Raw genomic sequence first — 144,179 nt, forward strand, 5'->3', positions numbered from 1 at the left:
GTACCAACAGTGCCTTGATGAACTTATGGATTTTATGCCATGACGCATACAGGCATGCATCAATGCAGGAGGACGTGCTACTGGGTATTAGAGGTACATGTGTGTACAGCCGTCTGGACCACCACCTCTGAATGTCTCGCTGTATGGTGGTGCAACATGCAATTTGTAGTTTTTATAAGCAATAAAAAGGGCGGCAATGATGTTTATGTTGATGTCTATTCCAATTTTCTGTACAGGTTCCGTAACTCTCGGAAGCGAGGTGATGTAAAAACCTTTTCTGATGTGTGAGCGTATCAAAACAAAAGTAGGTGCAAATGGTTCAAATGGCTCTGAGCACTATGCGACTTAACTTCTGAGGTCATCAGTCGCCTAGAACTTAGAACTAATTAAACCTAACTAACTTAAGGACATCACACACATCCATGCCCGAGCCAGGATTCGAACCTGCGACCGTAGCGGTCGCTCGGTTCCAGACTGTAGCGCCTAGAACAGCACGGCCACTCCGGCCGGCCAAAAGTAGGTATGTGGAACAAAGAAACTATGGGAACTACAACGAGCCCATATCCATAATGTAAAAACGAAACAACCGAAACTGAGGAAAAATAACAATGATCCAAATTATTTTTGAAGTTATTGAAAAGTATAACAAGTGAAAATACATTTACATAGTTTAAAAGATAGCCGTCTAAAAATGATAAACTCAATATCAATAACAGCACTTGAAATTCTGTGCCAATGGCACCATTAAAACCATAGCATTTGAATACGATAAGGAAATCCACACTGAACTATACTATATAATATTACTGGATCGAGTAAAGAACAGAAAGACCCACTACCTTACAGAAAAATCAAGAGAGAAATCACACACAACCAATTCACTGTATTAAGTAAGCATATACTATTAAATTCATACTGAAAGGGAACCACAATGACAGTGGTCACTTCATCCCAAAAATACAGCCAGAAAATGTAACTAGAATGAGGTGGGTCGCTAGGGAGGAATAATACAGCTTTTGTGATACGATATAACGACGCACATAAAAATAAACCAAATACACAGCTCATACAAGAAGCCTATATGAAATTACATAGAAGTAAATGCCATATGAATGCTAAAAACACGGAACCCATGTGATTAGAAAACGATGACGCACTGAGCTTAAATAAAAACTAGTCAAACGATGTCTGCATGAAGAAGAGAAAAACACGAAAACATATGACCAGCAACAGACTACCGACATCGTAACACTCCAACATTAGTCCTGGTTCGCACCATAATTGAAGAAGATAGGCACATAAAGTCTGAGCAGCACTTTGCATTCAACAATACTGAGTAAATAATCGAACAAACTACAATGGCCATAGTAATGTCGTGGAACAAAAAAGGAGATTGAGAGGGCCGTTGGACTGTGGAAGGGGGGAAAGAAAGTGTCATAAAAGCACGGAGGAGAAACTATAAAGTAAACTCTGCTCCTAAATAACACATAAAATTCTGTACCGGTAGCAATATTAAATTAAAAAATGGAAATATGATAAATTTTAAAGTCTCTGTTAAATTAAGCTATTTTACGTCCTTTTTATTGGTGTTGGGTTACTTCATCATTTTCAGACGCCTATGCTTTAAACTATGTAAATATACGTTCATATGTTTTACACTTTTAATACTTTGAAATATATTTTTTATCACTTATCTTCTTCATTGGTTTTGGCTGTTACATTTTTATAGTATGGAGATGGGCTTGTTGAAGCACTCATGACTGCTTTGCTCCACGTCCCTACTTTTGTTTTGACTTATGCATTAGCCTATACAATTCATTCTTAGCGCTGTACATGTTTCAATGGTACATTTCTCTTGTATTACGAAGACTGGTTGAATTGACATACAGCTGTAGTTACATTTCAGTAATCATTGTTCTTTGCCTTGTTACCCACCACCATTCCTTTCCTTACCTATGGTATCCTGCTACCTGTTTTACACCACTGTGATTTCACTTGACAGCTCTGGATACCTTCATGTATCACCTCACACGTTAGTAGCAGCTTCGAGTATCAGCTGATATTCATACTTTGGAATTATAGAGCGTTGTTACCTGGTGAATGTTAAGTCACGTTCAACAGTGTTTTTAGCTCGCCAGCTTGTTACCAACTCGGAATCAACTAGAAGTGTGTCCAGGTTTCGATTTTTGTCTACCATTCTGCAGATAATGTTTGTAATAGATTGTCAAATTTTAGCACACTACTTGTTCTATGGTGTGCGTATATTATTCCTCAACGTTAGTTTTTTTTTCCTTTCGGGATAGGTTTGACCGTTTCTTACGATGGAGGATTGTGACCAATCTGATGCTAAATGTTTCTATTCCTGGTTTACTCGCATCGTAGACTTTTTTGTTGCGCCATAATACTTTACATGTGGTTTCATAGGATTCCAGGTCCAAACTGCGTTTCTTTTTCCTTATTGTTCTATATGCATTACATCATACACTCCTGGAAATTGAAATAAGAACACCATGAATTCATTGTCCCAGGAAGGGGAAACTTTATTGACACATTCCTGGGGTCAGATACATTACATGATCACACTGACAGAATCACAAGCACATAGACACAGGCAACAGAGCATGCACAATGTCGGCACTAGTACAGTGTATATCCACCTTTCGCAGCAATGCAGGCTGCTATTCTCCCATGGAGACGATCGTAGAGATGCTGGATGTAGTCCTGTGGAACGGCTTGCCATGCCATTTCCACCTGGCGCCTCAGTTGGACCAGCGTTCGTGCTGGACGTGCAGACCGCGTGAGACGACGCTTCATCCAGTCCCAAACATGCTCAATGGGGGACAGATCCGGAGATCTTGCTGGCCAGGGTAGTTGACTTACACCTTCTAGAGCACGTTGGGTGGCACGGGATACATGCGGACGTGCATTGTCCTGTTGGAACAGCAAGTTCCCTTGCCGGTCTAGGAATGGTAGAACGATGGGTTCGATGACGGTTTGGATGTATCGTGCACTATTCAGTGTCCCCTCGACGATCACCAGTGGTGTACGGCCAGTGTAGGAGATCGCTCCCCACACCATGATGCCGGGTGTTGGCCCTGTGTGCCTCGGTCGTATGCAGTCCTGATTGTGGCGCTCACCTGCACGGCGCCAAACACTCATACGACCATCATTGGCACCAAGGCAGAAGCGACTCTCATCGCTGAAGACGACACGTCTCCATTCGTCCCTCCATTCATTCACGCCTGTCGCGACACCACTGGAGGCGGGCTGCACGATGTTGGGGCGTAAGCGGAAGACGGCCTAACGGTGTGCGGGACCGTAGCCCAGCTTCATGGAGACGGTTGCGAATGGTCCTCGCCGATACCCCAGGAGCAACAGTGTCCCTAATTTGCTGGGAAGTGGCGGTGCGGTCCCCTACGGCACTGCGTAGGATCCTACGGTCTTGGCGTGCATCCGTGCGTCGCTGCGGTCCGGTCCCAGGTCGACGGGCACGTGCACCTTCCGCCGACCACTGGCGACAACATCGATGTACTGTGGAGACCTCACGCCCCACGTGTTGAGCAATTCGGCGGTACGTCCACCCGGCCTCCCGCATGCCCACTATACGCCCTCGCTCAAAGTCCGTCAACTGCACATACGGTTCACGTCCACGCTGTCGCGGCATGCTACCAGTGTTAAAGACTGCGATGGAGCTCCGTATGCCACGGCAAACTGGCTGACACTGACGGCGGCGGTGCACAAATGCTGCGCAGCTAGCGCCATTCGACGGCCAACACCGCGGTTCCTGGTGTGTCCGCTGTGCCGTGCGTGTGATAATTGCTTGTACAGCCCTCTCGCAGTGTCCGGAACCTGTACAGAAAACTGCAGTAGTCATCAACATAAACATCATTTCCGCCCTTTTTATTGCTCATGAAAACCACACACTGCATGTTGTACCACCATACAGCGAGACATTCAGAGGTGGTGGTCCAGATTGATGTAGACACACGTACCTCTAATACCAAGCAGCACGTCCTCTTGCATTGATGCATGCCTGTATTCGTCGTGGCATACTACACAAGTTCATCAAGGCACTGTTGGTCCAGATTGTCTCACCCCTTAACGGCGATTCGGCGTAGCTCCCTTAAAGTGGTTGGTGGGTCACGTCATCCGTAAACAGTCCTTTTCAATCTATACCAGGCATGTTCGATAGGATTCACGTCTGGAGAACATGCTGGCCACTCTAGTCGAGCGATGTTGATATCCTGAAGGAAGTCATTCATAAGATGTGCACCACGGGGGTGCGAATTGTCGTCCATGAAGACGAATGCCTCTCCAATATGCTGCCGATATGGTTCGTCTATCGGTCGGAGGATGGCATTCACGTATCGTAGAGCCGTTATGGCGCCTTCCATGACCACCAGCGGCGTACGTCGGCCCAACATAATGCTACCCCAAAACAACAGGGAACCTCCACCTTCCTGCACTCGATGGAGAGAGTATCTAAGGCATTCAGGCTGACCGGGTTGCCTCCAAACACGTCTCCGACGATTGTCTGGTTGAAAGCATATGCGACACTCATCGGTGAAGAGAACATGATGCCAATCCTGAGCGGTTCATTCGGCATGTTGTTGGACCCATCTGTACCGCGCTTCATGTTGTCGTGGTTGCAAAGTTGGACCTTTCCATGTACGTGGGTAGTGAAATTGCGCATTATGCAACCTATTGCGCACAGTTTGAGTCGTAACACGACGTCCTGTGGCTGCACAAGCATTATTCAACATGGTGGCGTTGCTGTCAGGGTTCCTCCGCGCCATAGTCCATAGGTAGCGGTCATCCATTGCAGTAGTAGTCCTTGGGCGGGAAGAGCGCGGCATTTCATCGACCCTTCCCTTCTCTCTGCATCTCCCTCATGTCCGAACAACATCGCTTTGGTTCATTGCGAGACGCCTGGACACTTACCTTGTTGAGAACCTTTCCTGGCACAAGGTGACAATGCGGACGCGATCGAACCGCGATATCGACCGTCTAGGCATGAATGAACTACAGACAACACGAGCCGTGTACGTCCTGCCTGGCGCAATGACTGGAACTGGTCGGCTGTCGGACCCCCTCGGTCTGATACGCACTGCTCATGCACGGTTGTTTACGTCTTTGGGCGGGTTTAGTGACATATCTGAACAGTCAAAGACACTGTGTCTGTGATACAATATCCACAGTCAACGTCTATCTTCAGGAGTTGTTTGAACTGGGGTGATGCAAAAATATTTTGATGTGTGTACTTTCACCCACTTAATGATTATAGTTACGGTTATGTGAAAAAAATCATGATTTGACATATACAATTCTAGTGTGATTGTTGTTATTCTATTAGTTCTTTTATGGTTTGTAATTCCATATTACCTCAGTTATTAAACTTAGGGATTGTAACTGTATAAATTGTTCTTTGGTGAACAGGACCTTAAGATGCGTATGTGTTGCGCCGAAAATAGTCGTTGGAAATAAATTTATTTGATGACACGGCCGTGGTATTGCGTTTTCTTTAGTTATGGCATCAGCCGCTATCCCGCGTCCACGAGAACGACAGACTACCGCAAGTCTCTTTTTGTACGTCCCGTACGATCACTAGACTAAAGAGATTCTGACGTTTACTAGTAGAAACACCTGAAAAGTCTCGTGCTTACGAAGTCAGTTCCACAGACACAAAACTCGAAAGGACTTGCCTACGCAGGTTTTACCGGTATTTGAGGGTAGCATTGAATATTCAGACAAATGTGGCATTTCATGACAGAATGTGTGGACTCTAGTGAGCAGCTCATCGAGGGCATTTACGTCATAAAGCTGTCAGGTTTAATAAAAACGAAGTGGCATTTTCTGTAATACTGCTTATTTAAACATTGATGCGGTAGTGAATATGAGATGATACGAACTTTTTTCGTTTTCTTACGAAGAATTTCAAAATTTCATTTATGTCACTCTGAAGCTTCCTGACGGATTAAAATTGTGTGCGGACTGATACTCGAACTCGGGACCTTTGTCTTTCGCGGGCAAGTGCTTTCCTAACAGAGCTACCCAAGCACGGCTCACGACCTATCCTCATAGTCTTAGAAGGTAGAAGATACGGTACTGGTGGAAGTAAAGCTGTAAGGAGGGGTCAGGAGTCATGCTTAGATAGGTCAGTTGGAAAGCACTTGCCCGCGGAAAGCAAAGGTCCCAAATTCGAGTCTCGGTCCAACACATAGGTTTAATCTGCAAGGAAGTTTCGCATCAGCGCACACTCCGCTGAAAAATGAAAATTCATTCTGGTACAGTTTTCTTAATTACATAATCGCGGTGATTTAGGTTGTCGTTCTTCCTGTATGTCTTCTATAAAAGAAATTACGGGAACATATGGTCGTGTATAAGAAGTCTGTGTATATAAATGACATAGGTTCACGGAGAACTAACGAAGTCATAAGTAAACAAAATAATGCTGGTCTTATATTACGTCTAGAATTTTATCCACTGTCGCAAAATCCAAAAAAAATGGCGTTAACATATCAAAACTCGGAGACAGTGCAGTACTGTGTACAAGTAAAACGTGATTCAGATCGGAGGGAAGTGGAGTATGTACAACATACAACGCCCTTTCTTGTGTGACTGCAGAGGTCATCATAACGCCATGACAGTTCACTGAAAAACTATCGAACGAAATGGAAACGTGAGGTCTATGTCCAGTAAGCCTCCTTGACAACAAAGGGAGCGTTATCAATAATGGCGCGAGTTCGAACAGGGAAAACAATTTGTCACTGGGAAATGAGGTCGTCCAATTGTGACTTTTCGGTCGGAGCTAATCACGCTGTTAGGACAGAGATGCATTTGTGAATATGCGCACGATCGCAAGTAGCGACGAGAGCATGCTGGAGCTGGAGCGAACAGTGTGACCACAGCGAGGTGACCGCCGTTGCGACCTGCACCTGGAGCGCTGTGCATCTGTTTGACTAAATGCGTTGAGGCGATCGGCTACTGGCTGGACTGGTGACACATATATACCGGCTGACGTAGTCCAGGAATCATACACCTCAGACTGCAATGGGAGTGTTAACATTATTGTTGGCAAAATGTAGTGACTCTGGAGGAGACAATCGAGCAGCCGGAATTGTTTAGCGGTGGATATACGCCACGTGTGACAACACAGCTGAATATTAAAATTGGAATACCATGAATACCTTATGCAATCAAAGTCATATTACTATGAAGTTCAATACATACTTGTATACAAATACGATAGTCGTTTCAGTGTAATCACAGAGGAAGATAGGAATAACGCCATCCAGTTCTTCTTGTAAGTAAAGATTGTGCAGCGAATAACTCATTCAGAAATCGCATTTGAATGTTTATTGTTTGTGAGAAGGTCGCGTTATGCCTCGTGAAAAAGGGGAAGAGGACACTATCGTGTGTCGCAGATCGACAACACAAGGATTGTGGCCTAATGATACTGCGGTTTATCATTCCACGGTGCCCACATTGGTCGAGATTCTGCAACCGTTATGTGAAAATGTGTACTACGATTCATACTTGTACTTTTATAGCTCCAAAGCCTTCCTACTATACTATACACGCACCATACGTTAAATAAGAGTAACTTCGTTATTTTCTATTATTCCAAGTGTTACAGTTTTACATTGAGATGACGAAAGTCATGAGATAGGGAATTCACTGACTTTGAACGTGGAATGGTAGCTAGAGCTAGACGCATTCCATTTCGGAAACCGTTAAGGAATTCAATATCCCGAGATCCAAAGACTGGGCCGAGAATACCACTTTTCAGACATTACGTCTCCCCAAGGACTACGCAATGGCCGGAATATTTGTGCCAACGGACAAGCAATACTGCTTCAGAAAACCGTAGAAATTAATGTGGGACGTACGATGAACGTATCCGTTATGACACTGCAGATAAATTTGGCATTCATGGCCTGTGGCAGCTGACGACCGAAAGGGGTGCCTTTACTGACAGCAGGAAGCGTCTGTCCTGGGCTCGAGACCGTATCGGTTTGTCCCTAAACGACTGGAAAACCTGGCCTCGTCAGATGAATCCCGGTTTCAGTTGGCAAGAGCTGGTGGTAGGGTTCGGCTATCGCGCAGAACCCTAGAAGCCATGGACCCAAGTTGTCAACTCGGCAGTATGCAAGCTGGAGATGAAGCCGTAATGGTGTACGTGATTATTGCCGCACGAAGGGGATTAACAGATTTTTGAATGTGGAATGGTGGTTGGTGCTAGATACATTGAACATTCTATTTCGGAAATCGTTTGGGAATTCAATATTCCGAGATCCACAGTGTCTAGAGTGTGCCGAGAATACCAAATCTCAGGCATTATCTCTCACCACGGACACAGCAGTCGCCACGGTGTTCACTTAACGACCGAGAGCAGAGGAGTTTGCGTAGATTATTATTATTATTATTTAGCGTATGGCTAATACAGACATATCATGACATTACATATATATATGTACATATTGGCACACAAGAAACTTAAGTTTGTTTTTACAACTGAATATCCAGTCCTTCAATCCAGCGCACTGCATCTGGAGTTGCTAGCAGGAAGTCCTCTTTGGCGCCGTGATAGGCTCGAATCCTGCATTCACTGACGATGTGGTGAACAGTCTGGTATGGAGCCCCGCAGTCACAAGCTGGATCAGGCAGCTTGTTCCACTTAAAGAGAGCATCCCTGCATCGCCCATGGCTGGTACGGATTCTGTTGAGAGTAGACCACGTCTTGCGTGGTAAGTCGAATCCACTTGGAAGTTTAGCACCTGAGAAGATGTTATGCAGGTGCACATCTGTCACTGCTTCCCACCGACCTTTCCATTCTTCAAGAGGTTTGAAATTCTTAGCCACCATGTCAGCAGCATCGCACAGAGTTGGATGACGTGATTTCAGTCTCTTGCGATTTAAAAGTGGCAGGTCGCTATGCACGGGTAGGTTAGAATTCCTGGAGATCTTGTGGAATTCTCTCATAAGGGTAGTACATCTGCGTAGATCAGGAGGCATTATACCAGTTAACAGTGGAAGCCAATAAACTGGAGTAGATCTGATTGTGCCAGATATTATGCGCATTGTCGTATTCAGCTGGGTATCAACAAGCCTTGTATGATGACTATTCATCCAAACAGGTGCACAATACTCAGCACTTGAGTATACCAAGCCCAGAGCTGAAGTTCGCAGGGTGGTTGCTGAAGATCCCCAGGTAGTTCCGCATAGCTTATGGAGGATGTTGTTTCGAGTCCTCAGCTTTTGAGCTAAGTTAAGAAGGTGTTGTTTGAAGCATAGTGTACGATCCAGGGTGACACCAAGATATTTTGGGTTCCAGTTGTGATGAAGAATTCTGCCTCTGAAACTTACCTCCAGTTTTACGTTCGCCAACTGGTTATTTAGATGGAAGCAACACACTTCTGTTTTACTCACACTGGGTTGGAGTCTCCAGATTTTGAAGTAATTGTCTAATGCAGACAGGTCATTGGCTAAAATCTCTTCTGTTGTCTTCATTTCCTGGTGTTTGACGGCTAGAGCCAGATCATCAGCATAGCAGTATTTTCTGGACGAAGTGTAAGGTAGATCAGATAGATATAGGTTGAACAGTAAGGGTGAGAGAACTGATCCTTGAGGCAATCCGTTGTTCAGCTTCCTCTCCTTACTTATGTTGCTTCCAGTGATTACCTGGAACTTCCGATCACTTAGCATGCTGTTAATCAGTCGAGCCATTGTTCTGCAGGGTATGATGCAGAGAAATTTGTAGATAAGGCCTTCCCTCCACACAGTGTCGAAGGCGGCAGTTAGATCAACAAATGCCACAGATGTTTTCTGCTTCATTTGGTATCCTGACTCTATGAAGGATGTGAGAGACAATACTTGGTCGCAGCAGCTACGCCCTGGTCTGAAGCCTGCCTGATCAATTGGAACGTTCTCTAAGTTTGCGTAGAGATGTCTGTGCTAACAAACAAGCGACAGTGAGTCAAATAACTACAGAAATCAGTGTGGGACGTATGACGAACATATCCCGTAGGACAGTGCGGCAAACTTTAGCGTTAATGGACTTGGGCAGCGGATGGCTATTCTAACGATGGGCGCAAATTCAGAAACGTGAAGCGTGTGTGGCGCGGTGCATGACAGCAGGCATTTTTGTAACTTCACAGGTTCAAATGGGATCGCGCAAATTGGATGCGACGCGATGGGGACACAACACGTAACTGCACCAAGTCTCGGGGGCTGTGATTGTGGCACAGTTTTTCACGCCGCGTAGCCCGCTAGCAATACGGGATGGTTGAGGCGGGGAGCGGAAAAACAGTCCTGCCATATGCTCACATCGGCATGACGCATATGGACTGTGGAAGTATTGGCCATCCGAAAAATACAGCCTTACAGAATACTGAATTTTATTGTCATTGAGTAGTGTTTCGTTTTTCGCCGTTTAAGCACTCCATCTCTTTTCGTTAGTACATTATACTTCGTAGTCACTTGGATCTGTAGAGATTTTTTGTTTTGTTGATTCTTTTGTCAAGAACAATGCACAGTTCAATAACTGGTGAGGCATTAGCCACTGGGATTATATCTTCTGCTTCCACCATGTTTTCAGGTTGTAAGAAAGGACAGACGATTCATATTATAAAATAATGTCATCAAGAAACAAGGCAGGAAAGTAAAACAAGGTTATCTACTTGCTGCCTACTATGCTAGCGTATCTCTACGATCTGTTACAAAAATGGGTGATATCCGTAGGTATGACCCCTATGGGCTTCTTGTAAAAAGCGCACAAGATCTAAAGTACGTAAGTTTCGCTATGATTACTTGGAAATAGGTGAACTAATAGCCGTTATACTACGTACATGTGGACATCACATTTCCACTGCAGGCTAGAAACAGTCGAGAAACTCTCACGAATGGCAATATTTTAATTGGCTGGTCGTGACGAGGAAAAGCATTTCAGTGGATGCATGCACAGTATCAGCATTAATAAACTGACAACAGGCAACACAAATGAAGAAGTGCTCGATATTATTCCGAAAGGACGATTATCCTGAAAGAGTGTACTGATTTGATATATTTAATTCGTTGAAATGTATTGCTGACACAGGCAAATCTACATTCATGACAATGTTTTTCTAACTGAATGAACTCTTCCCTCACAAGGCACACCTTGCTAGCTTCCGCATTCCTGTCGCGCGCATTATTCTCGGTTGCTGACAATACGCTGACCATTCTGATGTGCGACGGATCAGTTGTTTACTTTTGTCAATAACTTCTATTTTATTCGCGAATCACACATTGTCAGTTTGGCAAATCGCAGAAGAAATTTCATGTTTTCTTTTTTACTAGGAAATTCTAGTTTCACTAGCTGTCAATGACTCTTAAAAAATTAGAGTTATTGTAGTGAAAAAAAAAAAACAAAATAGACAGTAGAACTTCTGATATATTGCCACAGACAAGAAAGTTCCTTGTGTTTACGAACTGGAAAAACACTCTCCTCCTTGTGTATCATTCGCCAAAATCTGCTTTCGATTTGTCAAGCGGTTTAGTAAATAGGAGGTATGTTGTGAACATTTCAATCTCGCAGGCATGCAATCGGGAGTGTTACATACGACCCATTTTCTCGAGACTTCCCGCAAAGTCTAAAGAAAAATTCAGTATCTTGGTTAAATTACGTATGCAGCAACGTATGATGTAATATGCACCAAACGCAAAAATCATAGCGACCCCTGCTTTTCATTGCAAACTTTTAGAATTTCGCGCAGTTTATTACGTAAATGTGTACATCACAGTAAGTACGATCATTAGTGACATGTTGAGCATTTCACCAAAAAGCTGACATACAACGCTACAAGTAACGCAAAAGCAAATATTTTTACCGAACAATTTCTGTAAAATCGGTTAAGAAATGGTACAGGGTACGCGCTTCGATTCTGTCAGGGTAGCGCATCGCCAACCGGCCGGGTAAATCATGTGTACGTATCTCAATATGCGCAGGACCTGCAGGGCTCGTGAGGAACGTACGCGTTTCGCTGCATTGTCGTGTCACTTCACACTTGCTATACGCGTCTCAACTTGCGCGTAGCGTAACACCGCGACATTGCCTGCAGCGCCCGCCCGCCCCCCCCCCCCCCCCCCACCCTGGGCTCGCGACCATACCAGTTTGACCCTAGACAACTGGATAACAGTGGCCTCGTCATATGAGTCCCGATTTCGGTTGGTAAGAGCTGTTGGTTCAAATGGCTCTGAGCACTATGGGACTCAACTGCTGAGGTCATTAGTCCCCTAGAACTTAGAACTAGTTAAACCTAACTAACCTAAGGACATCACAAACATCCATGCCCGAGGCAGGATTCGAACTTGCGACCGTAGCGGTCTTGCGGTTCCAGACTGCAGCGCCTTTAACCGCACGGCCACAGAGCTGTTGGTAGGGCTCGAGTGTGGCGCAGACCGCACGAAGCCATGCACCCAAGTTGTCAACGCGTCACTGTGCAAGCTGGCGATAGCTTCGTATTGGTGTGGGCTGTGTTTAAATGCAATCGACTCGATCCTCTGGTCAAATTGAATTGATAATTGACTGTAAATGGTTATATTCGGCTACATGGAACCATCTGCAGCCATTCATGGACTTCATGCCCCAAACAATAACGGAATTTCTGTGGATGACAATGTGCCATGTCATTGGGCCACGATTGCGAGCGACTTGTTTGAAGAAATCATCAGACGATCAATTCCAATTACAAAATGATCTAGAGAGAATTTCTGTATGGTGCGAAAAGTGGCAATTAGTACTAAACAAAGAAAAGTGCGAGGTCATTCACATGGGTACTAAAAGAAATCCGATAAATTTTGGGTATACGATAAAACGTACAAATCTAAGGGCTGTCAATTCTACATCTACATCTACATTTACATCTACATCCATACTCCGCAAGCCACCTAACGGTGTGTGGCGGAGGGTACCTTGAGTACCTCTATCGGTTCTCCCTTCTATTCCAGTCTAGTATTGTTCGTGGAAAGAAGGATTGTCAGTATGACTCTGTGTGGACTTTAATCTCTCTGATTTTATCCTCATGGTGTCTTAGCGAGATATACGTAGGAGGGAGTAATATACTGCTTGACTCCTCGGTGAAGGTATGTTCTCGAAACTTCAACAAAAGCCCGTACTGATCTAGTGAGCGTCTCTCCTGCAGATTCATCTACTGGAGTTCATCTATCATCCCCATAACGCTTTCGCGATTACTAAATGATCCTATAACGAAGCGTTGGATCCTCTCTATCTCTTCTATCAACCCTATCTGGTACGGATCCCACACTGCTGAGCAGTATTCAAGCAGTGGGCGAACAAGCGTACTGTAACCTACTTCCTTTGTTTTCGGATTGCATTTCCTTAGGATTCTTCCAATGAATCTCAGTCTGGCATCTGCTTTACCGACAATCAACTTTATATGATCATTACAGTTTAAATCACTCCTAATGGGTACTACCAGATAATTTATGGAATTAACTGCTTCCAGTTGCTGACCTGCTATATTGTAGCTAAATGATAAGTTATCTTTCTTTGTATGTATTCGCAGCACATTACACTTGTCTATATTGAGATTCAATTGCCATTCCCTGCACCATGCGTCAATTCGCTGCAGATCCTCCTGCATTTCAGTACAATTTTCCATTGTTATAACTTCTCGATATACCACAGCATCATCCGCAAAAAGCCTCAGTGAACTTCCGATGTCATCCACAAGGTCATTTATGTATATTGTGAATAGTAACGGTCCTACGACACTCCCCTGCGACACACCTGAAATCACTCTTACTTCGGAAGACTTCTCTCCATTGAGAATGACATGCTGCGTTCTGTTATCTAGGAACTCATCAATCCAATCACACAATTGGTCTGATAGCCCATATGCTCTTACTTTGTTCATTAAACGACTGTGGGGAACTGTATCGAATGCTTTGCTGAAGTCAAGAAACACGGCATCTACCTGGGAACCCGTGTCTATGGCCCTCTGAGTCTCGTGGATGAAAAGTGCGAGCTGGGTTTCACACGACCGTCTTTTTCGAAACCCATGCTGATTCCTACAGAGTAGATTTCTAGTCTCCGTAAAAGTCATTATACTCGAACATAATACGTGTTCCAAAATTCTACAACTGATAGACGTTAGAGATATAGGTCTATAGTTCTGCACATCTGTTCGACGTCCCTTCTTGAAAACGGGAATAACCTGTGCCCTTTTCCAATCCTTTGGAACGCTACGCTCTTCTAGAGACCTACGGTACACAGCTGCAAGAAGGGGGTCAAGTTCCTTCGCGTACTCTGTGTAAAATCGAACTGGTATCCCATCAGGTCCAGCGGCCTTTCCTCTTTTGAGCGATTTTAATTGTTTCTCTATCCCTCTGTCGTCTGTTTCGATATCTACCATTTTGTCATCTGTGCGACAATCTAGAGAAGGAACTACAGTGCAGTCTTCCTCTGTGAAACAGCTTTGGAAAAAGACATTTAGTATTTCGGCCTTTAGTCTGTCATCCTCTGTTTCAGTACCATTTTGGTCACAGAGTGTCTGGACATTTTGTTTTGATCCACCTACCGCTTTGACATAAGACCAAAATTTCTTAGGATTTTCTGCCAAGTCAGTACATAGAACTTTACTTTCGAATTTATTGAAAGCCTCTCGCATAGCCCTCCTCACACTACATTTCGCTTCGCGTAATTTTTGTTTGTCTGCAAGGCCTTGGCTATGTTTATGTTTGCTGTGAAGTTCCCTTTGCTTCCGCAAAAGTTTTCTAACTCGGTTGTTGTACCACTAAATACCTAGGAATTAAAATTACCAGCAACTTAAATTGGAAAGACCAAATAGATAATATTGTGGGGAAGGCGAAACAATGACTGCCTACATTACACTTGTCCGTCCTCTGCTGGAATATTGCTGCGCGGTATGGGATCCTTACCAGGTAGGATTGACGGAGGACATCGAAAAAGTGCAAAGAAGGGCAGCTCGTTTTGTGTTATCGCGCAATAGGGGTGAGAGTGTCACTGATATTATACGCGAGTTGGGGTGGCAGTCACTGAAACAAAGGCGGTTTTCTTTGCGGCGAGATCTATTTACGAAATTTCAATCACCAACTTTCTCTTCCGAGTGCGTAAATATTTTGTTGACACCCACCTGCGTAGGGAGAAATGATCATAATAATAAAATAAGAGAAATCAGAGCTCGAACGGAAAGATTTAGGTGTTCCTTTTTCCCACGCACTATTCGAGAGTGGAATGGTAGAGAAGTAGTATGAAAATGGTTCGATGAATCCTCTGCCAGGCACTTAAGTGTGAATTGCAGAGTAACCATGTAGATGTAGATGAAGAGCATTCTGGACAATTCGAGAGAATGATTTAGCCACCCAGATCGCCCGACATAAATCCCATCGAACATTTATGGGATATAGTCGGGAGGTCAGTTCGTCTACATCTACATCTACATCTACATTGATACTCCGCAAGCCACCCAACGGTGTGTGGCGGAGGGCACTTTACGTGCCACTGTCATTACCTCCCTTTCCTGTTCCAGTCGCGTATGGTTCGCGGGAAGAACGACTGTCTGAAAGCCTCCGTGCGCGCTCTAATCTCTCTAATTTTACATTCGTGATCTCCTCGGGAGGTATAAGTAGGGGGAAGCAATATATTCGATACCTCATCCAGAAACGCACCCTCTCGAAACCTGGCGAGCAAGCTACACCGCGATGCAGAGCGTGCACTGGCAACACTGTCTATAGAGGCAGCACGGTTCAATATTTCTGCTGGTGACTCCCAACGATTAGTTGAGTCCATGACACGTCGAGTTGCTGCACTACCGGGGCGAAAAGAGGTCCGACACGACATTAGAAGACATCTTATGACTTTCGTCATCTAAGTGTAATGGGATGCAGTGTACACGGGGTTGAACATGCGAACTCTGTTCCCAAGAATTGCGCGCAATCTGAACATCAACCGCTGTGTTCAAGAGTCTTTATAACGTTAGATATTGCCACTAGTTCAGGCAACTCAACATATCTTATTTTAACAGTCCAATGGAGGAATGTACAAATATTCTTGGAAAAAAAAAGGACGGAAATTGTGTCTTAATTGGCTTCGATGTTCGCCTAGCGTATTGCCCACGTAACACATCAGCAAAATGGTTGGTTCGCTGTGTAATACACTCCTGGAAATTGAAATAAGAACACCGTGAATTCATTGTCCCAGGAAGGGGAAACTTTATTGACACATTCCTGGGGTCAGATACATCACATGATCACACTGACAGAACCACAGGCACATAGACACAGGCAACAGAGCATGCACAATGTCGGCACTAGTACAGTGTATATCCACCTTTCGCAGCAATGCAGGCTGCTGCTCTCCCATGGAGACGATCGTAGAGATGCTGGATGTAGTCCTGTGGAACGGCTTGCCATGCCATTTCCACCTGGCGCCTCAGCTGGACCAGCGTTCGAGCTGGACGTGCAGACCGCGTGAGACGACGCTTCATCCAGTCGCAAACATGCTCAATGGGGGACAGATCCGGAGATCTTGCTGTCCAGGGTAGTTGACTTACACCTTCTAGAGCACGTTGGGTGGCACGGGATACATGCGGACGTGCATTGTCCTGTTGGAACAGCAAGTTCCCTTGCCGGTCTAGGAATGGTAGAACGATGGGTTCGATGACGGTTTGGATGTACCGTGCACTATTCAGTGTCCCCTCGACGATCACCAGTGGTGTATGGCCAGTGTAGGAGATCGCTCCCCACACCATGATGCCGGGTGTTGGCCCTGTGTGCCTCGGTCGTATGCAGTCCTGATTGTGGCGCTCACCTGCACGGCGCCAAACACGCATACGACCATCATTGGCACCAAGGCAGAAGCGACTCTCATCGCTGAAGACGACACGTGTCCATTCGTCCCTCCATTCACGCCTGTCGCGACACCACTGGAGGCGGGCTGCACGATGTTGGGGCGTGAGCGGAAGACGGCCTAACGGTGTGCGGGACCGTAGCCCAGCTTCATGGAGACGGTTGCGAATGGTCCTCGCCGATACCCCAGGAGCAACAGTGTCCCTAATTTGCTGGGAAGTGGCGGTGCGGTCCCCTACGGCACTGCGTAGGATCCTACGGTCTTGGCGTGCATCCGTGCGTCGCTGCGGTCCGGTCCCAGGTCGACGGGCACGTGCACCTTCCGCCGACCACTGGCGACAAAATCGATGTACTGTGGAGACCTCACGCCCCACGTGTTGAGCAATTCGGCGGTACGTCCACCCGGCCTCCCGCATGCCCACTATACGCCCTCGCTCAAAGTCCGTCAACTGCACATACGGTTCACGTCCACGCCGTCGCGGCATGCTACCAGTGTTAAAGACTGCGATGGAGCTCCGTATGCCACGGCAAACTGGCTGACACTGACGGCGGCGGTGCACAAATGCTGCGCAGCTAGCGCCATTCGACAGCCAACACCGCGGTTCCTGGTGTGTCCGCTGTGCCGTGCGTGTGATCATTGCTTGTACAGCCCTCTCGCAGTGTCCGGAGCAAGTATGGTGGGTCTGACACACCGGTGTCAATGTGTTCTTTTTTCCATTTCCAGGAGTGTATAAGTTTTTGTACCAGTTATTCTATACGTGCCGTGGACTGTGGCCCCCGTGCGGCAGCAAATGGTACCAGGCGTCGGTACCATGGATAGGTTCGCGTCTGATATTGTGAACTGCCGCGACCCTCGACCATCCATGATTGCTGTTTTGTGGTCTCATACACTTATTCCCTGCTGCGATGTTCAGATCCTCTCAGTCAGACGTGAGTTTTACACGCGGGACTGAATTTTCAGTACCAGAGTATGTGTTTACATCTTATCTTCCTTCGTCTTAAACATTTTATAAAAAGGAGATGAAAACGAAACTTACAGTTGTATAGAGAATAAGTACAAGAAGAATATTACCTTACAGCGAATTGTCAAGAAGCAACTTCAGACATTAAAAATAATGGAACTCTTGTGGATTTACGAATTATTTCCTTAAAGACATCGTAAGAAAAATGGGTGTACCATCATAATAAAAACTGTACATTTTATTACACTGAAGATACTGGCACACTTTCAAAAGTGTTACCTTCTGATACTTTTGACATTTCAAATTCCATGATTTACCTATAAAAAAAGTGAAAGTAAATTTTATATTTCATAACACACCAAAATAGTTTCAACACACCACGCATCTAGGTCGAGTATAAAGTTACCTCCTCTAGCGTGAACGGGCAAAATCTAAAAGACGGGAAACTGGAAAGGGCTCTAGTGTGTTTTCGTTTCAACGTGAGCAGGTTACAAGAAAATACCTACTAGCATCTATATGTAGCTATGTACTTGCGGAGTATTGTATATGCGCCGGATTCTTGGACATATGACGCCCCATTGCTGATATCTTCTATTAGAGAGATTCCATTAGTTCGCAGCTGTACCTAGAAGTTAGTGAACGTGTTCTTGTATGCAGTCCGCGTTGCGCCCAAAACACGCTAGCATTCTCTACAGCACCCTGTATGTTAAGTTTGGCCCACTCAGGCTAGACGATTTAACTTTACGCTCGACCTGAAACACCGTCCATTGCAACTCAGATTGTTATGAAATCTAATCCGACTTTCAGTCTTTTATTGGTAAAGCTTGAAATTTTTAATTTCGAGTATCTCAGAATATAACTACTTTCTTAGCTAAAGCAAGCCAGTACATTCGATGTACAGAAGTCTGCATTTTTTTAAATTATAACACGCTCATTTTTCGCATCATATCATTGGGCATATAACTTTTAAATCCAGAAGACTTTCATTTTTCTATCGTGACATTGATTCACAACTGCACAATGTAAGATATACACTGAAGCGCCAAAGAAATTGGAAATTTGTTGTAAGTTCCTATGGGACCAAACTGCTGACGTCATCGGTCCTTAGGCTTACACACTACTTAATCTAACTGAAACTAACTTACGCTAAGGACAATACACACCCCTATGTCGGAGGGAGGACTCAATCCTCCGATGGTGGGAGCTGCGCGAACCGTGGCAAGGCGAGTAGACCGCGCGGCTACCCCGTGGGGCACCAAAGAATCTGGTATAGGCATGTGTATTCAAATACACAGATACGTGGACAGGCAGAATACGGCGCTGCGGTCGGCAAAACCTATGTAAAACAGGAAGTGTCTGGCTCAGTTTTTTTCCGTACGACCATTTCACGACTGTACCGTGAATATCAGGAATCCGGTAAAACATCAAATCTCCGACATCGCTGCGGCCAGGGAAAAATGCTGCAAAAAAGGGACCAACGACGACTGAAGAGTATCATTCAACGTAACATAAGTGCAACCCTTGTGCAAATTGCTGCAGATTTCAATGTTGGGCAATCAACAAGTGTCAGCGAGCGCACCATTCAACGAATCATTACCGATATGGGCTTTCGGAGCCGAAGGCCACCCGTGTCCCCTTGATGACTGCACGACACAAAGTTTTACGCTTCGCCTGGGCCCGTTACCATCGACATTAGACTGTTGATGACTGGAAACTTGTTGCCTGTTCGGACGAATCTCTGTTTAAATTGTATCGAGCGGATGGGCTGTACGGGTGTGGAGACAACCTCATGAATCCATGGACCCTGAATGTGAGCAGGGGACTGTTCAAGCTGGTGGAGGCTCTGTAATGGTGTGGAGCGTGTACAGTTGAGGTGATATGGGGCCTCTGATACGTCTAGATACGTCTCTGACAGGTGACATGTACGTAAGCATTCTGTCTGATCACCTGCATCCATTCATGTCCATTGGGCATTCCGACGGACTTTGACAATTCCAGCAAGAAAATGCGACACCCCACACGTCCAGAATTGCTACAGAGTAGCTCCAGGACCACTCTTCTGAGTTTGAACACTTCCGCTGGCCACGAACCTTCCACGACATGAACATCATTCAGCTTATCTGGGATGGCTTGCAACTTGCTGTTCAGAAGAGATCTCCACCCTCTCGTACTCTTACGGATTTGTGGACAGCCCTGCAGAATTCATGGAGGCGATTCCCTTCAGTGCTACTTCAGACATTAATGCAATCCAAGCCACGTCGTGTTGCGGCACTTCTGCGTGCTCGCGGCGGCCCTACACGATATTAGGCAGGTGTAACAATTTCTTTGGCTCTTCAGTGTATACTCCTTTTGTACGTGTACTGTACACGTGCAAGATTTATTCCCATTTCCTATTACGTAAAATAGTTATACACGGTGTTTTAAAATTACTTCTACAAACCTTGGGGACCACTTTCTTACACCAATATACGAAAAAGTGTTCGTTAAACATGGACTCTTAATATCCAGAGCTTACGAGCTATGAGCACGTACTCATCTTCGATACTGGACTCGCATTCGGAAGGAGGACGGTTCAAACCTGCATCCAGTCATCGTGATTTACCTTTTCCGTGATTTCCCTACACCGCTTAAGGCAAATGCCGGGGAAGTTCCTTCGAAAGGGCACGGCTGCTTTCCGTCCTTCTCTAATCAGAGCTTGTGCTCCGACTCAAATGACCTCATAGACGCTGCGACATTAATCACTAATCTCCTCCTCCTCCACCTTCGAGACTGTGAAACACATCTGCTGCAAGCTCTTCGCATTCCATATTTTGGGAACAGGTAGTATGGACAGAAAAAAGAAAAAAAGTCCAGTAAACATGGGCTCTAAACTGCATAACTGAAGAGCTGTGAGTACTTGTTCAATAGAAGATAAGTGTTTCACAATAGCGAAGATGAACAAGTGCTCATAGCTCATAAAGATGTATTTTAGAACTCTTGTTTCCTGGACATTTTTTCTTCTGTTGGTCTATGCAAATCCTCCCAAAACATGAAAAGCAAAGAACTTGCAGTAGAAGAGATGTATTTCACAGTATAGAAGATGAAGAACTGCTCATAGTTGTAAGTTATGCATTTTAGAGCCTATGTATTGCAGGTGTATTTTTTTTTTTTGTTCTGATGTGAGAAACCTGTCCCGAAAGTCTGTATAAGAATTTTTGAAGCCCCCTGCGTACGAACTGGATTACACATTAACAATGGCACTTTCAGATCCAGTTGAAAATAGCGTGGATATGAAGGTGTAAACTGGAAGTGGACTAAAATGAAGTACACTTCAGCAAATGGAGAGGTCTTTCATTAACTTTATTGGTTTGTTATGTATCTAATATTTGGTATAAACGTCGTTTCAATCACGTGTGTCTTGGTTTATGTAGTAAGTGAAATCTAAATAATTACGATATTTTGGAGACTGAGTTACTATGATTTCCACGGGGTGAGATTAATCATAAAGGAATCAGCGGGGGACCCAGATAGCTACTGAGTATCTGGTGCGCACACAAAAAATCTGTTTCTGGACTAGCGAGGCTGTTCCTGTGTAGACACCGCGGCTTGAGCTATATGGTATCTCAGGACCACCCGCACGGCAGTGGCACACTGACAACAGCGATAAGATAAAAGGGTTCGCTGCACGCCGCTGCTGTTTGGGAGACCTGTCACACTAAATAGGGAACATACAGCGCAAAATTTCTTGTCATAACACGGTCTAAATCAATTTATCCTACTTGCAATTTAGTGACACACACTTCATTGCAGTGAGGCCTAGCTGTCATATGGTAAAGGTGCACCGAGTGTCCACTGCTTATCAACATCCATTAACGTACAGTCAGGACTGACAAAGCTACAAGCTATCCGTGCATAATTCGTTAGGTATCCCTTAGAGAGCTGGAGAGCCATCGTAATTGTGATATTTCAGCCAACCGAGAGTAACTAATCTGATGTATCTAACGTGAAACCATGTTCGTGTTGTTTAGACGAGGGTTACCATCAACATACAGATGGTTTCAGACTGTACAATTCTATCGCAAGTTTTCCACTACAGAACAATTTCTCTCTGACAGTTCGAGGTGCTGAAACACTAACGGACGCGCGGGATTAGCCGAGCGGTCTCGGGAGCTGCAGTCATGGACTGTGCGGCTGGTCCCGGAGTAGGTTCGAGTCCTTCCTCGGGCATGTGTGTGTGTGTGTGTGTGTGTGTGTGTGTGTGTGTGTGTGTGTGTGTGTGTGTGTGTGTCCTTAGGATAATTTAGGTTAAGTAGTGTGTAAGGTTAGGGACTGATGACCTTAGCAGTTAAGTCCCATAAGATTTCACACACAACACAAACACACACACACACACACACACACACACACACACACACACACACACACACACACACACACACACATTTTGAAATACTAACGGCTTTCATAAAGAGAAGGATGTTCCTTTTGATAATGTTACTGGCACACTCGAATAGGTTTCTCTTTTTCCCTTCACATTACTTCAGATAAAAGTTTCAATTATCCTTTGCTCGAGGTTGGCGACCACTGTTTCATTTACCTTGTTAGCAAAAGTACCGCTCCTGATGACACTGTTGCTGAGTAAATGCAATGGTGTAGACGAGGAAACATAATGCTCATTGTTTACATACGAGACCTCATAAGCTATTTTATGAAAAAGTCCAATGACAGTCCCTCAGTTCTACGTCAGCGATTTGTTATCAATAACATACTGAAGGGGAGCTCTTAAGAGTAGTGTGATTAAATAACAATCTGAAGACACATATGTAAACTGTCATTAGTTTCATCTCAGAAACAGCTGCTCTAATAGACAGAAAGATAATAAGTCAAGGAGCCGTTAATACATTTCTACTCAGTTTGCGACAAAAAATCTAGACGTCACATTTGCTTGCGACGTACCGTGTGATCATCTCGCATTTTTATGTTTACAAATAGTATGCAGGGAAACATTTGGTTTTTAAAACGTTGAACAGTCTGGAGCTACTTCTAGTGAACGTAAACAATTGGTCTAACAGTTAGAGAACTAGCTTCGCCATAACCTAAACTTTAATTACCATGGGATTCTGGACTGTGATAAGAAAACAGATTAAAAAAACAATGTCTCTATCTACATCATCTGTAAAGAGTCATAAATCGTACATTTTATATTAATAATGACAGACGACTCACGAATTTCTTCTGGAAAACTTCACATTTCGTTTGTGTGGCTCATAGATGCGCTCAGCAGATACATGGTTCCCCATTTTTTCTAAGTTCGTCAAAAATTGACATAAAACGGAGCGTCTAATGTCATGAAAAGACATCTGCCATAACATTAATTGTTGGACTGCCGATAGTTTCATACCTACGAGTTATTAAAATCTTTACCTATCAATGCCATTAGAAAATTAAGTAACAATATGACTTAAAAATATATATATGTCTCCCCAATATTTTGCTTTTCTTTCCTCAATAATTGAAAAACTGTGTTTGTTTCCAGATATCACGAAGTGTCATAGCCATTGTTATCATATGATATGAGCACTGTATATCCTTAGCGGAGATTTTTAATCTTTGTATGCACAACCTATGTAATAGCGAGTTAGTTGAATTGTATATACTTGAAACGCCAATAACTAGTTTCGAATAAATCATCGGTAAATGGTTGAAATAGCTCTGAGTACTATGGGACTTGACATCTGAGGTCATCAGTCCCCTAGAACTTAGAACTAACTTAAACCTAACTATTCTAAGGACATCATACACATCCATGCCCGAGGCAGGATTCGAACCTGCGACCATAGCAGTCGCGCGGTTCCAGACTGAAGCGCCTAGATCCGCTCGGCCACAACGACAGGCAAATCATCGGCAAACGGAAGTTGACTGACAGTTATTTTACGATTACTACTATTAAAATACATCTCCATTGGATATAATGTTTCCCATATATAAAAAATTCTGGACTTGTGCTTGGAACGACTCATACTCTCTACGTTGTGATTAGTACAAATGCCTCCTATAAGACTAAAATAATACGAGGGCGTGCTGAAAAGTAATGCTTTTAGTACTTTCAACATTGCAACCCAGTCAGTAATCGTGATAATCTAATATATTACCGATTGCGGTAATGAAACCAACCTTTACCTAGGTTTCAGCCCAAGTGATAGAGCCTCCTTCAGAAGATAAACATGATTCTATAAATATGTCTACGAGGGCACGGTCTACAAATAAAACTAAAACAGCCTGAATAGGCGTTGTCACATTTTAAAAATGCGGTACGTAGGTACTAAGTCACCACCAAGACTTAAGCTCCGGCGAGCCCTAGACGAGGCGTTCGCCGGAGATTAAGTCAGGTCTTGGTGGTGACTTAGTACCTATGTACCGCACTTTTGAAATGAACGATCATTCGAAGCAAAAACGTTTAGTAAAGAAAGGGCTCTACAATGCATACCAATGAGCTATGAGCACTACATCTCTGATGCCGTGAAACCTGTGGTGTCACCGCCAGACACCACACTTGCTAGGTGGTAGCCTTTAAATCGGCCGCGGTCCGTTAGTATACGTCGGACCCGCGTGTCGCCACTATCAGTGATTGCAGACCGAGCGCCGCCACACGGCAGGTCTAGAGAGACTTCCTAGCACTCGCCCCAGTTGTACAGCCGACTTTGCTAGCGATGGTTCACTGACAAATTACGCTCTCATTTGCCGAGACGATAGTTAGCATAGCCTTCAGCTACGTCATTTGCTACGACCTAGCAAGGCGCCATTACCAGTTACTATTGATGCTGTAAAACATGTACCGTCAAAAGCGATGTTCACCATTTACAGATTAAAGTTAAGTATTCCCACAGCTACGTCCTTTTTTGCTAAAGTCTAACTTCCCTGTCCTGTTCCAGACCTCACGCCAGCCTGCGTGAGCTAAAACGCGTGCCTTTCGGCTTCCTCTCATAGTGGGTTGGCTCTCTTGCCAATCCACAACAAAACCAACGTCTTCTACTCCAAGCTCTTTACTTTCCATAATTTGAGAAGTTGTAGTATAGACTAAAACAAGAAAAATGTCCATTAGAGATGGGATGTAAAGTACATACCTTAAGAGCTATGTGTGCATTTGTTCATCTTTGCTACTGTGAAACACATCTCTTCTACTGCACTAAAGTGCGCGTCATTTATGATGGCGGCCGAGTTTAAGTTCGTTCTGCGCATCTGACGTCACAAAACACAGTCAGCCAATGAACAGAGAACGACGTTGCCAGAGCTCGACTGCAGTGCAGAGCACAGACGAGTGTCTTCAGTTTTAGAAACGTTCAGTCATAAATAAAGTAATTGAACAAAAGCAATGTCTTGATAGCAGACTTTCTTTTATAGAACGTTTGGAAAAAGCATTCTTTATACCAATTGCTTCATATTCTATTAATTAATTAAATCAAACAAGCAATAAGCCTCCTAATTCAGGCGATAGCAAGGAAAGGTATTTGTATCAATCTCACGAACCGCTTTTTCGCAATGAAGAACAGCGTTAATTGTTTATTTCCTATTGTGCTTCGACGAAGCGTGAGTAATTCATAGTCATACCAACAGTGTTTGTCGGTATTTTGCGTGATATTTTATACTCCTCAAGGAATTTTATTGACTGGCGAGCTGTGTTAGCGTAATGATTAAAGTGTTCGAATGCTAAGCGGAAGGTAATGAGTTCAAACCCTCTGTGGTGCTTATTATTTTCTATATTTAAAAACAATATCGGAGTGTCTAACTTCATGAATTTTATTCGTTTGAATGTAATTTTTTTGGAATTTCTAGTGCTTTGTCTCTTCATTAACCCTTTCGCTGCTGCAGTGACGTGCTCCCCGCATTCCGCGCTGTGCGCGATTTTGTCATCACTGCACTGCTCGCCTGTGCAGACACATGGTGTTCCGACTGCTTTGACACACTTATCATTCGATTTAACAAAAACTATTTGGACCAAAAATTTGATTTTTACACATCTTCTTGACTGATACCTTCCCCCCATAAATGACTTAATTTTGTTTCGATGTTCAACGCAGTTATTGTGCAGCACTAAATGTAGTAAACCATTGCACGAAATTTTGAAGAGTTTGCAGAGGTAAAAGTCCATAGCGTATACTTTCCGTATGGTCGATTTTAGTTGCCACAATGTTGAGAATGAAATGTGGACAAGATACCTAAATTTCATATAAAATTTACTGTATAACAATATCTCATTTAATTTAAGTACCAGATAGATGTCGTATGTAATATTGAGAAATATTCCGTCTTTCGCGACTGTAATAAAAGTTTTATTTACACCGGGCGCGTTTGGCTTTATTTTAAAGCCAAAGGGTTAATGTGTTAAAGGGTTAATGCGGCCGTGGTGGCTTTACTTCATGAACTGCGCGCTCCCCCCTAAACGTAAGTTTGCCAACTATACTATACTATGGCGCTGCTTCGCTTGGCGCGTGCAACTGGCAACGCAGCAATCTCCCGCGCCTGGGCGGGTATGCGCGAGCCGCCAAGATAAAAGAATTGAATTATAGTGCTCCTGTCTCGTAAGGTACGCATTTTAGAACCGGTGTTTCCTAGAAAAAATTTTCTTGTTTTTATTTCGTCCCAAGTAATGGAAAGCAAAGAGCTTTCAGCAGAACAGATTTGTTCCACAGCATCGAAGACGAAGCAGTGCTCACGCTCCCAACGTATACATGTCAAGAGTTCATATCTAATTGACATTTTTACTTCGAATGATCGTTCCTGCCATATCTCTAAATACTTATCATTCCTCCTATCACACACTGTATATATAAAACCCCGACGAACATAAATAAAATTCATACGCTTGACGAGTTTAGCTATAAGAGTTTCGTAAATGTCTCTTAAACCTGTGTAGAAATTTGTTGAAATAAGGAGAGAGAGTTCCCGTAAAAGTAAAACAAGTTACAGATACATATTTGCTATCCGTTTGCGATTAATATACGCCAGTTTTTCAGCGTGTTAAGCTTCTATGGAAACACAATTGTAGAAAGTGTTTGTCTAAGCCTATTAAGACCTTCATATAACAATCAATGACTTGGTGTTAAGTGATCAACAACATACAAATAAAATCATTACATTTCTTATTCCGAGTGTGTGTACGTCTCATCCGCGTGAGTCGATTGTGTAGCAGCATACAGGTAAATATAAAAGTGGGATTTTTTTCCGAGGATTTGTCATATTCTGTTTCAGACTGTCCAACCTCAAGACTACGATTCGCAGAACTTCTCTCCTAGACCAAGAACAGCGGCCTTGAAATAAAATGATACTTCAGCTATATCGAGATGATTTCAAATAAGAATGATAATGATTTTATATGAAAAGCCACCAATCCACCAATGATGATGGAAAACGCGACAATCTGGAAAGAGGGTTGAGGCAAGAAGCGACGGTAGCTGGTTTTGAATGAACGAATTATCAAGCCACCGGAGGTTACACTTTGATTCCAGTGGCCGAACTACCTAGGCTACCACCTAGCAAGTGGTTATAAAAAGGCAAATCTTGTCCAAAATATACTGTTTAGTTACTTTTCATGACAAAAATAAACGTTTTACATTTGAAGCAGCATTAAGTAGCGTAAATAAAAGTCATTCGCATAGGCGGTCTATCCCTCTTGACAGAATGAATATGCCATAAGCCTGAAACTTGGGTGATAAAGCACCACATCGTAATTGGAACAGCAATATTTCCTATTACAATCAAAGGAACACCGCTTATACTCAGAACAAACTAGGACGCTTAATCATGATGATACGGACGCACAGAATACAGTCTCTTCACAAATGCTGCTGAAGATAAGGGCGTGTTAACTGCCCAGTTGCATCTATCGATGTGCATCACTAAGCTGGCAGTCATTTCATGGATTAGCGGGTTGGCTGTACATGCACGTACAGCAGTGGTCATATCAGAAGAGCATATGCGTCTCTGTAACACACTATCGCATTCCGTTGCCTGATGCGAACACAGCTTCTCAGTTGTTGCATGTAAATCACACTATTAGAAGAGGCATTAATAATATGGATACAGCCTACACACACACACACACACACACACACACACACACACACACACACACACACACAAAGCAGGCGCAAACAAGGGCCATATAATCACCAGATCTGAACATCCGTATTCCTTTAACAAGATAGACGCGACGGATTGAATTTATTGGTGCAGTGTCTCGGCGCTATAATATTTACACAGCCTTTATCTTTTCATTTTAAGTTCTTAATTTATTTTACATACACTGAGGTGACAAAAATCATGGAATAGCGATATGCACATATACAGGTGGCGGTAGAATCACGTACACAAGGTACAAGAAGGCATTGCATTGGCGGAGCCGTCATTTATACTCAGGTGATTCATGTGAAAAGATCTCCGACGTGATTCTGGCCGCACGAAAGGACTCAACAGACTTTGAACTTGGAATGGTAGTTGGAGCTGGACGCATGGGACATTCCATTTCGGAAATTGTTAGGGAATTCAATATTCCGAGATTCACAGAATCAAGAGTGTGCCTCGAATGCAAGATTTCAGGAATTACCTCTAACCGTGGACAATGCAGTGGTCAAAGCTTCACTTAACGACCGACAGCATCAGCTTTTGCGTAGCTAAGAAACAAGCGACACTGCGTCAAATAACAGTAGAAATCAGTGCGGGACGTAGCACGAACGTATCATTTAGGACAGTGCGGCGAAATTTGGCGTTAATGGACTTGGGCAGCAGACGACCGACTCGAGTGCCTACACCAACACCCTACCTCCTGCAGCGCCTCTCCTCGGCTCGTGACCAAATCGGTTGGATCTTAAACGACTGGCTAACAGTGGCCTGGTCATATGAGTCCCGATTTCAGTTAGTTAGAGCTGATCGGAGGGTTCGAGTGTGACGCACACCCTACGAAGCCATGGACTCAAGTTGTAAGCAAGGCACTGTGCAAGCTGCAGGTGGCTCCATGTTGGTGTGGGCTGTGCTTAAAAGCAACGGATTTGGTCGTCTGGTCAAACTGAACTGATAATTGACTGGAAATGGATGTGTTCAGCCACCTGGAGACCATTTTCAGCCATTCATGGACATCATGTTCCCAAACAACAATGGAATTTCTATGGATGACAATGCCTCATGTCATTGTGCCACAATTGTTCTCGACCGGTTTAAAGAACATTTTGCACAATTCGAGCGAATGATTTGACCACCCATATCGGTCGACATAAATCCCATCAAACATTTATGGGATATAATCGAGAGGTCAGTTCGTGCACAACATCCTGCGCCGGCAACACTTTCGCGATTGTGGACGGCTGTAGAGGCAGCATTGCTGAACATTTCTGCAGAGGATTTCCAAAGCCTTGCTGAGTCCAGCTGACGTCGAGCTGCTGCCTTACGCCGTGCAGAGGATGTCCGACACGACATTAGGAGATACCCCATGACTTCTGACACCTCTGTGTAGAGGCGAGGGAAAAAGTATTTCGTTTTATTGAGGCTGTTACTCGGCGCTACAATATTTGCTCAGACTTTGTAATTTCTAAATTCTTTTTAGATATTTTTGTTGTATTTGAACTTCCGATGACATGTACACTGTTTGGTAACGAACGCTAACTTGTGTATGAATGTATACTGAATTTATCTCTTAAATCCTTTCAACATTCACCTATTAATGCATAGACATAACAGAAATAAAAATTAGCGAAACAAACCGCAAGCAGACTGAATCTTTCACGCTGCATTTGAATGTATGCTGCTTCGAGACTTCCTCACACTTCGAAACTGAGTGTCGAACAGGGTATGCTGCCTTTTAGGATCAATGCTTTTATCGAGTCACCCCACCCAGACAGGACTTACGACCGGTTTTCATTGCTTCAATTGGGTGAGTAGCTTAGTACCGAGTTCTCAACCTCATTAAAGGTCGCCTGTACGAGCTTGCTGGAGTTGTATCCTTGTAAGAAAGGATATTTGCGAGGGATGGGTTTATCACGGCCTAGGGATTGTTTCCAGACTGAATCCTTCACTTTTCAGTGGAGGGTGCGCTATTTGTAAACGCTCCCTATCAGAAATTGCTATCGAAACAGTAACGTAAAATAAACTTAACGGACAAAGCACTAGTCACCCAGTTAAAAGAGCGAACTGAAAGCTTTGGAGTGTTGTAAATGGTTTAGAACTAGTACCAGACGATAATGTCACCGACTATTGCGATCGCGAACCGTGACAGTGAAGTGACGTGTGTGGACAAGCCTGTTCTACGGTATCAGTACAGTAAGGTGGGTTGACGTGGAGTCGTATCAAATTGTCATAAATGATTCACTGTTGTTTGGACGCACCCAAGCCCAGTCTTCGAATGAAGTTGCCCGATTTGTTGGTGTATCAACGCGGGGTGTCCAACGAGTCTACAAGGAGTGATGTAATAGTGTGCCACTCGCAGCAACCTGACACGAAGTAAGAACGGTGCTCTTAAAAAGTTGGTTGTCGGAGAAGTGATTATCGATCCGGATGTCAAACCGCAGCATAATTTTACGTATATAAATTACGGTGTGGCGCGCTGCTGTAGTCACTAATACAGGGGGGAGTCACAGTAAAATTTTTGGAAGACGGTCATAACTAGACAGGCGTTCAGATACTCCCTTCGCAAGTAGACTGAAGGGGGTGGGAACATTTCGCAAAATACGAGATTAGTGAATCACGAGGGCTCGCTTTCACTGCACGGAGTATTCAGAGAATTTCCCCTGACGTACACTTCTCTAGTTGATAATTTTCTAAATTTGGCCACGTGTGTGGCGTTCGTATTAGCTGTCTCTGCGTGACCGACAACGTCCGTGGGCGAGCAAACAGCCAACCATGCGTTCTCTAACTACAGCGGCGACGGGCTAAGAGGGCTATAACAAATTTCGTGCTTTGCTCTGAACTCGACAGTTTGTCGTGGATCTTCATGGAGGGAAGAACGCAGGCAAGTGGGATCTGGATGCATAATTTTACCAGCAGGTTCTCAGATCCGCTATTACGACAGACTCAAGTATACGGTGACTTATCCCCAGCTGGTGTTATTAGCCGGTAGCAGATTTTTGTTACCAAACTTATAGTCAGCTGGAGGCGATGCGATTGAACTAATGGACTTCTACGTAGTCACAAAAGTCGGTATAAGCTTAATTGTTTCCTGGGGAATAGGAGAGTTTGGTTTTGGTTTGAGTTTTGGACCTTCAGTTCTTGGAACTGTGTTATCACATAGTTGTATCTTGCGCCGTGGAACTTCAATTATTCAAATTTAACTCGGGAAAACGATTACTGAGTGACCTTTATTAAAACGTTAATATTACATTTATCTAATATATTACAAACCCTCATAAAAAAACGTTCACAGAAAATATAATACAATTAGTTTCCGGAGAATGAACAGATTATGGGCAACAAGCCGTTACAGCCATTCAAGATCACGATGCTTCAACTCCACTAAAATTCGAAAGCAACACCACACGGGTTCCCTAACACTTGTTTCCAGACGTGTAAGCTATCCCCCATTTCACAGCGATATTAACAGCCCCGTAATGCTAACACGACACATAAGGCTCCAAAACGAGACCAGCTCAGACCTATACCAACACTGATTTTAGTGTGAACCTTTGATGTGCTCTCAGTCGTTCTATTTCCACACATCTCTACATTGTAATAATAAATGAAAAGCACCAGTTTGCTTTTGTTCTACAATATTATTTTTATTGCTAACCGGTTTTCGGCTTACAAGGCCATCTTCAGACATTTACTCTACATTGTAATTTCCTGCACAGGGACTCCGACACTCTTATTTGAAAATCTTCACTCAATATCAATAATAGCATTATTAAATCTGAAACCAGATCAAGTTATCGTGCCACGCCCCCTGATGAAGCGTTCTCTTACGTGTACTCAGAAGAACTCTCTAGACGAAGTGTTCTCCTCCCGAACCCACAGTATGATTAAAATCCAAAACTACGATCTAATTCATTCATTAATAAATTTAAAAGTACATGAATTTAGGGCATTAAGATACGAAACAAACATGTATGTAACTTGCGAAAATAGGGAAAGTGGCTCATGTAGTTGCATGGTTTGTCACCAGTGTTGTACATTTCCACTCTTCTAACCACCTTAACTTGTTTGGGCTTTACTGTTTACTATCCACACAGGTAACTGATAGTTACCATACATAAGGGTCATTTGAAACAGAGACGCTACACGATACAGCTCCTGATGCCCAGCAAGGTACAGAAAAATCCACGTGAGGTCCGATCACACGGTTGGCACTCCACAGTTAGGTGGATGATTTGATATCGAAAATGAACTATAACCCAGTCCCCACATCACCGTACTGTGGACTTTATACTCGCACCACAGTAAAGGAACTAACCCAATAGGGAAACAATCACCAGTAACGCCTGTTCCGTTTTTGTGAGTTCTGTAATCCTAGGGGGTGACAAGGCGAAGTCTTTTCTTAGAATACTGAGGATGTTGCAAAAATCCAGTTTCCTGCGGCGTATCTCTTAACTGTGACAAGGGGCCGGGGTTGATTTCTTAGCTCTATCGCAATTTATGCGCATCAATCCATTGCCCGACTCTCATGTCTCGTGTATCATTCACAACTATTTAAAAGTCATTACTATCTGAATTTATTTCCAACAATTAATAAAATAGTTAACACTTCTAAATAGTAACGCCGGTAATATCTGGGATTTAGCTGTCTACTTTTACATTAATTTCTCCTCTCTCTTAGTGGCTGTTTCGCATGTAATATTGTCCGTAGTTTAGCTGGGTCCGTGATGAGCCAGGCTGGTCACAGAGGCCCAGGCCAGCTACTTGGCCTTCGACAGCTCCCCCCACCCGCTTATCAGAGGAGAGAGCGAGGGGATGGGGCGAGCTGACCGCTCAGGGCAGTTACCGGACCACACCCTGTCCATTGTTTAGTGTGGGCGTCTGATAGTTGCGTTCCGGCAATTTTTCGCACAATGCGCTCTTCACAATATGCGGTCCAAGCCTACATTCACAGAACTCATGTAATATAGCGTGACGAACAAGTACGCTCAGGCAGATTCTCGGGTTTTACAAGCCACATTTCAAAGGTTTTTATGATGCCAAAGAGCAACCCGCTGCGTATTCTGGTAGAGGGGAAGCCAGTAACAGATAAATATCTCGGTATTCCATGAGAAATGATAGACCTCGTCGGTTAACAAGAATTTTTTTTTAATGGAAGAGATGGCTTTCTGGCACCACTTTCGACGAGGTGAACAACCTCTTGTCTAAAAATTTCTAAGAGGGCTCATTATTGGTTAATCTTAAATAATAGCAGTGATGGAGGTGTCACGGTGCTAGTTTCTGAGTAATGTGGACATGAAGATAAGGAGTATGGATGGATTAGAAAACTTAATTGAGAAGTGGGAAACTAACTCAGAATTGTTGAAGAACTGTGAACGTGGGAATGAAACGACTGCCTAATGTAGTAAAACTATTGCTAAGAGGAGCAATTGTTGTCTTATTAACAAAAATATCATTGGCCAGCATTTCTCAGAGCTTTATTCATTGGCACACAGAAACTGTGCGGACTTGTAGGAAGTAGAAAAAACTGTGTAGGTGGAAAATACTTTCTCTGTGGTTCGGGAGGAGAACACTTCGTCTAGAGAGTTCTTCTGAGTACACGTAAGAGAACGCTTCATCAGGGGGCGTGGCACGATAACTTGATCTGGAGATCCAAATCAAAAAATGGCTCTGAACACTATGGGACTTAACATCTGAGGTCATCAGTCCCCTAGAACTTAGAACTACTTAAACCTAACTAACCTAAGGACAGCACACACATCCATGCCCGAGGCAGGATTCGAACCTGCGACCGGAGCGGTCGCGTGGTACCAGACTGAAGCGCCTAGAACCGCTCAGCCACACGGGCCGGCGATCTGGAGATCCAGAAGATATCTGATCTGTAAATACTGCAGCAAATCACGGCGCTCGCCACTCTCCACGCATCTGCGTGCAGAATATGGTGAGAAACTACAGTTTGGGCCAGCGAGATAAGAGAATTAGCATGCTTTTGCACGCACTTTGTTAAGATCACGTACGTTCAGTGTGTCTTATTCTTTTCCCGAGTGGCTGAAGGCCCATCCATGATGCGATCAGTGAAGTTGTTTGCATGTGTAGTTTGCCATAATTTGGCGTATTCAGGCAATCACGATGTGTCCACTACGAATTTACTTTGCCCTAACCATTCGCAGATTATGGGATGATCCCGTTCACCTAAATTATTCATTCCTTGCCAGGACATTAAATTGCTAGATTTGTACTGCCTACAGTTGCGCTTCCCCAAAACTACATTGCGATAGTTTTGGAAACAGTGCGCAAATGACGCAGTAAATTGTAGGATTAACGACGGTTTTTGTAGCGTTGGTAGGGCAACAGACAAAATTGAATATATAAGAGAAACTGGGAACCAACTACTTCTCTCTGTATTCTTGTTTCTTTGTTCGTTTTGCACATAATTAGAACTGCACATCGTTCAGTGTTAGTCCACTGCGTATTTTGTATAATTAATTGTACTGTTTCTCCGCACTCACCAGAAGAAAACGAGTTCTGGTGTTGTGACAATGAACTTAATCAGTTTGTGTATGGACAGATCTGTCAATTCATCAGCGAGAGCATTTGAATACGTAATCTGCTTTTTGAAAACAGCGTGAACATGTTGATATTTAACGTTGAACAACGTGGTACGCTGGTGAGGCGCCTCGTAACCAGAACGCATTAATTGAAAAGCTTTCCTCCAGTATTTGGTCTCTAACATCGATAACGAGGCTCGTGAAGTAGAACCAACTCTAGCAATGAATTCGTCTACTTCTGTCAGAAATTACTGTAGGAGTGCATCGCGAAACTGATGTTATTGAGTTCGAGACACTAGATTGCCCATAAGGTGAGGTCGCAGATAAAGCAGACATAGACATTACATTAGTTGTTTCAGTAGTGATACTGGAAATTTTTCCTAATCTCTGTAAGAGTTCCTGAGCCAAACGTTTGACATATTGTGGGCAGAGTCTACACTTCTGAAGGTTATGTCGTGGATGTGTAGCCACTGCACTGTGATATTTGTATAGTTGCATAGCACTCAGAAAGGAGGGAGAAAGATTGGGTTTAACCTCCCGGCGACATCGGGGTCATTAGAGACGGAGCATAAGCTCGGATTGTGTGAAAGATGGGGAAGGAAATCGGCCTTGCCCTTTCAAAGGAACCATCGCGGCATTTGGTAGGAGTGATTTAAGGAAATCACGGAAAACCTAAATTTGGATGGCCGAACAAGGGTTTGAACCATCGTCCTCCCGAACCGAGTGCAGCCACAAAAAATGGTTCAAATGGCTCTGAGCACTATGGGACTTAACTTCTGAGCTCATCAGTCCCCTAGAACTTAGAACTACTTAAACCAAACTAACCTAAGGACATCACACACATCCAGTCCCTAGGCAGGATTCGAACCTGCGACCGTAGCGGTCTCGCGGTTCCAGACTGAAGCGCCTAGAACCGCTCGGCCACTCGGCCGGCAGTCCAGCCACACTATTGACGCGTGACTCAGTAATTTCTTTCGTTGGTCTTTGTGTTGTAGAAATCTCACTTCCAAACGATGACGCATGCTGAAGAACTTTGATCGCTTGTTAATGTTGTATCCTTCCTCGGTTTCTAGATGGTTCAGCGCTTTCGGTATCGAGGGAATTTACACTGCGCAACCCAATTAAAGCATCACTTATCCGAAACCCCGTAACTGTTTCCAACTGCTATGTGTAAGTTTGGAATTTGCCCCAAAAGTACCTACAAGCTGCTTCTTATGTAATGGTGCGAAAGCGTGGCGCCATGCTACAGCTCAGAAGTTGATGTGACGTGGAAGTTACGGCAGGTTAATGATGACACACTGGCGTCAAATTTCACCACAAACCTGCCCAACGCCACCGTGGACGTTTCGCACGATCGGAAGATCGTCATACGCCGTCTTATACACATTTCACCCATTATTTTGATGCCTCGGCGTTGGAAGTCATAATGTCGATACGCGGAGTTGAAATCACGCTTTTTTCTTATGAATGGCAGGAGAAAATATTTCAGACACAGCGTAACTCAGAATCGACGCGAAAAGGTCTCGGGGTGTGACATAAAGGGCGCCAAAGAATCCACCCCTTTCCTTGGAGCGTTGATTCCCGCAAATTTCGCACTGAAAATGACAGTTCTCAGTGCGATGTGCCGCAGGGCGACGTCTTTGACGACCTCGGAAGCTGGGGACACACTCGGACATTTTAGTACTTCTCTAAGGACGATGTGGGGCTGCATTCCCCTGCAACATGATCGAACCCCTTTTGAATCCGGCGTGACTGCAAATTTTTCTCTCGTGTTCAGGTTGCAACCACTAGGGATTGTTCAAAATCACTGGAAGAAGTGTGAACGTAATTCGAAGCGGCAAAGGGTGCTTATGCTTTTTCATCCATACTGTTTCACACCCTCCTGTGGCGTGATCCAGAGGGTTAGAAATTGACACATGCCTGAATGAAACGGTAAAGGGTCCCTCTAAGACCCCCAGCGGCGATACCCTTGGTGGCACTCACCCACACTTTTAGAGAATTTTAAAAATGTGCATTTGCAGAGAACACCTGCTACGTAGTCCTAGGTGCTGCAGGAAAACAACTACTTGACACTTGTCTGACGCTAATTGCCTGTTTGCAGGTGTCTAGCAGCTCTTTCGTAATACTTCGCAGGTTTTCTCCATAAAGCCAAATTTTTACAATTCTCAATGAAAGTAAGGCAGTGGCCACTGAGGTGGTTGTAAAATAGACGGGTCTTAGAGGGACCCTTTGCAGTTTAATTCACAAATATGTTAATGTTACACCTCTCCATAATCGCTCCACAGGAGGGCATGATCACGTTAAAAAATGGTCAAATGATTTTGGACTCTCTCTAGCGATTTCAAGCTGCATATGACAGCAAAAATTGTGGTCACACTGCACTCCGAGGAGGTGCTATTACGTTCAGTGAGGATACAGCCCCACAGTGTTCTTAGAGAGGGTGTCAAACTTCTAGGCGTATCAGCAGCGTCAAAAGTTGTCAAAATACCGTCCTGTTACTTATCTTACCGAGAACTGTCGTTTCCGACCCCGAAATGTGCGAGAATCAACGCCCCAAGGCCACGGGTGACTTCACTGCCCCCATTTACTTCTGTAAAATATCTGGGAGTATGCGTGCAGAACGATTTGAAGTGGAATGATCATATAAAATTAATTGTTGGTAAGGCGGGTACCAGGTTGAGATTCATTGCGAGAGTCCTTAGAAGATGTAGTCCATCAACAAAGGAAGTGGCTTACAAAACACTCGTTCGACCTATACTTGAGTATTGCTCAGGTCTGGTTGACAGAGGAGATAGAGAAGATCCAAAGAAGAGCGGCGCGTTTCGTCACAGGGTTATTTGGTAAGAGTGATAGCGTTACGAAGATGTTTAGCAAACTCAAGTGGCAGAATCTGCAAGAGAGGCGCTCTGCATCGCGGTGTAGCTTACTGTCCAGGTTTCGAGAGGGTGCGTTTCTGGATGAGGTCTCGAATATATTGCTTCCCCCTACTTATACCTCCCGAGGAGATCACTAATGTAAAATTAGAGAGATTCGAGCGCGCACGGAGGCTTTCCGGCAGTCGTTCTTCCCGCGAACCATACGCGACTGGAACAGGAAAGGGTGGTAACGACAGTGGCACGTAAAGTGCCCTCCGCCACACACCGTTGGGTGGCTTGCGGAGTATAAATGTAAATGAAGATGTAGACATTCTGAGGCATTTCCGTATCGATTCTGAGGGGCAGTGTGTCTGAAGTCTTTGCCTCGGCAACAAATAAAATTGCGTGATTTAAACGCTGGATGTCGCTTTTATGACCTCCATCGTAGAGGCGTCAACAGTCGGGGTGAAATGTAGGTAACAGGGCGTGTGACGACCTCCACAGCGTCTGACCCGTTGGGCAGAATTGTATTGAAATTTGGTGCCAATGTGACATCATTAACCAAGCTTAAAAGTCACGTGATCTTCTGAGCTCTGGTGTATTTCCCCACGTGTCGACATCTTGCTGTTTTAAGCGTCGCCGAGCCTGAGGATGACGTTGCACCGCGCCATGCTTTCGCACCATTAGAGAGGAAGGTTGTAGGCACGTTTGAGCCAAATTTCAAACTTAAAACAAAAAATGCGAGAAAATTGCGGGTTTTCAGGAAAGTGAACGTTTAATTGTGTTACACAGTGCATTAAGACACTGATCGCATTTGTAAACAAATAGATCGAAATGAGGTGACACCCAATAGGTATGCAACACACCTAATATACACTAAACGCGGGTATGATATTAACCGACATAGTGTACTGGGAAAACTAGCGTGGTCTATCCTTACTTATGATAGTCTGTGGTAGGCTAAGATGCTTTTACAACTCTAGTACTGCCGCATGTCAGTAATGGTTAATTTTCAATTCTTTGCATTTCTTGTGGTCCATCAGATCAGTAATAATTGGTTATTCATACATGTTGTCAGGGAACTTTGTAAGTAACAGGGATTAATTTGGAATACTGTTTCATTTGTACTTAGGTGATCACTTTATTTGTTATCCTTTGTGAGGTGCAACACCCATGCCTCATGTATTTTAGGGCCACTTCCGTTATATTAGTTACCCACTGTGCGTCACCTTTTATTAAATATACACTCCTGGAAATTGAAATAAGGACACCGTGAATTCATTGTCCCAGGAAGGGGAAACTTTATTGACACATTCCTGGGGTCAGATACATCGCATGATCACACTGACAGAACCACAGGCACATAGACACAGGCAACAGAGCATGCACAATGTCGGCACTAGTACAGTGTATATCCACCTTTCGCAGCAATGCAGGCTGCTATTCTCCAATGGAGACGATCGTGGAGATGCTGCATGTAGTCCTGTGGAACGGCTTGCCATGCCATTTCCACCTGGCGCCTCAGTTGGACCAGCGTTCGGGCTGGACGTGCAGACCGCGTGAGACGACGCTTCATCCAGTCCCAAACATGCTCAATGGGGGACAGATCCGGAGATCTTGCTGGCCAGGGTAGTTGACTTACACCTTCTAGAGCACGTTGGGTGGCACGGGATAAATGCGGACGTGCATTGTCCTGTTGGAACAGCAAGTTCCCTTGCCGGTCTAGGAATGGTAGAACGATGGGTTCGATGACGGTTTGGATGTACCGTGCACTATTCAGTGTCCCCTCGACGATCACCAGTGGTGTACGGCCAGTGTAGGAGATCGCTCCCCACACCATGATGCCGGGTGTTGCCCCTGTGTGCCTCGGTCGTATGCAGTCCTGATTGTGGCGCTCACCTGCACGGCGCCAAACACGCATACGACCATCATTGGCACCAAGGCAGAAGCGACTCTCATCGCTGAAGACGACACGTCTCCATTCGTCCCTCCATTCTCGCCTGTCGCGACACCACTGGAGGCGGGCTGCACGATGTTGGGGCGTGAGCGGAAGACGGCCTAACGGTGTGCGGGACCGTAGCCCAGCTTCATGGAGACGGTTGCGAATGGTCCTCGCCGATAAGCCAGGAGCAACAGTGTCCCTAATTTGCTGGGAAGTGGCGGTGCGGCCCCCTACAGCACTGCGTGGGATCCTACGGTCTTGGCGTGCATCCGTGCGTCGCTGCGGTCCGGTCCCAGGTCGACGGGCACGTGTACCTTCAGCCGACCACTGGCGACAACATCGATGTACTGTGGAGACCTCACGCCCCACGTGTTGAGCAATTCGGCGGTACGTCCACCCGGCCTCCCGCTTGCCCACTATACGCCCTCGCTCAAAGTCCGTCAACTGCACATACGGTTCACGTCCACGCTGTCGCGGCATGCTACCAGTGTTAAAGACTGCGATGGAGCTCCGTATGCCACGGCAAACTGGCTGACACTGACGGCGGCGGTGCACAAATGCTGCGCAGCTAGCGCCATTCGACGGCCAACACCGCGGTTCCTGGTGTGTCCGCTGTGCCGTGCGTGTGATCATTGCTTGTACAGCCCTCTCGCAGTGTCCGGAGCAAGTATGGTGGGTCTGACACACCGGTGTCAATGTGTTCTTTTTTCCATTTCCAGGAGTGTATGTTAGCCCATGGGGAGCGATTTGACTGTTGGTCAGTCGAACCGATGCAGATTATACTGACATCTACAGGGAAATGCCGTAAGCACAGCTGTACCATCACATAGTGAAAACCTGATTTCAAATCAGCTGCCATAGAAACTTCACGGCAGATTAAAACCGTGTGCTGGACCGAGATTCTAACTTTGAAACTTTGCCTTTCATGGACAAGTGCTCTACCGACTGAGCCACCCAAGCACGACTAACGGTCTGTCCTGGCAGCTTTAATTCTGCCAGAATCTCATCTCCTACCTTCTAAACTTCACAGAAACTCCCCTGCAAACCTTGCAGAACTAGGACTCCTGGAAGAAAGGATAGGCAGAGACATGGCTTAGCCACAGCCTGGGGATGTTTCCAGAATGAAGTTTTCACTCTACAGCGGAGTGTGTGATGTTACGAAACTTTCTGGAAGAGTCGCAGTAGAGCTTATGAGAAGTTTGGAAGATAGGAGTCGAGATACTGACAGAATTGAAGCTGTGAGGAAGGGCGTGAGTCGTGCTTGGGTAGCTTAGTTGGAAGAGCTCTTGTCCGCGAAAGGAAAAGGTCCCGAGTTTGAGTCTCAGTTCGGCACACAGTTTTAATCTACCAGAAAGTTTTATATCAGCGCACACTCCGCTGCAGAATGAAAGTTTCATTCTGGCAACTTCTGCAGCTTCGAATGTTCAGTTTTCCAATTGGAAGTACAGCGTCGAAACGTCAGGAAGTTTCATTGGGCACAACAACACAGCTAAAGAAAAACAGCGAAAATGCGTTCCGGACCAAACCAGGTAATCCAAAGAAACTTAAAAAACTGACGGACCATATCTCTGGGATATCATTTGTCTCTCTGGAATCGTTTTCGATTTGTTGCTGGCAGTGAAACATAACGGAATAAAACCGTGTATTCTGCGAACCGTTTTCACTGTTTGATGTCAGCGTTTTTTATTTTCGGTAGCATGAATTCAACAGTAAGATGCGAATATTTGATTCTGTTCTCCGCGAGAGCTTATGACGGATGTCCTCTGAATTCTCGGGCTACATCAGGTATGAAACGAAAGTGACTAGAATTATATGATCTCTGAAAACTGAGACTCTTCATGTAACGCAATGTAAGTTTCGGAAATGTACAGTCAGTTACTTGTATGCTATGTGGCATTCACGAACATATTCTGTTATTAAAATTTATGTAACAGTGACTAAAGTTAAAAAAAAAACGGATTCTTGTAAAATGTTTCGTTTTAAAAGGTTTAATAAATGAAGTGTAAAAGAGAAGCTAAATTTAATTGTGGTAGTGCATTCCATTAAGATGATCCTGTCAAACAAGAAAAGAAAAATACGTACGACAGACGAGTTTACGGTGAATATTCGTAATAGTTGGAGCGAATGATTTGGCCACCTAGACAGCCCGACAAAAATCCCATCGAACATTTATGGGACACAATCGAGAGGTCCGTGCGTTCACAAAATACTGCAGTGGCAACGGTTTCTCAACTATGGATGACTACAGAGGCAGTGTGGCTTAATATTTCTGCAGGCGACTTCCAACGACTAGTTGAGTCCATGACACGTCGAGTTGCTTCACAACGTTGGGAAAAAGGAGGTCCGACATGATATTACGAGCTATCCCATGACTGTAGTTACCTTTGCATGTGGCAGAAGTTCGGTCTCTGCCCAGATAGTCTCTACCTCTGAAGTATGGGACTTAACATCTGAGATCATCAGTCCCCTAGAACTTAAAACTACTTAAACCTAACTAACGTAAGGACATCACACACATCCATGCCCGAGGCAGGATTCGAACCTGCGACCGTAGCGGTCGCACGGTTCCAGACTGTAGCGCCTAGAACCGCTCGGCCACTCCGGCCGCCTGACATTTTTATCAAATGCTGGGAATCGAGATTACTGTATTTATTAAAGCTGTTTTTATTTTCTCACATAATCACATTACTATTTTTACATTAACGGTTTGAACTGTTTTGAATGGCCACCTGACGAACAATGTGCCGCAAAGTAGTCTTAGCCTTGTTGAGAATCATGCACTGTCATTGTCACTTTATGTGCCCACACATTAAACACTGATTTACATTGCACCCGACGCTATAGCCGGCCGCGGTGCCCGAGCGCTTCTAGGCGCTTCAGTCCGGAACCCCGCTATTGCTACGGTCGTAGGTTCGAATCCTGCCTCGGGCATGGATGCGTGTGCTGTCTTTAGGTTAGTTAGGTTTACGTAGTTCTAAGTTCTAGGGGAGTGATGACCTCAGGTGTTAAGCCCCATAGTGCTTAGAGCCATGAACACGACGCTATATTTGTCTCAGGCACTGTGTTAAACTAAAAAGGAGGGAAGATTAGGGCTTACCATTCCATCGAGAAGAAAGGCTTTAGTGATCGAATACATACACGGGGGCCCAGCTGGGGAAGTGGGATCGTTAATACCGAGCTCTGAACCGGTCAGTGCACTTTCTTCGCTCGTAGTACTGAAGATCACGTTGGAGAGCAAGTGCCGCTTGGTCTCCATCTGCTCCTGGTGTGTTGTTCCAGTATTTTTCACGCGTTATGCCACAGTTATCTCCTCCTTCCACAATACCACCGCAGCGTGCTGCTGTCCTGCTACTGTGGCCGCTTTGTGCTTGGCACGAACTTACCGTCGCTGGAAGATTATAAAGATATGAAATCGGACCACGATGCAGCAGTTTCCATTGTGTAATAAAAATTGCCGGCCGCGGTGGTCTAGCGGTTCTGGCGCTGCAGTCCGGAACCGCGGGACTGCTACTGTCGCAGGTTCGAATCCTGCCTCGGGCATGGGTGTGTGTGATGTCCTTAGGTTAGTTAGGTTTAAGTAGTTCTAAGTTCTAGGGGACTTATGACCTAAGATGTTGAGTCCCATAGTGCTCAGAGCCATTTGAACCATTTAATAAAAATTCAAATTACTGACACAAATTGTAGATTTGTTACTATATATATCAGAACAGGTTGTTCATCTGATAATTTTCGTTTCCTAAATTGTTAATAGCAATGAATATCAACATAAAATAAGAATTATGGTCACTGATGACTGTGAAGGAATCTAGTTCTACCAAGCTGATACTCGCTGCAAATGTATGTATATTTCACATGGTCCATGCCGGTATCGAAAATACTGGGGAGCACTTACATCTGTAGGGGTGGCCATAATATTCCTTATAGTGACTTTAATAACTTTTGTTTACAGAAGCTAACTTAAAATTCTAGCCACTGTGTTATGACTATAAAACGATTGTTCTAAACATTCTTATCTCAGTTACTCCATATATCCTTCTGTTCTTTGACTGACTTTCAGAGTGTTCACCTGACCTTAAAGAAAGATAGTAGAGCAGCTGCTTCTTTAATATACATTTTATATTAGAACTAAATTCAATCCACAAGTTTTGGTCTTCTACAATGGTTTGCAATTTGCAATCAAACCGTTTAGTTTCTCTCTCTTTCTAGAACTGTGGAATTTCAGAACAACTTGACGACCGGAATCTCGTTCTCCACTTTCACAGACTGGTGTAATACTGCATCCTACTAGAGTTCGAAGTTTGAGATGTGGGCAGTGACCTGCTATTAGATAAAAAGTTATTCGATTAAGGTCAATGGTGTCCATAATGACTCTGTCGTCAATACTTGAGAATTTGCGGTTCCAGTCAGACTGACATTCGTCCCATCTCCAGATCTGGTGGCATCTTATTACGTTTGACCGTTTCTGTGATCTCATTGGCGATCGTATCGTTCACGCCCTGACTAATGCAGTATTTCACTGTAACGTATCACGATATTTAACGAACGTATCCCGAGGTTCAACAGCAAAACCTCAACAGATTTATTGCGAAAATCACCAGCAAACCTCAGCAATACGATTTCCTTCATCAGTCTCGTCAGTGTTAAAGTGCACCAGACGAAAGCAAAGATGTATTCGTAATACGAGCATTTAACATGCTTGCTAACTTATACAGGGTGTTCGGAAACTCTCATTGTAAACTTCTAGGACTTCTAAAGGGGAATAGCAACGCACGTCCGGAAACGTACCGCTTCCGCTCTACGACGGTTTCAGTTCAGATGTACAGCTCATCAACTTCTGCTTGACGAATTGAATTAGGCGTGACGTAGAGCAATTATTAAGTAACAATTCGAAAGGAAACACAACGAAACATCCATTTACCTCTTAAGCACATTTCTTTGTATTAACACTTAAACATTACGTATTTACATTATTCCAAAGCAAAAAAGAACACAGCATAGTGTACGTACAGAACAGTACCGATGCATTACAATAGCGGCTCGATGTGGCGACCACCAAGACATTGTATCTACGAAGACACTGTATTTACGAAGCATGTTCGGGCACACACTCTACATCTCACCTGGTGTCTCATCAGTCTCTAGTGGAGCGGCCAGAACTCGTGCCAGCACATCTTCGTCTGTCTCTACAGAAGTTTCACAAATTAAACTTTGCATACGACCCAACAAGAACTAGTCCATAGGAGCTAAGCGCGGCGTTCGCGGAGGGCACGAGGGTGGCCCACTTCGGCCTATCCATCTCTCTCCGTACTGTCTGTTCAGATGTCTCCGAATGGCTCATGGGGAGTGAGGTGATGCACCACCATGCTGAAACCGTATTTTCTGGCGGACATTAAGTGGCGTAGCTTTACGTCATCCTGCCTGCCCAACTGCATACCAGGACAAGCAACTCTGAAACTTTTGTCTTCTCCTCAGCAAACGTGGACGCGTTACACATCTGAACTGATACCTTTGTGGAACGGAAACGGTATATTTCCGGATGTGGGTTCCTATTCAAAATGTTATGTAATCACTACCCTCTTTAAGTCCTAGAAGTTTATAATGGGATTTTCCGAACACCCTGTATGTAGCTGGCGAACTATTTCCATTTACTTCAATTACAGATTACAAAAGTTTCATAATCTTTTTCCTCTCATCTAGAAGACCGCTTCGAGATCTGCAGCCGGCCGCCGTGGTCTCGCGGTTCTAGGCGCACAGTCCGGAACCGCGCGACTGCTACGGTCGCAGGTTCGAATCCTGCCTCGGGCATGGATGTGTGTGATGCCCTTAGGTTAGTTAGATTTAAGTAGTTCTAAGTTCTAGGGGACTGATGACCATAGCTGTTAAGTCCCATAGTGCTCAGAGCCATTTGAACCATAAGATCTGTAAATAATGGTTCAAGTTACGGGGACTCTGCCAAGCCTCAGGGAGTGGCGAGAGAAAACCTTTGCTTTAGAAGTGTGTATGTAGTTTTACGTAAGGCTATAACCAATTTTTTATCCATGCACCAACACTGCAGCAGCAACGAGCACTTCATTCATTATTCGTTTTCGAGGCCCGTCCTGGAGTCCGCAACCACAGTTGCGAAGCCATCGCATTAACAGCTACCCCTTCAATAACTTCTGCCACGTCTAACTGGTACACGAGGAGTTCAATACTGATACCACACAACTACTGAATAATTACAGCACCTGGAAAACAGAAAATAGTAATTATTTTGTTAGCCTGTTATGCTTCGCGAGCCAATAGTCGGAGCGTCCTCTACAGTAAACGGGAAAACTGCTGTACAATATTTTGGGTTCCTAAGGTCTCATATGCACGCGAATACAGAAGGCCACTATAGTGTATCGTAGGCGCATGCGATGTCAGTCATGAGTTCAAGCGCATATCTCGAAACTGAAGTATTTACAATATGTAGAGTCATATTAACAGCGTCACCAATTGATCTTCCTCTGCAGAACCTGTGTACAGTAAGTAACATAATGTTCATGTTTGCTTGCAACCGACCGTATAGCAGACGCTTCTATGTAAAAGAAAAAATTGTTAAGGATTAACACTACGAGGTGGTGTCTCTAGGATCTCCACGTTTAAAACGAAATTTAAAGTGCAAATCATTTGAAGTCCTTAATTTGAGTTATCCAACGATTGTTTTTACAATTATTTAAGTGTTGTTTAAATACTCCTTGTTGATCTTATTGTACTAAACAAAGTCTGAAGTATTTTACTTTCTTATCACAAAAATCACATGCTTTTGTGCAGTTTTTAAATAAACACAAATGAACTGTCAGACACCTGAATTTTACATTCTGAAAAATTGTAGTATCTCTGTAGCAAATAAGTTTTCACATAAAACTAAGATCTGTGGTTTAAACTTGCACATAAAAATCGCCCTCGATATGTACAAAAACAAAGTCTGCAAAACTGACATCAGTGCTGGGATCTATAGCTTTATTTATTACCACTCAGAACACACATGATTTTAACTAACACTTCAACTATTTCACTGGAGAAACAGAAAGGTCCCTATCACAACTGATTTAAAGTTCTTCCTCTGAATGACCTCCGCTAGCAGAACTGTGATTAGTGGCTACTGTAAAATCACAATCGTTTTCGTCTATTTCTTGATCTGTGTCACTGACATCTTCCTCCATCCACCAACCAACAACTCCATCAAACTTAGAATAGTTAAAACTGACACGTTGCTGTGAAAATATTTTATACTATACACAAGAATGGGGGAACGTAGTTCAAAAGGCGCGGTATAGCACACCCCGTCAGGTGTCACTAATGTGTGCTCACAAAAAGCAAAGAAGGCGATAATGCTACCGACAGCAAAAGATTGTATGGCTGATGGCTTAAGAAGGTTGGGTGGAGTGGGGTGTGGGTGGGTGTGAGATGCAGGCGATACAGGGTGTTCGAAAATTTCCGTTACAAACTTCCCAGACTTGTATAGAGGAGCGAGTACATAATACTTTGAACAGTAGCCCATGCCCGAAAACGTACCGTTTCCGTGCTACAACCATTTGGAAACATTTCGCAACGTGACAAATTTTACAAGTAATTTATTGGGCGTGAACTTGAAAGTGCTCGTGTACCCGTTGGCGTGTTCTCTTTAACGTGCTGCAGTACGGCCTCTTCCACTTCTGATGTTCGGCGTTTCTTTGGAGAGCCACGCCGGCCGCTGTGGCCGAGCGGTTCTAGGCGCTTCAGTCCGGAACCGCGCTGCTGCTACGGTCGCAGCTTCGAATCCTGCCTAAGGCATGGATGTGTGTGATGTTCTTAGGTTAGTTAGGTTTAAGTAGTTCTACGTCTAGGGGACTGATGACCTCAGATGTTAAATCCCATAATGCTTACAGCCATTTGAACCATTTTTCGGAGCACCACTGTCATGCCTGTTGACGGCGAAAGTACCTCTTTCTCGAAGGCGTTGCGTAATTGTGGTGAAAAGGGTACGCAATGGAGACATACTTTGTGGATAACGATCTTGATAAAGGCGACGGGCAGCTCTTCCATACCATGAGCTACGCCGTACAAAAGTCTCATGTCTGTGTATTCAACAAATGTGTACCCAACCACGTTTCTCTAACACTCACAGACACGTGAATGGGGCTCGAACCAGGTCAGAGTGGTAGAACAGACGTCAAAGCGACATCAGCTGATTCGACGTAAGCACCCTCCACCATGACCGCCTTGTTTCATACTTACCCAATAAACATGTTTTCGAACGCTTGTAGCACGAAAACGGGTCGTTTCAGGACATGGGTTCCCATTCCAAATATTACCTCCTCAATCCCCTCTACAAGTCCTATAAGTTTGCAATGGGAATTTCCGAACACCCCGTGGCAGCATTCCACCAGAACTGATCTTGAAAGGAGAGTTCGAAAATTTTCACGCAGTATAACAGACCACACGTCGTGGGTTAAGGGTTGATGAAGAAATACGTTCGTTAATACTCTGTGATGCAGGGTTTTTATCGCTTACATTTTTGATAACTACAGTGGAATCTTACAGTTTTCTAGCGTTGAAATTGCGACTTCAGCATCTTACCGACGGAGGTGCTGCTGTGGTAACATGTTGGACTCGCAGTCCGGAGGACTTGTCTTAGTTGGCAATTTATACGTTCATTCCAGGACATTAACTTGCAGTTGTTTACGAAGATACGTATCGTAGTGTAGTCGTTTCGTTTCCCGGAGCAATGTTTTATGAAAGGCCTTAACTGTGCTGTACTCGTGGATTTTTGTAGTACGCTCTTATTTTTCAATAGCACTTTAATAAGCTGTTCTTCTTTATCTTAGTCTTTGCCTCAACATGGAAAGTGAAGTAAAATGTGAGCCTCTTCTGTTGCCAACAAGTAATACAAAATCATTTCTGCTCCCCATTCGCCATTTAATTTAAAACCATAATGGGATATAACTTCCTATTTACTAGATTTACACATTTTCGTTGGGAAGAAACAAAGCTAACTAACGCAATCAACCAGCCGTTGAACTGATTACACTGTCCTCCGATATGTCTTCGGGCCGGTTTCTCTTTCTGCCTGAAGTACACAATTGCAGTTATTGTGAGTTTGCTTGTAGACAAAAAATTGTGTAAGAATTTAGATGATTGGACACGTTATATATCAGTATTTAGAATAGAAGTTTCGTAGATGTGTGTCTACATTTGCATGCGTTACACGCTTCCGCGGTAAGGATCCACGTTGTTCCGACATGTTTTCCAATGTCATTCACCCATTACCCTCTGGTTCTTCATCTCTGTCTTTTCTTATCTCTTGAAATACAGAACAGAAATTCCTCGGCCAATCTACCATCCATTCGTCTGACTACATGTCTCTTCCCATCACTACGGTCATGGTTATGACCTAGAGTCTGTCCCTGATCCGTTTGTTTCTGTATCCCTCCTAGTAATTCACAACAAGTATCACCCCATCGTTCGCTTAGTCACCCGAAATTTTTTGGTGGTTTTAGGAGCGACAGACCATATATCGTAAGTCAAAACCAGTAATACACACAAACTGTTAACTACCGCTTCAGGCTTACTGGAACTATTTCGAAACTGTATTTAGTTTATTACATGCAGTTCAGTCTATTCTTACTTTTATTTCTTTTGTTTACCTTTATTTCCTTTCCATCTCATCCAGTTATCATCTTCAGCAGCACTAAATGAAAAAACTCAGCAAACGGTTCTGTGACATCGTTGTTAATTTGTATTGTTTTCTTTTCCATACATCATTTTCGTGTTATATAGAGACTTACTTTCAAACTTTCTTTGCTAAATTCGTTCGCTCGTTATTGAAGCTTAACTACAATGGAGGCAAACAATAAAACGTGAACAGCGAGACCAGCGCAGTTCAGATGCTTTCCATTAACATGTGTTTCTTCGCCGTCTTCCCAGTTTGCGGATCTGGAATCTTCCTCTACAACAGCTGCGAACAGTTTTCGTGATACATAGTCAGCTTGCCTGACTCTTCTCTCAGTTTGGACTATCTCATCATCCTGATAAAGTTTAATGGTAGCTTTAGCATTGGCGTAAATACTGTAAATATGTCATATTAATAATTAACATACGCATAAAACACGCTATATGTACCTCACGTGACATATTGTGAGAAAGAAATGTGACTCTTTGCTATGCAGTCACCACCTAAAATAGGTGACACTCGAAACTAATCTGGTAAAATAAAACTACTACCAACAAGTAGCTTCTCTCAAAGAAGTAACCATTAATATGTCATATTCACAATTTCCACAACCCGCGGAGCACCACACGTATAAGACATGACGTAAATACTCTTTAGTGCACAAACACAAGTAGAATTAATTACCCATTATTTTTTAAGGTGGTTAGCACAGTTCACTAGCTTTCTCAAAATCTATGAATTGTAGGTGAAATCATTGATCCACTGTATAGTTTTGTCACGGCCGGCAAATAATCTTTTGCGCTATGTCCACTAGAAGTTAAGTTAGACCTTTCCAGAATTCTTCCAATGAACCGCAATTTGGCTATTACACTTCCTCTTCATATTTTGAGAGTGCTTTCCATCGGATATTCCTCTGACTGGACACACATAAGTGTTTGATGGGAGTCACTGCCATGATGGACTTATTGTTAAATTCAGAACTAACGATACAGATTGTCAGACATTTTGCATACTTATCTTCATGCTTACATTTAGCTGCATCAAGTAGCCCTCCCGATTAACCAACGCCATAATGAAATTAACATCGCTCCACAGCGAACTGTGCATTGTAATGGGACGATACTAGGCGTGTTGTTTATCGTGACTGTGTAACGGATTTAAATATCGTTCGATTCATAAATAACATATGAGCCGCTATTATTGAATTTTTTTACTTAAGTAAGCAGGTAAATCCTTTCCAATATCAGTTTCCATACATCGATGTTTTAAGATATTTGTGTAGTTCAAATGGTTCAAATGGTTCTGAGCACTATGAGACTTAACTGCTGAGGTCATCAGTCCCCTAGAACTTAGAACTACTTAAACCTAACTAACCTAAGGACAACACACACATCCATGACCGAGGCAGGATTCGAACCTGCGACGTAGCGGTCGCGTGGCTCCTGACTGTAGCGCCTAGAACCGCTCGGCCGCTCCGGCCGGCATTTGTGTAGTTACCGAAGTGAAGGAAGTGAAGGAATGATTAGAGAGATTCGCATTCAGAGAAGTAAGTCTCGAATTTTTGTCCGGCCGTCCTGAATTTGGTTTGCGTAGTTTCCATAAATAGCTTAAGCCGAGTACCAAGTTGTATTCTTTATCCTCAATATTCAATCCTAGCTGTGCTCTGCCTCTTACGAATTCAACATCAATCCGAACTTCCTATTCTTGCTTCGATTTTGTATGCTGTTTTTAGCGTGACGTCTGAGATTGTGAATCGTACTTAAAATTGGAATGACGTATTTGGGGTCGTATGTGACGTGAAACCAGAAAACATCTCACAAGGAAACACACTCAGTGTCGCCGGACGCACGTAAGGAAGAAAAAGATAAAACTAATGGTAAGTCAACACATGGCTTGCTGGACGGCTTTTGATGATATAGTATACATGTTACATACCGCAGTTTCAGAAGACAATGACGCAGTTGCATGTATATTCGTTTTACAAGACAGTAGAAAAGCTGACTGACTACCTCAGTGATCTCGAAATAGCACCACTGTCTTGTAAACTGTATGTAGCGACATCGAGTCCCGTTTCCAGTATGGACGTGGGTTTTAAACGTGTTCTTTCTGAGTGTGCACCTCTTAACACAAAAATTAGTTAAAATATATATAGGCTACCCACAAATTGTAAATAAATTTATGTAAGGTTTATAAATACGAACGTAATCAACGTCGCGTGAACAATATGGCTGTATGTAATAGAACCGTAAAGTCTATATATATATATATATATATATTTGAAAAACCGAAAATGGTTTGACTGACAATAATAGCGTAACGGACGTACAAGCAATAAATACTGTATTTATGTACATCATCAGTTGTTTAGAGTTCATTACCTCAGCTTTCCTCGTCAGTTCCGTTCCTTAAGCAACTACGTCATTATTCTCCAAAAATTGTTTGCCATTCCAATGGAAGAAAGGACGGAAAATTATAGTTCAATGTTGCGTCTATTATAATTTCGTTACAGACAATGCACAAAAGAGTGGATAGTAGACGAAATGGTACGGAAAGTGGGCGTGTCTCCAAACGAACCATCCTCCCATCTGCATCAACCTAAATCCGTATAGCCGGACGGGTGTTGAAATAATGCTCCTACCAAATACCCGCTCATCGTCTTAACCTTCCGCCACTCCGTTGCTGCCTCTACATCCGTCCATCACTGGGAAAGTGTTGCCGGTGCAGGATTTTGTGCACGAAATGACCTCTCGATTATGTCCTTCAAACGTTCGATGTATGTCCAAATCATTCTCTCGAACTGCCCAGAATATTCTTCACACCATTCACAAACAAGCTGTGGCGCAGTGACATGGTCCACTGTCATCCATAAGAATGGAGTCCACGAATGGCTGCAAATAGTATTAAAGTAGCCGAACATAGACATTTCCAGTCAATGATCGGTTCAGTTTGACCAGAGAACCCACATCATTCCATGTAAACACAACCCACACCATTATGGAACCACCACCAGCTTGCACAGTGCATTGTTGACAACCTTGGGTTCATGGCTTCGTGGGGTCTGCGCCACACTCGAACCCCACCATCAGCTCTCACCAGTTGATATCAGGTCTCATCAGGCCAGCAACGGTTTTCCAGTCGCCTAGCGTCCGATCGATATGGTCACGATCCCACAAGAGGCGTTGCAAGCGTATCGTGATATTAGCAGACACACGTGTCGGTCGTCTGCTGCCGTAGCCTATTAACGCCAAACCCCACTGTCCTAACGGATGCATTCGTTGTACGTCCCACATTGATGTCTGCGGTTATTTCACGTAGCGTTGCTTGTCTGTTAGCACCGACAACTATAAGCAAACACCGCTGCTCTCGTTCGTTAAGTGAAGGCCGTCGGCCACTGCGTTGTCCGTGCTCGGGGGGAGGTAGGGGGGGGGATTAATGCCTGAAATTTGCTATACTCTTGACACTGTTAGATCTCGGAATACTGAATTCACCAATGATTTTCGAAATGAGCTGTCCCATGCGGTCAGCTCCAACCACTATTCCACGTTCATAGTCTGTTAATTCCCGCCGTGGGGCCATAATCACGTCGGAAATCTTTTCAAATGAATCACCAGAGTAGAAATGACAGCTCCACCAATGCACTCCCATTACATTCCTTGTGTACGCAATAGTACCGCCATCTGTTTATGTGCATAGCGCTATTCATGAACTTTTGCCACTTCGGTGTAATTTCTACACAGTTTCGATTGAAGGCGCTTTTGAAAGAACGCTTTGATTCATTACTTAAGAGAAAATTCTGAAAAATATTACTATAAAGATGTGCGAGAGCAAAACAGTTGAAAATGATACGAAGTAACCTTTCCTTTCGTTTGTACCACAGACGCTAGTGGGATTATTCTGCAGTTAGAAGCAAGATCAAAAGAAGTTTAGTCAATCAGAAACTTGGTACGGCTATTGAGTATACTCAGAAGTATGTCGATGTTCTTTCTTGTGCCCAAGAAGTGAATGTTGTCATTCAAGCACTATACTCATTTTTTAGTTCTGTCATTGTTTTTCCAAAATGTGTGTGTAAGTGCAAATTCTTACAGTATAAACAACTGGCACTGAAAAACTACGACCAAAGTTGCAAATGTTCTCCATTAGCATTACTTAATACTTAAATTAATTTTTGTTGTACTTTCCATAGTTCGTAAAGCATAGCTTACAAATTAACAAAGGTAAATGTGTTTATGACTAGTATCAGAAATAAAAAGTTAAAAAATTCAAAATTTACTGAAAATAGCTGATATTTTCCGTTTTTATCATGTCTCGATTCACTGCAGAACCGTATCTGAAATGCTCTCAAGAAGTATGGAGGGAAATAAGTGACACTATCGCCGAAAGTCAATGATCCAGTACAGGCCCAGGGCCGGTACACACTTTTAATCTATCGCAAATAAACAGCGGCAGAGAGATTCGGAAAGTCCATATAAAGTGAGATACAGCTGCGGGTCGTCTGAGTTTATTCCCTGACGTATATACGGCACGGACTCTGGATTACGTGTCTGGTAGCTTACGGAGCCGAAGGAAATGACGGTAGGCCATGGTGCGCGGCATAGCGGGAACAGTTCCAAGATGGGCTGACGCCACGTGCTGCCAAGTCGGTCCCTGGTGCCAGCGGAGTGCCACAGGCGCCCGACTTGCCTTGCCTCCATTACTGTCAGCCTGCCACTCACAGCGCTCTTTACAGAACCGTATTTTACTTCTAACTCTTTCGACTTCCAGATCTTTTTCTTAAAAATACGTTCTTGCAATGCGATTTAAAAATCATTATGTCAGCCGTTTGTGGAAGAATGTACTATACTGCGTTACCGTAAGAATAGTTCTGAGATAAACATTATAACACATATTCTTCCGTGTTTGCTGGAATCTCATTGGATTTCGCTTAAGATGGAGCGAAAGTCAAGCGGTCTTGAAAGTTCCAGAACAAGGATACATTTTATAAGTTAAGCGCACGTCGACTCAGCGATAATACGGGACAACAGGTTTATCAGCGCATTTTACTTGGACAGCACAGCCGAGCCAGCTGTTCCAACTAAACTGCAATGACGTGAACAGTTGCAGTTATGATATAAAAGAGACCAGTAGAGAAACAATATAACTTCCAATTAATTTTTAAATAGAATGAAATGATGTACAGCAAAACTCTTGCAATACAATTCGTACGGCAGCAGACGGAAAACAACATTCTGTGTTGTCACCGCCAGACATCACACTTGCTAGGTGGTAGCCTTTAAATCGGCCGCGGTCCGTTAGTATACGTCGGACCCGCGTGTCGCCACTATCAGTGATTGCAGACCGAGCGCCGCCACACGGCAGGTCTAGTCTAGAGAGATTCCCTAGCACTCGCCCCAGTTGTACAGCCGACTTTGCTAGCGATGGTTCACTGTCTCCATACGTTCTCATTTGCAGAGACGATACTTTAGCATAGCCTTCAGCTACGTCATTTGCTACGACCTAGCAAGGCGCCATATTCAGTTACTATAAGTAATATCTTCAAGAATGTATTCTGAACAGATAATATTGTGACTCATGTACCGTCAAGAGCGACGTTCATCATTAATGGATTAAAGTTAAATATCAAACTAATTACGTCCGCTTTCTGAATTATCATTCCTTGTCATGTTCCAGACCTCACGCCAGTATAGTTCTTCCCTCCTCACGCTAGCCTGCTTGAGCTAAAACGCGTGCTTTTCGGCCTCAACTCGTAACACGGTGTTGGCTCTTCTGCTAACACAAAACATACTGTCTTTCTTACCTAACATTGTACTGCAGTTGAAAAAGAAAAAGTGCTGAAAATTCCTAACTTAAATACATGGTAATTTTTCTGCGTGATCTATGTGTGACGTAAAACAGTATTACCGATATTTCACAGTAAAGTTGAATATTGAAGCCATTGAAAGTATTACTTGTAGTCAGTCGTTTGGTGATATATGAACTCATTCCACATCCGAATCCGAGAACTACAGTTCAGTACTGGAACTGTCATCTGTTACGCTGATAACGAGGCGATCAACGTAACACACGAATTGAATTTTCTGATTTTGAGAGAGCTGAAGAGCGATCTGTTTAATTGTTAAGAACCAGTCAACAGCCAAGACTGCATAAAATATTTTTCTTTATTTAAGGGGGTAGGACGACAAACGGGCCGACTTGGAGCAGGAGAGGCACCACAGGACATTTCAATTTCCACTGTCTATACTTTTACAAATAAATTTATAAAACTCTGTCAGCATGACCAGGAAGGATTCAGAATTCACACTCTTAGCAGTGGAAGTTGTAAAACATTACGAAATATTTTTTTTACATGTGAAATTTCATCATTTTTTCACTTACCAACGGCAGCATTTGTTGCTATAGGTACACTTTTCATCATAAATAAGAGATTCCTCGGTGAATTTTGTCAACCGGTTGCAACAGACTATGCTGTCATCTTCACGTCTTAAAATCTCTATGTAGTAAAACATGTTCATTTTACGCTGACATCACACACGAGATACCAAGTGGATAAAAACGGCGTATTATAACTATGACCAACCTTTTATAATGTGCTATTTTTTGTGTGATTACAGATTAAATGAACATGTTTTACAAAAAAAAATTAAAGACCTGAAAATGACATCATAGTCTGTTTCGACCGTTTGTCTTAAATAAAGAAAAATATTTTATGCGATCTCGGCTGCTGAATGGTTTTCAATAGTCCACAAAGTCATCCAAGTGGCGCATTTTCTGTTCTTTCATGACGTTCTGTTCTACGACCCGTCAGCGTTCGGCGGTGGCGTGTGACAGGGCTTCATGCATTAGTTCTAGTGCGTCTGGCAGCTTAAATGTCTTATTTCTTGTGACAAATCCCTTAACTTGACACCACATCAATCTTATTGCACTCAGACTGCAGTTGAACGGTAGCAACTGTAAAGCAACATTTGCATGGCGTGCTCGATCCGTGAGAATTACAGTTTACCGTGTGTGTACGACATTCGTCACTCTGGATCGTGAGAGATCACATCTTCTGTGGTATAAAATAATGGACATAGTCCAAATAAAGAGTATTTGATTTTTAATTTTGTAACAAAAATATAATTTGTAATGATGTCATTATTTAAATAACCTTTACCAACAATCATTTATAAAACATCGATAATTTAGAATTTATGTTTGTAATGAGAACTGAAATATTGGTGTATTTGTAATTTAGAAACTAGATGTGGATTTTTCAATAAAAATATTAGATATACGTTAATAATCATATATCCGATGAATTTTACATTAAAACGATGTAGGTATTTGAAATAAACGTATAAAAACTTCAAAAAACACAGGAAGATTCGAACCTGCCATCAACGCATCGGCCAAATCCCATTCTTCTGCGGTACCTATTTCGCCGCTTGTCACAAGATTTAAGGCGCCTTAACTTTAGTAAACACAGTCGCTCGGAAAACTTCAAAACCAATTTCCTGTCTAAACTTGTGAAAAACTTTAAGAATACACTTTTTTCTCGCCGTTTTTTACGGTGTTCCACTCAATTGTTTCACAATGGAGCAGGAAGCAGCTGGTTGGTTGTTGGTAGCTTGATTTGGGGGAGGGACCAAACAATGAGGTTCAAAATGGTTCAAATGGCTCTGAGCAATATGGGACTTAACGTCTGAGGTCATCAGTTCCCTAGAACTTCAACTACTTAAACCTAACTAACCTAAGGACATCACACACATCCATGCCCGAGGCAGGATTCGAACCTGCGACCGTAGCGGTCACGCGGTTCCAGACTGAAGCGCCTAGAACCGCACGGCGAGGTCATCGGTCCCATTGGGTTAGGGAAGGATGAGGAAGGAAATCGGTAGTGCCCTTACACACGAAGCAGCGTCAGCCATTTTTTCCAGTTCCTGTTAACAGCGCAACTATCAAAGCACAAAGCATTCACAAACTGCCGGCCGCGGTGGTCTCGCGGTTAAGGCGCTCAGTCCGGAACCTCGCAACTGCTACGGTCGCAGGTTCGAATCCTGCCTCGGGCATGGATGTGTGTGATGTCCTTAGGTTAGTTAGGTTTAAGTAGTTCAAAGTTCTAGGGGACTGATGACATCAGCTGTTAAGTCCCATAGTGCTCAGAGCCATTTGAACCATTCACAAACTGCGACTGCCCGTGACTTTTAAAATAAAAAATTCATAGCTGAAGTATTATTAAGAATAACTCTGATGGCTGAAATTTGAAACTTCCTGGCAGATTAAAACTGTGTGCCGGACCGAGACTCGAAATCGGGTCCTTTGACTATCGCGGGAAAGTCCTCTACCGGCTGAGCTACCCAAGCACGACTCACGACCCGTTCTCACAGTTTTACTTCCACCAGTACCTCGTTTCCTACCTTCCAAACTTCAGAGAAGCTCTTCTGAAAAACTTGCACAACTAGCACTCCTAAGATAAAGGATATTGCGGAGACATGGCTTAGCTACAGCCTGAGGGATGTTTCCAGAATGAGATTTTCGCCTTGCAGCGGAGTGTGCGCTGACATGAAACTTCAGGAAGTTACTCCCGCTGGCGTTTTTGGAGTTAACTCTGGTTGTGGATACCACGGGGTACCGAAAGTATACAAAAAGGCCAGCGTGAATGGCCACAAATTTATCAAACCGCACAAAATAGTAGAAAAATTTTGTAATCCGATCGGGCAAGTATTTGAAGGAGGTATGAGGACACAATGGTTGGTCAACAGTGATGTTCACCATTACATGAAACACTTTTCCATAGACCAGCCATTACTGATCTCGGGCACTTATGCCTTATTTCCGATTGCTGCTGTCACGTGTTTTATGGCATAACATACAACAAGTTGCATTACCTGCCTTTTGTTTACTGTGTTGTTATGTGAGAGTTAAGTTGTTTTGGGCTTCATCGGCTTAGATCAGCAAAAAAGCAAGAAAATTATTAGAAACTTAAATTTACCCTACATGTACGAGGTTTCTAACAAAGGCAAGAGAAGTTACTAGAATTCACCGACCTAAGAGAAATTCACTTTTCCAGCCTTGAAATCTAAAAATAGGAGAAAAATATTTTTTATACTCTACCAAATCAATTCTCCAAAACGTGTAACTATCGATCTCGTGATAATGAGGCTGAGGGTTGTCATACTAAAATAGCTTACTTTTGTACGGTTGAACCTGTACCTACAGTCGTTGACTGTGCTTTAGGGTACCTTACGCAAGCAGTAATATTGCTTGGCACTGATTAATAGAGTTGCCGGATGCCATCCTGAAGTATATCGTGACAAATTCTGTCCAATTGCGCGTTAGATCTTCAAAATCGCCGAGATCGTTGGAGGGCCCTGCACGTAATGCTCCAAAAGTTCTCAATTGGGGAGAGATTCGGCGAGCTTTCTGCCAAAGGCAGGGAATGGCAAGCACGAAGACCAACAGCAGAAACTCTCGCCGTGTGCGAGCCGGCATCATCTTACAGCTTACTGCTCAAACCCGGGGTAACTCACCATGGAGGGCAACGAAACGGAGCATAGAGTATCGTCATTGTAGCGCTGTGCCGTAAGGGTGCCCCGGATGACAACCAAAAGTATCCTGCTATGAACGAAATGGCACCCCACTCTATTAGTCCAACTTATTTGACAGTATGTTGGGCGACAGTTGGGTTGGTACCCTAACACCCTCCAGGGCGTCTCCAGACGCGTCTTCGCTAGTCATTGGAGGTCAGTTCGAAGGGGGACTCATTACTGAAGACAATTCTACGCCAGTCGACGAGATACCAGGCCGAAGACGTGTCTGGAGACGCCCCAGTAAGCGGTGGATTGTATCCTACAACCAGGGGTGATAGTCTGGGATGCCACTCCTTTTCATAGCAGAACCCCTTTGGTTGTCATCCGCGGCACTCCTATAGCACAAAGGTATGTCGAAGAAATTCTACGCCCCCTTTTGTTGGCCTTCATGGCAAGACATCCACGGCTTACATTTCAGCAAGATAATGCCCGACTGCACACGGGGAGGGTTTTCTACTGAGTATATTCGTGCTTGTCAAACCGTACCTCGGCTAGCAAAGTCGCAGGATCTTCACAATTGAAAACATTTGGAGCACTGTTGAGAGGGATCGCCAACCATCTCGGGATTTTGACGATCTGATAAGTCAGTTGGACGGAATTTGGCACGACATTCCTCAGAAGGGCATCCAACAACTACATCAGTCAACGCGAAAGCCAATAACTGCTTGCATAACGACACAGGGAGACCAACGGATTACTGAACTGCTCAATTTGTGAAGCTTTTTCTCTTGAATAAATCATCCAATTTTTCTGAAATTATAATCGTTTGTTTGTCGGTACATTTACATCGCATCTACCGATTTCCGTCCCACTTGGAAATTTTTTCGTGGTACGTCTTTTTTTTTGTTAGCGTGTATAAACCCGAAAATGTATGTCCTTTAGGGATAAATCAAATTGAGATCTGCTAGCGCTGATGTCAGGCCGAAGTTAGGCAGTCGTTCACGTATCGACAAAATGGTTCAAATGGCTCTGAGCACTATGGGACTTAACTTCTGAGGTCATCAGTCCCCTAGAACTTAGAACTACTTAAACCTAGCTAACCTAAGGACAACACACACATCCATGCCCGAGGCAGGATTCGAACCTGCGACCGTAGCGGTCGCTCGGCTCCAGACTGTAGCGCCTAGAACCGCTCGGCCACCCCGGCCGGCCACGTATCGACAAATTTTCTGTATGGACAACACCATCAACTAGAACATCTGGACAGTATCACGTACCACAAACAGTAGACATGAAAATAAAATAAATAAATAAATAAAATTAAAAAAAACCTGTTTACAGTGATGGCTAACATCTGTTCACCTCATACGGAGACTGAAACGGAAGATGACTGGTCATGCTGCGATTTATTTGCTTAATCTTATCGGACCTGAATGCTTGTGACACAGACTCTTTCACCGTACCAGGGTTTTACACACAGTATTACATTTTATATCGCTACTACGTAAAAATATGAGACGTTTAATGTCGTAAATGATAATAAAAATGTAATAATAGAATTAAAATCATCTGAAAAACGCTTGAATCTAATTAATGAACAACAATACTAAAAACTAATAGAGAAAGGCGTAAATCTACTACTATTACTAACACCACCACCACCAACACCACCACCGCTGCTGCATCTGCGGATGGTAATAACAATACACGGTGCCGCAGCTTCGCCAATAGATCGAGGTGGCGCAATGGTGAGACATTCGATTTGCATTCGGAAGAACTGTGGTTCAAATTCCCGTCCTGTCATCCAGATTTCATGCTTTCCTTAGTCGCTTCAGGCACATACCGTGGTAGCTTCTATGAAAAAAAGAAACACGGTCGATTTACTTCCCCGTTCTTTACAAATAAACTGTTGTGTTCGCGACGTTAACCCTTGATTATCCTCTTTTGGCTACTCCACCGGGTGAGAGTAGTTCAAATGGCTCTGAGCACTATGTGACTTAACATGTGAGGTCATCAGTCCCCTAGAACTTAGAACTACTTAAACCGAACTAACCTAAGGACATCACACACATCCATGCCCTAGGCAGGATTCGAACCTGCGACCGCAGCGGTCGCGCGGTTCCAGACTCTAGCGCCTAGAACGCCGAGAGTAGTATTGGTGATTCCAACTTTTGATTTCACTCTTCTTATAATTTAATTTCTTCGTTTCCTCTACGTCTTCATTGTGTGACCTGGAGCGCTTCAATCAGTCCGCTGGGGCGGTCGATAGCACCTGCGAACCTCATGTCACGATGGTGACCCAGCCTTCTGTGCGTCAAAGGGGAGCCACTGGGCCGAGTAGTAGCGAATGTGACGATATGTTAAGCAGTTTAAACGCGATTACAGGAAACGTATAGACTGCATATCGTGTTGGTAAGGGTAATGTACAGTATGCGCCCGACCTCTGGGTCTGGTTGCGGATTTACCCTAGCTGCCAAGTGCTTCAGCAAACAGCGTCAATGACCATTCACCGCGCTAGCTATGCAAATGCCTTGCGGCCGGGTAATATGAATGAGCTTCATTCGCATTGCAAATCGCAGCATCGATTTGATCGATCATTACATTTCGGTCGGCGACACTCACTACCACATTGTGTCCACAGCGAAGAATACTATGTCTTGGTCCCTCATAATATTCATTCACCGCAAGTAAACTCTACTTTTTGTCTCCACTGCGAATACAACGTGCTGCCATGGTAAGTTGGAATAAATTGAATAATCGTTGTAACAAGGCATCTAATCTTCTAGCACTTTTTAAAAGAACTGGTAAGGAAACAGATGTAATCATATCAGTGATATGCTGTTTAAACATAGCTTTTACTACGAATCACTGTTAAAAGGTCTAGTTTTTTGCACGGATTCAAATTTTCTTTCCTTTCGCACTGGCCAAGTGGTCTAACCAGAAACGCACGAAATTTGAAGAGTATTACAATATACTACATTTACTTATGTGTGTTTCGTTAATTCCATGGTCTATAAAGAAAGACTCAAACGATACGACTATCTACCGTTCCTCAAACATAATTAAAACCTGGAAACAGCAAAGGCATACTAAAATAAAATAAAAAGTCTTCCTCATTACTTCCGACAAACACATATTAAAGAAGAGGAATGACTATGGGTTACTTGATGTCCCGAAGCCGTCCTGGTTGCTTTACGAGCAGCTTTGTTTCATAAATAGTTTGCGTCAATGAGATGAAATAAAAGAAAACTGAAATAGTGTTTAGAATTAAAATAACAGATTCCACTGTTGTATGGGTACTGCAGAACCAAATGTATACCATCCCAAGTCCTCAAACAGTGCCGAAAATGCCACCTCAATACAAAATCTCCTAGACTTCCCATCTCTCTCCTCTGTAGTTTGGAGACAAAGTGAACAAAGAGAATCTAAAAATTCTAATTGAACACTTTTGACAAAATAAGACCCTTATCCCACCCACCGTCACAAACAATTTCAGTCACTCACACATCAACACTGATGGAAGTTGACTGACGTATATGTTGTAAAACGTAAATGTGTTACGTTTTCAGTGCTTCCATTCTATACTCACCAGCCGTGTTGCATAAACACATATTAGCATATACCGGGTACTTATAATTAAACTTCCCGCGCCCGGGTTCCCGGGTTCGATTCCCGGCGGTGTCAGGGATTTTCTCTGCCTCGTGATGACTGGGTGTTGTGTGATGTCCTTAGGCTAGTTAGGTTTAAGTAGTTCTAAGTTCTAGGGGACTGATGACCATAGATGTTAAGTCCCGTAGTGCTCAGAGCCTTTTGAACCATTTTCGAATATTATTAAACTTTCCCTATTTAACACATTATAACACGGAAACTAAATATCGTACGAGTATCAAACGTGGTAGCATTAATTTCAAGAGTATGGGGTGCATGATTTCCATGCGTTACAGCGCAACCGTCCGGTGCCAACTATGGTCACCAGGTGCTTCGATTAGTCATCGTAATTCATAGTCTCACACACCTGACAACTCACAATGCACTTGTTGACGTGTCAACATGAGTTTGGACGAAAGGAGCAGAGCATTATTGGTGGAGCTCTATTATCAAAACAACAGTAATTCTACACTTCGAGAATATCGCCGGCTGAAAGGATTACGGAAGATTCCTTTTTCTCCACCTGCTGTGCGGAGCGTGGGGAGGATGTTCGAATCAACTGGAGAACTGGGCGTCCTCCGGGAAGAGGCTGACGGCCGGTTGCACCACAGGTGGTTGATGAAATCGCTGCTGCTATGGGAGACAACGCTGCGCGCAATTCCCGTTCGTCAGGCAGTGCGCGTGCTGTGTCACGATATTTGAACATCCCGTGGCCCGCTGTACGGAAGGTGCTTGGAACCATTCTCAAATGGTATCCGTACAAGGTCCATACAGTACAGCAGCTTGCACCAAGGGACGCACAACGACATGTTGACTTCGCCCTCCACTTTCTCGCAAAGACTGAAGTTGACGAGGGCTGGCCCTGGACCATCCTTTGGAGAGACGAAGCTTATTTTTCTCAGAGACGGATGAGGTGAACACACAGAACAACCGCGTGGGGGATCTTCACCTCCAGTCACTATGCATGAAGTTCCTTTGTGTGGTCAACGTGTCACCTTATGGTGTGGCTTACGGCTACGTTCCTCATTGGACTTTTTTTTGGGGGGGGGGGCGGGGGGGGGGGCGGCGAAGGGACAGACTGCGCTCATGAACGAAAGACGTGGAGTGTGACTGGCCAGCGTTACTGGTTACTGCGATATGCTTCGCCAGCACGTCATACCTGCCCTAAAGGGACAGACGCATTGAATTCAACAGTTTTCATGCAAGGTGGGTCCCCACCGCACATCGCTCGTGAAGTTTACCCGCCTCTCCGAAACATATTTGGAAACGATCGAATTATCAGCCGATCGTTTCCAAATGCTTGGCCGGCACAATCACCTGATCTCACTGCCTGTGATTTCTGGTTGAGGGGCTACCTGAAGGACAGGGCTTACCGGGGGACGTTCACACATGTGCTGATCTGAAACGCAGCATTCCAAGAGAGGTAGCCAGCATACCTACGGACACGCTTCGTTCTGCTGTACAGAATGCAATCCTGCGCTTTCAGACTCTTCTGGACACTAATGGACGCTACATTGAACCCATTTTGTAGCAGTAATGGTACCGGTATGTAATGGTCTGTTGCGCCGTAGCAGCACATTGAAAGTGTTTTAATTGAATTGATTGCGCATTATTTCTCTTCCCCATGTCCTTGACATCGATGCTACCAAGTTTGGTCCTCGTATGGTAATTAGTTTCCGTGTTATAACGTGTTAAATAGTGAAAGTTTAATTATAACCACCCGGTACTATTGACTGCAAGTGTTAAGTATCAAACATGCATGCTGGCCGGAGTGGCCGTGCGGTTCTAGGCGCTACAGTCTGGAACCGAGGGACCGCTACGGTCGCAGGTTCGAATCCTGCCTCGGGCATGGATGTGTGTGATGTCCTTAGGTTAATTAGGTTTAATTAGTTCTAAGTTCTAGGAGACTGATGACCTCAGAAGTTAACTCGCATAGTGCTCAGAGCCATTTGAACCAGTCAAACATGCATTTTGTTTTCCAGAAGAAGAAACATTAGATGTTCATGAAATTAGCTCAATGTAGTTTTCTAGGTAATTCACCAATGCCATGAACTGGAATGGTGTTAGATTTGGATGTAGATACCATGAACTGGAACAGCAAACTAGGGTAATTGTCCCTCATAGCAGGAATTAGAAATATTGGAGCTTATCTTGTCGCCAGTGAGAGAGAGACTCTGTAATTGACTTCGGTATCATTATTACTTGAGGTGTAAGGCAAATCCGACATCTTCCATGAAAACACTGACATGATAGCAAATCTGGCAGTATGTCACATAGCTCCGAATAAATCCTGACATTAAATTAAGCAAAGTAATACGATCAATGAGTGAGCAAATGGAATACCACAGACTAACACAAGAACGCCTAAATGCATGTCATACCTTCCCACCGTGAAACAGACGCAGTTCCGAGGGGAGAAACGAGAACAGAAGCCGAGAGCAGAATCGTGTAGGCTAGGAGGCCTTACGATAAGAGACGGACACCCACGTCGTTAGCCGACAGCCAAAACCACCCCCCAGCCCATGTTAAAAGATAGAGTCCTCCAGAAGAACACTATAGATCTTACGATAACACTAAAAGGGCCACGCCAGCTGCAAGATTTAGTGTGAGACTTTTTCGCGTCTCTGTTACGTTGCAAACGTTAAAAACATTGCCCCACCACGAAAAGTATAACGTTTCTCATTGGATAGACAGAATTTTGTTGGTGGAGCTTAAGGTTAACATTGATACCCTGATTGGTCAGTTGAAAACACAGCCAGATAGCTTTTTTTAAACCAACTTCGGTAAACTGTAGTAAGGAGAAGTTAGGAGAAAGTTGCTTCCGAGACGGCGAGATGTGAGAAGCTGTGCCGCCCGCCGCCCCCTGACGCTGCCTAAACACCGTCAGGGAAATGAACGCACGCGATGCCGCATAACAGCGCATAACACTTCACTCAGAACTGCAGAAGTCTCATCTGTTACATGCCCTTTTTATGTAATACTAGTGTCGATCGTCAATTAAATCTCATGATGTCCACATTTGCTACTAGAAGTTAAAATCTGAAATGCGATGATTTTTTTGTTATATATATATATATATATATATAGAAGCCACATCAGCCACTGCAATTTACGAGAAGTTAAATAAGTAATTAACGATAATTGAGGGTCACTGTAGACCATTTTGATAGTTTTCTCGTTTATGAAACTTAACATAAATCTAGATTATACATGTGATATGGCATTGGTCATCCTTCGATCCATTGTAGAACGTGGAAACCCATTCAGGGAATATTCGTGCACATGTTTGTTGAACGCAGTTGGTTTTTATCATTCTGTATAAAAATATTTCCTTTTATCAATAGTGTAATTTATAAACAATGTTTTGTGAGTGGAATAAAATTTCCAATGGTAAACTTAACTGCTTTTTCGACGTTATTTGCCAGCTAACTAATAATAGGAAAGCCTTGAACCCCTTCCCCTAAATTTAGTTACTATTAAGATTCTATTACAGGGAGTGCAGTGGAGCTGACGCTGAAATCATTAAGTATTTGATTATATCATCGCTAGTCTCACTGCACTCTTCTGAACTCTACATGTCATATTTGGTCTGTCGTCTCCTTACCAGCAACAGGTCCCAAGTTCAAACTAGTAAATTCGCTAAAAAACACGCTCAGAGCGTCGTTGCGCGAAAGTGGTAGGGAGACACGACTTAGAACAAACAGAAACCACGCAGAATGTTAGATTACTTCTACGCAAAAAATATTTTAAATATACCACTACTTCTTTCTACGATTTCGTATTTACCTCTAAATATACCAGCTGCGGCGAAGTTCCTGCTGGGAAAGTGGACATCTTGATCAATGGAACAGCATGTGTGGTTTTATCTAGATGTGAATGGCATCACGCACGTGCACGTGTCGAGTAAGAGCCGTTGACCCACACGCAAACACAGGAACACGGTGACAAGGTGGAAGGCGCGCACGTGCAAACGCACTTTTCGCAGGCTAACAATGTGGGAATCCCTCGTCCCTGTACTGGGAAAGGCCGTACTGAAAGTGGTTTGCGGTTGCTTTCCTCCGACCTATTACTAGGTATTATGTGGTACTGTTTTCGCTGGATGACAGACGATTGCTTCGGCAGTGTAGTTCTCTGCGTGTGTTGTTCTGGATGACCGTGGCACGTAAAGAAGAGTGGAGACGAATCTTGGTGCTGGCACATAGCCAGCTCCATTCGAATAGCACGACAGGAGCTGCCAAGTGTAGCGTCTTGTGACGACGGACTGTTACTGTTAGCACTGTCACGCACCCAGTCTTAATGAGTCAATTCGGAGAGCTTTATCTGTATTGGAGGGCATCGTTGCGAGGTTTCACGATGATGGACAATGTGCTACTACTCTGCTATCCTTTCCCGGACAAATAAATACTTATGAAAATAATGTCTTCCCATCACCAGATTCGAGTCAACTGCCGTCCGTTCGAGTGCTAATACACTTTCTTGGATTAGAGAGTTCTAATGCGAGAACGGATCATATTTTAGCAGTTAGAACGAAAACATACGCCAAAAACCTGTTGGGTACTGTTCCTAATATACGTTTCCTTCGCCCTTTCGCTCCTCTGTTAGACCTTTCCCTCTCATCCTTTGCTCCACATCCTCCCCACATACACAGATGGATAGATGTACTGGACAAAACGTTCATCACCCCAAGGCGACGCAAATACCGTGTAACACCATGTGTAACCTTGACAACGACCTCAATTCGAAGAATATGAGGGTCCACGTGTTTCATACCAGGAGGTTATAACTTCAAGCGTAGCTACTCACAGAGATCTACTGTGGGCTGTAACAATAGCTCGTCAGTGAAAGATATTCCGATCCGTTACCGCGGAAGCGATTTACGTTGAAAAAAAAATTAATTCCAATTTTGGCCACCATGTGCTAATTTGGAGCAGTGAATGCGAGATAGACGTATAGAAATGTTTCCATGTATAATGGATTAGCAACGGTACTGGGAAGGAAAAGACAAACAAGTGAGAAAGTCATAAAGTTGATAGTACTAATCGCTGTTTACATAATTTGCTCAATGTGAGCATCGGAGACGTCGACGAGGTGTTTTACAGCGCCAGATTTGCACCTGGTGGCCGAAACTTTAATTTTTTTCCATGAAATGTATTCGCAGTTACGAATACGAACAACCGTCAGCTGTACCAACTGTACAAGGGAAAGTCGACAAGGAAATCTTGTGTCTGATCGGGACTCGAAACCGGACTTAGCGCTTCACGCGAGCATTCGTCTTAACCGCTTTGGCTATCCGTATAGAACTCACGTCCAGAACCAAACTACGAGTACTGTGTATCGTCGTTCGGACATGTACTCACGTCCGACGAAACACTGCCTTGTTCTGCTTAATAACATAGGCACTGCAATATCGTATATATCCACTGATACCAGGCAGTGACTTTCAATTAAAATGTTCTCTCCAACACAGGTATTACATAACGTGTGTACGAGTACAGGTTGTGACGCGGGAAATAGGCCTATTTAGGCCAGCGTTGGAGGGTCACATAACCGTTGGCGCTGTAGAGCGACCAGAGTCCTGTTTTATGGGGCGACTAATAATTTATCCGGTGCGATTGTATAAACAAGAGTTTGTGACGTGATTGCAGTTCAACTCAAGACGAGGAAGAAGCTGAGGAAAAAATGACTTCATAACGCGAAAGGTGTATAAGTGTACTGAACGCGTTTCTAGAGCACTGACTGCAAAAAGCTTAACTCCATCTCTCCAGACACGGTGAATCTGATATTGTGGTGAACTGAGCTCTTTCCTTTGTTCCACTTAATCTACTCAAATATTTAGATGCAGCTTCACAATTTCACGTTTAACGTGTTAACTCACAGCACATACAAAGACTATGGGATTAGCATCTACGCTGCAAGTGGAGTGTTGATTCTAACCGGAAAGAGGAGAGAAAAGAAAGGTCAGACGCAGACTTCTGGTCGTAGTGTGCGATAGTACGAGTACAGCAGGTCGACTACGCCTCGTGTTAGAAGTACTCAGCAGCATAGCTGACACTGATTGTTGTAGTTCAATCACCGTTATTCAACGCAGACCCAATCTTTATATCCGTAAAATTTGATTTCTTCGGCACTAACACTTTCAGTGATGCTGGAGGCATCTGGAATAAATTTGTGGGATTGCTACATTTTCTATGTAACTATGACGGAAATGTTATTTGTGTGAGATAAATATGGAGCAGATTTCATAGTATTTCATTTTCGTTAGATTAAAAGGAAGAGAAAATCGAAAAAGTTACTTGTGTTAAATTTAAATGACGAGGAAATCCATGACGGTGGAAATCGGTTGTGCATGCCATCCAGAAACCCAGGATGTCGGAAAAGTCGCATGTCCTATTGAAAAATGGCATGAAATTCATAATATGTCAACAGAAAGAAGTTAAAATAACGCTGCTGTGAAGGTGAGCAGATATTATCGCTACCTCCGTCATGTTTTAACTTGTACCTCAATTCATACTCGACGGACAGCTAAACCTACAATCAGTTCACATCTCTTGACCTTCCACATTTCGTGCTCTGGTTCCGACCTGAGATGGAGAAGATTCAGGTTCCAGTGAGGTCATTTTTCACAACTGTAGAGGTCAACTTGTTGAACCCCAAAATATAAATTAATTACGTTTGGATGTATTAATTACATTGAAATTTGACAAGCCAGCATATGATGGTAAAATTTATCAAGTATAAACAATTTGAATATGAGTGCAGCACATGCAATCAACATGAAATAAAAGTATTAGGCGCACCAGTTGTACGAATGTAAGTATGCTACATTGAAACTACTTTCCCTTCTCAAAAAATATCCTTTTTTTAGCCGCAGTATAATTGCAGTTATCCCTTACAAAATCAATGCGGATAACATTCCTGCGGCGTTAAAAATCATTTCAGAATAACTTTTCTGGCTTTTAATTATTTCTTTCAGGCAAATAAAACATTGGCATATGACTTATGAGAATGCTTTTGTGCTTGCCACTAGACAGGAATGTATCGTGTTATTATCTTATCCGACCTCGTGGTTCATCTCTAAAAACTTCGCCACTGACAGGACTGTATAAGTGCATCTTTCTTTTTAACGAGCGAGGCTCGGAACAGAAGTGTCTCCACTAGAGTTGTTCTCGGAATATTCTCTGAGGCTACTGCTACACACTCATTGAAACATTTTTGTTGCATCTTTACTACCAACTGAATTAGTGTTGTTGACAAGAACTGGGTTGAATCGCTGAGACTCAAATGCACTTATATGGAATTATATCTGTAAAGTATGCTCATAAAACGCTGAACTGCAACGTAATGAATATGTCGTGACTGCTGATAACTGGTACGAAACTGGCATTCGCGGCTGGTCCCGGCGGAGGTTCGAGTTCTCCCTCGGTCATGGGTGTGTGTGTTTGTCCTTAGGCTAATTTAGGTTAAGTAGTGTGTAAGCTTAGGGACTGATGACCTCAGTAGTTAAGTCCCATAAGATTTCACACGCATTTTCGAACTGGCATTCAGATCCGAGTATCTTATTGTTCGCGAGCAATCACCTTAACCTTATTCTTCAGCAAAGCAGTACCAAAACTAAGTATCCATGACTCAAGAGCTCCAAGCATCTCTCTCATTACAATTAATTGAGAGTCACGACGTAACAGAAAATACTAACTGCAAGAACCCCTTATTTCAGCATGGTGACAGTTGTTGAGCGCCACAGTGATACCTGGAAGCATAGCATACCGCTACAAAAGCCTTGTGGTGCAGTTAGCCACGCCGGCCGTGGTGGCCGTGCGGTTCTAGGCGCTCCAGTCCGGAGCCGCGCTGCTGCTACGGTCGCAGGTTCAAATCCTGCCTCGGGAATGGGTGTATGTGATGTCCTTAGATTAGTTAGGTTTAAGCAGTTCTAAGTTCTAGGGGACTGATGACCACAGCAGTTAAGTCCCATAGTGCTCAGAGCCATTTGAACCATTTGAACCAGTTAGCCGCGAGAGATAAATGCTGATGTTATACGTTTACGTCAGGTTCGCCCACGTCTTTTGAGTGCCTCCAGTTACCGTACCAAGGATAAAGCAACATGGTGCAAGCTGGCACTCAACGAGCAACCGTCCGCAAACACAAGTACAATAGATTGAGAGTTTTAAAATTTTAATCTTCAGATAACATTCCCATTGCGTTAAAAATGATTTCAGAATAGCTTTCCTAGGTTTTAATTCTTTCTTTCATCTGAAGGGATTCACTGCTGGACTACGAAAACAAATGAGCAGCTACCGCAGATCATGTAGCGATATCAGTTAACCAGAGGTCAATGTTACAACCAGGACGTCATCTGGAAGTAGCAGGGGCCATATTATGGACATGTGCAGCTCGTTATGCTTCTGGCCATCAAAGTGAAATCTCCAACCGGGGTGAAGGGGAGACTCTGCTCGATCTATGAATGGCATAAAGCTATATACTCTGAGGTGACAAAAGTCATGGGTCAGCGATGTGCAGATATACAGGTGGAGATATTACCGCCTACACAAGGTAAAAATGGCATTGCATTGGCGGAGCTGTCATTCGTATTCAGGTAATTCATGTGAAAAGCTTTCGGGCGTGATTATGACCGCACGACGGAAATTAACAGACTCTGACCGTGTTATAATGGTTGGAGCTGGACGCATGGGACATTCCATTTCGGAAATTGTTAAGAAATTCAATATTCCAAGATCCACAGTGTCAAGAGTATGTCGAGAATATCAAATCACAGTTATTACCTCTCATCACGGACAATGCAGCGGCCGACGCCTTACATTTACCGAACAAGAACAGCGACGTATGTGTGGAGTTGTCAGTGTTAAAAGACAAGCAACACTATGTGAAATAAGCGCCGAAATCAATGTTGGACGTACGATGAACGTATCCTTTAGTACAGTCTGGCGAAATGTCGTGTTACTGGGCCACAGGAGCAAAGGACCGACGCGAGTGCCTTTGCCAACAGCACGACATCGTTTGCAGCGCCTCTTCTGGGCTCGTGACCACACTGTTTGGACCCTAGACCACGGTCTCCAAACTACGGCCCGCGTTAGCTGGTCGGTCATCCCCAGTATCCGGCCCGCCAAATATTTGAGGTGGTACCTATCCTGACAACATTTGAGTTTCGAGGCCTATCGCGACCAATACACCGCGACATTGTCGAAGCTCTATCTTTACAATGCGGAAGGTCATGGTTAAACTTGTGGCTATCCACAATAAACAGACAGACCATTCTCCGTGTGACAGTGAAAAAAAAAAGAACGGTTAACGGACTAGTTTGGCGAAAACATTTTAAGTAAAAAAATTCTTTGCATTTTATTCTACTCACAAGTCTGGTGCAAGTCTTTCAAATGGACGCCACTTCGGCAACTAGCCTTAGTAATCAATCATTATGGAAGATGCTTCATAAGCGAGGTTTCACTTTCTTTTGATTACGTTGTAAAATGCATACAGAACGTGCAGTGACATACTTTTTTGTCGGTGAAATTCGCCAGAATAAAATACGCCAGAATTTCGGTCAGGTACGTCCACCAATCAAAATTATGTAATCAAATAAAAATCGTAGTTCGTTTCAGTGCTAGCTATTCCCACAAACTTAGATTTTTGCGATCTCATCTTTCCTCTGGCCTTTCATTACGGTGATCATGGAGTGCTAGGGTGCTTTAATCCCACTAGGTAGATCTTGGCCCTTATGACTTCGTGGAGGAGTCAATGTGGCCCGCGGACTAAAACGTTTGGAGACCCCTGCCCTAGACGACTGTAAAACCATGGAATGGTCAGATGAGCCCTGACTTTAGTTCTTAAGAGCTGATGGTGGATTTCCAGTGTGGCGCAGATCCACGGAGCCATGGACCCAGGTTGTCAACAAGGCCCTGTGCAAGCTGGCGGTGGCTCCATAATGGTGTGGTGTGATTGCATCTAATGGACTGCGTACTGTGCTCTAACTGAACCGATCATTTTCTGGAAATTGTTGTATTCGGCTACTTTGAGACCATTTGCAGCATTTCAAGAGTGTAATTTTCATGGATGACAATGCGCCATGTCACTGTGCCATCATCGTTCACGAATGGTATGAAAAACATTCTGGACAGATCGAGCGAATGCTTTGGCCACACAGGTCGCCCGACACGAAACCCATCGAACATATAAGGGACATCATCGACAGGTCAGTCTGTGCAGAAAACCCTGCACCGGCAACACTTTCCCAATTATGGACTGGTGTAGAAGCAACATGGTTGGGTCCATGTCACGTCAGGTTATGCCCTACGCCGGGCAAAAGGAGGTTCGTCACGATATTAAGAGGTATCCCACGACTTTTCACCTCGGTGTATGCGCATAGTTATAACAACATATTCTCCCTTGGCGTCAACAACGATCGTTTCGAATACAGTGTCAGGCTGTCTAACACAAACAGAGAGGAAGAAATCGCAGATTCATAGTGTTGCAAGGTATACTGTAATACATCTCTAATGTTTCTGAGGCAAAAAAGAGAACGGTGCAGCCAGTCCATTCTGATCCCGATCATGCAAAGCAAGCAGCTGTGCCCTTGCAGCAGAGCAATAGCCTTTTTCCACACTTCCAGCATAACTCCTCCAACTCTTCAAGATTTACGTTGACTTTCCTGGCTAATGTGATCATCAGACTTTCCCGTCTTTGAATGTGGGTGCGACATTGCACAGTGTCTGTTCTTTGAAAGTAGCGGCAACAATGAGGGATGATATTTCACCCATGATCCTCTCCAGGTAAGACCGAAGAATTGCATTGCAGCCAAAGATGATCATCAAGTTACGGTACTATTCGTAGTTATGTTATTTTCACACAGTGTACAGCATGGAAAATACGAGTATGCAAACAAGAGCTATGTTACTTCTTACACTCACGGGTTGTGATTGACCCCTGATAGCCTCGTCGTCGACTGCAGATTAACCAGCAGTCGTCCTTCCCATCTCTCCTTCTCATGAGCATTACTAGCTTCACTCTTTAAGGGGCATCTCCGCATCTTAATACATTAATATGTAAAGTAACTTACCGTGTTAAAGAAAAGATTTCAACTTTCTCGTTTAAATTATTGGATACCTATATGGAATGGTTACATGGTAAGTGATGTAAGATTCACCTACGAGCACGAGTGCCGTGTCAGTGGATTGCTACACTAGAAAGTGAGAAGGGTAGCAATACATGCTCTGAACTGGGTGTTTAAAGGGAAAGAAGAGGGCGAGTGAAAATGTGAGCACATTTAAACTTTTTTAAGAGCTTGTATGTATACTACTTTTACTTGCTTTTTCCTGTGTTTCAAACTGAATATATTAGGTTGGTGCACAAGTTCGCAGCGTATTTGTTTTGCATGTGGTTATACCTGTTGCTATGGGTTTGTTAATCGATTGTCATTATTTATTTGTTATTCACTGCTGCTATCTTAGTTTACACACTGTCGTTTTGTCATCTGGAGACAGTGAGTGGAGCTGTGGACCCTATAAAATAGAGTGACAAGTGGAGAAATCTGAACATTTCGGACATGTTCTTCTGTTTGAGTTCACTGCAGGGGTGACAAAAGCGGAAGCAGCGAGAAACGTTTGCGCCATGTATGGGAATAATGCCACTGGACACAGCATGGCAAGAACATGATTTTCTCGTTTTAAGGACGATCATTTTGACATTAGTGGCTCTCCACGTTCAGGAAGACCTTCGGGGCTTGAAAAAAATCTTTTAGACGCACTAATCCACTATGAGCCACGTCAGTGTACCCGAAAAGTGGCAGATGTGATGAATTGTGATCATTCCACCATCGTGCGACATTTTCATGCAGTGGGGAAGGCTCAAAAATCGGATATATCAGTACCACATGCTCTAAGCCAAAATTCACAAAAATCAGCTGGTACCCATACTTGCATCTCAGTTTGCTCGTCGTCAATTGGCTCGTGAACACCACCAATCATTCCCATCCAGTATCGTTATTTGTGACGAGAACTGGCGGCTTTATGCTGACATAAGGAAAGTAAGGAATGGTTAAGCCCAAAAAAGCAGTAACACCCCGTACAAAGACACGCCCGCATCCACAAAAGAGTGTGTTATGCAACTAGTGGAACAGTGACGGTGCGGTGTACTGCGAATTGCTTCCCCGAGGTGTAACCATCACTGCTGACACTAGCAAAAAAATGGCTCTGCGAACTATGGGACTTAACATCTGTGGTCATCAGTCCCCTAGAACTTAGAACTACTTAAACCTAACTAAACTAAGGACATCACACACATCCATGCCCGAGGCAGGACTCGAACCTGCGACACTTACTAGCAACAACTGAGACGTCTTGTAGACGCTGTCCAAGGACAACGACCAGGAGGACTCCGCGAAGCCTGCATTCTGCTACACTGAAAAAAAAAAACATTGTACAGGTGTTTGGTTGGGAAGTCATTTCGCTCCCAACTGTTTCGCCTGATCTTGCGCCGTCAGATTTTCACCTTTTGCGAATAATCTTAAAGAAAATTCCGTTCTGGATGAAAATGAGCTCCGAACATGGCTCGACAAGTTCTTCGCCTCTAAACCACGTCATCTTTATAGTTACAGAATCGGAAAGTTACCCCAGCGTTGGCAGGCTGCTGTAAAGAGATAAGGAGAATACACAGGGTGCAAACGGTATAAGCTACCAAAACTATACAGACGGTATATCTCGCTGTGTTTTACAAAAAAAGTATAATTAAATGAAGTTGTATCGCGTTCTTTAATCTTGTATTTCTAAAAGACAGATATTTGTAGGTTTCGTAGTGGACGCATTTCTGTTTACAGTGTCAGCAGACGGCACACGACCTTGCTTTTGTACTACCAACATCGACGCGGCGGTCAGAGAAAGGTAACGGACGAACCAGAGAAATGTAAACATTGGAGGTGTACGACGTTTCGGCGCGGTGGCTAGGTACTACCGAAACAAGCAACGTAAACAGTCGCTGAGTTTTACGTAAACAACGAATTAAGTACAACCGGACGTTTTCGCTTTTCCCACATTACCATTACGAATGTCGTGGTAGCAAAGAAAAGCTATCGTCAAATAAAATGTGTTTTTCTCAGTACAAAATCAACCAGTTGTCAGGTAATTTCTTGTTTGTTAATTACAATCAACTGTTTCCTTTTTAGAACGATATCGTAACGAAAATTAAATTCAGATTATTTTCCTTTTCCCGAAAAGTACCTTAACGAAAACAAAACCCAAATTACTTTGTTTCCTGTTTCACCAGTACTATAATTAATGTTCAAAATGCCCACCATTCGATTCGACAAATGTTTCATTACGGCGAATCCAGTTTCGTAGCACTCGTTCACACACACGCGCATTTGCCTTTATCGTATTGATAGCATCGAAAATCCTCTGCGTAACATCGTCCACATTATTTATTTCTCGAGCATAAATAAATTCCTTCATATGGCCCCGAAAGGAAAAATCCGGTGGATTTAAATTAGGACTGCGTGCTGGCCATCGACGTGTACCAAAACGTCCTATCCATCGTCCTGGAAATCGTGTATTCGAAAATCTTCGTACTCTGTGGCCAATGTGGGGCGGAGCTCCAAGGAACTACATGTTATGACGTACAACTAACGGATTATTTTCTAGTGAGGTTGGTAGCAATGTTTCCTCCAGGAATGTACGGTCGTTGTTACCAGTCAATCGTGCAGCTAAAACATAAACCCAGTACTGTAATCATCGATTATACCCGCCAATATATTTACGGAAAAGCTGCGCTGAAAATGTGTTGCTGCTACATGGCGTGGATTTTACACATTCTACGTGTATATGTTATGGAAATTTGTTATTCTGTCGCGAGTGAAACACGTTTCATCTGTGACGAGTATTTTGTTTAGAAAACCATGCTGCGACTTTGTAACAAAAGCCACCCTTAAAAAGTCTCATCGCTGGGGGGGGGGGGGGGGGGGGGGGGAAATGTTGCTCTTCCAATGCTTGCACGCGTTGAATGTGTAAGGCTGCAGACGCTCCTCTTTGAAAGTGCGCTGAACGACAGTGTGCGATACGCCCACTTGGCGGGCGGTGGTTCTAGTACTTAGAGTAGGATCTTCGTGGATGCGGTCCAGAATTTGATCCTCAGCTTCCAACATACGTTCTTTGCGTTGTAGGCCTCTGCCTTCCGCGCGCGGTAGAATAGCGCCAGTATCTCTCTGTCTACGCTCATTAAATGCGTACTCTTAAGCTATATTCTGTTGTGATTTACTTAAGGACAATAAGATAGCATATCAGAACAGACAATACGTTTCGCATACAGAATTAAAAGTAAGGGTAACTACTGTACTTTGTTACGAATGAACCGCAAAATAATCGAGTAAAAGTTGAGAATTATGATTATACTATCGTTTGGTGAACAGTGACAGATGTCGATCGTGCAAAAAGTCTCGTTCTCGATAAATTCGTACAGCACATTTTGGGTCGCCATCAACTAAATGAATATCGCATAGTTCAGTGATAGTAAATCTCTCTTTTGTCCTAACGTTTAACAGAGTTGCACTAATGTCTGCACAGGTAACTCGACGACTGCCAAGAATCACCGTATTACAGTGACTGAACCATGCAGGCCGTAGTGGCCTAATGGCCTACGTGTTTGCGACTCACGCTCGCGATGTCAATACGCTCAGCAGTAATGCCCACTTTTCCAAAAATATTGTCCCGAGATGAACTGTTTACTACTGGGACAACCCTAGGAAATGGACAAACATTTATTAGACGTTTTAATTCAATTACTTGTGTTCTACTAACAGGATTGTGTTTTTTTTGGCAGCTTATACCATTCACACTCTGTATATTGGTGACTGAAGTCTACGATGCGTATCTGTTGTATTAAACTTACGGAAACACGCTACGCATAAATGCACCATCTCAATACAGGCCGTTTAATATGAAAAATGAATGGATGAAAGAAGTGAAAATACAGCATAATTAAGTTGTTCCTTATGCGATTATATTGCGCAATATACATTTGTGCCTTCTGTCTGAATGATCTGAATAGCCAAGACGATGTAACTTTACCTGACTGTGTGACTTGAAGTTCACTCCACTATTTGTAAGTCCAAGAACACTTAATAAAAACTAAGTGAAACTGATTACGTTCCCACCTGTATGTGTGTAAGCTGACCACAGCCAGCAGGAGTGGCCGAGCGGTTCTAGGCGCTACAGTCTGTAGGTTTAAGTAGTTCTAAGTTCTAGGGGACTGATGAACTCAGCAGTTAAGTCCCATAGTGCTCAGAGCCATTTTTTGTTATCATTCGCTTGTCAGTGCACTCTTACACACAAGCTGTCAAAAGTGTGATATATTCTGTGCCATTTGGCACTAGATAATGGGATAAAGAAGTCCCGAAACATATTGTGGTTGACATATCACACGTTTAACACCTGGAGTGTAACATTCTCAGTACCTATTCATGAGACAGTTGTACGATGCTTCGCAACAGATAATAATGTAATAGTACAGTAGTGGGTCACTTCGCCTATTTAGATGTAATGTATTTCATTTACCTGCATCTAGAGCCCTGCAGTGATCATCCACCCTCTACAATTTGCTGTTGGATACCAACTTCTGAAAAACCCATTTAAACGTAAAAATTCATTGATTTCAACGCATAACTCAAAAAATCAAGTTGCATTCCGTCTTTACGTTAGAATCTGTCAAAACAAAGTGTATGTGAAGTACAGCAATAACAAGTTAAGGTAGGTTGCTCGAATTCTACATAATTCTTACACACCTAAAGAATCAAAAAATGGTACAAATTGCTCTGAGCACTATGGGACTTAAAATCTGAGGTCCCAGTCCCCTAGAACTTAGAACTACTTAAACCTAAGGACATCACACACATCCGTGACCGGGACAGGATTCGAACCTGCGACCGTAGCGGTCGCGCGGTTCCAGACTGTAGCGCCTAGAACCGCTCGGCCACCCAGGCCGGCTAAAGAATCACACACTACAGAAAAATAATCAACTATATATAGTCTACTATTAAGTGCATGTTCTCGTAGCCAAACTCTGAATAACATTTAATAACAATCAACTAAAATGATGTACTCCTGCTGTACTGTTTCTGTACAACTGCTACCCTTCTAATGAAAACCCGATGAGCAGTATATGTCTGGGCTGACTACAGCTACAAATTACGAAATTATACCGAAACACATGACGACTATTTTACGAGGCACACATTTTATCTCTGATCGTTAAGGTAGGCATCATTATTAGTAGCTGTCTGAGATAGTGTAACATGCTACACCCATGGAACGTTACAACCGTTAGATCACCTTCATCCCACATAATACAGCGAAGCACTGCAAATCATATTGTTTCGTATCATCTCCCCGGTACACTCTCATCTAATTTCCTCTAGTAGGTGTCCAGAGACGTTTGATTATATAGTGTAGGCCACAAGAGAATGACGAGTTTTTGTGTACAATACAGATGATGTAAAAACGCTTACTGTACTGGACCCACTACGGAAGTACACTTTATAGTGACCGAATGTTAATAACACTTCATTTGTGAAAATGTTCCGAACGAATGATAGCTGAGTTATAAAAACTATCAGAGAAATGGTTCAAATGGCTCTGAGCACTATGGGACTTAACAGCTGAGGTCATCAGTCCCCTAGAATTTAGAACTACTTAAACCTAACTAACCTAAGAACATCACATACATCCATGCCCGAGGCAGGATTCGAACCTGCGACCGTATCAGTCGCACGGTTCCGGACTGAGCGCCTAGAACCGCTAGACCACCGCCGCCGGCAAACTATCAGAGAGCTTGGCACTTAATATCAACTTGTTACACACTGAATCGATGCTCACAAACTTAGATCCACACTTTCGCTGTCGACGAGTGATAAGTGTGCACTTGTGGCCGGCGCATGGGCACTACTTGCGGCGTCCCCTTAAAAACAACGCAGTGGTCGTTGCTACCGCAGTGCACTGGAGCACGGTGCAGGCTTTGCGGTAGCGCCGGCTGATATCAGGAAGAGGTGCACTTGAATCCAGAGACGATACCATGTGGGGCTACTCTTCGGATTTCTCGTTTTTCTTTAAATAAAGACGTTAATGTACCTTTCCTGTCGCAGTGGGCTGGCAACTGTAGTGGGGCAGATTACCTGAATGGGGAATATCAATGTAGTTTTGTTTACCGTGGATGTGATACACACCAGTAGTGTGCTAAATGACCTCCCAATGCCTCCAAAGCCTACCAAGTACGTAGCAAGAGTGTATTTGTTTAAATATTGCCCTGCCGTATTCGCTAAACGTGAGAAATCCGTGTAATTTGTTTATAGTAAATTTGTTACCTGGCAAATGTACTATTATTCTTGGAAAGTACTTAAAAGTAGGTAAGAAAATTTCTGGCAGATTACAACTGTGTACCGGACCGAGACTCGATCTCTGTAGGTACTTGGAATACTGGGAGAAAATCGGTTAGGTTTCAACAAAAAATTGTAATAAATAACACCAATAGATTTATTTAAACATAACTTAAGGGCACCCATGGTCTACTGGAGGAGGGAGAAGGCGGCAGGAGTTATCTGCTTAAATATTATCCTGTAGGAATTGTTGAACATCCGATATCTGTATAATTTACGTAATTTAGTAGTTAGAAGTGCGTATTTGGAATACTGGGAAATAATGGGCTAGGTTTCAGCAATTCATTTCAAAAATGCAGCAAACTGCCCTAAAACTGTGAATAACTATGAAGTATAGTAATAAGAGGAAGGAGTTAATAATACCCACATTCGAATTTGCAGTTTCCTTTTATTATGCCTGGGGGCACTGGCTGACCTCTGATGTTGATCAACTAATGTACAGGGCATTAATTGTATCTCAAGACGATGACTACCATCTCCAGATTGGTGGGGGAGGGGGTGGGAGACCGGTGGTGGGAGTCACACCAATGGGGTAACTTTCCACCATAAATCGATTGACCTGGAGGAACAGTATTAGTGACATAGGTCAAGGTGACAGTTGCTGCACTCATACAGTGAACCAATATCACAATGCCCCATCCACCTCTTGACCTTTTACCGCCATTTTTAAGCTACATAACTGATCCAGAGATGTGGGGAAGGGGGAAAGGGGAGGATAGACTGATTATCTTCATTCCCTCCCTCCTCCTCCCCCCCCCCCCCCCCCCCAACGAGTAGGAACAACTTCCCACCATTTTTAGTCTCACAATAGACTATTCAGCCAGAACATTCTGATCAGCTACCAAATATCGATATAAACACGTTCACGCGATAGCAGTGTAACCTGGCGAGGAACGACTGCTAGTCGGACACACGCACGGTGATTGTAACATCAGTGAGCGTGCTATTCGTTTGTAGAATGGGGAATGTGAGCGATCAATCTGAGTTTGACCGAGGACAGACTGTGATGGCCCAGAGGCTCGGTACGAGCACTTAGGAAACTGCACGACTTGTCGAGTGTTCGAGGAGTGCTGTGATGAGTGTCTTCAATACGCGGCGAAACGAAGGTCAGACCACATCCAAACATCGTGAGGTGGGGTGCCCACCCCTCATTATAGATATCGGACGTCGTAAGATGAGCAGACTGGTGAAACAGGACAGGAAGCGAACTGTGGTGAATCTAACATCAGAATTTAGCGCTGGGCAGAGTGTGAGTGAGTCTGAAGAGACAGTGCACCGAATACTTCAAACCCTGATCCTCGGCAGCCGACGATCCATGCATGCGCAAATATTAACACCATAACATCAGCAACTTCGACTGAAATGGGCACTTGACCACTGGCACAGGAGATGTTGGGACAGTGGCAGAGAGTTGCATGGTCTGATGAATCCAGATATCTTCTCCATCACGCCGATTTATTTTGTTTAATCGTATGGATAGGGCCCCCCGTCAGGCAGACCGTTCGCCGGCTGCCGATCTTTCAATTTGACGCCACTTCGTCAACCTGCAGTCGATGAAGATGATAGGATGATGATGATGACAGCACAACACCCAGTTCCTGGGAGGAGAAAATTTCCCGACGCAGCTGGGAATCGAACCTGGGCCCAGAGGATTGACAATCCCTCACGCTGTCCATTCAGCTACCTCTGGCGGGCAACACGCCGGTAAGTGGGCACTAATCGGTCTTCTTCCAGTGGAACAGCTCCTTGACACGTGTACTGCAGGATGGAAACAAGCTGGCAGCGGCTCTATTATCCTCTGGGGAACATTCACGTGAGCATCTATGGGTTCAATGGAGCTCGTGTAAGGCACCATGACGCTGAAGGAGCATCGCACACTGGTTACAGACGACGTGCACCCCTTTCACGGCCATCACGTTCCCCAATGGCATTGGTGTTTTTCAACAAAATAATGCACCATATCACAAGGCCAGGAGCGAGATAGAGTTGTTTGAGGAACACAGTTGCTAGTCCCAGTTCATCTGCTGGCTCCCCGACTCGCCAGATCTGAACCAGATCGAATACAACTGGTATGTGACAATGCGACGTCAGATCTCATCGCCACCCTCTCCGAAATTTATGGGAATTAGGTAACTTATGTGCGCAGAAGTGGTGTTAACTCCCTCCAGTGACTTACCAAGGCCTCACTGCTTCCACGACACAACGCAATGCCGCTGTTATCCGTGCCAGAGGTGGACATACCGGCTGTTAGGTAGGTGGTCAAGATGTTCTGGCTTATCAGTGTAGGTCTAGACACGTGGAGGAAGGGAGGAAAATTTTGGAAATCATGGAGGCAGTCGCCATACCTCCCTGGCCAATAGGAACACAGCTTTTTGAATCTCTTCGAAATTTTGAATTTACCGGCGTTTTAAACCTGGGCAATTGGTGTCTGGGTGGGGTGAGACAAATCTGATAACAGTGAATGATGTCTTAGTGATTAAAATTCTTCTGGGTATTATGCCGCTTCATTGCTAAAAACTAACAACAATAATAAACTAAAACCGACGTTTCGGCCGAATTGCAACGGCCTTCCTCAGGGCACGACTGGTTTTGCTCGGGGATAAGTGCTTCTACGGATCCACGAATAGCCTCTTTCCTTCAATCTTCCCTTACGACATGACTAGCCAATCATATTAGAGGGCCAATTAAAAGTTTTACAACACTGACGTCAGACATCGATAGTCTGTAATAAATAGAAGCACCTATGCCCATGCAAAACCAGTCGTGCCCTGAGGAAGGCCGTTGCAATTCGGCCGAAACGTCGGTTTTAGTTTATTATTGTTGTTACTTTTTAGCAATGACGCGGCACAATACCCAGAAGAATTTTAATCACTATGACACCGACCGCGGAAGCCTACGTTCTTATATCAATGATGTCTTAGTTGGGAGTCGGAGGGGTAGGTGGAAATCTGCCAAATACGCAGTGTCCCCGTACACACCCTGTCCCCTACTACTAAGAGTGCATTAGAGGTGTTAATGTTAATGTTTTTACCAGGTCTGATAGGGTATGTAAGTGACGTGAACATTGCCAGATGTTGAGTGATCACTGTGAGAACACGGAGATGCTGCCTACTCGTCTGAGACAGCGTTATCAGCGTATTCTGAAATGGGCCTCATTGTGGGTCTCCAACTGATCAGCTGGTTGAATCGTACAATATCTAGATTTGTGGAGCAATCAGAACAACATGTGTAATGTTGTTGCTTTAATCTGTTCTGAAAGCGGTGCTGATAGACAATAAAAGCGGGTTAAAAGCTGTGAGCTGTCTGGGGAAGTTAACCTTGCATTACTGAGCAACTGTTTCACCTGGTATCCAGTCTAGCTTCCCAAATTCCCAACCAGACTAACATTAATTATAATCTTTTAATAGTCATACTACAACCGGTGATTTATATATATATATATATATATATATATATATATATATATATATATATATAAGAGAGAATTTAAATAAAAGAGAATTTAAATAAAAAGAAATAAATCAGTTTATATTTGGAAATTTATTTTAACATAAATCACTGAAATTTCAGCATATTAAACTTGATTCATAACTAAACTGGTGCCTTATTTAGGATTGTAAAATGTGAGTTTGTAATCTTACGGAACACATCAAATAGGGAGCCAAGATTGAGACACTTCATACAACACTGCATTCATAAAATAACACACGAAGAACATGAAACATATCCAAGAGGAAATCAACCACAACCAACCGATTCAATTTTCACCCGAAGAAGTTACGTTCGTAGCGCAATCCTGTCCGTCATGAAATTACCACATACTGGTATACTAAATTCATACTAACTCTCTCTGAAATCTTTCCGAAAAGAAGAGCTGAGGGCTACTTTGATGATTACACCACATGCTTCAAGTGGTCAACTTGGTTTACACAAAGAGTGTAACTCCACAATAATTTTTGATAATTAAAATAAATTACATCGAAACGCAATTTACAAAAGAAAAACCTCGAACTGGCTACTATCGTCTTACTATTAACCTGATGGGTCAAACAATTGTATAAGCACGTGGTACTGGTCTCTCAAAGTACACCCCACGTGGGTTGAACATAAAGAAAAGTTGCTATATTGAAAAATATTGTCAAGACGAGACGTTATAATCTCACGCACATTCGCATTTAAGATTGATGATCTTAGAGTTACTGATCAGCAAGTGGTTCCACTTTACTCACAAAGTAGTGACAAAGCAACTACTGCAAGATATTCTCAACTTCATACTCGAAATACACTGCGTTGCAATTTAAGATAACATTAGATATTTTAGATCCAAACCTGAAATAAAGGTGATTAAATTTTCAGTTAGGCTGAACTTAAGAACTCCATTGTCCTACGGACTTAGCAGAGACGCGCTTAGCCGGAGATCTTACCACTTCAGACGCTCGCCGCGGACAGACTGACCTGTCCCTTAACGAGCGTGCTTAACAGATACAAACGGAAGTGACCAGAGAGGCAGCTTCCTATACCAACATGACAAGGGACGGACAGGACCATACTAAGAATAGAAACCTTTCTGCTATTAGAAAGCGTAGCTACCTGTTCCGACGTTGGTCCTACTGTTCTCTAGCAGACAGGCTTCTCTGCTACCATCAAGCATGCAACTAGAAATACATTTGCTCATTCATCCTCTCACACAGAAGGGAAGGGGGATGACAGTATCTTATCATATACAGTATATAAAAGAAAGCGGATGTAGGTTCCGTATGAGACTGTGTGACATGAATTACATATAAACTGTGTTTTAAAGTGTAGTAGTGTGACAGATCGTTCTTCTTTATGTGTAAAAGTAACACGTTTCACTGCTCAGTCTCCTCCCAGATAGTCAGAAACACCACAGTAAATTTAGAAGAGGAATATATGCCGTAAATGACAACAGATTTAAGAAATTAACATGAAAGGAATCCAACAGAGACCTTTCACATGGTCTGTTACTGGACTGCACTGGAACTTGAGGCCCGGCATACTCATCCTCAAGATTACGGTAAAACACGTCTGACCACGATAAAGCAGGATCTTGTACTGTGCGCAAAGTCCATTATAATCGCTTCACTTCTCTGCCTGCCGACCAAGAACAAGTAAAAGACTTACTAGAAGATTCACGGTCATCCTGCACCATTGGCTGGAGAGGAGAGCAATAGCAGCAGCCAGGTTAGAGAACTATTATATCATTCATAGGGTGCTGGTAACACGACAACACAAACCAATGTTCATGGATGGTGGCATAATTCGGAAGCATTGACTGTTAATGAAGAACGGCCTACTTTGTTCAGTAATGAAATGCGGTTCTGCACGACCCCAGATTACCATCTTCGGCGAGTATGGTGACGACCTGCGTAGTAGTTCCATTCTTCTACTGGTATGGAGAGGCACAGCAGTGTTGTTCATGGCGTCGTGGTGTGGGGAGCCATCGAGAATGACACAACGGTACGGCACTTACAGCCTGTGTCCTCATTTTTACCTCTCATGTGTCAGTATCGTGGTCATATTTCAACAGGACAATTTCCGTTCACAAATGGCACATGGCTCTATGAACTGTCTGCGTTATGCTGAGGTACTCCAGTGGCCTCAAGATCCCTAGATCTATCCCCAATAGAAGATGTGTGGGTCATCTGTCAGTGGCAGAATCCGAGATATTAAAGTCAATTTACAACAGAGAACACAACGGTTTAATGGAACCCTTACCAAGCGAATCAGTATACGCATCAGGGCAGAGGGGCGGAACGTCATACTCATACGTGGTCTTGCACTGCTAAGCTCGTCGAAAATTTGACACGATTTTGCAATCACTGTAATAACATCACACGGCTCCTCATTCCGTGAAGTTCGATTTTGTTTCTTCCCCCGTTCTAGGAGATTTTTTTTTTATCACGTAGTATAACGAACTTAGCTCAAAAATTTGTGTTTTGATTATGAAAAGGTTAACAGTCAGGTATCTCAATGACGAAACACTCGCCTCTGGAAGAAATTTGAGTTGTGTTGTAGTATGTAATCACGTGTCAGCCGCAAGTAAGGAATATGACATTCAATTACACACATGTTATATGGTAATAAGCGAACTAACACGTCTTCCTCAACTAGTGAATAGGTAACTTACTGATCTCCCTCGAGCGCATCCGTGACAGCTGTGGCCCAAAACTGAGAATTAGATGTCAGTTTCAGAGAACCAGAGTCACGTTTGTTTGAATGAGATCTCTCTGATATGAAAGCGGCGACTGCCTGAATCTGAAGCCTTAAACTATTTGAAATTTAATATGGTACAGAAGCCTGGTTTCTGACAGTCAATTTGGAAGAAGGGATCAAAGCCTTTGAAATGTATCTCTATAGGAGTATACCACGGATTATACGGACCGTATCGTTTATGAAATAAAAATGCTATTAAGATTGCTGCCTATCAAAAATTATTTTATTTTCAATATAATGAAAAGAAAATGTCAGTCAAGTTATGGGACATCTCGCGGTATACTCGCTTGTCCAGATAGCTATGCATGGAAATTTAATGAATAGAAAGAACCTGTAAGATAATATTCTGATCAGGGTGCCTCAGGAAATGATTTGGAGACAACTGTGTAGATCTTCTTTGAACGGAGTGAAATAAAGAAGTAATGTTGACATGTATGAAAAGATAAAAAAAAATGTACCGGATGCAATACGGAAGAGATTGCTGATACTCTTTGAACGTTTGAAAAGTATTCAACTAAGATATTTTCGAAAATCTTTGAGGAAAGATTACTACCACAGAAATCTGAATTAAAGAGGTGCAGAATAAACTGGGAATAAATAAGGCAGCAGAACAAAAGGAGGCACGAAGAGAATTTTTTTAAGTAATATATACGAACACAACATTTCAATATACACTGAGGGGAAAAATCGAATACCAAAAACTAATTAATGAAGAGTAATGAAGTTTCGGGAATACATTTGTGTCGTAACATATGTAAGTGATAAAAGTTGCAAGACGAAAGCGTGAGAAAGCCATTGCGAACGTGGAATGCTGGTACAACCGGCCTCGTTGGCCCAGCGGTTCTAGGCGCGTCAGTTGGGAACCACGCGGCTGCTACGGTCGCAGGTTCGAATCCTGCCTCGGGCATGGATGTGTGTTGTGTGATGTCCTTAGGTTAGTTAGGTTTAAGTAGTTCTAAGTTCTAGGGGATTGATGACCGGAGATGTTAAGTCCCATAGTGCTCAGAGCCATTTGAACCATTTGAAATGCTGATACATTAATAACCAGTGTAACCATCAGACTGCTGAATGCAAGCATGCAGACGTGCATACATTGTGTCGTATGGTTGTCAGTTAGTGGGATGTTGTTTCATGCATGTTGCACTTGGTCGTTCTGTGTAAGGATGGTTAATTCTGTTTGTGGCTGAGATTGAGGTGTTGTCCGATGATGTCCCATATGTGCTCGATTGGAGACAGATCTGGCGATCGAACAGGCCAAGGCAACATGTCGACGCCTTATAGAGAATGTTTTGTAAAAACAGCGGTATGTGGACGCGTGTTATCCTGTTGGAAAACAAACCCTGGTTTGCTGTTGATAAATGGCAGCATAACAGGTCAAATCGCCAAGTGCAAATTCGCCGTCAGGGTGCGCGGGATAACCAGGACAGTGCTCCTGCTGTCATACGAAATCGCACCCCAGACCATGACCACATGTGTAGGTCCAGTGTGTCTAGCACACAAGGGTTGCTTGCAGGCCCTCAGCTGGCCTCCCTAACCAACACGCAGCCATCTTTGCCACCGAGGTAGAGTCACTTTTCGTCAGAAAACACAACACACCTCCACTCTGCCCTCCAATGAGCTCTCGCTTGACATCACTCCAAGTCGAAAATTGTAGTGGTTAAGGGTCATTGGAATGCACGCTACAGGTCATCTGCCTCGGAACTGTACTTTAAAAAGGCTCTGAGCACTATGGGACTTAACATCTGAGGTCATCAGTCCCCTAGAACTTAGAACTACTTAAACATAACTAACCTAAGGACATCACACACATCCAGGCCCGAGGCAGGATTCGAACCTGCGACCGTAGCGGTCGCGCGGTTCCAGACTGAAGCGCCTTCAACCGCTCGGCCACACCGGCCGGCGCTGTCCTTGAAGTAATCGATTTGTAAGAGTTCGTTGTGTCACTGTGGTGCCAACTGCTGCTCAAATTGCAGCTGCAGAGGCAGTGTGATGCACCAGAGCCTTAGGCCGTGCACAGTTCTCTTCCCACTCGATAGTGGCACGTAGCTGTTCGGCGCCCCGTCTTCTTGCGACGGTACTTTTTCGTGACTGCCGCTGCCTGCAATATTGTACAGCGGCTGCAATATGGCAGAAGGAACATCCAGCTTCTCGTAGCCTTGTTTCACGACCTTGTTCAAACTCAATGAAGTGTTGATAATGGGGGGGGGGGGGAGGGGAGGGTGTGTGTGTGTGTGTGTGTGTGTGTGTGTGTGTGTGTGTGTGTGAGAGAGAGAGAGAGAGAGAGAGAGAGAGAGAGAGAGAGAGAGACGGGTTGGTGGGGGGGGGGGGGGGGGGGAGAGTGAGAAGGTAGGAATACTGATAGATGATACGGGTGCACAAAGACTGGTTTAAGCATTATTAGGAAATGAAAACTGAAAAGATTAATAATAACAATAACAGTATTACTCCACCGCTGGAGACAAATGCACCAACCTCAGGGACTGCGTTAAGCGGCACCTGAGTATGATACGTGCATGCGGTTATAAAGTTAGTTGGCCCGGCTAGTACTTGGATGGGTGATCGTCCCGAAAAAACGGAATGCTGTTGGTTTTAAGGACGTGCAAGCCGCCTAAGTGGAGTCCAATTCAAAAACTTGCACCAGGCCGTTGTTCCACACGACATTTTTTTTATCATGTGGTTTGGCATACCAGCGTATAAATAAGCACTCTTGAACTTTTTAAACCGCCCTGTGGAGATACACTCCTGGAAATTGAAATAAGAACACCGTGAATTCATTGTCTCAGGAAGAGGAAACTTTATTGACACATTCCTGGGGTCAGATACATCACATGATCACACTGACAGAACCACAGGCACATAGACACAGGCAACAGAGCATGCACAATCTCGGCACTAGTACAGTGTATATCCACAATTCGCAGCAATGCAGGCTGCTATTCTCCCATGGAGACGATCGTAGAGATGCTGGATGTAGTCCTGTGGAACGGCTTGCCATGCCATTTCCACCTGGCGCCTCGGTTGGACCAGCGTTCGTGCTGGACGTGCAGACCGCGTGAGACGACGCTTCATCCAGTCCCAAACATGCTCAATGGGGGACAGATCCGGAGATCTTGCTGGCCAGGGTAGTTGACTTACACCTTCTAGAGCACGTTGGGTGGCACGGGATACATGCGGACGTGCATTGTCCTGTTGGAACAGCAAGTTCCCTTGCCGGTCTAGGAATGGTAGAACGATGGGTTCGATGAAGGTTTGGATGTACCGTGCACTATTCAGTGTCCCCTCGACAATCACCAGTGGTGTACGGCCAGTGTAGGAGATCGCTCCCCACACCATGATGCCGGGTGTTGGCCCTGTGTGCCTCGGTCGTATGCAGTCCTGATTGTGGCGCTCACCTGCACGGCGCCAAACACGCATACGACCATCATTGGCACCAAGGCAGAAGCGACTCTCATTGCTGAAGACGACACGTCTCCATTCGTCCCTCCATTCACGCCTGTCGCGACACCACTGGAGGCGGGCTGCACGATGTTGGGGCGTGAGCGGAAGACGGCCTAACGGTGTGCGGGACCGTAGTCCAGCTTCATGGAGACGGTTGCGAATGGTCCTCGCCGATACCCCAGGAGCAACAGTGTCCCTAATTTGCTGGGAAGTGGCGGTGCGGTCCCCTACGGCACTGCGTAGGATCCTACGGTCTTGGCGTGCATCCGTGCGTCGCTGCGGTCCGGTCCCAGGTCGACGGGCACGTGCACCTTCCGCCGACCACTGGCGACAACATCGATGTACTGTGGAGACCTCACGCCCCACGTGTTGAGCAATTCGGCGGTACGTCCACCCGGCATCCCGCATGCCCACTATACGCCCTCGCTCAAAGTCCGTCAACTGCACATACGGTTCACGTCCACGCTGTCGCGGCATGCTACCAGTGTTAAAGACTGCGATGGAGCTCCGTATGCCACGGCAAACTGGCTGACACTGACGGCGGCGGTGCACAAATGCTGCGCAGCTAGCGCCATTCGACGGCCAACACCGCGGTTCCTGGTGTGTCCGCTGTGCCGTGCGTGTGATCATTGCTTGTACAGCCCTCTCGCAGTGTCCGGAGCAAGTATGGTGGGTCTGACACACCGGTGTCAATGTGTTCTTTTTTCCATTTCCAGGAGTGTAGCTGTGAGTTTCACAGCCGATATATAGCCAGAGGAAGCGTTGATATTTCAAACGTGCACCTGATGAAAAATGATGGAAAATTCAATCCGCTAAACAACCTTCAAGAATAAACATCAGTGAGCTTATGGTATCATCAAATAATTGATTTGTGTGTACAGTGACTACTAGACACCCAGTCCTGTGAGGTACACTAGGCATTCTGTAAATAGACATTGAGTTTTATACAACAGGATATCCTTGATATCACTTATTGCTGTACACTGCGGTGACGTACGTAATTGGACAGCGATATGCACATATAAAGATGGCCGTAGTATAGCGCGCACAAGATGTAAAAGGGCAGTGCATTGGCCGTGCTGTCATTTGTACTCAGGTGTTTCTTGTGAAAAAGGTTTCCTACGTGATTATGGCCGCACAACGGGAATTAATAGACTTTGAACGTGAAATGGCATTTGGAGCTAGACGCATGAGACATTCTATCTCGTAAATCTTTAGGAATTCAATATTTCGAGATCCACAGTGTCAAGAGTGTGCGGGGAATACCAAATTTCAGGCATTACCTGTCACCACGGACAACGCAGTGGACCAAGTCTTTGACTTAACGTCTGAGAGCAGCGGCGTTTGCTTACAAGGGAACCTCCCCATCGCACCCCCCTCAGATTTAGTTATGAGTTGGCACAGTGGATAGGACTTGAAAAACTGAACACAGATCAATCGAGAAAACAGGAAGAAGTTGTGTGGAATTACGAAAAAAATAAGCAAAATGTACAAACTGAGTAGTCCATGCGAAGATAGGCAACATAAAGGACAATGGGTGTCACGGAGCGCCGTGGTCCCGTGGTTAGCGAGAGCGGCTACCAAACGAGAGGTCCCAGGTTCAAGTCTTCCCTCGAGTGAAAAGTTTAAATTTTCTGTTTATGTGACAAACTCTTATGTTTTCATCACTTTTTTGGGAGTGATTATCACATCCACAAGAAAACCTAAATCGGGCAAGGAAGAAGAATCTTTTTACCCATTCGGTAAGTGTACAAGTTAGGTGGGTCGACAACATATTCCTGTTATGTGACACACATGCCGTCACCAGTGTCGTATAGAATATATCAGATGTTTTCCTGTGGAGGAATCGGTTGAACTATGACCTTGCGATCAAATGTTTTCGGTTCCCATTGGAGAGGCACGTCCTTTCGTCTACTAATCGCACGGTTTTGCGGTGCGGTCGCAAAACACAGACACTAAACTTCTTACAGTGAACAGAGACGTCAATGAACGAACGGACAGATCATAGCTTTGCGAAAATAAAGAAAGTAAAATTTTCAGTCAAGGCAAGACTTGAACCAAGGACCTTTCGTTCCGCAGCTACTCACGCTAACCACAGGACCACGGCGCTCCTTATGCTACAACTTCCTTGATGTGGTATATGTTGCGCATGGACTACTCAGTTTGTATATTTTATTAATTTTTTTCATAGTTCCACATAACTTCTTCCTGTTTTCTCGATTGATCTGTGTTCAGTTTTTCAAGGCCTATCCACTGTGCCAACTTATAACTAAATCTGAGGGGGGTGCGATGGGGAGGTTCCCTTGTTAGAATTGTCAGTGCTAAGAGACAAGCAACACTGTGAAATAACCGTAGAAATCAACGTGGGACGTACAACGAACATTTCCCTTAGGACAGTGCGGCGAAATTTGGCGTTAATGGGGTATGGGCAGCATACTACCGATGCGGGTGCCTTTGCTAACAGCATGACGTCGCCTGCAGCACCACTCCTGAGTTCATGTCCATATCTGTTGGACCCTACACGATTGGAAAACCGTGGACGGGTCAGATGAGTTCCGATCTCACTTGGCAAGAACTGATGGCAGATTTACAGTGTGGCGCAGATTCCGAAAAGCCACGGAACCAAGCTGTGAACAAGTCACTTTGCAACCTAGTGGTGGCTGCATAATAGTGTGGGCTGTATTTACATGGAATGGACTTCATCCTCTGGTCCGACTCAACGGGTCATTGGCTATGTTCGGGTCCTTGGTGACCATTTGCAGCCATTCATCGACTTCACGTCCCCAAAAAGCAATGGAATTTTTATAGGTGATAATGTGCCATGTAACCTGGCCACAATTGTTCGTTGTTGATTTGAAGAACATACTGGACAATTGGAATGAATGATTTGGCCACCCTGATCGCCCGACATGAATCCCATCGAATATTATGGGACAAAATCGACAGGTCAATTCGTGCCAAAATCCTGCATCGTCAATACTTTTTTAATTATGGACGGTTATAGAGGCAGCATGGCTCAATATTTCTGCAAGGGACTTCCAACGACTTGTTGAGTCCACGTCACTTCGAACTGCTGCACTACCCATGACTTTTGTCACATCAGTATATATTTTTAACTTTCCAATTTTTTTATTGTCTTATTTACCTTACAAAAGAGGATTAAATAGGAGGCGCCTGGTTTCCAGAACTAATTCCAACAGATGAGCAGATTGACCTAGAGGAAAGTCATCACATTTCAGAAAAAAAAATTCTAGCATATTGTAGTTCTTCGGACCAATGTTTATATCTGTATTCAAAACGGTAGTGAGGTGGCCTCATACGGTTTCATCTGAAATAAATAGAGCCTAGAAGACGTTCTAGTTCTGCTGCAGATGCAGTACGCAATCAGACCGAAAGACCATCGAGTCGGCTTTCTTTGCTTTTATATGGGGATTCTTTCATTTCCGTTAATTATACTATGTGGTATTGCTTCATATACTGTCTCCAACGCCTTATGAGAGCTGGAAAGAGGGAATACGCTAACTGTCTATGAGGAGCTGTGGCCACGTGATGCGCATCTGTATGAGTCAACACGTTCTCACGCGGTAGTCAAAATAGTTTAACGAATGAGAGTTTAAATATGCTCCTGGCATTGCTTCAGTGGGACGTAAGCCAGCAAAAATACTCGCGGTGCGTGGCGTCTGAGTTATGATATTACTTAGAGGATTAAACTGTACTAGAAAATATAAATTAAGACACGATTAGACAGATGAGATGGGTGATTATAATGCCATGTGGTCAGCACATGTAATTTTTGTACCTACCGAGATAGTTTAGCAACAATGTTCCCTTTTACACGGAAATGCGTACATTTTAAAGGCATTCAGCAGCCCTTGAGGATAAAAGGTATAATTACACGCTTATTTTAATAGTTTTCAGCGAAACGTTTGACCAGCCGCTGTAAAATTTGCAAAATGTGAAGGCTAAGACTAACATTCAACTACACGTTCTCCCGCATTTACCTGTTAACAACTGCATTTAGGCGAGACAACACTCCTGTCTGCACAGAAAAATGGAATAGTTCGGCCTGTCAAGTGAATGGAATGCTGTCATATCTATATATAGGCGAGTGCGAGACTATCAATACACTGAGTATCAGCGCATTTTCTAGTGCTGTATCGTTGGCGGTCAACGGATGAGACTCTAAGCTCGTGAAGGTTTTTCAGTTGCCACCGTGTGAAGGGCGAAACCGCCGTCAACTGTCGTGGGCATCGCCATTTTGACGGCAGTCGCCGGCATTGGATGTCGTGGATTAAAACAGTGAACAGACGGCCAACAGTGCAGCAAATAACTTGTTACTTAAACGCTTTACTTAACATTGGATGAAACAGCCACAAATGGCACACAATTTGATTTCATAACGAATTTTGCTCAGCAGACGCGAGCGTCGTCAGATCTGTGAAAATCACGGTGTCTAGCAACACCATATAAAGTCTATAACTAAAATTCAGTTCCGTAACCTTTACTCAAGGCTCATTGGTCGGGTATAGGACGAAAGCGCCTAACATCTGAACTGGAGCGTAAGAGTCGTATCGATATGTACCACGTACTGCCATAATCCTCTGTAACACCTCATCGAGCAAGCGGAACTCATCCTGCTCACTTAATATATTTCGCGGGTGTCCTTTCTTTTAGTAAATATCTCCAATTCTTGTAGCACAATGAACAAAAGAGCTTCATGTGCTGTGTGGATTACGCTCATTCTGAGTTTCTTCCATGGTATATCTGGTTGCGTCTAAATGTTCCACCAACGAAGTACAATGAGAACTTACATTACAAAGGACGTTCAATAAAGATTGAAATTAATGCTCATACAACAGTTTATTGTAAAAACTAAGAAAGATCACGAATACACACTTTCGTCTCCCTCAAAATACTACTATTTCAATGCAATGCATGTGTCCCATTTCCTTTGCCAATCCTGGAAGACGTGCAGGAAGCCATTCCTCGACATTCTCTTCAGGGTTGCCTCTAAAAGCTTTCATTACCTTGGTCTCCTTGTTGAAACGGCGTCCCGTAAGTTCCTTTTGGACCGTGTGGTTAAGAAAAACGTCACACGGAGCCAGATCGGGACTATAAGGCGGATGGGGTACCGCAGAGACGCGTATTTGAGCCAGAAACTCGGTAACAGCATTAGCAAACATATGACCTAGGATTCTTGTGATGAAGCTTCCATTATCCAATAGGGTTATTTCGGTTTTTGGTGATTTCATACTTTACCAGCTGCTTCAGGACGTCCTTATAACAATTTGAAGTGACGTTTGTGCGTCTTGGGAACGTATGAGTGTACACCATCTTCTGGTAATAACAAAAAAAGTGATGTCCATAGCCTTAATGGCTGACTTTCGCGTTCGAGCATCTTGTGGTGGGCGCTGACCGTATTAATCATTCTGTGCTGCTCCGCTTCTTCTCTGGGGTGTAACAGTAGACTCATGTTTCATCAGCAGTGATGACATTTTGCCACCAAGCATCGCCATCGCTGTCAACACATTGTTTCCAATAGTGACACACATCGACGTGAGCCTGCATTTGCTGTGGAGTAAGCAATCGTCGTACCCATCGTGAAGACATTCTAGACATTGACAAGGGCTCTTTTAAACTTGTGCTAGTTCTCGCAACTGATATTCCGAGGATGTGTACAAGTTGCGTCATAGTGACACGTGAGCCATCATAAATAATAGCACCTGCTGTGTTGGTGGTTGTTTCTGTAACGGCAGTAACACGTGCCCCTGCTCCTCCCTGCAGTTCAGCATTCTCCCTGCCATGTTTGCAAGAATGTTGCCAACGGAAACATGCTCGATGAGACATTGCAGAGTTTCCATAAGCTCACTTCAGATCGTCTTAGGTTTCGGCAGCTTTTTTAAAAGAGAATACAAAACTTTATTGCCTTGAACTATCCTCGACAGTCAGGCATGACGATATTTAGAGACGAATATGAAATACGTACGCTCTCCTAAGCTGCTGACACCAAACTGTATATACACCGCTGTGAAATTTGCAGTACGTAATTCAACGGCGCGAGGACAGATGTCGCAAGCAAGCACTTAATGGAAACGAAAAACAATTCAAGGCCAGTTTTTACTGAACATTCCTCGTACAATGTTCCTTATAGCGTACATTGAACATTATATGTCCAAATAACGACGCACCACGAAGGAATTATCTGAATGGGAAGGGAATCAGTAGATGTTATGTACAAGTACAGACAAACGAATGATTACAATTTCAGAAAAATTTGATGACTTATTCAAGAGAAAGAACTTCAGAAACTGAGAAAGTTAAGAACGTGTTGGCTCACCTCCGGCCATTCTGCAAGCAGTTATTCGGCTTGACACTGATTGACAGAGTTCTTGGATGTCCTCCCGAGGGATATAGTGTGCTCTTCTGCCCAACTAGCGCATTAGATAATAAATACAGCGAACTGGTAGGAGGGCCCTGCCCATAATGTTCCAAACTTTCTGAATTGGAGAGATATTCAGTGAACTTGCTGACCGAAAAGATTTGGCAAGCACGAAGAGAAGTAGTAGAAATTCTCGCCGTGCGCGGCCGGGCATTATCTTGCTGAAATGTAAACCTAGAATGGATCGCTGTGAAGGAGAAAAAAAAAAAACCGTGGCGTAGAATATCGCCGACTGTAACGGTGTCGCGGATGACAACCAAGGGGGTCCGACTACGAAAAGATATGGCACCCCAGACCATCAATCCTAGCTGTCGGGCTGTATAATGGGTGATAGTAAGGTTGGTACCCCACCGTCGTCTGGGGCGTTTCCAGACACGTCTACACTGGTCGTCGGGGCATCGAACCTCACTGACTGGACTAGAATTGTCTTCAGTAATGATCACGCTTCGAAGTGAGACCGACGACCAGAGAAGACCTATCTGACTGTCGCCCACCATAAAGCCCGACAACCAGAAGTGATGGTCTGGGGTGCGGTTTCTTGTCACTGCAGGACCCCTTTGGTTGTCATACGTGGCACCCTTACAGCACAGCGGTACGTCGACGATATTCTAAGTCCCGTTTTGTTGCCCTTCATTGCAAGTCATTCTGAGCTTACTTTTCAGCATGATGATGTCAGCCCGTGCACGATGCGATCTTCTACTACTTGCCCTTATGCTTGCCAAACCCTACCTCGGCTAGCAAGGTCGCCGGATCTCTCTTCAATAGAGCACGTTTGGAGCGTTATGGGGCGGGCAGAGCCCTTCAACCAGCTCGGGGTTTTGATGATCTAACCCGCTAATAGGAGAGAACAGTGCACGATATCCCTCAGGAGGACGTCCAACAACTCTGTCAATCAATGCCAAGCCCAGTAATCGCTTGCATAGAGGCCAGCGCGTTAACTTTCTCAATTTGTAAAGCTCTTTCTCTTGAATAATCATCGATTTTTTTTCTGAAATTGTAATAATTTGTTCCTTTGTACATGTACATCACATCTGGCAATATCTGTCCCATTCGGATAATTCCTCCATGGTGCGTCGTTTCTTCTTGTCTTAGAGTGTATATATGTGCTTTCGCAACTTCGCCAACTGATTTTGCATATTCGCAACTAATTACTGCATCCCCGAGTAACATACGAGTATCTCTGTGTTATGACTATATTCTGCTGTTTTAATATTTTTCTTCAGAGTGCTGTAAATGTCGGGAAACAGCAACGCTTTGAGCAAAACACTTGACAGACATGTGGTCTCGCAGTTCACGAAAACCCTATCCTAATTACCGCATCCGGGTCACCATAGAGCGAGAAGTGCGTGACTTGGAAGCAGCTCACACCTATCTCTGTGTGTTGTGGGCGGCCTTTGGCTCATCATGACTCTCAAATGCTTTCGGAGTCTGTGGATTCCGTGCCACGATCGAAGAGAGAGAATGCCACAGAGAGGCAATATCACGACAAGAGTGAAGCAAATTGAACAACCCTCCCCCATGTAGTGCGTAGGCAAAAGGCGTGGTACACGATAATGTGTAAGGAAATTACGAAGCATATCTCAACTGTTAGCGTTAACAGTTATTGCTAGAAACAATATTACCTCTGGGCACGCCCACTAACACTTACTATTCATCGTCTCTCCACCGCACACTGCGTACACCGAACATGGCGGCTGATCGTACAGCGTGAGACCGCTGGGAGCGCTAAGTAGCCCTTCAGGGTCTGTCTCTACGTAATCTGTCTCTCTGCCCGGGACGCTTCTCCACGAAATGAGCTTCCTCGCAACTACACTGTGCTACAAGACTGAAGGATCGCTGTTTCGAAACTGCGTAATTCTCTCCCACTCCGACGCTTAAGTTTGAAATTTGGGTCACAGGTGCCTACGACATTCGTCTGTAACGGTGCAAAAGCGTGGCGCCCTGCGACGTCACCTACTGCCTCGGTGGTTACGCTTCGAACAACAAGGTATCGACACATGCAAAAAACGGCTGCAGCCCAGAAGCTCATGTGGGGTTTACTGTGAGTTAATCATGTCACATTGGCACCAGATTTCAAAAAATACTGCCCCTTCACCACTGTGGACAATTCACACAATGGGAAGGTCGTCACACACCCTCTTATCAACATTTTACCCATTCTTTTGACACCTCTGCGATGGATGTCAGAACCGCAACAGCCAGCGTCGAAATCACGCGGTTTAGTGGGTGGCCGCTGAAAACATTTCAATCACACCGCTGCTCAGAATCGGCACGTAAAGATCTTTGGGTGTGCCATAAAGTGCGTCAGTGAAACCACCCATTCCCTTGGGACGTTGGTTGCCACATAACTCGAAGTCGAAACGACAGTTCGCCGTGCTATGGCCAATAGGACGACGTTCTTGCATAGTTCGACACTATTACTAACACCGCCGCTTCAATCCTACTCTAAGGAATCCTTTCTCCACTCCCCCCCCCCCCTCTTTTGAGCAAACGCTAGGTGCCACCCAAGCACCTTTGTCGAAAGCTTTTCGAATGTATCTCTCAGGATCTCCGACACACGTTCTGCCTTGCCGCTGGTCTAGCGCCTGGCCACTTCAACCCTATTCTAAGGACGTCATCGTGCAGCAACCTCGCTGAACGTGATCTGACCCCTTTGGAGTGTAGTGTGATCGAAATTTTTGCTCCAGTATAAAGGATGGGACCACTAGGGACCGTCTCTAGCCCCTTCGACACCCATTAGGTGGAATCTGCCTGCCTGCAGGCGTTAGAGCAACCGCGAAGCTGAAGATGTGTGGAAGTTTCTGTCAGTTACATTTGTAACGTGCTCAAAAAATGTGTGTGGGTGACAGCACCGAGGGTGTTGCCAAACTTGGGGGGGGGGGGGGGGTGCGCTTAGAGGGATTCCTTGCCGTTTTATTCACGCACACGTTAATGTAGCACCCCTCTCTGATCTTACCACACGATGGAGTGAAAAAAGAAGCATGAGAAAGCACAAAAACGCATTTCTGTTTAAGATCACGTTCAAATTTCGTCGAATGGTTTTGGACGGTCCCTAGTGGTTCCATTCTGTATACCGAAGCAAAAATTGCGGCCGCGCCTCACTCCAAAGGGGTCAGGTCACGTATACTGTGGTTGCTACCCGTGATCTAAGAGCAAAGACGAAAAGCCGAGGGGGTTAGTAATAGTGTCGCACTATGCAAGAACGTCGTCATTTTCGCCATCGCATGGCGAACTGTCGTTTCCCACCGCGAAGTGTACGGCAATCAACGCACCAACGGAAGAGGTGGTTTCACTGATGCCTTTTATGCCATATCCAGAGGCCTTTTCATGGCGATCTGACCGGCGGTGTGTGTGCAACGCTTTTCTCAGTCACTCATAAAAAAAAAAAAAACGTGATTTCAGCGCTGGGTGTCGCGATCCTGACCTCCATCGCAGAGGTGTCAAATGAAGGGGTGAAATGTGCGTAAGAGGGGCTTTGACGACCTTCCTTTCGTGTGACACGGCCACGGTGGCTTCGGACAGAATTGCGGTAAAATTTGGTACCAATGTGCCATCATTAACCCGCTTTACAGCTCACATGAACTTTTGAGCTGTGGCTTTTTCTTTTTCTTTTTTTCTTTTTTGCATGTGTCGACAGCTTCTTGTTTGAAGCGTCCCCGAGCCCGAGAGTGACTTCACAGGGCGCCATCCTTCTGTACCTTTACAGAAGAAAGTCATCGGCACATTTGAGACAAATTACGCCGTTTCGATAAAGTCATCGTTTAATTATGTTGCGCAGAGGCAGATATGGGACTCCAACTACTCGATTGTGTAAGCGAACCTGCGCTGTGGCTGCAGTGTTAAGTCCTTCATATTTAATGTTGTTCTCAGCACTTTCTGAGAAAATTTCATTTAAAACATAGTAACTGTTGTATAATTACATACACGTATTTGAGGCTGGTTCAAATGGCTCTGACCACTATGGGACTTAACAGCTATGGTCATCAGTCCCCTAGAACTTAGAACTACTTAAACCTAACTAACCTAAGGACATCACACTACACCCAGTCATCACGAGGCAGAGAAAATCCCTGACCCCGCCGGGAATCGAACCCGGGAACCCGGGCGCGGGAAGCGAGAACGCTACCGCACGACGACGAGCTGCGGACATCTGAGGCTGGTCGAAGGCACTAAAATACTGCACTTAACTCATTAGAAAAAAAACAAAACAACGTAGTGGTTTATGCTGCATTAAGGCCAATAACAAATACTAATAATCAGCAAAGAACAAAATACTGTTCTTGATGACTAACATCACATGAGATCAGTACTGTTTCGATTAGCTTGAACCCTATTTGAAGTACTATCTGTTTCCACGAATTTTAGCGCACTCTGCAGCACTGAGATGCACTTGAAAAATGAAAATTGCAAAACAGCAATCACTATCATTAATGAGCGTAAATTCGTTTGTAACTGATGAGACTAATGATAAGTAGCGCCTACGGTTTTCTGATAACAGAGCCACACTTGACGGCCTGTTGACTATAGAAATATTTCTTTCCTCTATTCTAACAATTAGACTAATCAACTTGCATTTATTCAGCAGGACGCTACGAAACTTTTGCCACAGAACTAGGAACTGGTCGTGGGAGTTCAACAGTTTTAACACAGACATTATTACAATGTTGAATATTATACAAAAATACGTAAACTCAGATTTTTTTTTTTGAAAATTAACATTTCTGCATAACAGCTGCAATTCAGAAAATCGTATATCGATTTCATGTGTAATTTAATTGACACCTCTGCCTCTTTTCTGTCACCCCGTCCGTAACGCCATCACCTCTTTAGAAGAGAAATCAATGAGGACTCAGAGTCATTCCGCTCTGTCTTAACCGATTGTGAAGAGAAAGTAAAGATAAACAACATCCGGTCGACCACGAAGTATTAGAGGCGGAGCACAAGCTTGGACTGAAGCATGAAGCCGGCTGTGCATTTTTCGAAGCAGCCATCCACAGTAATCAGAATCAGTTATTTTGAGTAATAATGGAAATCCTAAATAGCCTGATGGAGATTTGGAACCCTTTCTTCTCGATTACAAGTCCAGTGTCTTAAACAGTGCACAATCTCCCTTCGTAGGTTGAAAATGGTTCAAATGGCTCTGAGCACTATGCGACTTAACTTCTGAGGTCATTAGTCCCCTAGAACTTAGAACTAGTTAAACCTAACTAACCTAAGGACATCACACACATCCATGCCCGAGGCAGGATTCGAACCTGCGACCGTAGCAGTCGCGCTGTTCCAGACTGTAGCGCCTAGAACCACTCGGCCACTCCAGCCGACCGTAGGTTGAAGCTTCAAGTTTTGTGAAGAAGGAAATAAAACAATTAACTCGAAAGGTTGCCCTGAACGGGACAGTTACAGGAAAGACGAGAATGAGTTATTTTATTGCAGGCCCCATCGGATCCATATTCTCGTCGTCAGGACGTGATTTCACTTTGCGAAAAGTTTCATTCTCCAAGATGTATGCTTTGGCAAAGCATACACTATAAGACACAAAATTTTATATAAATTGATTTTTCACTTTTAACTGCTTGGCACGACCTTTTAAGTACCAGCACAGCGTGTACAAGCTCCCCAATCGTATTTAACCACATCTTTTAGTTCCTGCTTACCCTTCAATATTGTTCCCACTGGCGATCAGAATACTTCTGCTTTGTATATGTATACTATCAATGCTTTCGTCTGTGTCAAGGATCGTACTATAATTAATTTGTCAAAATACATCATACTGCTTGGCGATGAACAGATACCACCTACCATGGCCTTACGTACCTCTTGGGCACGGACTTCCAAAGAATTCAGTGCCTTACATATGAGAGAATCTGCAGCAGCTTCACTGAAATCCATCACTTCTGTGGCATCGATAATGCTCGCTTGGTGATAATCTACGATCGACTCAGGAAATCCAAGAATCTGATCAGGAAGTACACTTTCCGTTGAAAAACTAACGAGGACTTGAACAGATTCAACCCTGGTGTCACGTGATGGAAGGTAACGAATTATCCACAAAGGCAAAAATATTTATGAACATCAAAAACGATTTCCAGTATTCTGAGTAGACAGCTTTGGCAGATAATTAAACGAAAAGGGGCTAGGTCTTTCTAATGTAGCAACAGGAAAACTGGTTTACGGGCATATAACATTTTTTTTTGGATGACACTATCATCGCGTAACAGAAGTGGAACGGATAGGAAAACACTGCGAATAAAAACAGACTGCCTTCCTAGGGCCTACTTATGTCAATGGATACTATGTGCCTAGGCATCGGAAAATTGCAACATGCTGTCAAAACGCGAAGAGCCTATCTTAATTGATACCATACTACTGAATGACAGAGAGAGTGGTGTGCTAGTTTAGTGAGTTTTCACTTTCATCTTGCTCCCATTCTGCACAAAGAACTAATCGCAGCTGATTAAAGTGCCCGTGTGTATGATGATCGAGTTTTGACTGTTCATCCGCATTAATATAATACTCTCATTACTAACGAGAAGAAATGCAGAATGAGAAACAGGAAAGCAGGGTTCAGGATGTGAAGGTAGAGCATAGAGTGTAGAGTCATTCGCTGGGGGCTGTGATACTGCCCGCCTGTCGCTCACATCGCATAGCAGCTGTCGTATTACCAGAGGGCCAACGAGATATGCGGCCCCTGTGGCGTAAGACACAGTACATGACGCAACAGGTCTTACTAGACACAACGGCCTCTCCAACGGGGAGCGATTTACTACTAGAGACCAACTGAATCATTCGTATCTGCGCGTTTAAATAAACTCACCCTCTTCATAACATATGACAAAGTTAAGGACTTTATTGGATATCTTTTCATTGACACACTGATTTTCCGCCTGGCCCCGGACGTTGCCGAGCGTTTGCGGTGCATGAGGGGCAAGTTAACTGGCGCAAAGTCTCAAGTTTGTTGTGCGACGCACACACACCTATTACAGTGGGGACCCCACCGTTTGCCGCTCTGAATAACTGCATCCGTTTGCACTGCCATCTACATCCTCGAAATTAAAAAAGGACTGATGATCGCTAATCTCGTAATTCAGGAGAAGTGGAGCTCAAATTCCCACGATATAGATTATTTCCGGTAATTTGCTCTAAATCGTTGGAGAAGAGAAGCTAGATAGTTCCTTTCTACAGGCCACGACCGATGTCCTGTTCCATCCTTGTCCAACCGAACAGGGGCTGCTCCTTTAATGACCTCGCCGCCAAAGACACTTCGCACTCCAACCCATTTGTCTGTCTGTCTGTCTACCTACCTACCTACCTACCTACCTACTTACTTACTTACTTACCTACCTACCAACCTACCTTCCTTCCTTCCTTCCTTCCTTCCTTGAGCTGGCATATGCCACTAGAAAATATCAGTCATTTAAGGAAACAAACATAGTTACTTCAGTATTTTTCATAAAAAGACTATTTGTATTGACGGTTTTGAACTTACATTAAGCAGAGAGTGATCGAACTGATTATAACTCTGTGTTAAAATGTCAAAATCTGTAAATGGCAAGTGCTGCACACGAATATATGCTTGCTTCTGGCCACTGAAGAGACTTCATAATAAATTGGGGAGAAACGAGAATGGAACAATTTAAACTGCATTTACAGAGTTACAAGCAGACGTCAAAAAATGGTTCAAATGGCTCTAAGCACTATGGGACTTAACATCGGAGGTCATCAGTCCCCTAGAACTTAGAACTACTTAAACCTAACTAACCTAAGGACATCACACACATCCATGCCCGTGGCAGGATTCGAACCTGCGACCGTAGCAGCAGCGCGGTTCACGTAGATGTCCCGTAAGAACTGTCGATTGAGTATGATAAGCAACTGAGGATCGTCAGTTCAACAGCAATAAAAATTATACGAAGTAACCATACACCAAAATACTCGTCACTCACCTGCCGAAATCTGGAGTAGTTTATTATTTATAATATACACTAACGTTTGCAAAAATTGCAACACCAAATGTAATACGTGAGACTGGAATGAACTTTATATAAAAATCAGCTACATGGTACCACGTAACTCATTAAGTTTACCGAAGTATGCATGCTTGGTAAGTTTGAAACTTCAGTGCAACGTGAAGCTCCATAAAAGCTAGACATACTATGTTATATAGCTCGAAATTATAAATTCTCATTATCTTCATGTGTGTAAAATTAAGAAGGAGGAGGACATCGACTTCCGTAACAATATGAGCCAATCATATCTCAACAACTGAATTCCTGCATCGGGCAGTAGCCAAGCATAATTCTTCCGTCGACTTTCAGAAGAATCAGATAAATGTAAATTAACTCCTATTTTCAGAACTTCCTTACTAACTCGCGGCTATGACAAATGACAACGTCTTTTACTGCTAGTCCTCTAAGCTCGAAACTGCCTTGCTTTCGCTCTCCGTTTGGTTCTTTCTCCACACCAACACCGGTGTCGTACTTGCCATCCGATTTTAGAACGGGACGAACATTAATCATGACCTGGAGCATTTCCTTACCGCACACTGGCCACAGTATGCTTGAATTTATACGGATGGCTCCAAAACTGAGGTGGGTGTGGGATACACCTTCAGCTCCTTTAGCTACAGGTACCAAATGTTTGTATTGCTGCCTGAATGGTCTATCTACAGGGCGGTTTTACTGGCCATCGGGGAGGTTATTTATTGCGTCACGTGGCTTTCCGGCTCGTATCGATCCTCGCGGACTCCCACCTACCATTACAGACCTAACATGGAAGGTATATATTCTGAAGTTACTGAATAATTTTTAGTTCTTTGTGTGTCATCCACTTTTTCTCACAGGTAAAAAGTGACTACAGCTCGCAGTCAAATTAATACTGTAAGGACAAGAAGAAAATTTCTCGCCCTTGTGACAGGAACTCCACTGATGCTAACGAAATTTTGATTTTCGCATGTTGGTACCAACAACAAGCAGACGTCGGTTTATTGATAGGATACTGGGGAAATGCGGTTAGTCTACAAGCGAGACTGCTTGCAAGACACTTGTGGGACCCATCCGAGAATATTGGTGAAGTATATGGAACAAGACTAAAAGATACTTCTGGGATATATGCAAAGAAGGAAAGTACGAATGGTCATACGTTTGTCTAATATGTGGGAGACCATCACGGATATGCTCAAAGACTTCAACTGTGAGACGCTTCAAGATACGTGCCAACTATCCCCCGAAAGACTACTTACGAAGATCCAACAATTAGTACTAGGTGGAAATTTTATGAGTAGGGTAAAGTCTCATAAATAGTAGCACTTTCAATATTTTTATGGTTTTACTGAAATCTAGTAACGACGCAAGCAGGAAGCTTATTCTCATTCACTTGTGACGGAATACGGTGGATTTTTGTTGTACTGTACTTTGCAATAAACCACCAGAGACCGCTAGACCGGTAAATGAGTTAATAGATCTTACCTTATTATAAACACGTACTTACCACATTTCTTTAGGAAAATTTAACCTACGATGAAAGTGCTTTGGCGATGGAAATGCTAATGGGTTTGCAGTAGGAATATTTAGCAACCACGACCTAGTCAAAATTTGGCAAATTTCGACTTCCACCTATTTCCAAATCTTACGACATTTGTGGATGGGAAACATTTTGAGTTGAATGAAAGGACTGCGGGATTCGTAAGTCAGTGTTTTCCCGATTTTGCAGAATCGCACATTGAATGTGGAATCTTCTTATTGGAAAAACTTTGAACAAAGTGCATTTAAAGTAGAAGGTGCTACACCGAAAAACAAATGAATTTTTGACTTAAGAAAAAGATTTCTATTTAGCCAAGAAAATCCTTTTCTCCTTACTGTCGGGAGGTCGCATAAACGTAGTTATGTGGTTTGGGAATGCAGTAGACTTCCTTGAACTCTTCTCCATGTGTGTCCGCGAGTGTGTGTTCAATCTACAGAATGATTCCGAATAAGGTTTACAAAATCACGAATCAACGTGGATGACGCTAAGATAAGTGATTTAAAATGAGACACATAGGGTCGCAAATGTCGGGAAATACCCCAAAGGTGGATGACCAATGTCGAACATGTGACGTCACCAGATGAAATACGGGGCCAACGAGATATATGGGCCCTCCAACGACCTTGTGACGTCAAACTAGTAGGCCTGTTCGCCACACTTCGGGAACACTCGGCTCAGTGCAGGGCCCACGGGAAATCAATATTTAATCGAATAGGTACCAACTACAGGTCTTAATTATGTCGTGTGGTATCGAGAACTCGCATGCATTTCAACACTCAGTCGAGAATTATTATAATCGTCTGAAACAGTTAGTCGCTCCCCACCAGAGAAGACTGTTGGCACTGAAGTGTCACCTGCTGTAACGTACGCTCCACGGTTCGTGTTTCTCATGGGCCTCGGTGAAGTAGGCTACCTCGCCACAGCGGTTGGCTTTGTCGATCCTACCCTCGCTCCGCTAGGCTATTCTGTTTGTGTTCTCAAATTATCCGTTGTGATACGGTAGCAACAGCGGCAGTGGTAATACAAGACTACAATGAATTGATTTACTTTAAAGAACTTGTATAAATGCGTCTGTGTTACGGTGCTGATAATTAATTCCAATGCCGTTGCAGCAAGTCGTATTTACACTCAACGATTCCCACAACTTGTTTTATTCGCTCACGTATCGTTTGCTACTAAGGATAGTCGAATATGTGGAACGCGGACCCTGCGTGCGAGTAGACAATGGAGGCAAAACATGTATTGAGGGAAGGTAACACATTGCTCAGACATACTGTGTTCTGAAATCAAGGTTAATTGTCAGGCAGGATCTAATGAATGAAACAACTTCTACATTGTTGCGCACCGAGCGAGGTGGCGCAGTGGTTAGCACACTGGACTCGCATTCGGGAGGACGACGGTTCAATCCCGTCTCCGGCCATCCTGATTTAGGTTTTCCGTGATTTTCCTAAATCGTTTCAGGCAAATGCCGGGATGGTTCCTTTGAAAGGGCACGGCCGATTTCCTTCCCAATCCTTCCCTAACCCGAGCTTGCGCTCCGTCTCTAATGACCTCGTTGTCGACGGGACGTTAAACACTAACCACCACCACCACCACCACATTGTTGCTATTTGTTTTAAATTTTTATTGTGTTAACGCTTAAAAAGAACGTTTTGTAAATAAGTACAATAGTTTAAAACCTTGTTTTCGTTTCGTGTGTTTAAACATAAGTCATTACAACTTTTCGACTCATACTGTATTTCAAGATGTTCCGTCGTGTGTGGATGTCCATCACTAATGTCACCCTTCCAGGTCTCTGACGTGCCGGCAATATTGGGCCTCGCCCCCGCGTAAGAGACCAAATGTAGGAAGCTGCTTTGGCGCGAGTACAGCAGGACCGTGAAACGAGAACACGACGAGTCGCGGCCTAGTTGGGTCACTCGCAGTCAGCGGTATAGCATGGGTGGAACGCAGAAGGCATGAAGGGCGTACCACAAAGCTGAAGTGCCCAAGTTTTGCTGGATTATGTGCTTCGTACTGAGTTTTATGAATGGTTTCGTGTGCAACAGCAACATTCTCCTAATTGTACTGTTGTGGTTATGGCTATCAAAGAAGCGAATTTTAATGAAGAAGGAATCAACACGAAAAACAACATTCATTAGTCAGATACTAAACCACATCAAGTATACGAGAACGACTATCAAGACAAATTCATGGTTAATGTATGGGCGGGAGTTTTAGGCAGTCAAATAACAGGACAGTACAATTTTACTTGATAATGTAATTGGCCATAGCTACACAGTCCTCCTGAGGGATACTTTGCCAGAGCTATATGAAGACGTTCCTCTGGAAGTAAGAACAAACATGTGGCTACAGCAAGCTATGCCATCACACCTACAAATTACTTAAATCAGGTGTATCCAGATAGGTGGACTGGGCGTCGCGGATAAATTTTCTTGCCAGCAAGATCCCTGGATTTAAATCCACTAGATTTTTTCTTTTGGGATCGCAATATACAGCACCCCAGTACGGTCCCGAACGATCCGCACAGAAGTTGCCATTGCGGAGATCGAAAGTACGGAGTGTATTTTCGAGCGCGTGTGTGAAGGGATGATTGAGCGATGTGATACTTGCATTCAAGAAAACGGTGCAACTTTCGAAGACATTTTGTAAATGTTGTCTGTTGTAAATGTATAAGTTAAAAATTACTGTCCTCGTTGTAAACAAGCGAAAGCTGTTCTTATTTTGTATTTTTCTTTTGTCCATTCTTTTTTTTGTTCTCAGATTATTATTTAGCAAAGACAATGTAGGAAATTTATCGGTAACAACGCAAACCGGAAACTTGTGACAAAATACGGTGGATTTTTGTTGTACTGCACTCTGCAGTAAACCACCAGAGAGCGGTATACCGGTAAATAAATTAATAGATCTTATCTTATTATAAACACGTAATTTTGTGATGCAATGCAATCCAAAAAAATTACTGTCTGCCAAATGCAAGACTCGAACCCAGAGCCTCATACGCTAATTTCGCGTACGTAGGCCCGGAGCCACAGCGACGTGAATACTGGTCTTGGGTTGGGTTGGAATGATCAGATGTGACGGGCCGATAGGCTCAACAGCTGCACGTGCGGAGAATGCGTCTCTGGTGACGTCTCATGTTCAACATCTTCTGTCATCCACTTTTGAGATATTTCCCGACATTTGCGGCCCCATGTGCCTCATATTAAATTACTTGTCTCAGCGTCATCTACGTCGCTTTGGGGTTTTTTAAACGTTAATAAAAGTCGCTCTTTATATACCGTATGCCCTCTGCTAGGTGATGTAGTAATTCAAGTGCTGTACTCCCATCAACGTGGGGCAATTCAAATCCCAGCCCGGAGAATTCCGACAATGCCGCGACAACTCCCGAAGGCCCAAGCTTGTGCCCAGCCTCTAACGATCTTGACATTAAAGAGGCATAAAACTTGTCTTCCTTTCCATCGATCTTTCCTTAACGTTATGAAAATACCTTGCCCCTGTGCTCGTTGAACGTGTCGCAAAATCTCCAACAAAGTCGATCTTTTACTAAAGCTCGAAATTTAACGCGGACTTCAATGCGAGATGCTTATAGCAGTTTTCACAACGAAACTTTGTCTCAAAACCAGGCAGAAAATCCGAAGAAATTCTGGTCGTGTAAAGTATGCTAGCGGCAAGACACAATCAATGCCTTTTCTGCGCAATAGCAATGGAATTACTGTCGATTATAGTGCTGCTACAGCAGAGTTACTACACACAGCCTTCCGGAAGTCCTTCACCAAAGAAGACGAAATAAATATTCCAGAATTCGAATCAAGCATAGCTGCCAACTTGAGTAATAGAAGCAGATATTCTCAGAGTAGTTACGTAACTTAAATCACTTAACAAAAGCAAGTCTTTCGGTCCAGACTGTATACCAGTTAAGTTCCTTTCAGAGCATGCTGATGCAATAGGTCCGTAATTAACAATCATATATAACCGCTCGCTCCACGGAAGATCCGTCTCCAAAGACTGCAGACTTGTAGAAAAATAATACACACCAATATTCAAGAAAGGAAAAAGGAGTAATCCACTAAATTACAGGCCCGTATCATTAACGTCGAAATGTAGTAGGATTTTGGAACATATACTGTGTTCGAATATCGTAAATTACCTCGAAGACAACGGTCTGTTAACAAACACTCAACACGGATTTATAAAACATCGTTCTTGTAAAACACAACTAGCTCTCTACTCACACGAAGTACTGAATGTTGTCGACAAGGCATTACAAATTGATTCCGTATTTGTAGATTTCCAGATGGCTTTTGACACCGTACCTCCCAAGCGGCATGTAATCTAATTGCATGCTTGTGGAATATCGTCTCAGTTATGCGACTGGTTTCACGATTTCCTGTCAGAGAGGTCACAGTTCGTAGTAACTGACGGAAAGTCATCGAGTAAAACAGCAGTGATTTCTGTCGTTGCTAGTTTCCTGATGATGTTGCTGTTTATCGTCTAGTAATGTCATCAGAGGATAAAAACAATTCGCAAAACGATTCAGAAAATGTGTGTGTGGTGCAAAAATTGGCAGTTGACCCGAAATATTGAAAAATGTGGAGTCATCCACATGAGTGCTAAAAGGAATCTGTTGAACTTCGGGAACACGATAAATCAATCAAATACAAAGGCCGTAAATTTAACTGAATACCAAGGAATCACAATTACAAACAAGTTAAGTTGGCAAGAACACACATAAAATGTAATTGGGGAAGATGAATCAAAGAGTCCATTTTATTGGCAGAACACTTAGAAAATGTAACAGTTCTGCTGAAGATACTGCTTATACTACGCTTGTCTTGTCTTGTTTTGGAGTACTGCTGCGCTGTGTGGGATCCTTACCAGACAGGATTAACGGAGTACACTGAGAATGTTCAAAGAAGGGCAGCACGTTTTTTATATTCGAGAAATAGGAAAGAAAGAGAGTTGCTGGATTTGGTGTGGAAATCATTAAAACAAAAGCGTTTCTAGTTGCGGCGGGATCTTCTCACAAAATTAAATATTCCCCTCCGAACGCGAAAATAACGTCTTGATGCCGACCTACATAGGGAGAAACGATCATCATATTAAAATAAGGGAAATCAGGGCGCGAACGGAAAGATAGAAGTGTTTCCTTTTCCGCGCCCTGTTCGAGAGTGGGATAATAGAGAATAAGTGTGAAGGTGATTCGCTGATCAGTCTGCCAGGCACTTTAACGTGTGATTTGCAGAGAAGCCATGTGCTGAGATACAAGCACAAAAACTGGGGGAGGCATTACTTGATTTATCACTGATGGATGTACGTCAGACTACAATCATGAAACATTTTTGCGCAGCTGAGTTGAAAGGGATTAACCAAGGCGTGCAAAGCTAACCGTAATAAGCTGTTAACGTCACGCAGAGCGTTTACTCCCCGATAACGGGCTGGGACAGCAGTGAAAATATATCGTGCTACGTTCGGCAGCCGACTACAAAAAAAGACGCCTACTGAAAACAGAGCCATTAAAACAGCTTTTCCCCTCCGATGAACGGTGTAATTGGCTGGCCCGCAAGCAAGGCCTAATGATGTCCGACGTTAATGGAACGCTTGAATTAGCGTAAAAATCGCATTTAACACGTTCATGTATTAGAAGTCCACGTTAACACGAAAAATCGTGACCAAAGTTTGAAAATTTACGCGAAATGGAGAAGGGCTGTTGAGGATCCCAAGTTAGCTCGTGGTAGCCCTTTCTTGTTTTATTAGAAAAGTCGATAGTGTACTTGCACGTAAATGTACTCTTCAGTGCCTCAAAGCAAATATATAATTAATAATAAATGCCTTCGTATTCTCTGACTTCTGTAACCATTAATCCCCTGCACATATTTCCAATGGGACACACGCTGAAACACTCAGAGAAATTCAGTTGCAGCCTTCGAATGAGATTATACGTTTTCCAAAGCACTTCTTTACTCCTGAATGTCTTCTGTAGGATTGATAACCAGAGTTTAGGATTTCGTTCTAAAGAACTGAGAGAACATAAACTAGAATCATGAAAGTATAGTTATTATTCCTTATAGTGTTCACTCCTTGTCAACATAGCATGACATGTTACTAACAATGGCGGACTTTATAATTCTTCAAAGACTTTATAGCTCTTATGAAAATGCGTCATATTATTACATCAACATACATTCGTCTACAATTTGAAACTGTGTAACACAATAAATAAGAAATCTACGCAGAACTTGAAGTATGAAGAAAGACGCTTAATGAATATAGAAGAAGCCTCACACCATATGAACCGTGCCACAATAAAAGAACTTCCTAAAGTTATTGACAGTAAGTGATATCTGTGGTAGAAATAGAGCTGAACAAAAATTAATGTCCGAGAGAGATAAAGACGCAATTACCACATGTGCGCTGTATGGAAACGCCAAGGGTTAAGTAAACGATAAACACCATCTTCTTGCTCTCTCCAAAAGAATTCGGTTATGTATAGCTACATTACATAATGCCATCCACATCTTAGAAATAGTTTCAGTAGTGTTCGAGTCTGTTCTGACTTTGCTACTTGCTACTATGGTCTGTTAAGTAAGATTGTGGTCAGGTTAATCAGTAGAAAAATATATTTGACAACGAACTAAAACATGTACACACATTATACACGAACAAGAGAAAAATGAAATTAATAATAATTCCCGTCACCCGCACCGACGATAATTCCTTGGCATCTCCGAAGCATGCTTGAAACCAAGTTTTCCGCGTATTCACGTGGAAGAGACATCGAAATGCGTCGAATTTGCGTTGACAGCTGTTTTAAAGTGAAGATATTTTTTCCTTGCAGCTTCTTTTTGATTTAAGACCGTACATGTCATATAGGATTAGCGTCAGGTGACTGTGAGTGCGAATCCAGTATCTGAACACCTACCTCCTGTTTCCTGCTGCGGTGCTTCGGATCATTGTCCTCGTGCAGTATCCATTCTTCATTTTTGTCAATAAACTAACGTTTGGCTGTCGGCATCAAACACGTTTGATAAACGCGACGTGTATGCTAAATCGTGTCTGCTCTTGTGTATGTCAGTCAAAAATACAAACTAAACTGATGCTTTATAGACACCGCATGAAGCACAAAGGTTCTCTCTCTCAGGTTGCGAAGCAGCTAAGGCGATATCTTTCACCATCTGTGTGTAATACATACCACGCTGTTACGTAACAGAGTGATATTCAGCATGACCTACTGCTTCACTCGCAAAGCAGTATACTTGCTTGTGTATAGGGGAAAATACTTGAGCAGTTTTCTGTTCAGTGACGTCGAGGACCATTTCGATGATAAAAGCTACAGTCGAATGGTAATATCAAACATGGCACTCCGTGGCTTGTAACTCCGTCTTCGTTCTCTCGCTTTCGCCAAAAATAATGGTATAACACACTCATCCCTGTCGCATAAACCTGTCAGTACTTGTACATAAACAAAAACACACTAGGAATGAGCATCCTCCCGTTTTAAGTAAATATTTTTAAAAGCTTCGAGATTGTGATAGACAATAGCAGTACCATCCTTTCATACACTGGTGAGCAAAACATTCTGACCACTGCCACCGCAAGGTCGTATGCTGCCTAGTGGCACTGAGGAACGTGACGCGGTAAGGAAAGTATATGAGCGGAGCAGAGACGACTTGGGAATCATTCTAGCGACAAAAAGTGTCGCAAATTCGGAAATCCGCCGACTTAAGCAGCTTTATCAGAAGCCAAGTTGTTGTGGCCCAGTGCCTGGGAGCGAGTATCTCGGAAACGGCGAAACTGGTCGACTGTTGGCGTTCTACTGTTTTGAGAATCTATGGAAAGTGGCTGAAACCACAAGTAGACGGCAAGAAGTCGGACGTGCATACCTCATCACAGAACATAGGGATCAGAGGCTTGACCACTTTTGAAAGCAGAATGGGAAGCGCTCTGTGGCAGCTCTGACGACAGAATACAGGGCTAGCGCACTTAAAAGTGTTTTGGAGCACACCTTTGAGCGCACAGTTTGTTTTAATAAGTTCCTATGGGACCAAACTGCTGAGGTCATCGGTCCCTAGGCTCACACACTGCTTAATCTAACTTAAACTAACTTACGCAACTGACAACAAACACAACCATGTCCGAGGGAAGACCCGAACTTCCGACGGAGAAAGCCGCGCGAACCGTGGCAAGGCGCCTTGGACCGCGCGGCTACCCCGCGCGGCTCGCACAGTGTTGAACACTGTGTTCCGCAGCAGACGACCCCAACGTGTTCCCATGTTGACGCAACTTTATGATTACAGTGTGTACGGGATCATCGAGTTTGGACAGTGGATCGAAGGAATTGTGTTGCCTGGTCGGATGAATCACGGTTCTTGTTAAACCAGGTCAGTGGTCGTATTCGGATACGTCGTCATCCAGGCGAACGGCTGTCCGAAACACGCCCCGCGGCACGGACGCAGGCCGGTCGTGGCAGCAGTATTATGTTCCGAGGGACATTCACCTGGCCTTCCATGGGACCTGCGGTAGTAACCCAGGGCATCATGACAGCTGTCTTCTTCATTAAGATTATTAGTGACCACCTGTTACCCCTTATGCTATATGTCTTCCTCAACATTCCATGGCATCTTCCAACATGATAACTTTGTGTCACAACGTCAAAATCGTGCTGCATTGGTTTGAGGAGAATGGTAGTGAACTCGCGTGATGTCTCGACCACCAAATTTGGCTTATCTGAATCCGATGAAGCACAATTTTGACGCTACCGAACGCCACCTCCGCGTCATCAAACCATTCGTCCGTAAATTACGGGAACTGTATGAACTATGTGTTCGCATCTGGTGACACAAACGTCTAGAAATCTACCAAGTACATGTCGAGTCCATGGCATCCAGAATCACGGCTGCTTTGCCTTCCAAAGATGGAACAACACGCTTTTAGGCAGGTGGTTATTATGTTTTGGCTCATCAGTGTATTCATACTATCATTGGTTAAAACAACAGCTGATTTGACATGTTCATAACCGTAGAATATAAATATCGGTTTCCTGATGCTACAACCTTTTCTTCTCAGCGTTTATTCTAAATCAAGTTAGCGTACATAATAATAAAATAAACATAATAATGACTAAATGCAGTTTGGACTATAATGGTCGTAGTTATAGCACAACATATCGAGAGGGTTATAATCCTTGTATGATACTGTTAGCTGTAGATTATCTTTCTGTAGCGCACCTTGAGGTGACATCATCATTTATATATCTAGTTTTGTTAGTAGAAAAGGACATACATTAAGCGAAACGTGCTGCGCTGAAGGAGAAAACAGTTGTTCCTGGTTAAGCAGATTTATCTTAACATGAGCCGGACTGGCTTGGAACCCGTTATGGAACGCTAAAATGGCTCTGAGTACTATGGGACTTAACGTCTGAGGTCATCAGTGCCCTATGCCGTAGAACTACTTAAATGTAACTAACCTAAGGACATCACACACATCCACGCCCGAGGCAAGATTGGAACCTGCGACCGTAGCAGTCGCGCGGTTCCGGACTGAAGAGCCTAGAACCGCTCGGCCACCGCTATGGAAAGCTAAATGAGTACGCAAACAAATAAGTCAATAGTATACAAAATTCAAGACAACAGGTCAGCATAATTTGCCATAAATGAAAAGATACACATGATGGAAAAGACGTATGAGCAAACAAAAATATTTAAAATAATATAATGCAAAAATAATGGATTTCATCACCGGAGTGTAACCAGAATATTTCCATGTAAATAAATACCTAACACTTAATTTTAAAATACAAAAACTAGGACTATGAGGGAGAAGATTTCCCAGGATGATTTTAGGTTCAATAAGAAGCAATTATGAAATACATGGCTCAAATGGTTCAATTGGCTCTGAGCACTATGGGACTTAACTTCTGACGTCATCGGTCCCCTAGAACTTAGAACTAATTAAACCTAACTAACCTAAGGACATCACACACATCCATGCCCGAGGGAGGATTCGAACCTGCGACCGTAGCGGTCGCGCGGTTCCGGACTGTAGCGCCTAGTACCGCTCGGCCACTCCAGCCGGCTATGAAATACATAAAAACATAGAAAAATAACAGAACCAGTACGGGAAAGAAGATATATTTACTGGGCATTTATAAGGGACGAATGATAACAGGCTTATGAAACACCTCTGCGAAAATAAATTACGAGGAACATGGATAAAAGTAGTGAAGAATATTTAGAAATACGCAACATATAAGAAACAGAACCTGCAGTAAGAGATACTTTCGGATGGAAATTGTTAAATTTATCAGGATTCCAAGGCAGAAACAGTAAGAGCACAGGCATGTAGAGGAAACAAAAAAGCAGACGTGGTAAAGGGTGAAAGAGTACTGAAATAAAATAGCAGGGCAAATGAGAAATAATTGAAATTTTCCATAATTGGACAAAACGGAAGGAATAAACAAAGTGACCTGAACGGATTTATTTCCATATTCCGCAATAAAAGCAACGGTAATGAAGCATGAGGGCCGAAAAAATGAAACAAGTGTATTTATGAACGTCAATCTCAGTGCAGCCGCGCACACTGTTTGCTCTGTCTCGGTTGACCGTCGCGCGACGACCAACGTTTGCCTCGCAGTTTTTCTCGGCTTCCTTTGACGACCGCAAGTATTTCCTGATCCCGGCGTCCAGCGCTTTTCCGAATGCAGCCGCGGCCCAGCAAACTGAAATATCCGCTCCTTTGGGTGCAGAAGGATAAAGACAGCCCCGGGCAGGCGCCGAAGCGGAAGGTAGCGTTAGCTTTGTCCAGTGCGCACTGCATTTCCTCTACTCCGTGCCCCCTCCGAGCCGCTAATACCTCTTTCTGCGACACTGTGCACCTGAAAGTTGCTCCCTTCCCCCCGACAGTTAATCTTTTCGTTGCCGTTACTGCTGATCCCTCTTCGATAAAAAGCAAATGGACTTATCTCTTTTTTATAAAGTTCGAAATCTTTACCGTTTGAATACGGTGGCGTCTGCTACATTTCCAAAAAGAGTTGTTTTCAGACAACATCGCATTTATTTTACAAAATGCCTTTTTGTACGTGTATTTAGGCGAAAATATAATTCATTCTCTTTATGGTTCAGATGGCTCTGAGCACTATGGGACTTAACATCTGTGGTCATCAGTCCCCTAAAACTTAGAACTACTTAAACCTAACTAACCTAAGGACATCACACACATCCATGCCCGAGGCAGGATTCGAACCTGCGACCGTAGCAGTCGCACGGTTCCGGACTGCGCGCCTAGAACCGCGAGACCACCGCGGCCGGCCCTGTGCAGCATCGGAGCTTTGTGTAAAGACTGGCAGTTGAACTAGAACATAAATAAATGTAACATTTTGAGCATAAAGAGGTGAAAAGGACTATTACTGTTCGATTACACTACTGGCGAACAATAACTGGCAGCGCTCACAACCGCAAAATATCCAAGAGGAAGTGTCCGGAGAGAATTAAAGTGAAATGCTCACATTGAACTAGTTTCTGGAAACGTAGGTAGCTTATGAAATTCATTGTTTATTGACTAATGAGTATTGGTCATCCGTCTTGGACTCCTACAAGGTAAAATTAGCAGAGGAAATAGAGATGATGCAAAAAAGAGCTGCGCATTTCATCACTGTTTCGCTTTGTCAGTACCAAAGCTTTTAAATGCCAAAGCGCGCATTCCAGGAAAGAAAAAGTTCTTCGTGGCAAAATTCGAGTAGTGATCATCGCCCAAATCACTGGTGCAGGGAACAGGAGGGGTGCAAAATAATAATCGTACACAATGTACCGTCCTCTCCGCGGTTAGACGCAGTTTCCCCAGTGTTTTAATACAGGGTGAGCGCGCATTCCACCGAAAATATTTTGTAGGTTATTCAGGGGTATTTCCCTATTATTTTGCTAAGAGGGACCCTCCGTCTCCGGTTCCTCTCTACATAGTAATAGTAATTCGGTTTATTTCCTATCCCCATTTATCTCTGCGTCCGTATTACACTGAAAATACCTGCGAGACTCAAAATATGTGGAAAACACTGCAAATATCGAAGGTATGCGCTGTGTCAGTAACGCCCACTTTACTCTTCACCCTCGCTCTTATATTGCGTACCAGTTGAATCTCTCGCGGGTTTGTTTTATCGTGTTAGTTGTTCGTTAACAGTTATACAGAGCGGTGGTTTGTGGATTGGGAATTTTGCGTGCTTACACTCGCTCGAGTACGCCGTACTCGGGCATGGTTTGTTCGAGTATCAATATTCGCAGCGGGCAGCCCGTGCTCGAAAGAGACGCCGTGGGTGGGGAAGGTGGAGACCGCCCGGCCTGACACGCTCGCCGCTGCGATGTCAGAGCCGCACTTCGTGTTTGTGTGTGTGTGTGTGTGTGTGTGTGTGTGTGTGTGTGTGTGTGTATGTGTGTGTGCGCGCGCGCACATGCTTCACATATATTCCCAATAGTTGATGAAAGTACCGTTTATCAGTATGCTGTACATGTATATTCCTGCATGGTATCGCGCAAGGCTTTAGACGACGATGAAAATTTGGACAGTTAAAAGTCTTGCAGGTCACGTCAGTTGTCCTGTAAAACCGCCACGGCAGTTCATCATCACATGCGATTTTAGCAAACATAAACTCAATTACAACCATCTTAAAACTTTTGCAGCTATGCATTCACTATTTTTTCATGCAGTTTCTGTGTTCAAGAATGCCCTTCTTCGTAGTGAGTCGGGTTAAGGATAATCTTAGCTTTTAAAATATCTTTAACTTTAATATCTACAATTTTTCCTCATTTTGCAATTAGCAAAATTACGTTGTGGTAATGTTCTACATTTGGACCACAGCAAGATTTTGGACTCGTTTCTCAGTACCACTGACTTCTGTCATATTCGTCTAGAACGCCGACAACAAAGCCAAAATATATCCCGCAGGGAAAAATAAAGGAATGGAACGAAACAAAATAGACCGAGCCGATTCGTGCAGTCAGAGAGAAAACTCTATGCACACTGAAGGCTGCTACAATACAGTTAGGGAAAAAACTGCCACACTAAAAAATAATTACTACTGAGTAATGAAATTTCTGGAATACATCTAGGTGACATATTTACGTGATCAACACCGTAAGAGCCGGCCGGAGTGGCCTTGCGGTTCTAGGCGCTACAGTCTGGAACCGAGCGACCGCTACGGTCGCAGGTTCAAATCCAGCCTCGGTCATGGATGTGTGTGATGTCCTTAGGTTAGTTAGGTTTAATTAATTCTAAGTTCTAGGCGACTGATGACCTCAGAAGTTAAGTCGCATAGTGCTCAGAGCCATTTGAACCATTTTGAACACCGTACGATCACAGGTTAACCCAAGCACAAGATACACAATAGCAAACGTGAAATGCTGGTACATTAATAACCGGTGTAACCATCAGAATCTTAAATATAAGCATGCAAACGTGCATGGATTGTATTGTACATGTGCCGGACGTCAGTTTGTGGGATTGAGTTCCATGCCTGTTGCACTTGGTCGGCCAATACAGGGACGGTTAATGCTGGTTGTGGATGACACTGGAGTCGTCCTCGGATGTTTCGATTGGAGACAGATCTGGCGATCGAGCAGGCCAAGGAAACATGTCGACAATATCTGAAGCATGTTGCATTACAACAGCAGTATGTGGGCGAGCGTTATCCTGTTGGAAAAGACCCCTGGAACGCTCTTCATGAATGGCAACCCAAAAATTCGAATCGTCAGATTCGCATACAAATTCGCAGTCAGAGTGTGTGGGATAACCACGAGGAAGTGCTCCTGCTGTCATACGAAATCGCACTCCAGATCATAAGTCTATGTGTATGTCCAGCACGTCTAGCAAACAGACAGGTTTGTTGTAGGCCCTGAACTGGCTTCCTCCCAACCAACGGAAGGCCATCACTTGTACCGAGATAGAACCAGATTTTAGCTGAAAACGCAACAGACCTCTACTCTGCCTTCCAATGAACTCCAGCTTCTCGTAGCCCTCCTTCAAACTCGGTGAGCTGTTGATAATGGCGACTACGTCGCCGTAAGGGCATTCCATTCACCACGTCCAATCTCAAAGGTAATTAACGCTCATGATCGTTACAGCGTGCATTTAAAGCAAACCTGAATTGCATCCTCATAGTGACGCACTGGCGCCACTCTTCTGCGACTTGCGCAAAATTTGAAGAGAGATCATCTTTCAGACGTAGAAACACGACTGCCAACTTTCTTGATGCTAGAATTTTTTTCCATCAGTGTATTTAACGTGCCACTGTCGACGGTACAAGCATTTAGCAAGGCTGTGGTTTCTCCTTCAAACTGATTTCACGGAAAATTAGAAGGAAGCACGTATTAGGTGCAGAAGTAGAAAAGGAACTGGTGACCTACCTACTTCACACAGAAGAGAAATTTTGGGCCTCACGCATGGTGAGGGTTGGGTTGTTTGGCGGAAGAGACCAAATGGTTCAAATGGCTCTGAACACTATGGGACTTAACATCTGAGGTCGTCAGTCCCCTAGAACTTAGAACTACACTCCTGGAAATGGAAAAAAGAACACATTGACACCGGTGTGTCAGACCCACCATACTTGCTCCGGACACTGCGAGAGGGCTGTACAAGCAATGATCACACGCACGGCACAGCGGACACACCAGGAACCGCGGTGTTGGCCGTCGAACGGCGCAAGCTGCGCAGCATTTGTGCACCGCCGCCGTCAGTGTCAGCCAGTTTGCCGTGGCATACGGAGCTCCATCGCAGTCTTTAACACTGGTAGCATGCCGCGACAGCGTGGACGTGAACCGTATGTGCAGTTGACGGACTTTGAGCGAGGGCGTATAGTGGGCATGCGGGAGGCCGGGTGGACGTACCGCCGAATTGCTCAACACGTGGGGCGTGAGGTCTCCACAGTACATCGATGTTGTCGCCAGTGGTCGGCGGAAGGTGCACGTGCCCGTCGACCTGTGACCGGACCGCAGCGACGCACGGATGCACGCCAAGACCGTAGGATCCTACGCAGTGCCGTAGGGGACCGCACCGCCACTTCCCAGCAAATTAGGGACACTGTTGCTCCTGGGGTATCGGCGAGGACCATTCGCAACCGTCTCCATGAAGCTGGGCTACGGTCCCGCACACCGTTAGGCCGTCTTCCGCTCACGCCTCAACATCGTGCAGCCCGCCTCCAGTGGTGTCGCGACAGGCGTGAATGGAGGGACGAATGGAGACGTGTCGTCTTCAGCGATGAGAGTCGCCTCTGCCTTGGTGTCAATGATGGTCGTATGCGTGTTTGGCGCCGTGCAGGTGAGCGCCACAATCAGGACTGCATACGACCGAGGCACACAGGCCAACACCCGGCATCATGGTGTGGGGAGCGATCTCCTACACTGGCCGTACACCACTGGTGATCGTCGAGGGGACACTGAATAGTGCACGGTACATCCAAACCGTCATCGAACCCATCGTTCTACCATTCCTAGACCGGCAAGGGAACTTGCTGTTCCAACAGGACAATGCACGTCCGCATGTATCCCGTGCCACCCAACGTGCTCTAGAAGGTGTGTGTCAACTACCCTGGCCAGCAAGATCTCCGGATCTGTCCCCCATTGAGCATGTTTGGGACTGGATGAAGCGTCGTCTCACGCGGTCTGCACGTCCAGCACGAACGCTGGTCCAACTGAGGCGCCAGGTGGAAATGACATGGCAAGTCGTTCCACAGGACTACATCCAGCATCTCTACGATCGTCTCCATGGGAGAATAGCAGCCTGCATTGCTGCGAAAGGTGGATATACACTGTACTAGTGCCGACATTGTGCATGCTCTGTTGCCTGTGTGTATGTGCCTGTGGTTCTGTCAGTGTGATCATGTGATGTATCTGACCCCAGGAATGTGTCAATAAAGTTTCCCCTTCCTAGGACAATGAATTCACGGTGTTCTTATTTCAATTTCCAGGAGTGTACTTAAACCTAACCAACCTAAGGACATCCATGCCCGAGGCAGGATTCAAGCCTGCGACCGTGGTGGTCGCGCGGTTCTGTAGTGTAGCGCCTAAAATCGCTCGGTTACACCGGCCAACGAAAAGACCAAACAGCGAGGTCATCGGCCTCATCGGAATAGGAAAGGACGGGGAAGGAAGTCGGCCGCGCCCTTTCAAAGGAACCAACCCGGCATTTGCCTGGAGCGATTTAGGGAAATCACGGAAAGCCTATATCAGGATAGTCGGATGCGGGAGTGAACCGTCGTCCTCCCGAATGCGAGCCCAGTGCACTAACCACTGTGCACCTTGCTCGGTCTCACGTATGGTGACCTACAACGAGTGGCTTACCAGCTAGCGGGAATGGCTTACAACATCTGCTTAAGAAGGGAGAGGTAAGAAGAGCTTGTGAGGATCTATTTTTGAACCCTCTTAAAAAATGGACAAGAATTAACTGGTTTTATAACATAATGTGTGGGCTACTGTAAGAACATAGCAGATCATTGTCCAGTGTAATCCGTTATTTCCGAGGGCAAAATCCGTATATTTTTTGAGTTCTTTGAACACAGACCGCCGGCCGGTGTGGCCGAGCGGTTCTAGGCGCTTCAGTCTGGAACCGTGCGACCGCTACGGTCTCAGGTTCGAATCCTGCCTCGGGCACGGATGTGTGTGATGTCCTTAGGTTAGTTAGGTTTAAGTAGTTCTAAGCTCTAGAGGACTGATGACCTCAGAAGTTAAGTCCCATAGTGCTCAGAGCCATTTTTTGAACACAGACCACTGAAATCACACTACGGTTCTGTACCAACCTTGCACTGAGTGTTAGTAATTTGTTTTTGTCTTCTGCACTGTTTCACACTACGACAAGCCTGCGCGAAGTCTGTCGGCTTGAGATCGCGGCATTGATGCCATTTTAATAATTCACATTAATTTGTGAAAGGTGACATCTGTATCACTACCACTTCAAAAACGCTTTTGTACATTTAACTATGTTTCACTGTCAGTAACTTATGGTCTCACATGATCGGAAAGCTGCACATTATCACACTTTTCCAATACAAGATTCGTAAATGAAGTGCACGTGCTTAACAAAAAGTGTCGTTTCGCAATGGCTGTTACCAATTATGAAAAGATAAATTATTTACTAAGAAGCTAAAATTCCGAACTACCACGTGAGAAAAAACAACATTTTTTAACCACGTATCTTCTTCAGAATCGATCGACAAACATCATGGAACTAAATAATTAACTTAATCACGTGAAATGAAAACTAGTAGTTTTCTTTTTGACAAGGAAAGTAAAGCTTTTCATGAGAAAATAAGTTCATAAGACTATGTGGAGTAGTCTTATATACCGGAGTTCATATATTCTCCCTTTCCCAGAGTGGACGGTCGGAACGTCCGAGCGTGGGACGCTGGAACGAGCGTGAGGGAAGTCGAATTCAGTTGCTCCCAGCGCGTAAAGGGACTGTACTGATATCTGCCGGTCTTTCACGGAACTACAACCACCTGAAAGTTAGAGTGCACGTAAATGACTGATGCAGATCTCTGACACAGAACTATAGGGATAGATTTGCTAATGAAGAATTGGCCGATATGTACCTTGTGTATGGGCTCAATGAATGCATTGGAGGAGCGGTACAGTGTCACTGTGCTGAAATGTTCACTCGGTGGCGGCAACCACATCACAGTACTTTATGGTTGTGCATGAGGCTGTGTTTTGTTTTGTGATGAACGTTTTGGTGATGGCATGTCACAGGCGTTTCCACTGTGGTGAAGGTGTTTTCACAGAAACGAAGGTAACTGGGATAATAAACCGAGTAAATCATTGTTACATTATTACCATTAATGTGCCGGCCAAGACTACAGGTCTCCTGTACCACAAGGGAGAATAAAAAAATTACCGTTTGAGGGCGTTGCTGTAGGGTATATGCAACGTACTGCGATGCGGGTATATAGGCACGGACTTTTAGACAGGGGGTTAATGTGGCGTTCGTGTCTTTGCTAAGCGTGTGCGACAAATGCGTCAACGTCAACTATGGCGAGATTATTAGCAAACTGCGTCCAAACAGGATCAATGTGCTGTTATTCTTTTGCTGGCTGCCGAAGGACTAACACCGATAGACATCATCCAACACAAGACGCCGGTCGATCTGGGAGGCCAGCCAGAAATTACGCCAACTCAGGTGGGAGAAACTCGTGCAGCAGCCCTAGAGTCGTTATCTCTCTCCATGCAGTCCCTTAAAAAAGGCCCTGTAGAGTCGACGATTCCTGTCGGAAGAGGATGTGCAGCAGACAGTTACAGACTTCTTCATGCAGCACGACCCAGTGTTTCAAAAAATGCTATCTTCAACCTATTAACTCGGTAGGATGATTCCTCAATGCTCATCGATACTGTGCCTGATTCTGGACTGTACGGCCTTCAAAGGAAAACTTTCCGATCATCCCTTGTAAAACTCTCAGTAAATGTCTCTGAACAACCTCTGACGTTTTGTTGCAGGTGTTAGTAATTACTCTATATAACTGTACATGGCCGACTGACTTCGCACAAAATTAATACTTGGTCCCTGTACACATTCTCACCCCTGTTTGTCATTTTTTACCATCCCTCCTTCCTCTTTCCCTTCAGAAAGAGCTGCCGTCACCCAGAGCTGAGTTCGGTAAAGCCTATTTGTGTGGTGGCTCTTGAACAGAGTTAGCAGTTTAGAAACCTTTTTACAGAAAAAATGGTGTTATCATGATTTCGCCGGCAAGAACAGCAGAGGCATTGCGGCACAGTTCCTGATACCTAGGAAATAATTTACCAATGCCCTGCGTTGCATCTTAAATCTCTTCGTAGTGTCTCAAGTACTGAGGTCCGATTGTGTTGTTGAATTATCATTCCTCTCAACTTTAAACAGGACTTGTAGTCATCCACATGGTACAGTACACACTTAACGCATTACAGAAAGTTGTGAAAAGCTATCTTAACGCCAGGAGAAGCATGTAGTATGTCACATGACACCATTCTTTTCTTTGAGTGCAAGGATTAGGTCACTTTTAAGTTCTACAATACCAATGCTTAAAGTACGTTATTGTCACAAACTTTTAACACATTCATTATTTTTTCTCTTACGTTTTCATCTTTCTATCGGGCTATGGATAATTCAAATGGCTCCAAGCACTATGGGACTTAACATCTGAGGACATCAGTCCCCTAGAACTCAGAACTACTTAAACCTATCAGACCTAAGGACATCACACACATCCATGACTGAGGCAGGATTCGAACCTGCGACTGTAGCGGTCGCGCGGTTCCGGACTGAAGTGCCTAGAACCGCTCAGTCACAGTGGCCGACTGTGGATAATTAATAGGTACAAAATATGCCTAAGAAGCATTTTGCTCGTGATTATATCTACAATGTAAGCGCGATTCATGCATATATAGTGTTACTACAGTAACGTCGACGGATCTTATAAGCCTATAGTGTAGAGGATTTTAACAATGAAAACTGAAACTATCAGTCTCAATATCTTAATAACTGTGCGTTCTTCCTTCACATGATTGAGAATTCCTAAAAAGACTGTAACAGGACCTGCTATTAATCTACAAGTTATAAAGCGGTTTATCACTTAAAGTGGCTCTCTTAGCGTTGAGGCATTCTAATGAGATGCTGTAAACGCTAATACACTAACAACAAGCTGTTGCCATGAGTTTCTATATTACTACTGATTATTATTATTATTATTATTATTATTATTATTATTATTATTATTATTATTTTACCCTTTCCGACTAACACGAGCGCCAATGCCGTTATGCAGAACGTACAGCCACATCCTGCAGTGATGTGATTTACTCCCTCCTATACTGAACCACGTTAGTTCACAATTATATCAAAGTTACTTTTCACTCTGTCGTTTGTTTTGACGCCCGCGTGTAGTCTTTACTAGAAGTTCTCTACGTAGCCGCATCATAAAGTATTTCAAAACGACAGAAAGCTCTCAGTAAATAACCAAAAAGGTCTCTTTCCCTTCTTCTCCAGTACATATTCGCTGATTCATCCATACAACATTGTTGCAAGCAATAGTGAAACGCGAATCCAACGACGCTGCACACCCGCTACCAAGTGGCGCCACTCTGCCATCTAGCGAGCGTTCTGCGCACTGAGGCGCAGCGAACGCAGATAGCAGAGCCCTCTAGCGGGTTTCTCGTCTACTGTCGGTGCGCTGTCACTGTTTTTTTTTTTTTTAAAAGTTATCACGTGCTGTTCAGGCGTACTGCAACGGACGACTGAACACAGTTTATCCTTTTTGCAACAGTATTAGTCTTTTACTGTTTTAATAAAGCTCACTTTAAATTCTTACATTACAGGGACTGATGAACGAAGTGTCAAGTAACAATGATAAAGCGTAGAACGGTGACGTGAATATAAGATTAGTGTTAAACGTCCCGTCATTAGGGACGCAGCACAAGTTCGGATTAGAGAAGGATGGAGAAGGAACCAACCCGGCATTTGCCTTAAGTGATTTAGGGAAATCATGGAAAACCTAAATGAGGATGGCCGGACGCGGGTTTGAGCCGTTGTCCTCCCGAAGCCGAGTCCAATGGAATTAAAGTAACTTACATGATTTATGTCATGTATGAAGGAAGATGAGAACCAAAAGTACGGACAGTATATACAGTACATATTACACTATGGTAAACGAAAAGATTCGTATGCAGATAGAACACCTGCCAGGCAAAAAGAAAACCAAGACGGATAGCGGAATTGTTCTATCCAAATAATTGAAATTTACGGTAAAATTATGTAATTATACGACATACGTTCTCGTCTGAATACCACCTGGTACGAAAATGTGTTGCCTACGTCTTGCTCTGTGAGGGCAGAAGGAGCAAATAATAAGTGGACAGCTACTCCATATGAACTCCAGAATACCAGAGAACTACAGAAAAAAAGAGAAAAATGTTTGGACCTAATTAGTGTAATATATTCGTAATCAAAGGAAATTCACGAAACTATTTCTCTTAGAACACAAAAAGTACGATACAGCATACTGAAGATACTTTAATTGCAGCGTTCTCTCTTTAATTACTGTCCACTGGCATCTAATAACTGATCTGGACATCTTAATATATTCTCCATACCCGGAATGTAAATTGAATGCGAAATTGTTGGAGGATTTTGTTAATGTATTGAAAGACGCACGACGGGTGCCATATACCTGACGACATGAGCAGTGTACAATTATTGTGAAAAAGGGAAATAACTAAGTAGCGATTCACTAATGACCCTCGTGGCTCCCGTATTACAATAGTTCGAGTAAAATTACTTGATAGTTAACATTTCAGGCGTTGGGGCTGGTTTCCTCCAATGAGAGCGCTCAAAGCGAAGCACCCAGCCGTTCGCGGTTGCAAGCTGCAACAATAGGTCAGTTCACTTTCCGTTCCTTGTCCGGCTTTCTTTCTTGATGTGTTCGGCCCCGAATCATGGATCTGGCACTTTTATTTCGTACTTCATCACAAATTATAACCACATCAAAAATAAAACAAAACACACACACACACACACACACACACACACACACACACACACACACACACACACACACACAAAACGACTGCTAATTACATACATACGTTTCATACGCAACACTAACGAAACACTGCTTGATACTATAGCAAAAGATGCGATTCAGTGTGCCACACACCGTTATCATAATCACAGAGATCGGCTTCACCATCTAACCTTCGCACCACATTGTGTGAAGCCAAATTTTTGAAGGCTGCAGTTCATCGTTTCGAGGTGTATAATAACCTGAGTATTGTGACACAGTGCAATGGTTAGCTATAAATCTCACGTCTAAAAGGCTGTTGGTTGGAATCTCGTCACATGTAGCGCAACTTCATTTTTTATTTCAGAAACTAATCAAAGAATTTGATTTTTATTTTTGCTCAGGTAATTGGTTTAAATAAATTTTTTTATTCATGATACTTTGTCGCTTCATTTTCGTCATTGTACATTTAATTCAAAAGCCAAGATCGCTTATATACTGCTTACTGGATAACCGGTTTCAATACACTAAAGGTGTCAGTCGAGAAGCGGTCATGTACCAAATAGTTTTTATCTTGTGACTTCGGTTTTACATCTCTTATGGGAAAGAATGACCATGAGAGCAGTTGTTTTTTAATATTTGTGACAGTGATTTTATATCAGCTGGTCTGCCTCATGTATCGTTATATCCAAATGGTTTATAAATGTTAATCTACTTTCAGATCCGATGATGGCACCTTTAGTGTGCTGAAACCGGTTATCCAGTAAACCGTATTTAAGCGACCTTGGCTTTTGAATTATTTCTTCATCATTTTTGTGCCACACGCGTTTCGCCTTTATTCTAGGCAAGGCATTTTCAGTAGGCTTGAATATGTAAATAATTTTGTTTCTAGTATTTAGATCACATTTAGAACGATGTATACGTAGGTTATAAACAGTTATGGCACTTCTTGTTCCTCTATGATGTAGTAATTATTTAGAGTTCTAGCTACAGATTTCGTGGATGTTTATGTACATGTTGTGCTCTTGTTCCTATGTTACAGTTGTTCTTCTTCTTATGGGTGACAGTGCATCGGTCGCCTCCCGAAGTCAGGAACAGGACATGAACCTCGTCATCATCTTCTGCTTTCTCTATCTCACGCACAAATAGAATTAACGCCGGCCGAAGTGGCCGTGCGGTTAAAGGCGCTGCAGTCTGGAACCGCAAGACCGCTACGGTCGCAGGTTCGAATCCTGCCTCGGGCATGGATGTTTGTGATGTCTTTAGGTTAGTTAGGTTTAACTAGTTCTAAGTTCTAGGGGACTAATGACCTCAGCAGTTGAGTCCCATAGTGCTCAGAGCCATTACAATAGAATTAACCGAGGTTCACAAGGCCACAGCCGCGGAATCCTTTTTGATCCTGCAGAGCACATTTTTGGCGACGAAAGAGGTCGTAATTTAAGTACATGAAACTTCTTCCATAGTGCTACAACTGGCTATCATTGGCAATATAAGCATGTAGTTTTGCGAATCTGTCCGACGTCCCTTGTTGATAATGAAAATGACCTGGTTTTCTTTTTCCTCCTTCGCTTGGAATAGTTAGTTGCTCCCACGATTTCGATGAAATACTGTCACGGGAGGAGCAGTTTCTTTCACGTAAACTATAAACTGCAGGTGGAGGGGAAGAAAGGAAAGGAAAAGAAAGAGACTAGTGATGTCAGATGCATCGGGACTTGACGCAGAATCAGCGGCGACGAGTGAAAATGAGTGTCAGATCGACATTTGAACCCGGATCGCCTGCTTACTAGGCAGTTGCGTCACCTGGACACAATGTTTATTGCAAGTACGCGGACTATCTCGGCACACCTATCGGCCGACCCTCAGTCCCACCGAGTGTCACCTATCCGCAGTTCCCGTACCTGATGCACTAGACTGAACGTCTGACCTCCTGCGGGAATCTCTGAGTAGCGAGCATGAAGGACATGAACAGGGACTGCCGAAGATGCCAGTGTGGGTCGGCCGAGTGCTGTGTGCCCAGACAGTCCGCACAGTTGCTGTTAACAGTGTGTCCGGGTGGCGTAGTGATTAAAGTACTGCCTAGTAAGCACGAGATCCAGGGTTCGAATACCGGTCCGGCACACATTTTCAATCGTCGCCGTTGATTTCCCTTGGAGTTCCGATGTAGCTAACGTCACTAGTCCCTTTCATTTCATTACCTTAGCCTCCCCTCCCCCCTCCCCGCCACCTTCAATTTACATACGTGTCACAAATGCGGTTTACGCGTGGTATCTGTTCTTGTGCACATGTCTGAAAGAACAGACACCATTTATTCATATAATTTCACATAATCTGTAAACATGGTGCACACATTCCGTGGGGCGTAATGGCCCTTCCGCTGTCAAAAGATTTTACTTCATTTTCAATGTTGCTGTCAGTTACGAAACGAAATCTAAAAAATCTTTACTTATTTCGAAGGTCGTTTTTTTTTTTTTATAAAGAAGGGCTTTGACTGTGATATTTGATCAGCAGCCCTATTATGTAAAATGTATAAGTTATGTGAACGTTATCTTTAAGAGTGAAACCATAAAAGTTTGTTCTTCAAAACGTCCCGTCCATCAACAAGCTGAGTGAAGAAACTACGGAATGTGACTGAGACGAAAAAGAAAAGAAAGTGTAATTAACATAGGTACGGAATCGTAAACAGTAATTAGACATGAAAGTACTAAATATCTTCGAAAATACGCAACTAATCAACTGTTCTCGAGTGTATCTCATGTGCGAAGATTGCAAAGGACACCGTAAGGTAAGTAAACATAAAATGAAAAACTGATTAAACTGATTAAAAGAGAACTGATTAAAAGAGAAAGTGGCTTTTGTGAAAACAAAGTTACTTTATCGAAAGAAAACGTTGAGCTAAGTCTTACTTTTCGGTGTCGTTACGCTTCTCTGTAAAACTTAGCTGAGGAAACTAGCCCTCGGTGGAAAGAAGTCGGCGAAAAACGATCGCAAAGTTTCGCTTTAGCCGCGTCGTGCTGTGGAGAGCGCATAAAACTGCGCCCGTTGGGAACAATTCCTCTGCCGTCCGCACAACTGCTTCTTTCAATGCTCAGAGTTTTCTGTGGCCGCTGCGTTCCAGCAATGATTATCTCCCCAGCACGGCAACAATGTATGAGATGCGTCCCTCCTGGTAAACATTAGCTGCTGCAGCTGATGCTGCTACTGCTTAATGAAGATAGAAGCACGGGTCGGTGCTGCGCTTGCAAGGAAGCCCAAGTTCTCATAGATGCAATACGGAAATTGAAAGGAGAGCCTGGTGTATATTTTTGTGAGCGCATCATCGTTTGTAGCGGATACTGCGAGTGTTGAGAATTAACGTAATGAGAAATCATGACAGGTAGAGTATTATTTGCTTTATTGCTAGTTTCTCTCTACGAACGGGAACATTTTCAGATATTCGTCACGTCCAAAGTTCAAAGCGTCGTATTCAAAGGTGAACTGATGCTAAGCTATTGGAGGAGCTATGTTTGTAAAGTGAAACTAGCAATAAAGTAATCTACGCCACTCTGTCTTTACGTTAATGACCTTAATGACCGAGTGATGTGGCGCAGTGGTGAACACACTGGACCCGCATTCGGGAGAAACACGGTTCAGACCCGGGTCCGGCCATTCGGATTTGAGTTTTCCATGATTTCTCTAAATTGCTTCAGGCAAATGCCGAGATGGTTCCTTTGAAAGTGCACGTCTGATTTCCTTCACCACCCTAACCCGTGCTCCGTCTCTAATGACCTCGTAGCGATGGGACGTTAAACACTAATCTCCTCCTCCTTTGCGTTAGTGAGTATAATTTGATTTAATTTATGTAGCAGGGCAAAAAGCTTCCGATAATGTTTGGTTGCACCATCGAGGATCCGTCACTGTAATGCATCGACAGTCGACAGACGTACCCACCCGGAGCTATTTAAGGTGGGACAATCAGATTCAGTTAGTAAAGACAGGGTGCAAACTGACGTTCATGTTAAGTATCTCAGGAAGTGTAATTTCTCAGGTAGGTTACAAAATTCTCGTCCGACGCGTTCAAAGTATTATTTGTTAGTCTACGAGCTTTCGTGACTCATTATTCGTTCGTAGGTCATCTGCACGTCCATACATCTACATCTACATACATACTCCGCAAGTCACCGTACAGTGAGTGGTGGAGGGCACCGTGTACCACTCTAGTCATTTCCATTCCTATTCCACTCGAAAACTGAGCGAGGGAAAAATCATTATCTATATGCCTCCATACGAGCCGTAATTTCTCGCATCTTATCTTCGTGGTCCTTATGCGAGATGTATGTGTGTATGTATGTATCAGAATGGCTCTGCAGTCAGCTTCAAATGCTAGTTCTTTAAATTTTCTCCATAGTTGAAATGTATTCGCAGCTGTGAATACGAACAACCATCAACTGTATAAGGGAATGACGACAATGGAAATTTGTTCCGGACCGGGACTCAAATACGTATTTCCCACATTTTGCGAGTGGGTGCTTTAGCCGCTTTAGCTATCCGTCCACGACAGACGGCCCTACCCAGATTTCTATATGTCGTCATTCATGCCTCAGAACCTGTACTCGTACACACATTACTTAAGTACCGTACAGGGGAGGACGTTTTAATTGCAATCCGCTGCCTGGTATGGGCCGATAAATACAATACTGCAGTGCCTCTCTTGTTCAGAACCATGCACCTGCAATTTATTATTAATCCGCCGATACTTGGTTCAAATGGCTCTGAGCACTATGGGACTTAACTGCTACGGTCATCAGTCCCCCAGAACTTAGAACTACTTAAACCTAACTAACCTAAGGACAGCACACAACACCCAGCCATCACGAGGCAGAGAAAATCCCTGACCCCGCCGGGAATCGAACCCGGGAACCCGGGCGTGGGAAGCGAGAACGCTACCGCACGACCACGAGATGCGGGCCCGCCGATACTTGGCAGCGACTTTCAATTAAAATGTCCACTCTTGTACTTGAATTACATAATGTGCCTAGGGCTACAGGTTGTGACGCAGGAACGACGACATATGGAAGTTTCTGTCTGAATGTGAGTCGTGCACGGATAGCTGTTGAGGGGACTACTCGCGTAAAATGGGAAATCCGTATTCTACTCCCGGTCCGACACAAGATTTCATTATTGTCATTCCCTTATACAGTTGATGGTTGTTCGTATTCGCAACTGCGAATACACGTCATGTACTTCATAACGACTGTAGTAGCAACAGTACCTGTTTCTTCGGAAACGCATGCATGTGCAAAGGAAGACTGCATCGTTGTTCTTAACAACACTGCAATACTGTATTTCTCAATAGTATTTCTCTAAGAGAACATTTCCTTCCCTCCAGGGATCCCCATTTGATTTCCCGAAGAATCTCCGTAATACCTGCTTGTTGTTCGAACCTACCCGTAGCAGTTAGCCTCTGAACTGCTTCTATGTTTTCCTTTAATCCGATGTGATGTGGATCCCAAACGCTCGAGCAGTACCCCAGAACAGGTCGCACTAGCGTCCTATATGCAGTTTCCTTTACAGACGAACAGCACTTTCCCAAAATACTCCCAATAACCCAAACTCGGCCATTAGCCTTCCCTACAATCTTCACATGCTCGTTTCACTTCGTCTCGCTTTGCAATGTTACGACCAAGTATTTAAACGGCATAACTGTGTCAAGCAGGACCCTAATAACGCTGTACACAAACATTACGGGTTTGTTTTCGCTACTCATCCACATAAACTTACATTTTTCTACATTTAGAGCTAGCTGCCATTCACCACCGCAAGCGCTTTCTGCAATCCTGTTAAGTCTCTGCATCGACTCACGTTACTGCGTTGATTCGATACAGTCGACTGCGACATACACAACGCTTCATTGCCACGACTGATTTCAGCAGTGGAGGATCACATGACCACATGACTGCCATCTGAAGCTCTCCAAAGCGACCAGTGGGCTCTTTTGGAGGGGGGGGGGGGGAGAGTGACTACTATTCTATCCAGAGAGTTTATTCGTAAAGTATACGCTCAAAAACACTACCGAGCGAAGTGGCGCAGTGGTTAGCACACTGGACTCGCATTCGGGAAGACGACCATTCAATCCCGCTTCCGGAAATGCTGATTTAGGTTTTCGTGATGTCTCTAAATCGCTCCAGACAAATGCCGGGATGGTTCCTTTGAAAGGGCACGGCCGACTTCCTTCCCCATCGCTCCCTAATCCTATGAAACCGATGACCTCGCGGTTTGGACTCTTTCCCCAGACAACCCCAACCCCTCGAAAACACTCCACTTCCTCCCACAGACACTACATGTGCTGACGGTAATGATGTAATTAAGTATGTTGCAGAGATTAGTGACCTTCGTCGTTTCCTCTCGTGACCCTCTAACGTAACAGGAAGCAGAAAAATGACACTAGTATCCTATACACCCTTCCATCTTAAACCTTACTTCGTCTTCCATCTTACACCTTACTTCGTCAGGCGGAATGGAAATGTGGATGTAGGAGCATAATTATTTAAATAAAAATGAATTTTTAATAGACTGTGTTTTTAAATCGAACTAAAAATAATAAAATAATTTCTCGTAGCCTCATACAGATTCCTGACCCGACACAAATAGTAAATAGAATACTTTTGCGAACATTACGGGTCTTAGGAATTAGAAAACCTTAGGCAACTTCAACAGGCATCGCTAAACATGTAAAATCTTGAAGAAACTAAAAGACAATACACACAGCCATTAAAGAGATGACAAAATGACATTATTAACTATCGTTGTATCTATCATTCACTATATTTACATTACTAATGATGACCTAGATAATCTCGGAAATTCAGAGAAGAAGAAGAAGAAGGAGAAGAAGAAGAAGAAGGAAAAAAATCGCCACTCATGATATTTATGTATGGGTGGCAGCAGACCCAGTTCTAACACTAGTTTTTAACTTCCAGACAAGCCTGTTCTCTTTTGCAGTTAATATTTATCCCAGTATTAATGGTAACTTTAATGCTCGTCATAGTAATGATGGATTTGATTACGTCACGACGCATAACACGAATGGCAGTTCAATGTCACTTCTACGATAGTCTGAAACATGTGTTCTTTGAATTAAAGATGTCGTTTGCCGACATGATGTCTCCAATTTAGTTATCGTATTTTTAATTCATAAGAATACATTTTGTAATTACATATAGTTGAACAAACCAAATATGGTTTCACAATGTGTAGTACCACACTTATCAGATAAGTTCCTAAAGGCAGTGGCGAATGAATCGTGCTAAGATTATTGTATTACTTGAGCAGCCGATGGATATCGATTGCGAAACTAACGTTAATTTATTCGCTCTGCATCACCACTATCTATGAAAGCACTTCGTTTTTTATATCATTTCAGTTTCCCTCTGGAGTCCCCGAAGAGCACTAGCAAGGTATCAGCATAAGGCAAAAAATGATGCACCTTATCGTCCACACACAGAGGTGCTACGAGGTATTCAGCCGTTAGCCCCACGAATATCGAGCTACATATCGATTCCAGCGAACAACTCTCGGTAATATTTTATTATCTTGTGCCATTCGCAATGCATTAAATTATATAGGTATTGTATAATCTTTGAAGCTTTGGTATTGTCACTAAGGGAGCTGGAGGATTCTTAAGAGTGCAAACATGCCAGAGATTGAAGGAAACCGCAACGCCGATCACTACTGCAGCAAGATACTCATAATTTAGTCAAACTGCATTTGAGTGAGTGATTATCGATCTCGTTACACTTGGACGACAGCACATATCCAACGCCCCACCAGTACATCCGTTTGCTAGATCGAGGTACATACCAAATTACACAGGCCACCAACACCTCTCTTCTGTAGAAAACACTAAATGATGGGCTACATTTATCAAAACCTTAGGGGAATCGGATTTCAAATCCTTTTGCGGAAAGTCTGATTTAATATTTCCTTGGTTCACTTACAATGTTTGAGACGAGAGACGCGGTCGTGTTTTGGAATAAAACGTCTCCTATTTCCCTTCCAAATTGTTTGCCCCTGGTATAACGCTTCGGAGTTCCCTTGTGAGCGAATTATAGCGACGGCCAGTCCAGGAAAAATTATTGCTCCAGTATCTGAGTTTCAACCTGTTATTTCAGGACAAACCACCTACACGATAGTGTGTTTACCGCTAGTGGTTCATGCAAGTTTTTAACTTACTATATTTATAAAAAAATGGTTCAAATGGCACTGAGCACTATGGGACTTAACTTCTGAGGTCATCAGTCTCCTAGAACTTAGGAACTACTTGAACCTAACTAACCTAAGGACAGCACACACATCCACGCCAGAGGCAGGATTCCAACCTGCGACCGTAACGGTCGCGCAGTTCCAGACTGTAGCGCCTAGAACCGCTCAGCCACTCCGGCCGGCTGTACTGATAATGGTTTAAACGTCTTCCGCCAACAGATAGGGTAGTGGCATACCTACCAGAGCGCCATATGTGTTCTCCCTTTAATAGGGAAAGCTCACAGCCAGAAGGTCCAGTGTGGTACAAACGCGTGAAGCAAGCAGCCAACCATGTTACGCAGAAGCACGCACTCGTGATTCCCACAGCCAAGTGAGCGAGTTTGAAAGGGGTTATATTATGGATCTCCGAGTGGTGGGACTGTCCTTTCGTAGAACTGCCACACAAGATGTTGGTATCAGAGGTCACGTGAAGATTTTTACACTCGTAGAAGGGGTTCTGGACGTCCACGCAGTACATACGCCCACCAGGATCGTCGTATTGTAAGGGCAACAGTGGTAGATCGTACAGAGAGCACAGAACAGCCGAGAGGGCTCGTGAGCTCAGACGTGTAGACACGAACTGTTGCTAACTGGTTGTTAGCAGGGGACTATGCGCACGCACATATCTAGCCCCTATTCCACTCACGCTGTAGAACTGACGTGCACGGCTCGAAAGGTGGCGTCAGAGATCACTTGGAAGATGGAATCGTGCGCCGTGGTCTTCAGCAATGAAGGCAGATTCTGCCTGCACGCAAATGATGGTCGTTTGCGCGTACGACGCAGAGCTTGCCAGCGCAGTCTCGCCTAAAGACACACTGGCCCCATTAGCTACAATTCTCGTTTACATTTGGTGTTTCTGGAGGGGACGCTAACTAGCGCTCGGCACATGCAGAATATTGTCTTACCCGTTCTTTTGCCGTTCTTGTAACAGGAAGGTGACGTGTTGTTTCAACAGGGTAACGCTCGCCCAAACACTGCTCGTGAAACTCAACGTGCTCTACAATATGTACAGCAACTTTCCTGACCAGCACGATGTCCGGACTTGTCTCCAATTGAGTGTGTGTGGGATATGATGGGACAAGAAGTAACTCGTGCGACTTGCCAACCAAAACTCTTACAGAGCTACGTGAACAGGTCGATCAGGCGTGGCATAACGTGTCTCACCGGCATTCCCACTACGTATAAATAAATATGGAGGATATTTCAGCATCGGTCTATACCTGGTACCTTAGAAAAATGGTTCAAATGGCTCTGAGCACTATGGGACTTAACATCGGTGGTCATCAGTCCCCTAGACTTAGAACTACTTAAACCTAACTAACCTAAGGACATCACACACATCCATGCCCGAGGCAGGATTCGAACCTGCGACCGTAGCAGTCGCGCGGTTCTAGACTGAAGCGCCAAGAACCGCACGGCCACACCGGCCGGCTACCTTAGAACCTCTTGTGCTATTGGTCTGCAAACGTAATCTTTTCATGTATTCGGTATGAACTGTTGCAACAATAAAAACTGATTGGATTGGGAACCTCTAAAAGCGTGTACAATTTTTTTTTTTTCCGACAGTGTAGTAAGAGAGAATAGAGGCCACTCTACAGAACCTTCGCCTCTACTTCTCTCTTTCTGTACGTCTACCTTCTATTTTCACCCCCCACCCTCACAGTCTGGCCACAGTACGATTTGTCTTTAGAGCCTCAAAGCAAAGAGACTGCTCCGTGCTCAGCGTTTAGACACTCGGTTTCGGGAAGGGCCATTGGCCAGCGCCATGTGAGCACGCGCGTCGACAATAAAGACGGCGGCGGAAGCTTGGTGAGGCGTCAGGCGGCGCTGACAGCGCTAGCGGCGGTCGCAGTTGCTACTGTCGGAGAGGGAGGCCGCTTGCTTTGGAGCGCGCTCACACGGACAAATCGCATGAGCCTCCGCATGGCCAACCCGGCCGCTGGCCGCCCTTAATGCACTAGTCTCGCGCCACCACTCCACCTACGTTTACGACTGGAGAACAGGAATGAACCTTGCCCGCTTTCACCGCAGTATTACTTCTTTATATACTGTACCGTAACGTTTGACACTTACAATGAACACAACAATGCAAAACGTATCATTACTGCTAACCACGTACACTAGAGTTTGTGAAAATTTCGGCACTTAATGCAAATTGTCCGAGTGAATCTAAAGTTGGAGGCTGTGTAGAACAGTGGCCCAGAGGCGCTTAAGATCGTGTATAGGTGCCCTTCACGAAATCCAGAATGGTCCTCTACTATATTCAAATGTTCTATGTCTTTTATGTTATACTTCATGAGATTTCCACACCCACGAGAATCATCTCTTTTTCTGTCTGTGGAACAAAAACGGAATCTAATTAATCCAAACGAATTTAAATTGTGAAAGGAAGTACAATTATGACTAGTCGACGTGAAGGGACGCAGTAACAGCATGTACGGGTTTTAGATGGGATACACTGATTGGCCTCCGGGAACTGGGTTTGTAGTACCGTCAGGAATCGGCTCGTGAGGGTTTTGCTGCAACGATAGCGGCAAATCTATGGAAACAGTGGTTACATCAGTGCTGTGTGTAACGACAAGCGGGTATTATACGACATACTACAACCACAGTATCAGACGACCATTATCGTTTCGACACGGCAACAAAGAACCGTACTAACTTTGTATACAGGGTGAGTCACCTGACGTTACCGCTGGATATATTTCGTAAACCACATCAAATACTGACGAACCGATTCCACAGACTGAACGTGAGGAGAGGGGCTAGTGTAATTGTTTAATACAAACCATACAAAAATGCACGGAAGTATGTTTTTTAACACACACTTACGTTTTTTTAAATGGAACCCCGTTAGTTTTGTTAGCACATCTGAACATATAAACAAATACGTAATCAGTGCCGTTTGTTGCATTGTAAAATGTTTATTACATCCGGAGATATTGTAACCTAAAGTTGACGCTTGAGTACCACTCCTCCGCTGTTCGATCGTGTGTATCGGAGAGCACCGAATTACGTAGAGAACGGTGATGGACCTTAGGTACAGAAGAGACTGGAACAGCACATTACGTCCACATGCTAACACCTTTTTATTGGTCTCTTTCACTGACGCACATGTGCAATACCATGAGGGGTGAGGTACACGTACACACGTGGTTTCCGTTTTCAATTACGGAGTGGAATAAAGTGTGTCCCGACATGTCAGCCCCATAGATGTTCAATGTGGTGGCCATCATGTACCGTGTGTATCGTGATGTGCCTACAACCCCAGAGGATATGAAACAACGTATTGTGGCAGCCTGCGGCGACATTACACCAGATGTACTGCGGCATGTACGACATTCATTACGCCAGAGATTGCAATTGTGTGCAGCAAATGATGGCCACCACATTGAACATCTATTGGCCTGACATGTCGGGACACACTCTATTCCATTCCGTAATTGAAAACGGAAACCACGTGTGTACGTGTACCTCACCCCTCATGGTAATGTACATGTGCGTCAGTGAAAAAGACCAATTTAAAGGTGTTAGCATGTGGACGTAATGTGCTGTTCCAGTCTCTTCTGTACCTAAGGTCCATCACCGTTCCCTACGTAATTCGGTGCTCTCAGATACACACGATCGAACAGCGGAGGAGTGGTACTCAAGCGTCAACTTTAGGTTACAATATCTCCGGATGTAATTAACATTTTACAATGCAATAAACGGCACTGATTACGTATTTGTTTATATGTTGAGATTTGCTAACAAAACTAACGGGGTTCCATTTAAAAGACGTAGGTTTGTGTTAAAAAACATACTTCCGTGCATTTTTTTATGGTTTGTATTAACCAATTACATTAGCCCCTCTCCTCACGTTCGGTCTGTGGAATCGATTCGTCAGTATTTGATGTGGTTTACGAAATATATCCAGCGGTAATGTTAGGTGACTCACCCTGTATAGTGTTGTTTCGCTGTTGGAAGAGTGCAAACGGTGACAACCAGACTGCGTCTAAGATTCTGCGACAGATTCTACGGGATTGATTTTGTCTGTACCTAATGTCCCAAAGCCAGAAGCGCTTCAGATACCAATGGGATCGTGAACACAGACGTTATGAGTGGCAAAATGTGCTTCATTTGTACGAGTTCCACTACATCCTGGCATATAGATATGGTTGCATACGTACTAAACGTTACGGTGGTGACCGCAGCCTGGTATCGTACTTTACTGGACGACACAGCGCACGAACAACAACTGTGATTGGCTGTGGTGCGATTGAATTTATGGTACGATATCAACAGTTACGTATGGAGGACAAAGTGAACAGCAACCACTATTTAAGACAGATTTTAGAGAGAGAGGTATCTCCCCTCATTCAGTCAACTGCATGTCGCGGATTTCAGCAGGACATTTGCTTGTCGCATGTGGTGTGGAACGTGTAAGCGTTCTTAGAAGAAGGACACCGTCCATTGTATGTATGTTTGACTGGCACGTCACTCCTAGAATGAAACAGGCCGCCATAAACTATAAATTATTACTCCGAAAAAATATTCCCGAATTCGAATCAAGAACAGCTGCCAACATGAGTAACATAGACGTAAATGTCCTCGGCGCAATGAAGCAACTTAAATCGCTTAATGAGAGCAAGGCTTCCGGTTCAGACTGTATACTGTATACTTTCAGAGTATGCTGATGCAACAGTTCCGTTCTAAACAATCATATAAAACCGCTCGCTCGATGAAAGATCCGTTCCCAAAGAATAGGAAGTTGCACAGGTTACAACAATATTCATGAAAGACAAGAGAAGTAATCCACTAAATAACAAGCCCGTAACATTAACGTCGATATGCAGCAGGATTTTGGAATATGTATTGTGTTAATTATGAATTACCTAGAAGAGAACGGTCTATTAACACACACTCAACAAGGATTTAGAAAACATCGTTCTTGTGAAACATAACTCGCTCTTTACTCACACGAAGTGTTGAGTGCTGTCCACAAGAGATTTCAAATTGATTCCGTATGTCTTGATTTACAGAAGGCTTTTGACACCATACCTCACAAGCGGCTTGTAGTCAAATTGGGTGCTTATAGAATATCATCTCAGTTAAGGGACTGGATTCGCGATATCCTCTCAGAAAGATCACAGTTCGTAGTAACTGACGGAGAGTCATCGAGGGAAACAGAAGCGATTTCTGGTGTTCCGTACGGTGGTGTTATAGGCTCTCTGCTGTTCCTTATTTATGTAAATGATTTAGGAGACAATCTGAGCAGCCGTCTTAGGTTGTTTGCAGATGATGCTGTCGTTTATCGTCTAGTAAAGTCATCAGAAGATCAAAACAAATTGCAGAACGATTTAGAAAAGATATGTGTATGGTGCGAAAATTGGAAACTGTTTCCACATGAATGTTAAAAGGAATCCGCTAAACTTCGGTTATACGAAAAATTAATTAAGTCTAAAGGCCGTAAATTCAACGAAACACCGAGGAATTACTATTACGAACAAATTAAATTGGGAAGAACACACACAAAATGTAATTACGGAAGGCGAACCAAAGATTGAGTTTTTTTGGCAGAACACTTAGAAGATGTAACAGATCTGCTGGAGAGACTGTCTACACTATGCACTAGTGGAGTACTATCAAGCGGTGTGGGGTCTTTACCAGATAGGGTTAACGGAGTACATCCAGAAAGTCAAAAGAAGGGCAGCTCGTTTTGTATTATCCAGAAATAGGGGAGAGAGTGTCACGAATGTGATACAGGATTTGGTGTGGAAATCATTAAAACAAAGGCGTTTTTCGTTGCGGCGGGATCTTCTCACTAAATTTCAATCACCAGCATTCTCCTCCGAATGCGAAAATAATTTGTTGAGCCGACCTACACAGAGAGAAACGATGATCATAAAAAAATTAGAGAAAATCAGTGCTCGCACGGAAAGATACGGGTATTCGCTTTTTCGGTGCGCTGTTCGAGTGTTGAATAATAGAGAATTATTGTGAAGGTGGTTCGTTGAAACCTCTTCCAAGCACTTAAGTTCATCTACGTCATGAAGAACTAGTTTTTTGTTTGTCTGGAGGTCCCTTTCTGAAGTCATGGTACGGACTGGAGTCGCCGGACCATAACATTGTAGTACGCCGCTAACGGAGCCGATACAAGAAGATATAGCCGATTCAAAGGGTGGAGACAAACAAAAAATTGATTTCGGAACTTTATTTTTCAAGATGACATTTAATACATTATGGCTTCATCACTGAAGCTACGTTCCAGGAGAACTTGCGAACAGTGGCACTTGTCGTTCCTTGGAGATCGCTTACATGTTTTCTCCCACACATGGGAAAAAAGTGCCCTGCTGAAATCTGCGGCGCACACTTGCCTGAATGAGGGAGTTACCTCGGGCTCTAAAACCTAACTGATGGGATGGTTACTATGCACTTTGCCCTGCGTCTTCTTGCTTGCAGTTACACATATATGGAAATTTTAGGCTGGAAGACGTTTTCAGGGCAATGAAACTGTTGTGAAAGACGTAGATAAGTATTTCGCCGACCTTTAGAGTCTGTACTCGAGAGGAGAACCTCGTCATTGGAAAGCTCTGAAGTTTTCACGTCAGTGTGATTCCATGGCTGCGAAATTTAGTGATGCCACTCACATTTGAATGATTAAAACTATTGTGTGCGTGACGTTAGGGTGACCGCATATACAAGGGAGGCGGTCTTTAAATGAGATCCTAGCCACGATCGATTGCCGTTTTCCTTTGGTAGTTCTTTCACGGAGCTGGGGGAAGTCACATAGGTGGGGTGCTGCCATGGTGGACAGAGCTGGTTCGAATTCTGATGGTGGAAACAATTTTTATCATCATTTATCTTTCGCAGTGGAAGGATAGGCGGCAGTAAGAATTAAAGATCATAAAATTCTGCACCATAGTCTTTGAGTACCTGCCGAACCTCTCCGCATTGTATCACGGAGTGTGTGCACGAATACATTGTTAATGGTGACTTGACATATTAGAGGAAGCTAAACCACCACGGCCTCGTTAGCACAATTTGGTGTCACAAGAACTGCCATTGTCATTTTTGTAATTCTCGTCAACAACACAAAACTATCTTCATCACAGTCACCTTCAATGAACAGCCACACACAACAATCAGTAGCTACATTTTTGAAGATGATTCCAGTGTGTGCAGACGCATGTGAATAGGTAAATGCTATTTTCCTAGATTCCCGAATGGCGTTGACGACAGATAACAGGGAGTGTCCTCTCAAATATGTGATAGGCTAAATGACATTTTATCCCATAGGACTAATAAATATAAACAGTTTATAACCTATCACATAGGATAAGCTGAACTCTTAGATTTTTCGCTGTTTACTCTGTTGTGTATAGGAAGGTATCAATGGATGGTTGTTCAAAAATGGCTCTGAGCACTATGGGACTTAACATCTGTGGTCATCAGTCCCCTAGAACTTAGAACTACTTAAACCTAACTAACCTAAGGAAATCACACACATCCATGCCCGAGGCAGGATTCGAACCTGCGACCGTAGCGGTCACGCGGTTCCAGACTGAAGCGCCTAGGACCGCACGGCCACACCGGCCGGCTAATGGATGGTTGTAAAGGAATATGAAGCGAACTAGTATTTATATTCCGCGTACTAAATGACACCTCTCAAAGTGCACCTGTGATGCCAGTTGTGTCTCATAAATTCATCTAGGTAATATTACGAAGCGATATGACGTGGAACTGACACGTTAAATCAGCAATAGGGAACGTGAATGGAAGACGTAATTATGAGAGGACGAGTCTGTGAAAGTGAATTGCATCTTATACAGAAACTAAATACAGGAATGAAGTACGACTAATTCATGTGTACTGCTTGAGTGTTTGGGGCCCTTATCAAGTAGCCACGATAGCATTCCGCCACGGTATGAGGATAGTAGTATGTCTGTAGGCCTATGGTTAACATCACAGCATAAGATATATGCACGGAAAAAAATACACGGAAATTCTTTGAAGAAAGACCACGTTATTCTCGCGAAATTATGTTGGATAAAGTCACTGGATCAGTATCTCAGGTAGAATGTGCTACAGTTCTGTTTCTCCATCATGTACCTCGCACACATGTAATAAGGACCAGTAAGACTGATCGGGATGCGTATGAATACAATTGCACAGTTGTTTTTCCCTTGCTTGATGCTGAAGCGAAATAGGCGAGAGAGCGCGTAACCTTGGTACGAAGTACCCTCCAGTACACAATGTGGAATATACACGAGGTATAGTTGCGGGTATTTTTATATGTGTTACCTTAATATGTACTCACATCATTGTTTTGATAGTGTTCTTTATGGACAGTCGTAACTGCACGCCTGGCAGTAGAGGCTAACGATTTTGCGTCCATGCGTCCACACTTCATCACCTGACCATCGGTTAAGAATTAATGGCTTGCTCTTGGCACTTGTACTCTGAAGTACTAAGCAACCTAAACAAATACTACTCCTAACAGCTATAATTATTATTCTGCAAATGGAGTAAATACTGATGTAACGTTGTTCAGTACACTGTTCTCAGCCACCAATAAAAGTATCTGCACTTACACCCTGTCCATAGAGACGCAGAAGAGCTAATGCATCTGCAATTAGACTGCAAAACCTATCGCTTGGAGTCCCCCAGCTAATAACTGAGTAAACCGTCCTTTTATTGTTATGCTTCCACGGCTACAGTACTGAACAGTTCATAACATCGCGTTTTTTACTACAGTGCGAAGCAAAGCTGTGTGTATTCTTTTAATTACTTCGATGTTGCACAGAAAACAGGTAACACGCTGTGATGGGTCAACTGTGCGGGTGAAAGCGTTGCGGACAAACAGAATTGTACAATATCATATAGGAAATACAGTACTGGCAGAGACAGTGAGATAATTTTTCAAGCTTTTTCCTGTCTCTCAGGTGTGTGTGAGGTTTTTTCATGTATTTTACTGTTTTCTTTTGTTTAACGCGATGAAAATGCGTCGAGTAAAATTTTCAAATGAGGAGTCTGACCAAGAAACAAAAGTACGGAACAAAGCGATCCGCAATCCGCTAATGGAGTGCCAGCGGCTATTGTACAGGCGCAACGGTCTCGTAAGCCCTTCTGCGCTACGCTGTCCTGCTGTCACCTTCTGCCTCGTGCTGCCAGAGCCCTTGCTAGCTGTAAGTGAAAGTAATAATAGTAACCAGTCACCGTTAACTACTCTATCAAAAATAGAACAGTTGCCGCTTTCGAATTATCGTGA

Source organism: Schistocerca serialis, chromosome 3, assembly GCF_023864345.2.
Source record: "Schistocerca serialis cubense isolate TAMUIC-IGC-003099 chromosome 3, iqSchSeri2.2, whole genome shotgun sequence".
Classification (NCBI taxonomy): Eukaryota; Metazoa; Arthropoda; class Insecta; order Orthoptera; family Acrididae; genus Schistocerca; species Schistocerca serialis.